At 35.7% G+C, this 144,179-nt stretch overlaps 1 protein-coding gene across 1 annotated transcript; it reads right to left on the bottom strand.

Moving 5' to 3' along the window:
• Nucleotides 1–97,140: 97,140 nt before the first annotated feature.
• On the bottom strand, nucleotides 97,141–137,283 carry LOC100734998 (cytochrome P450 3A9-like). The gene is made up of 13 exons (XM_063234184.1): nucleotides 137,103–137,283; nucleotides 135,126–135,219; nucleotides 120,914–120,966; nucleotides 118,847–118,946; nucleotides 115,888–116,001; nucleotides 115,576–115,664; nucleotides 115,320–115,468; nucleotides 110,575–110,702; nucleotides 109,542–109,608; nucleotides 105,626–105,786; nucleotides 103,965–104,191; nucleotides 101,753–101,915; nucleotides 97,141–97,326 (listed from the first exon to the last, which is right to left on the bottom strand). The coding sequence occupies exons 1-13, from the start codon at nucleotides 137,171–137,173 to the stop codon at nucleotides 97,231–97,233; spliced, it is 1,512 nt and encodes a 503-aa protein (XP_063090254.1). The 5' UTR covers nucleotides 137,174–137,283; the 3' UTR covers nucleotides 97,141–97,230.
• Nucleotides 137,284–144,179: the final 6,896 nt, after the last annotated feature.

The raw sequence follows: 144,179 nt of genomic DNA, 5'->3' as shown, positions 1-144,179 counted from the left end.
TATTTATTTTTAAGGGGTTTAAGATAGAAGGATAATTGTGGTCCCTATAGTCTATCATAGTTGCAAGTAGAAATATCTATGCCCAGGGATAGATCAGTGAAATACGTGTTTCAGTCACAAAATCACATTTCAAAACAATCAACAGTAGTAGAAATTTTTCTGGTGGTTTTTTAGCAAAGTTGAGGATGAGGTTAAATGGCACAATATTGAAGAATCCCTTTTAAAATTTTGTGATTATGTTTCACCATAATTGTTTGCTATGTCCTTAGTTATCATTAATGTAGATATATTTTCTCTCAGTATTGCTTTTTGCTTATTTTGTTTTTACCTTAAAAAGCCTGCTCTATTATTTTCCTGGGGAAATTTTACTCTTTCAATTATCTGAGTTTTATTAGATTCCATGGATTAGCTGGCAAGGAAAAAAACCTTTATCTTTTTATTTCACTTCCTTTGCAAGACATTTTATCTTACATTGTTTCATTTAAAAATTAATGGAATATTTTAGAGAATTTATAAATTTACAGAAAAATTGAGCAGAGAGTTCTCTAAGCTTTTTTAAAAACCTATTGCCCCTACATAGTTTCCTTTACTATTAACATTTTGGCATTGATAATGCATATTTGTTAGGATTGATGAATCAATTTTGATATATTAACTAAGGCCCATAGTTTTGACATGTTAACTAAGATTCAAACTTTGTGCAGGAGTTTAATGAATGTCTGTACTATACCCACCATTGTAGTTCCACACAGCATGGTTCCTATGCTTTAAAAATTCTCTGTGCTATACTTACTCCTCTCCAGCCTGTCTGAATTCCTGGCACCACTAATATTTTTACTGTCTATAAAGAATTGATGTTTCAAAAATATAATATTTTAGGAGTCATCCAATTGCTAGCTGCAGTCCTGGTTTCAAGGTCTGAGAGTCTATCTTTAGTTTCTTTCAAGTGGTTTTGCCAGGTTTCAATGGAGTTTTTAATTTCCTGGATATGTCTTTTTTCTGTTTAATGCATTCCAATTCTTTTCTATATTGTTCATTCAGGTTTTCCCTAATTTTCTTATGTTCCTTTTTAAAAAATCTGTGTCTTCTTTAGATATTCTCAGCAATCCTTTCATTGTGTCATTTCTTATTTTATCTGAGATATTTCTAATCTGATTTCTTTTACAATCTCATGAAGTTGTTCCTTTACTTCAGTTGCCATCATCCCAGAATTTTCAGGTGTGAAACTTCTAAGTTGTTCCATGTCTTGTTATGTGTGGGCTGGAGACCAGTGATTGCTTTTTGCTCTTTTGGGTTGACATTTTTCTGCTTTCCTCTGGATGATCCAGTTACGGGATTCCAGGTGCTTCCTGTGTTAGCTACCCGGGCATTGTGTAGGAGCATGGATCAGACACCTGGGTTTCTCCTAACCTAGGTTCCTGGAGAGACAGTGGGGCATGGAGTGGGCTTCTCCAGACACACACTGTTTCTCCAGTGTGTGGCTGGGTTATTCTCCCAGCTTATGCTGGCTACGGATCCCTGATGGTGACCATCAGGCTTACGAGGGTGAGATTGGCTGCTGTTTCTCCCAGCCCAAGCTGGATATTTGTAAGGGGATCCCAATGGTGGCCCATATGTGTGCACATGGGAGTGGGGATGGCTGCTTCTTCTCGTTGCCTGAGCTAGCTACCTAAAGGAAGATCCCAATGGCAGTGGACGTGCATTTTGTTTTTCAACATTTGGCCCATATCAGGTCACTTGGGTTATATGTGTGTGTGGTGGTGTTTATAGGCATAGCTGATGTTACGACCAAATTTTTATGAAGGTGGTTGAAGATCTTTCCTAAATGCACAATCTATTTTTGTAGGGTCATGTTTTCTAATTAGCTGAGATCTCCATGGAAGTTTTTGACAATAGGTGATGGTCTTCCATATAATATTTTGAAGGGGTGCATATCTAGTGGTTCTGTTTGAACATCTCGCCTTGAGCAAGGGCATGGGGAATAGGTCAATCCATGAGACACGTGTTTCTTGGTAATGCTTGCTGAAAATTGTCCTTAGAGTCCTATTTTTCAACTTTTCCAAGAACTTTGTAGCCCATATGCTGTATGTGATTTTTATTTAATCTTTAATAGTTTTACCAGTTTTTGAGTTATCTCTGACACAAATACAGGCCCATTATCATTGCCAATAGTCAAGATTAGGCCATATCTAGGGATGATTTCTCATAGCAGGACTCTATAACCTCTTGATTTCTTCTCAGTTTGGCTAGACAATGCCTCAGACCACTCTGAGTAGGTACATATAAGCACCAATACATATGTGTAGCCCTTATAAAGCTTTACTTTAGTGAAGTCTATTTGCAGATCTTTCAAGGGTGCTAAGCAAGTATGATGAATTACAGGTAATGGCAAAGACCTTGTGAATATTCAGTTAGCCTAGGTATATATTAATACCAGCTCAAATGTTGATTCATGGAAGTTTTTCCTCCATGAGTAATATCATGGTGGCATTTGACCAGAGTAGGTGGGGATGATGATTCGTTCATTAGACAAAGTCCAGGAGTCATCTGGTCTATAGTGATATTCTTCCTGGTGGGTCCAAGAAATGACTCACCTGTGTCTTGTTAATGCCTGCAGTTCGATTCACTGGACAGAACATTCTTGTGGGAGAGGTACTACCAAGAGCACCTATTCAAGGGTACAACAGCATATCCAGCATGGTGAGTTCCAGTTTTGACTGAGTTACTTCCATCTATGGACAAAGTGAACTCAGCATCAGTCAATGACTCCATTTGTAGGTTGTGTCTTCTTTGGTAGGGTTTATCAGTCAAGGCCAGTCATTAGGAGGCCAAGATCATTGGGCAGATAGGTGGTGAGATGAATGATTTTATCAGCTGAAAAGTTACTCACGGATTTTCAGAATAATCCCTGATACTGAGTGATGGGGCTATTTGAAAGCCAATGGCGTCCCTGACTTTTCAGAATCTCAAGAGCAGCACATGACACTTGGACTATCAGAACCTTTCCCAAAGTTAGTTTCTCTGCTTCTTTGATGGGTAATACTGTTGCTATTGGCCAGCCCTTGGCTACAAGTTCTAAGTTTTTGACAGATAAACAATGGGCCTCTCCCAAAGTCCAGCCTTCTGGGTCAATACTCCAGAGGTCACATGTCTTAGTTCATCTACAGATAGGTTGAATGGCCTGGTCACATTAGGGATGCCAAGAACTGGGGCTCTTGACAGCACTCATTTTATCAGGTGGAAGGATTCAGTTTGATCTGGAATTCAGTCAAACTTAGTGCATTCATCTCTTTCCTTTGTATAATAGAGGGAATTGGCATTTTCTGCAAACCCTGGTGTCTATATTTGGGAAAACCAACAGTGTCTGAGAATTTCCTAGTTGGCTTTTATTGAAAGGTCTTAGAGTGGATCATATCACTTCTTTTCTCTTAGGAACTAACTGTATGAATCTTTTTAGTAGTTCAAAGTGCAGATTTCAGATCATGGGGCTACGGATGAGAGTATCTTCCAGGAGACATTGTATCCTGTGGTGCACAGGTGGTGGAGGAGGTCTGTGCTCCCTCCCAACAGTCTGACTATTCAGTGCTGCAAAGTAGCAGATCATCTCCATATTGTAGTAGGGTCGACCTGTAATAAATGTATGGAAATCTGGACAAATATTCTGCTAAAGCCTCCTCAAAAGTAGCAGGAGAGTTATTAAATCTTTGTGATAATCAAAGTTGGCCTTTTCATGCAGTCACAGGAATCTCCTATTCCAAGGCAAAGAGGGGTTGTTCTATGAGATCAACCAACAATCAGAAGAAAATATCTTTTAAATCTAAATGTTGAAGTCAGGTGGCATCTGGAGGTAGCAATCTGAGAAGGGTGTAGGGGTTGGGAACATCAGAAGGTGATGGCTATATTATTGATTTTAGAGAACTGTTACTGGCCAGAAATATCCATTGGCCCTCTTCACTGGGAAGACAGGAGTGTTCTAAGATGATTTGAGAGTATATCAGAATTTCATACTATTTTAGGTGGCTAATATGTGGCTGGATGTCTGCTTGTGCTACCTATGACATAGGATAGTGTGTGACAGCAAAAGATGTCATAGCAGGACAAAGTTCCATCACTATGGGAACGTGATTGTTGGCCAAGCCTGGAGGTGGGTATTTGGGAAGAGAGTTTTTGGAATTTCAGTATTACAATGATCTGTTTCAGACTGATGCTGGTGCCATTCTTTCTACCAGGGAACAGTCAAATTTAGGACCACGTTAGGACCAAAGTTAGGACCAACAAGACTTTGCAAGTCTAAATAAGAGTAAGGCTGACCAATGTGGTGCAAAGGAGATGGTTGCACCAAACTTGCAGAGGTCTCCTCCCAAAAGCAGTACAGGGCATTCTGGCATATATAGGAATTCATGTTTGATGAGATGTCCTCTGATATCAGATCATCTCCTCTGACAGAAGGTTTTCTATGTGGGGTCCTGGTAGCCCCTATAACTTGAATTTGATGAGTACTCAGAGGGCCAGCATGTCAGTTCATAACAAAGGGCTCAGTTCTGCTGTCTGTGATGATTAGAATGATTTTCTTGTCACAGTGCTCACAGCCACAAAGACAAAGTTCTGGCAGATGTTATGCCATGCATGAGTTGATGTAAGAGAGTTGGCCAGGGTGTTCTTTTCACTCAGATGAGGTCACTTTGTTCTAAACCTAGCAGACATTGAAGGTTCCTTTAGGTAACCAGTCTGGACAGAATTTAGGTCAATCAGTCTTACAGAGGGCAGAGACCTATTGGGGTTTCACTCTGGTGCCATAATCACCAGAGAACACTTTCTTAAAGTTCTCAAGCATATAGTTAAGGACCATGTGCTTGGACTGGCTAGATCTCGTTCTAACTTCTTACATATGTGTGCCCTCAAGTGAAGCCACAATAAAGCGTGGGTATCCCTCAGGGAGAGAGATATCATTCAGACTTCTGCCTGGATTCATGCCTCTTGGTAATTTAGGGTCATTTGTATTAAGGATAATCTCATCACTACTCTCTTATATCCCTTTAGACATCTCCACAAAATCAAAGATTATGGCCCATGGTCTAGAGTTTTCTCACCATGGACCAAAAACAGATGGAGCAGCCTGTGACTTACACCATCCATTAGATACACACACACACACACACACACACACACACACACACACACCCCTACAGACTGAGCATTCATTCAGAGGTTAAAATATTTCCTTCCCCTGGGGAGTCCTTATTCTGATAAGAGGTGGTTGGCCTCTCCTTCTGTCCCTTGAGACAGACCTGACTCGGAATTGCCTCTGAGATCTTACCTTCTCTGAAGTCAGATCAATATTCTGTATATACTCCTCTTTTCGGTCCAGTAAGCTGCAGGTGGCGAGCAGGGTGCCCTTCTCCATTCCCCTGAAGAGACTCAAAATACGTCAGAAATGTGCCTTTCTCATCATAGGGCCAGAAAAGTCCCCACTCCTTCTTCAAGGGTGCTGACTGGTAGTGCAAATGTCCAGCAAGACCAGTTTTCTGGGAACCACATGTTACAACAAAGCTGTGACCAAGAACAAACTGGAACCAAGCTTTGGAGGCAAGAATAAGATTTATTACAATGGCAGATATGACTGAGATCACTACCAAAAAGTTGGGCCCATGTGGTTCAGGAAGCAAGGTTTTTCTGTGGTTGAAGAAACAGAAGTACAGAGTAAAGAAGTTTGTTGTTTGAGGGTTCTTATAGGAGCAGAAGTCCAGCCTTTTCTCAGAAGCAGAAACTTAATTGACTAACAGAAAGTGAAGTACACTGTCAGTTTAAGCTGGTAGGATATGGATCATCTTGGGGGGGTCTTTCTGTTATAAAAGTACTGCTTGGATTAGTTACAGAATTTTTTTATTTAGAGAAAAAAACAAAACATAAAATAGGTTAGAAATAATATAGAATTTCAAAAAAACATTAATAAATCACTAATTCATAAATTACATATTGTTATCTTAGAAGTCGTTCAGGTTACAAAATCAAACTATAAAAAGTGGACAATCAACACTGACAGTACAAATTATTCCATTTGATAAATTAACAATACTTTAGTAGATGGTTATCTAACTTGCACACTTAAACATACATACAGTTATATCCTTCAGAGCTTTCCTTCCCCTTCAGTATTACAATATCTATTACACATTTTAGATCCTACTAATCCCCCAGTTAGTGGTATACGTGCATCCACGTTTATAGCAGTGCAATTTGCAATAGCTAAATCTTGGAAACAACCAAAATGCCCGTCAACGGTAAAATGGATAAAAAAAGATGTGGTGTTTTTATACAATGGAATATTATTAGGATATAAAAAGGATGGTCTTGAGGCTTTTATAGGTACATGGAGGCAACTTGGACTATTCTCATGAGTGAAATAAATCCGACTCACAATTGTAAATATCATATTGTCTCTCTAGTATAAAAAATAGTTACAGAAATTTTAAACTTTTGTTCCATCCAGCAATTTTTGATATCATGATTAGTATTTAAATCATGTATCCTTTATCAGTCATTGTAACTATAATTATTTTAATTGATCTCTTAGCCATGGTTTTATGAGTATACATCCTATTTACAAACCATTTCAGTAGTATAGTATTCTGATTGGGATTTTAGATATCTAATGATGATGAACTTTCTCAGACTTGTTTGGCAGGAAAAATCTGTCTCCCCTTTATTTCTCTAGGTCAGATTTACTAGGTAAAGTGTTACTTATACACAGTAGTTTTGCATTAATCACTATAAAATTATTCTCTCACTGTCTTTTGCCCTACAAAGTTTCTGCTGAGAAATATGATGTAGCTTTATGGAGGACTCCTTGTATGTAAGTGCTATGGTTTGTGTCTAGATGTCCCTCCAAAGCCTCATGTAGTCATAAGTTTTTCAGATGTGACTGAATCTACAGTGTGTGATGTTGGGATTAAAGGCATGTGATTGGTAAATTAGTCCACTGATTGGTTTATCATATTTCTGGCTAGGATTGAGGTTGTGAGTGTTACACCCACAGGCTGGTAGCCTGTATGCAAAATAAGGAACAGAAGAAGTCTCATATTTCTCTTGCTGCTTTTGCTGCCTTATAGTCCTTGTTTGTAATTTTTGGAATTAAAATGTGTATTTTTGTCACTGAAGTAGAAGTGTTTGGCTTTCTTCTCATTTATACAAAGGGTCACAGCTAGGAGTTTGTCCTAAATCTCAGAGAAGGCTTGAGACTCGAACTATTCAACAATGCTTAAAGTGTTAGAAATTTTACAATTCTTGGAGATGGACTAAATGCCTTTTGTATAAAGGAGTGTGCATGCATCTTGAGGGAATTGGGGGCAGAATGTTATGGTTTATGTCTAAATATGCCCCCAAAGTTTATGGAATCATTGAACTTTTTCAGATATGGCTGAATCTAGAAAGTGTGATGCTGGGGTTAAGGGCATGTGATTAGTAAGTCAGTCCAGAGTAGTAGTCCACCATGTATACCAGATTTTTTTATCCATCTGTTGATTAATATGTGAGATGAATTTATCATTGTGATGATGTCTTTATCTCTTTTTGGGAAGATGCTTAGAAGGGGAAAATCATTTCAAATGAAATTTCTAGTTTGAATTTTTTGAACAATCTCCATGCTGATTTCCATAATGGTTGTACTAGTCTACATTCCCTCCATGAGTATAGAATGGTTTGTTTTCCCTACAGCCTTTCCAGCATTTGTTATTAATTAATTGTTTAATGATGACCATTCTTTCTTGGGTAAGATGAAATGTAAATATTGCTTTTAATTTGTATTTCTCTACTGGTCAGAGCTGTTGAGCATATCTTCCTGCTTCATTCATCTTTTTTGAAGTGTCTATTCACTTCATTTGTCCATTTTTTCAATTGGATATTTATTTGTTTTGCTTTTTACATATTCTAGGTGTGAGTACTTTGTTTTAGGAATCACTCGTAAAAACATTTCTCCTTCCATAGGCTGTCATTTCATTCAGCCAGTGATTATTTTTGCCAATGAAGAAGCTTCTTAATTTTATACAATCCCATTTGTTAATTCTAAGACTGTTGTGCAATTAACATTCTGCTTTGAAAGTTGTTGACTATACCTTTGACCCCAAAAGTTTTACTTATTTTGTCTTGAAGCAGGTTAAGGGTGTCTGTTTTAACATTTAGTTCTTTGATCCATATTGATTTTAGTTTAGTATATTGTGAGAGCTGTGAATTTAAATTCAAATTTCTACATGTGGATAGTGAGTTTCCCCCACTATTAAAGAGATTATTTTTCCTCCTGTGTGTGTTCTGACATGTTTACAAGACCAAATAGTTGAAAGTCCTTGGAGTTGTGTCCTCTGTTCTGTTCCACTGATTCTTGTGTCTCTTTTTGTTCCAATATTGTGCTGTTTTAATAAGAGTTGCTTGGTAATATTATTAAGTCCAGGATAGTGATGTACTCATGCTACTAATATTACTCAGGATCATTTATGCTACTCTGGGTCTCTTCTTGTTCCTGCATTTTAGGATTACTTTCCCCAGTTCAGTGAAGAATAATGTTGGAACCTTAATAAGAATTGTGTTGGCTTGGAGGACTGTGGAGTTCTAAGCAAGCAGGAGAGTGCCACCAGTTCCAGACGCCCGGTGTCCTGGGGTTAGTGCTCCATACACTTTCCCCAGAGTCCAGCTTATTTGGGAACCTTGCGCCTTCTGGGTACACTGGAACAGCTAGGCAGGTCTGGGGCACCTGCATGCACCTCCCCATTCCAGCTGTGCTTGGAGAACAGTGGAGTTCTAAACAAGCAGATGGATGCCCACTTTCGCAAGAGTCTAGCTTGTTTGTGACCCTCGCACCTTCTGGGTGCACTGAAACAGCTAGGCGGGTCTGGGGCACCTGCATCTGCTTGCCCATGTGCTTGGAGGACTATGGAGTTCTATGTAAGCAGGTGAGCGCCACTGGTTCCAGAGGCCTGGCCTCCTGGGGTAAGTGCCCCATGAACTTTCCCTCAAGTCCAGCTTGTTTGGGACCCTTAAGCTTTCTGGGTGCACTGGAACATCTAGATGAGTCTGGGTTGCCTGCATCTGCCTCCACTTTCCAGCTGTGCTTGGAGAACTGTGGAGTTCTAAGCAAGCAGGCGGGCACCAACTTCCCTGGAGTGCAGCGTGTTTGTGACCCTCGCACCTTCTGGGTGCACTGGAACAGCTAGGTGGATCTAGGGCATCTGCATCCGTCTCCCCATGTGCTTGGAGGACTATGGAGTTCTAAGCAAGCAGGTGAGTGCTTCTGGTTCCAGAGGCCTGGCATCCTGGGGTAAGTGCCCCGTGCACTTTCCCCCAAGTCCAGCTGGTTTGGGATGCTCACACCTTCTGGGTGCATACTGGAACAGCTAGGCAGGTCTGGGGCACCTGCATCTGCCTCCCAGTTCACAGCTGTGCTTGGAGAACTGTGGAGTTCTAAGCAAGCAGGTGAACACCACCGGTTCCAGAGGCCCAGCGGCCTGGGGAAACTGGGTGTCAGAGGCCTTTTGAAATACAACTGTTAAAATATCTTAAACAAAATGTGGTTAACAAAGGAGTCCAAAGTCCATTTACTGTGGGATTCTCACAAAATGTTTTCGATACATGTCAATTGACACCTTACAATATCAAACGGCTGGCACAAATATACCTGTCTCCTGCTCAATTCCTTCATTTTGATTTAAAACTAAAAACTTTTGTTTCAGAGCAAGTTTGTATAGGCAGAACAGGTCACAATCCACTTTCAGCAATAAAGAATGCTTTCTGGGACAGGAATACATGTATTGTGCCACTTGAGAAACAGATTCAGTATCCTGATGAGCTATATTTGCTACTGGAAGATTTTTAATAAAAAGAGCATAGACAACTATTTCAGAGAATAGGACTCCTGTGAAGTCCTTTTCATGTATTCTTCCAGAACCCCAGTAGCCATTCACTCAACTGTGACTAAGTCACAAGAAGCCATTTGCAGAAAGATATCAAACACAGAAGTTGAGAACAATTTAACACTACAATTGGTATATGAAAATGTCAGTAAGGACTGTAAACAGGCTTTAAATCCTATAAAATCAACTAATGATTTAACAACATATATTTGAGCTTGTCAAGATATTGGAACTGAATTATGTAAGAAAACTATGATGGTTGGTCTTGCAAGTACAAAGGAGGTAATGTAAAATGTTTTAACTGTGGAAAAATGGGGCATATTAGAAAAAATTGCAGAGTTATTGCCATATCTAACAGGGAAGATATTGCAGCTGCAGCAAGTGAAAGAATCAATGCCTTGGGCATGGAGGACTTAGTTCCTGCACCTGGACTCTGCCTTAAATACCAAAAGGGAGGTATTGGACCAAATACTATCATTCTAAATTCCATAAGGATGGTACACCTTTGCAAAAAATGAGATGATGGCCTTTCCTCAGGCCATTCAAATAACAGAGAACAAATAGCCAGTGAGTCAACCAATCAGCCAGATTTACCCAATACAAACTCACCAATGAATTTAACAGCATCATCAAAGATGGTTACCCAGAGAGATATCAACTCACTCATCAAAAAAAAAAAAGGCAAAGTGCAAGATTAGATCTTCCTGTAGCCTGCAGAATTACTCTCATTAGAGGTTACCAACCTACCCGAATAGTCACAGGAATTTGGGATCCTCCACCTGAAGGAACAGTTTGTCTCGTATTGGGAAGGCTGATCTGAATCTAAAAAGAGTAACTATTGTTCTTAGTTTGATTGATGGTAATTTAAGAGATAAGATACAAGTTCTTGCATGTGCTATGGATCTCTGAGTTTTTGAGCAAGGAGGTTACGTGGAGAAATTGGTTTTGTCACCTAAAGATAAACCTTCCTTCTTGAAATCTAGACAACTCAGGAGAGAGCAAGACCCTCAGAACAAGACGACAAAAGGAGGATTTACTTTACACCGGAAGTGATTAAAACAGGCCTATGTGTTTTATAAAGGTTAATGGAAAATGCTTTGAAGGTCTAATAGACACTGGCATGGATGTGTCTAGAACTGCATCAGAACAATGGCCCACTACATGGCAAACATAAAATACTCGTAGGAGTACTTTGTACTTCTATGTAAAGTACAAAATACTCTACTCGTAGAGTACAAAATACTTGTAGGAATACTCTTACAAGACCAGGGACCCTAAAAATGTGTTACAAAGTGCCTCACCTCTGCTTTATGAGGGGCCAGACCAACAAAAGGGCTTCTTGTTATCATACGTGGCACCTATTCCAATTAACTTGTGGAAAGAAATTTATTACAAAAATAGAAATTGGTGCTGACTAGTGATATTGATTTTAAAACTACACAAACAGGCTCCAATGTGGAAACTACAAAAATAGATTCAGATCCTAAGATTAAACAGATAATGGTTAAAATGGGGTATCAAAAAGACATGGGATAGGAAACAACTTACAGAGAGTCAAAGAGCCTGTTAAGATTATACCTAAAAATGCCAGGCATGGTATCGTATATCAGAATTTTTGACAAAGGCCATTGATTCTTCTCCTCCCAAAACAGCTCTGACTTTACAGTGGAAAACTGAGGAGCCCATTTTGGTAGATCAGTGGACACTTAAAAAGGAGAAGCTAAACCAATTACATACATTAGTTGAAGAGCAATTGCAGCTAGGAAATTTAGAAAGCTCCATTAATCCTTGGAATACTGCTGTCTATGTTATCCCAAAAAAGTCAGGCAAATAGAGGTTATTACAAGACTAAGAGCTGTAAATGCTTTCTTTCTCCCAATGGGGCTGGAACCAAGACTGCCAAAACCAATTGCAGTTCCCAGAGACTAGCCTCTCATCATAATTGATTTAAAATGTTTTATATTTAGTGTCTCTCTTCCTTCAGATTGGCCACATTTTGCATTTTCTGTGCATAGTTTAAGTTGTACAGAACCAATGCAACAGTATCAATGGGTCACATTACCTTTAGGAATGAAAAATATTTCAACATTGTGTCAGCTTTTTGTACAACAAGCCTTAGAAAAGTTAGATGAACTTATCCTTCCTCATGCAAAGCCCATTATATGGATGACATACTATTGTCATCTTCAGTGAAAGAACAATTAGATGATATATTTACAAAAGCAAAACAAGATTTAAGAACTTTTGGTCTCTGCATTGCTCCAGACAAGATAAAATTGTCCAACCCTATTACCTAGAACAATGGTGACTGACAGGAATAAAGCCTCAGAAGATATAGATTCATTGAGAGCATTTAAAAACTTTAAATGACTTCTAAAATTATTAGGTGATATACTTTGGATAAGGCCAGTGTGTCTGGAGGACTGTGCATATCTAAGCTAGCAGGCGAGCATCACCATTTCCAGAGGCCCCGAGGCCTGCAGTAAGTGCCCAGTGCACTCTGCCCCAAGCCCAGACTGCTCAGGACCCTCCAGGCTTCCAGGTGCAGTGAAGTGGCTAAGTGTATCTGAGGCATCTACACCCGCCTCCCCATTCCAACTGCGCTTGGAGAACTATGGAGCTTCCAGCAAGCAGGCGGGAGCACAATGTCCCTGGAGCCCAGCTTATCTGAAACTATGGAGTTCTAAACAGGCAGAAGAGGGCCACTGGTTCTATGAATGAGTGGCTTGGGGGAACTGGGTGTCAGAGTCCCAGGAGCTATGAACATAGAAGTGGATTTCCAACAGACCCTGAGGAAGCTTTCAAATAACACTTGAAACACAGAAATATAGGAAAATGGCAAAATAAAAGACCAAATTACAACCTCAAACCTCCAGCCCATCTCAAGAAACCCTAGGAGCAATGTATACAGAAGAAAATATATGCAACTCACTTCAAATATCAGACATAATAGCTACTGAAATTAACAAGCAGCTTCAGGAAGCTTTAAAGGAATACAAATTCAAAATAATCTCCTAGGTAAAATAAGAAATGATAAAAGAAGTGAAAGAGATTCTAAATATATCTAAAGAAAACACAGTTAAAAAATTCGAGGAAATAAACAAAAAGATAGAATCCCTAGATGAGCAATATAAGAAACAAACAGAATACATAATGCAGATGCATACAAATGCAAGCAGACAGAGATATACAGGAAATAAAAAACTCGACTAAAGCTGTAAAAACCACCTCAATGAAAGTAAAGATAGAATTTCAGACCTTGAAGACAGGATTGCAGCTAGTGAACACTAAAGGAAAGATCTTTTAAAAAAACAAGGAATCAGGAAATAACAATTCAACAACTGCAAGATGATGCAAAGAAAAATAACATAAGATTGATAGGGATTAATGAAAAAGAAGGAGACAACATAAAGGATGTCAAGAGGATATTTAGAGAAGTAACAGCTGAAAATTTCCCAAGCATGAGATCAGAAACCGACATCAGGTTCAGTGAAGCTTGTAGAACTCCAAATAATCATAACCAAAATAAAACTACACCCAGACATATAATAACCACCATACCAGAAATCCAATACAAGAATAGATTATTAAAGGCTGTCAGAGAGAAAAGACAGATCACTTATAAAGGAAAACCTATCAGAATAACAGCAGACTTCTCAGCACAAACAATAAAGTCAAGAAGATCATGGAGTGAAGTATTCCAGATCCTAAAGCAAAATGATTTCCAACCTACACTGATGTACCCTGCAAAACTATCATTCAAAATTGATAGTGAAATACGATACTTTCATGACAAAGAACAGCTGAAGAACTTCATGAACACCAAGTCAACCCTGCAAAAAATATTGAAAGACAGTTTAGATACACAAAGGAAAAAACCACTAAGCAAAGCAGATAATTAAACAGAACAGAAAGATAAAGATGCAACAGCAGAGAGATAATATGTCAACAATAAACCAGCATATAACAGTTATAACCATTAATGTAAATGGTCTCAATGCACCAATCAAAAGAAACAGACTAGCAGAATGGATCAAGAAACAAAATCCAACCATATGCTGTTTACAGGAAACCCATCTAACCCAGAAGGATACTCACAGACTGAAAGTCAAAGGATGGAAAACAATTCTTCATGCAGCAGGAATCCAAAAAAAAAAAAAAAAAAAAAAACCGGGAGTAGCCATTCTGTTTGCAGACAATGTGAACTTTAAACCAACAATGACCATAAAGGACAAAGAAGGTCACTATATACACGTTAGGAGAAAACTCCAAGAGGAAGAGATAACTATCTTAAATATATATGTACCAAACTCCAGAGCACCCAATTATATAAAACAACAGAAATGAAAACTCAAATTATCAGTAACACAATTGTAACAGGAGACCTTAATACACCACTGACACCAAGGGACAGATCAAGCAGACAGAAAATGAGCAAAGAAATAACAGAACTGAATTACACCTGCAAACAAGTGGACTTGATAGACATATATGGAATGTTCCACCCAACAACATCAGAATACACATTCTTATGAGTAGTACATGGGTCATTCTCTAAAATAGACCATATATTAGCTCGTAGAACATATTTAAACAGATGCAAAAATTTGAAATCATCCCTTACATGTTATCGGATCATAGCGCTCTAAAATGAGAAATTAATAATAAAAGATACTGCAAAAATCCCACAAACACATGAAAACTGAATAACACACTCTTGAGTAATCAGTGGGTCACAGAAGAAATTAAAGAAGAAATTAAACAATACCTAAAAGAAAATGAAAGGGCAGATACAACTTACCAGAATATGTGGGACACAAATAAAGCCATTCTCAGAGGAAAATTTATTGCATTGAGTCCCCACATCAGGAAATCAGAACAAATACAAATAAATAACCTGACGCTACACCTCAAACAGCTAGAAAAAGAAGAGCAAGTCAAGCCCAAAGCCAAAAGAAGAGAGGAAATTATAAAAATCAGAGCAGAAATCAATGCAATAGAGACTAAGAAAACAATCCAAAGAATCAATGAATCAAAGAGTTGGTTCTTTGAAAGAATAAATAAAATCGATAAGCCCCTAGCCAACCTTATTTAAAAAGGGAAGAAAAAGTTCAAATTCATGCAATAAGAAATGAAAAAGGTGAAATCACTACAGACTCTACAGAATACAGAAGATCATCAACACCTATTTCAAAAACCTCTACTCTCAAAGGCTTGATAACACAGAAGAAATAGACTGATTCTTAGAAACATATGAAGTATCAAAGCTAGATCAAGAGAATGTAAAACTGCTGAATAACCCAATCTCTATTAATGAAATTGAAAATGTAATTAAGTCCTTACCTACAAAGAAGAGCCCAGGCCCAGATGGATTCACTGCAGAATTATACAAGAAATACAAAGAAGACCTAATGCCAATACTCCTCAAACTCTTCAATGAAATTGAAAGGGAAGCAATCCTTCCTAAGTCATTCCTGGAAGCAAATATTTCTCTAGTACCAAAACCTGAGAAAGACCCAACTAAAAAAGAGAACTATAGACCAATCTCCCTAATGAACACACATGGAAAAAATCCGCAATAAAATACTGACAAATAGGATGCAGCAAATCATGAGGAGATTATACCCCATGACCAAGTGGGATTCATCCCAGACATGCAGGGATGTTTCAACATACATAAATCAATAAATGTAATCCACCATATTAATAAAGCCAAAAGTAAGAATTACATCATCATCTCTATAGATGCAGAAAAAGCCTTCGATAAGGTCCAACATTTATTCATGATAAGAGCTTTACAGAAAATTGGAATAGATGATCTTTACCTCAATATAATAAAGGGCATTTATGACAAACCAACAGCCAGCATCATCCTAAATGGCCAAAAATTGAAAGCCTTTACTTTAAAATCAGGCACAAGACAAGGATGTCCTTTATCACCACTCCTATTTAATATAGTACTGGAAGTACTAGCCAGAGCAATTAGACAAGATAGGGAAATAAAAAGGGTAAAGATAGGAAAAGAAGTTAAATTATCATTGTTTGCAGATGGTATGGTACTCTACATAGAAGACTCCTAAACTCCATTGAAAGACTCCTTGATATAATAAATAAATTCAGTAATGTAGCTGGATACAAAATCAATACCCAGAAATCAATAGCATTCCTATACACTGACAACAAAATTACGGAGAGGGAAATAAGGGAAACCACACTCAACACTAGCAAGCAAAAAAATGAAATATTTAGGAATTACTCTGATGAAAGAATTGAAAGGTCTATACAAGGAAAATTATAATACACTGAAAAAAGAAACTGAAGATTATCTCAGAACATGGAAAGACATCCCTTGCTCATGAATAGGTAGAATAAACATTGTGAAAATGGCCATTCTTCCAAAACTGTTACACAGATTCAATGCAATCCCAATAAAAATTACCTCAACAGACCTTATAAATCTAGAGAAATCACTCCTAAAGTTCATCTGGAACCAGAAGAGACCTGACATGGGAAAAGCAATTCTAAGCTGCAAAGGCAAGTCAGGAGGCAGTAAAATCCCTTACTTGAAGTTATACTACAATGCAATAGTAGTAAAATCAACATGGTACTGGAATTGAAACAGAGCCAAAGATCAATGGAATAGATTAGAATATACAACCACAACTACCAACACACTCAACCACCTTATCTTTGATACAGAAGCCAAGCGAGTTCACTGGAAGAATGACAGTCTCTTTAATAAATGGTGCTGGAAAAACTGGCTGTCCATTTGCTGAAAACTAAAGCTAGACCCAAGCCTATCACCATGTACTAAATTAAAATCTAAATGGATCAATGATCTGAATATTAAAACAGAAACACTAAATGTGTTGGAAGGCAGATTGGTAGAAACCTTGAAGACATAAGTTTCAGTAGAGAATTCATGAACAGGACTCAAACCACATGGGAAATACTTCCCAGAATCAATAACTGGGAATTAAAAGTTATTTATAAAGTCTTTTTTTTTAAATTTTTATTTAAGGAGAAAAGAAAAGAAAGAAAAAAAACAGTGAAGGGGTACAAGTTATACAGATTTACAGAAGAAAAAAATGCGCAGTAGGAAATCACTAGTTAATGGATTACATATTGCCATCCTAGAAACAATTGTTCAAGTCACAAAATTAAAGCTTGTAGAGTGGACATTCCAACAATGATACTGCAAACAGTTCTGTTCAATGATCCAATAAAACTCTGTGATATCATTTTCTATCTTATACTTTTAAATATACATGCAGTTATAGTTTAGAGCACTTTCTTTTCCTCTCTTTTGTACAGTGACTATTACACATTTTGGGTTTCATTGCTCCCACGGTTCTTGTTGCTTTTTTGGAAGAGAGTAAAACCAAATGTGACATAACAGAACAGAATCGGTCAAGTCAAAAGGGTGGACATAATAGATAATATAAAAACATAATACAAGGTGATCAACAATGGTTACCATAATGCCTCCCGCTATCTCTAATAGAATTGCCTATATCATTAGTTGTAATACAATTGAACAAAACCGTAAAGAATAAAACCGACAAAACCAAAACATTGGAGATATTGTAGGTCTTCAAAAGTAGATAAAAGTCAACGAGAATGGGCGTTATAATGAATCTCATTATCTTCTCAGCTGATGCCTGAGCTTTCGAACCTGATACTATCCAGCAAAACAGAATATAGGAACCTCAGTCAAAAACAAAATGGTGAGAGTAATACAGGGCTTCAAATCGAGATAATAGAAAGTCAAAGTGGGTTACTATAATATATCCTGCTATATTTTTCCCTGTAATTAAATGGATAAAAATAAAAAAGTAAATAATGGAGTGGAGATTGAGAAAAAAAGAGGGCATAACAGCGAAACAGGGCAGATCAAAACATAACCATTTAAGCAGAATAGTGTTTCACCACCAGCTAATCCTGACCCAAAAATAGTTACCATATTGACTCCCTCCCTGAAGTCCTTGAGTACAACTTCATATACTGTAGCATTAAGTATATCAAAACAATGTAAATCCATTTAAGAGAATGACAGCATTATAGAGTATTTAGAATCGACTAACAGAAAATGAACAATGGTCTCTGTATAATCTCCTTGTCTTTAAAAGGTTTTTTCTTATACTATCGTACATAGCAAAATCCAATAAAATACAACCTGTTTAGACCATTGTAGACAGAAGAACAAAAGCTAGATGAGACTTCAAAACAAGATGGTACTAAATCAGCATTACCTATTAAGATGTCATTTTCTCCAAAAAAAGCTGTTCCTATCATCCAATCTTCTCTGTCTCATTTCTGTTGATGTCTTTTTCTGTCAGTAGCTGTCAGTTTGTCGTCTTCATTTTGTTCTCTGCTCCATTCGTTGTGGCCTCCCCGCCCCTATTTCTGGGTTCTTTGTATTTTTCTTTTTTTAGAATATCCTGCAATACTTTCTGTAGGGTTGAATTGGTGGTTGCAAATTCCCCCAGTTCCTCTTTATCTTGGAAGCACCTCGTTTTTCGATCAATTTCCAGGGACAGTTGTGCAGGATATCTCAATCTTGGCTGTAGATTATTATCTTTCAAAGCTTGAATAATTTCTCCCCATGCTCTTCGTGATTTGATGGTTTGTGAAGAGAAATCTGCTGTAATTCTGATGGGTCTTCCGTTGTAAGTGATCTGTTTCTTGTCTCTTACAGCTTTTAATATTCTGTTCTTGTATTGAATTTCTGGAATTTTTATTATTATATGCCTGGGTGTTTCTCTGTTAGGGTTGTAGGTAGCTGGGGTCCTGTATGCCTCATACATTTGAGTATCTTTACCTTTTGCTAAATTAGGAAAATTCTCCTGGATTATTTCTGTGAGTAGCTTTTGTAGTTCACTTGTTTGTGTCCCTACTTCTTCTTTTATGTTCTTAATCCTTAAGTTATGGCTCCTCTTATCATCTTCTTGTCTTTGTATTATTGCTGTGTGTTTCTTTGTTATTTTTAAGAAGTTTTTCATTTCATTCTCCCATGTTTCAAGTCTGCCCTCCAATTCAGATAGTCTGTCCTTAGTTTCTTTCAAGCTGTTATGCCAGTCTTGGGTAGACTTCTTGATTTCTTGATAGTCCCTTTGCACCTGCTTCACATACTCAATGCTTTCTCTGTTTTCTCCATCAAGCAGTTCTCCCCTCTTTTTCTGTTCTTCCATTCCACCATCTGCTTTTTCCTGGGTGGTGCTTAGCATTTCTCTAACTATTCTGCATACTTCTAGCTTCAGGTCATTGATAACTTCATTCCTGAATTGGTCTATGAGGCTCTCTAAATGGCGCTTAATGTATATTGGTGCAGTGTCCACTATTGCCTGATTCTCAGGATTGGGGGTCGAGGAGCCTTTTTTGTTGCTTCCCTTCCCCATATTTTCTGTTCCTTATAAAATGTAATCTTACACAGGAGGCCCGGCTTCCCTGCCTGTCAGCCACAGCTTGATCAAATTGCGCTGGTTAGTTGTTCCCGCTCACCGCTGCGCCCCAGGGAGTTGTGGAGGAGGCAGCCTACGCGGGAGTCGGTCGCTCCTCCGGGCCACGGTCAGGCTCTGGGATCTGGGTTAGGCCAGCCTAGGGAGTCCGCCAGCAGCGTCCCTCCGGCCAGGCACCTTTCACCAATCCCGTCCGAGAGGGAAACGTGCGGATGCAGTTGCCACCGCGCCCTGCTCTTACAGGACTGCCCGCGCCCAGAAAAACCTCCGCTGGAGTCAAACTGCGGTAGGGAGTCAGGTCCTCACTCACCTCGCCACCAGTCAGCCTTCCTCCCTGTCAGTTGCGTTTCCGACTGCGTTCGCAGACTCCCGTTCCCAAGCCTCTGCGCGTCTCTCCTTGCCGAGCCGCTGTGGAGGTAGCCGGCCGCCGGGTGGCGGGAAATCCAAACCGCGGTTTCCGATGGCGCGGGAACTCCGTTCCCAGACTCCCGTTCCCAGGGCTCGGCGGTCGCGTCTCTCCTTGCCGAGCCGCTGTGGAGGTAGCCGGCCGCCGGGCGGCGGGAAATCCAAACTGCGGTTTCCAATGGCGCGGAGTCGAGCCTCCACACCGAGATTTTTCTGTTCCTATTTTAGCGCCAGGACTGTATTCCAAGTTGGATTCTCTCAGCCCAGTTCGTTCCTGAGTCAGCAGAGCATATCTCTACTGGTTCGTATCTCCTTAGTCCGCATCATTCCTGGCCTCTGAGGCGAGCCTTTAGAGAGCGTTCAGTAGTTGCTGTTGTCTGTCCGCCATGTTCTCTCTATCCTCATAAAGTCTTATTAAAAAGTTTCTACATGTCAAAAGAAATCTCCTGCAGAGGAAAAAGAAACCCACAAACTGGGAAAAGATCTTAGTGAACTCCCCCTCAGACAAGGAACTTTTGTGTAAAACATATAAAGAATTAAAAAAAACCTCAGACCCCCCAAATTCAAAGATCCAATCCAAAAATGGGCATCTGAGATGAATACGCACTTCTCAGATGAAGAAATATAAATGGCAAATAAGTACATGAAAAAATGTTCACCATCATTGGTCATTAGAGAAATGCAAATTAAAACCACACTGAGATTCCGTGTCACTCCGGAAAGAATGCCCAGGATCAAGAAAACTAACAACAACAAATGCTGGAGAGGCTGTGGGGAAAAAGGAACTCTCCTGCACTGTTGGTGGGAGTATAGACTGGTACAACCTTTATGGAGGTCAGTCTGGAGATTTCTCAAAAAGCTGGGATTGGAAATCCCAATTACTCCAGCAATTCCTTTTCCACTTCTAGGCACATTCCAAGAAGAACTGAAAGCATCACACCACAGAGATATATGTGCATCTATGTTTATAGCAGCGCAATTTGTAATCGCCAGATCTTGGAAACAACCTAAGTGTCCATCAACAAAAATGGATAAAACAGTTGTGGTATTTCTATACAATGGAGTATTACTCAGCTATAAAGAAGGATCACATTGAGATATTTATCAATAAATGGGCCTAGCTTGAGACCATACTGATAAGCGAAATAAATCAATCTCGCATGTGTGAATACCTTATAGTTTCCCTGATGTAAGTAATGATTCAAATGTATAAAAGTATATGGTAATCATGATTCCCCATTATGAGGCCTTGGAGCCTTGTAAAGTTTTCACTTATTAATTCAAATGGCTTTATTCTGGGCTACTTGATATGGAAATATTTGAAGCTATAGTGTATGAAGTTATATTCAAATATTTCAAGGAAAAAGACAGACACTATGGTAACTACTATTAAGACGGGTTATTTGGTGCTGAAGCACTAGTTTGCTGAAACTCTCATGCTTTGACCTGTATTGTTATGCTGTTAGGTCCTCTTTTATCTCAATCTCTCCCTTATTGATTATAAAATTATTTAATTATTTTTATGATTTTTTATTTAAGGGGAAACATTTAAAAAATTAGCAGGATATATTATAGTAATTTTTTTGATTTCCTATTAACTTGATTTGAAGTCCTGTAATACTCCCACTATCTTGTTTTGACTGATTAGACTCTGTTTCGTTCTGTATGATAGTATCAAGTTTGAGGGTATAGGCAACTACTTAGAAGGCAATAAGATTAACTCAGATGCCCATTCTTTTTTGACTATTATCTCCTTTGGAAATCCTGTAATGTTTACAATGCTTAGGTTTTATTGGGCTTATTCTCTACTGTTTAGTTCAACTTTATTTTTTTTTTTATTTAAGAGGAAAAAGAGAAAAACACAAAACAAACCAAAGCGGCGTAAGGGTACACGCAATACAGAACTATAAAACAAAACAAAACAAAAAAACATAACAGTAAGAAATTACCTGCTAGTAGATTACACACTATCTTCTTGAAAATAGTTCCTCAAATCACAGTATCAAAGAACACAAGGTGGACATTCAAACAGGGAGACTGCAAACAGCTGTGTTCAATGTTCCAAAAACATTGATAAAGTCAGCTATTTAACACCCCCAAACACACTTGCTGTTATATCCGTTAGAGCTCTTTTTCTTTTTTTTTTCCCTCTCTTTTTTACAACAAAATTTACAAATCTTGGATTTTATTACTCCTTAGTGCTTATTACTTTCTTTGGGGGGGGGAGAATACAGTCAAATATGGCAAACCAAAGCTGTCAGTCAATACCAAGGATAGACATAGCACATGGTGTAGAACAGAGTACAAGTTTATCAACAATGGTTATCAACGTTGTCCCTTGTTTCCTTAAAAAGAATTGTCTATCTTATTAGATATTATAAAGTTGGACAAAACAGTAGAGAACAAGACCAATAAAACTTAGGCGTTGTAAACATTACAGGACTTCCAAAGAAGACAATAGTCAAACCAGAATGGGTATCTTAGTGAATCTTATTGTCTTCAAAGTAGTTGCCTATGTCTTCAAACTTGATACTGTCATATAGAATGGAACAGAGTCTAATCAGTCAAAACAAGATCGTGGGAGTACTACAGGACTTCAAAACAAGTTAATAGGAAATCGAAAAGAGTTACTATTTATATATCCTAATTTTTGTGAATTTTTTCTTTAATTAAGACAAACATAAGAAATGACTAAATAATTTTTTTTGAAACAATAAGGGGGAGATTGAGATAAAACAGGACATAACAATATAACAATAGAGGTCACAGCATGACTGTTTCAACAACCTAGTACTTCACCACCTTATAACCTGACTTAATAGTAGTTACCATAGTGTCTTTTTCCTTGAAATATTTGGATAAAACTTCATATACTCTAGCTTCAAATATTTTCATATCAAGAAGCCCAGAATAAAGCCTTTCTAATTAATGAGTGAAAACTTTATAAGGCTTCAAGGCCACATAATGGGGAATCATGATTACCACATATTTTTATATATTTGAATCATTACTTACATTAGGGAAACTATTCGGTATTCACACATGCGAGATTGATTTATTTCACTAATGAGTATGGTCTCAAGCTGCGCCCATTTATTGATAAATATCTCAATGTGATCCTTCTTTATAGCTGAATAATACTCCATTGTATAGAAATACCACAACTTTTTTATCCATTCCTCAGTTGATGGGCACTTGGGTTGTTTCCAAGATCTGGCGATTACAAATTGTGCTGCTATAAACATAGGTGCACATATATCACTGTGGTATGATGCTTTCAGTTCTTCTGGGAATATGCCTAGAAGTGGAATAGCTGGAATAAATGGGATTTCCAGTCCCAACTTTTTGAGAAATCTCCAGACAGATCTCCACAAAGGCTATACCAGTCTACACTCCCACCAGCAGTGCAGGAGAGTTCCTTTTTCCCCACAGCCTCTCCAGCATTTGTTGTCGGTTTTCTTGATCCTGGCCATTCTTTCAGGAGTGAGATGGTATCTCAGTGTGGTTTTAATTTGCATTTCTCTAATGACCAATGATGATGAGCATTTTTTCATGTAGTTATTTGCCATTTGCATTTCTTCATCTGAGAATTGCATATTCATCTCAGATGCCCATTTTTGGATTGGATCTTTGAATTTCGGAGGTCTGAGTTTCTTTAATTCTTTATATGTTTTAGACAAGAGGCCCTTGTCTGAGAGAGAGTTCACTAAAATCTTTTCCCAGTTTGTGGGTTTTCTTTTCACTATGCTGGAGATTTCTTTTGACATGCAGAAACTTTTTAATAAGAAGTGGTCCCAGTTATTGATTCTGGGAAGTATTTCCCGTGCGTTTTGAGTCCTGTTCATGAATTCTTTACCTACTCCTATGTCTCCAAGGTTTCTACCTATTTTGTCTTCCAATAGATTTAGTGTTTCTGTTTTAATATTCAGATCTTTGACCCATTTAGATTTTAATTTAGTACATGGTGATAGACATGGGTCTAGTTTTAGTTTTCGGCAAATGGAGAGCCAGTTTTTCCAGCACCATTTATTAAAGAGACTGTCGTTCTTCCAGTGAACCTGCTTGGCTCCTTTATCAAAAATAAGGTGGTTGAGTGTGTTCGTAGTTGTGGTTGTATCTTCTAATCTATTCCACAGATCTTCAGCTCTGTTTTGATTCCAATACCATGTTGATTTTACTACTGTTGCTTTGTAGTATAACTTCAAGTCAGGGATTGTGATGCCTCCTGCTTTGTCTTTGCTGCTTAGAATTGCCTTTGCGATTCTAGGTCTCTTCTGGTTCCAGATGAAATTTAGGAGTGATTTCTCTAGATCTATAAGGTATGTTGATGGTATTTCTATTGGGATTGCATTGAATCTGTATAACAGTTTTGGGAGAATGGCCATTTTCACAATGTTTGTTCTTCCTATCCATGAGCAAGGGATGTCTTTCCATTTTCTGAGATCATCTTCAATTTCCTTTTTCAGTGTATTATAATTTTCACTGTATAAGTCTTTCACTTCTTTCGTAAGAGTAATTCCTAAATATTTCATTTTTTTGCTTGCTAATGTGAATAGTCCAGTTTCTCTTATTTCCCTCTCTGCAATTTTGCTGTTCGTGTATAGGAATGCTATTGATTTCTGAGTATTGATTTTGTGTCCAGCCACATTACTGAATTTATTTATTGTATCTAAGAGTCTTTCAATGGAGTTTAGGGGGTCTTCTATGTAGAGTATCATGTCATCTGCAAACAATGATAATTTAACTTCTTCTTTTCCTATCTTTACCCCTTTTATTTCTCTTTCTTGCCTAATTGCTCTGGCTAGTAGTTCCAGTACTATATTAAATAGGAGTGGTGATAAAGGACATCCTTGTCTTGTACCCGATTTTAAAGTAAAGGCTTTCAATTTTTGGCCATTTAGTATGATGCTGGCTGTTGGTTTGTCATAAATGGCCTTTATTATATTGAGGTAAAGACCATTTATTCCAATTTTCTGTAAAGTTCTTATCATGAATAAGTGTTGGACCTTATCGAAGGCTTTTTCTGCATCTATAGAGATGATCATGTAATTCTTATTTTTGGCTTTATTGATATGGTGGATTACATTTATTGATTTGCGTATGTTGAACCATCCTTGCATTCCTGGGATGAATCCCACTTGGTCATGGTGTATAATCTTCTTGATGATTTGCTGGATCCTATTTGCCAATATTTTATTGAGGATTTTTGCATCTGTGTTCATTAGGGAGATCAGTCTATAGTTCTCTTTTTTAGTTGGGTCTTTCTCAGGTTTTGGTACTAGAGTGATATTTGCTTCCAGGAATGACTTAGGAAGGATTGCTTCCCTTTCAATTTCATTGAATAGTTTGAGGAGTGTCGGCATTAGGTCTTCTTTATATTTCTTGTAGAATTCTGCAGTGAATCCATCTGGGCCTGGGCTCTTCTTGGTGGGCAAGGACCCAATTACATTCTCAATTTCATTAGCAGAGATTGGGTTATTCAACAGTTTTATATCCTCTTGATCTAGCTTTGGTACTTCATATGCTTCTAAGAATCTGTCTATTTCTTCTGTGTTATCAAACTTTTGAGAGTAGAGGTTTTCGAAATAGGTGTTGATGATCCTCTGTATTTCTATTGGGTCTGTAGTGATTTCTCCTTTTTCATTTCTTATTGCATGAATTTGAGCTTTTTCTTTCCTTTTTAAAATAAGGTTGGCTAGGGGCTTATCAATTTTATTTATTCTTTCAAAGAACCAACTCTTTGATTCATTGATTCTTTGGATTGTTTTCTTAGTCTCTATTGCATTGATTTCTGCTCTGATTTTTATAATTTCCTCTCTTCTTTTGGCTTTGGGCTTGACTTGCTCTTCTTTTTCTAGCTGTTTGAGGTGTAGCATCAAGTTATTTATTTGTATTCGTTCTGTTTTCCTGATGTGGGAACTCAGTGCAATAAATTTTCCTCTCAGAACGGCTTTCATTGCATCCCACAGATTCCGGTAAGTTGTATCTGCATTTTCATTTTCTTTTAGGTATTGTTTAATTTCTTCTTTAATTTCTTCTGTGACCCACTGATTACTCAAGAGTGTGTTATTTAGTTTCCATGTGTTTGCGGAATTTTTGCAGTATCTTTTGTCATTAATTTCTAATTTCAGAGTGCTATGATCCGATAATATGCAAGGGATGATTTCAACTCTTTTGCATTTGCCTAAATATGTTCTGTGAGCTAATATATGGTCTATTTTAGAAAATGATCCATGTACTGCTGAGAAGAATGTGTATTCTGATGTTGTTGGGTGGAACATTCTGTATATGTCTATCCAACCCATTTGTTCACAGGTGTGATTCAGTTCTGTTATTTCTTTGCTCATTTTCTGTCTGGTTGATCTGTCCCTTGGTGTCAGTGGTGTATTAAGGTCTCCTGTTACAATTGTGTTACTGATAATTTGAGTTTTCATTTCTGTTAATAATTGTTTTATATAACTGGGTGCTCTGGAGTTTGGTGCGTATATATTTAAGATAGTTATCACTTCCTCTTGGAGTTTTCCCCTTACGAGTATGTAGTGACCTTCTTTGTCCTTTATGGTCATTGTTGGTTTAAAGTTCATGTTGTCTGCAAACAGAATGGCTACTCCTGCCTTTTTTTGGATTCCTGCTGCATGAAGAATTGTTTTCCATCCTTTGACTTTCAGTCTGTGAGTATCCTTCTGGGTTATATGGGTTTCCTGTAAACAGCATATGGTTGGATTTTGTTTCTTGATCCATTCTGCTAGTCTGTTTCTTTTGATTGGTGCATTGAGACCATTTACATTAATGGTTATTACTGTTAAATGCTGGTTAATTGTAGGAATGTTATCTCTCTGCTGTTGCATCTTTATCTTTCGGTTCTGTTTAATTATTTGCTTTGCTTAGTGGTTTTTTCCTTTGTGTATCTAAACTGTCTTTCAATATTTTTTGCAGGGTTGGTTTGGTGTTCATGAAGTTCTTCAGCTGTTCTTTGTCATGGAAGTATCGTATTGCACCATCTATTTTGAATGATAGTTTTGCAGGATATATCAGTCTTGGTTGGAAATCATTTTGCTTTAGGATCTGGAATACTTCACTCCATGCTCCTCTTGACTTTATCGTTTGTGCTGAGAAGTCTGCTGTGATTCTGATAGGTTTTCCTTTATAAGTGATCTGTCTTTTCTCTCTGACAGATTTTAATAATCTATTCTTGTATTGGATTTCTGGGATGGTGATTATTATATGTCTGGGTGTAGTTTTATTTTGGTTATGACTGTTTGGAGTTCTATATGCTTCACTGATCCTGATGTCAGTTTCTGATCTCATGCTTGGGAAATTTTCAGCTATTACTTCTCTAAATATCCTCCTGACATCCTTCATGTTGTCTCCCTCTCTTTCATTAATCCCTATCATTCTTATGTTATTCTTCTTTGCATCGTCTTGCAGTTGTTGAATTGTTGTTTCCTGGTTCCTTGTTATTTTCAAAAGATCTTTCCTTTCCTGTTCACTAGCTGCAATCCTGTCTTCAAGGTCTGAAATTCTATCTTCACTTTCATTAAGGCGGTTTTTACAACTTTCAGTGGAGTTTTTTATTTCCTGTATATCTCTGTGCATTGCATTATGTATTCTGTTTGTTTCTTATATTGCTCGTCTAGGGATTCTATCTTTTTGTTTAGTTCCTCCAATTTTTTATCTGTGTTTTCTTTAGATATATTTAGAATCTCTTTCATTTCTTTTATCATTTCTTCTTTTATCTGGGAGATTATTTCGAGTTTGAATTTCTTTAAAGCTTCCTGGAGTTGCTTGTCAATTTCAGTGGCTATTGTGTCCGATATATGAGGTGGATGGGATATATTTTCTTCTATATACATCGCTCCTAGGGTTTCTTGAGATGGGCTGGAGGTTTGAGGTTGTAATTTGGTCTTTCGTTTTGTCATTTTCCTATATTTGTGTGTTTCAAGTGTTATTTGAAAGCTTCCTCAGGATCTGTTGAAAATCCCCTTCTATGTTTGGAGCTACTGAGACTCTGGCGCCGCGCTACCCCAAGCCATTAGGCCTACAGAACCAGTGGCCCTCCTCTGCCTGCTCAGAACTCCGCAGTTCCAGACAAGCTGGGCCTCAGTGACACTGTGCGCCCACCTGCCCCTTGGAAGCTCCACAGTTCTTCAATCACAGCCGGGTTAGGGTACTCACCACAGGCCGCAGTGCTTCAGGAACCTGTGGACCCTCCCTGGTTGCAGAGATATCCACAGTCCTCCAGACACATGGAGAGGCCGATGCAGGCACCCCAAATCTGCCCAGCTCCTCCTCTGCAGACTTATGGCCAGGCGCGGCAGCTAAACAGGTTGGGCTAGGCTGGTAGTGTGGGCCAGCCCACCTATCAGGAGCTCAGCAGGTCTCCATATGAAGCCGGGAATGGGGAGGCTGATGTGGAAGCCTCAAACCCACCTCTCTCCTTCACTGCACCTGGAAGCCTGAGGGAACTCCAGCAGTCTGGTCGCAGATATCCAGAGTCCTCCAGACACGCAGAGAGGCCAGTGAGGGCACCCCAGATCTGCCCAGCTCCTCCTCTGCAGACCTATGGCTAGTGTTTAGTTCAACTTTATAATACCTAATGAGATAGACAATTCTTTTTAAGGAAGCAAGAAGCATTATGGTAACCACTGTTCATAACCTTGTACTCTGTTTTTACGTCATGTGCTATGTCTATCCTTGGTTTTGACTGCCAGGTTTGCTTTACCATATATGACTTTATTCTCCCAAAAAGTAACAAAAACTAAGGAGTAATAAAACCCAAAATGTGTAAATTTTGTTGGAAAAAAGAGAGGGAAAAAAGTTCTCTAACGGATATAACAGCAAGTGTGTTTAGGGGTGTTAAATAGCTCACTACATTAATGTTTTTGGATCATTAAACACAGCTGTTTGCAGTCTCTCTGTTTGAATGTCCACTTTGTAATCTTTGATACTGTGATTTGAGCAACTATTTCCAAGATGATAATATGTAATCTATTAACAGGTGATTTCTTACTGTTATGTTTTGTTTTTGTAGTTCTGTATTACGTGTACCCTTACACCACTTTGTTTTGTTTTGTGTTTTTCTCTTTTTCCTCTTAAATAAAATTAGAAAAAAAGAATAGCTTGGATATTATTCAACACCATTTTGCCACTCACAAGAAGAAGAATTTGCACAGCACAGAGATCCAGTAAGTTTGGGCGAAGTGAGTCAGATGAGTTTGCTCAGCTTCTGTATGTTCCTTTCCTCTCAGATTATGAGACCACTCCATCTTCTTAGATCATTAATATGAGGCAAAGCACTCAGGTGTTTCTCATCCATTTCTTCACATTCAGGTTTGTCTGCAAGGTTCTACTGAGAACAAGGAGGATGAAAGGAGAGAAAGCAAGAATAACAGGCTGCATGGCCAAAGACATAGTGTTGTGACTAGGTCATACACACAGTATCCAGGGCTCCAGAAAGATAATGTCAGATTTTTTCATTGTTGCATTGGGAGTCACAGAATACAGGTACAAGTTGTTTTATTTCACTTTCTTTGGTTTTGATTTTGAACTGTCTGTTCTCTGCAAAGTCCCAATAAATTTGTGATGGGAAAAATGTGTGATAGAATGGTATAATACCACATAGCCTTATTTTTATCACTCTGAACCATGTCCTATATATGCTTAGCCTGTCAAATCAAGGAATATGTGAGAAAAAACCCTGAATCTTAAAACTCACCATAGATATCTGTTGCAGTACCAGTTTTTTCTTTATCTTTATTATTTCTTATTATCTCATTGTATTTTTATTTATCCTTATTAATATCTTATTATTTCACTTCTGTAAAACTTCTAGGGTGTCCATTATCTATAATTATGGGAATCATGTGCTTTCTCTAGCTTCATTTGGAAAAGAATCACACAAAGATGACTTTGAAGGGGCTAGGGATTTAGCTCAGCAGCATAAGCACCTGCCTTGCAAGCAGGTGGTCGTGAGTTCAATCCCTGGTACCGATAAAAATGAAAAAGACAAAAAAAAACCCAATGACTTTGAGCTCTTTTGAGTCCATATTCTGTGAGAAATCAATAAAAATTTTTTTCATTATTATCTATAAGCTCAAAAGTTACCAATGACTGCTTACCAGCTTATCCCATCTTTATGCTTGTGAATCTCTAGGACTGCTGGGACATTAGTCTAACATCTCAATAGTAAAATATGTTAATTCACAATCTTACTGGCATCTTTTCTTTACTCAGGAAATTGTTGACCAAAATAGTTTGTGAGCTCTAAGTGAAATCTTCTTCTAGGAAGTCTTTGAGAAAATTCATAGCTATTCCCATGAAGTGTAGTAAACAAATACATCTATTCATCCATGCATCAGTTCAAGGCCAAGAAAGTTAACACCATCTGCATATATAGTGGCAGGTACATGTCTCCTAGCATACAGTCTACTTGCCCCAAATGTTGCCTCATATAAAGCAAAAGGCAAATAAATGGGCTCAGGAGAAAATGTATCTGTGGAGCTACAGAACCTCTGAGAAAAATGAGTTCTTTGGAAATGAAATTAAGGAAATAAATGGCACCAAATTTGAATAACCACAGGGCCAGACATGGGAGACATAGAGACCATCAGGTCCTAGGAAAATGAGGACTGAAAGATTAGGAAATAATACATTTCTTAGTCCCTTCCCTATCTTTGATGGCCAGTGTTTAATAAGGTCTGGATAGTAACTCAGGTTTATAAAGATAAGAAATGAGGTTCAGTGGCTCTGAGGGGTTTCCCAAAAGACATGGATCACATAAAATATTATATATGAGCTAATAAGGAAGTGTGACAACTCTTCTCTTACTCTGGTACTCCAGTTTTCAATTCCTGACCATCCCTGAAAAGGGTCATGATGAGGAAGAGCCAGACTCAAGACTGTAACACCAAATTGATTAAGAGTCTAGCTCCTATCTTCATGGCACCTATCTCAGCAGTTCATCCATGAATCTTCCAGAACTAAGGACCCTCTCATCACAGGAAAGAGAAAGAAGGATGCAAGTCCTTCTGTCTGAGGAAATTCAAGATATAGATGTAGCATTACCTTTCTTTATGTTCTTAGCCACAGAGATTCAGAGTACACCCAAATAAGGGAAGACTGGCGTCATCTCAAGGCTAAAGCCAACTTATGTATCTCACCTAAGCCCAAAACCTTCTTGATTCTGTTTTGGAAACAAAGTTCCCTGGAAACTCATATGTTTTCACCTTCCTCTAAAACACATACACATCCTGTAATAATTAGGCTTATTTTGGCCCTCCACCATACCTTCTCATCTCAGGAACTGGACAGTATGTGTGTGATCTATACCAATAGAAACAATCTAGTTGCAAGCTGGGACTAAACGTAGTCAGCACCGAGTCCTAACCATTTCCAAGTAGGTTTGTTCTGCAGTAGGAAATGAAAGATGTGTTCTTTGTACCTTGACGTTTCACACAAACATCTTCTAACAAAAAGAGTCTTGCATGCAAAGTTGTGTTGAGCATGTGCTGAAAGATAGTATATGTTACCACATCCAACCCACTCCTCCTTGCCTTTCAGTAACTCATTCCTGTATTGATGTATTCATCATGCACTTTAAAAGGTCTACTCGAAGTGTTTGCCATACAAAGTTAACAATACAGATACGACTTTAGTTGAAGTTGGAAACACAGATACATACACCAATCATACAGGTATGATTAAGAATCTTTATCAAGAAGAAAGTTGAACCTCAAATAACATTTACAAGCCATTAGGCTCACATCTCAAAGAAAATGGGCATATCATCTGAGGAATGAGTGATAGAAGGATAACTGTGAATTTGATGTTTCTCTTCACTGATAGGTCATTTTCTGCTTACTTCGACCAGTTGAGTGTCTTGCTCTCAATAGACAAAGGCTGTATTGTGCTGTAATGATGTGGGTATTCAACTCAAATTTAAAAATTTGAAATTTTTACAAACAAGGTTTTTTCTTTCATGAAAGGAACATTTTATGTCTAACTCACCTTTTATCATTGTAATTCTTATCATTGTAATACCTGAAAACCATATCTTCAAGAATAGAGACCTATTTGGGCTCATAGTTTCAGAGTTTCAATCAATAGTCAGTTGGCTCCAAGGCAGAAATAGTATGGTACAGTGGGAAAAGCTAATTAATCTCTGGCAGCTAGGAAGCAGATAAAATAAGAAAGGCCATAAAGAGTGATATACTCCACAAAGGCACTTTTCCCATGGCTTAGTTTATCTAATCTAGGCCCACCTCCTAAGAGTACATTAAGCTATGAACTTATTGATGATTAATCTAATATTAAGTAAAGAGTCCTCATGTTCTAATCAAATTCCCAAAGACCTAAATCTAAGCATTTGACACTTTTGAATGACATTCATGATGTAAAACATAACAACTCTCAAGTACTAATTCTTTTTGTAAAGACTAAACTTGATCTTCTTGCCAATTTGGCAAATCGTGTGATATTTAGTTTTGGTGGTTAGAGGAGAGGAGCAACTAACTATCTAGACTTCATGGAAAAAGATGGTGATGATACAGCCAGCTCCAGGGACATTCTCTCCTGCCTCACCTCACAGTTATTGTATCTTGCTTGGGTTGTGTGCCTTCTGAGTTTAGCAGTTTGTATTCAGATTGATTTAATTGCTAATTGACAAAATGTCATGAAAACACACAATTATCAGTAAATACTGTACTAAATTATAAATTGGGATAAGTGTTACAAAACAAAATTACGTTTTACCACCAAAGCTCCCAGCAAGATTTGACACAAATGACCTAATTTGTTTCCTTTAACTCTCTCTTTCTTTAAAAGATATGAAGACAAGAATACCCACATGACTTGAGGGGTGGGAAATGTAAGGCCTTGGCTATGTTTTGGGGGCCTATTTCTTTATCTGTCTATAGAGGAAATTGACTATTGGAATTAATAACAAGGACTGGGGCTACAACAATAGACATGTAATAGAAGAACAGCTTCGGAAATAGACAGATGCTAACAAATGAGAGAGTTTGGAAACAGAAAGATTGGACCAAACAATGCAACTGTGGAGAAAATGAAGGGTCAACTGAAACAGCATTGTGAAGAGGCTGTGGACTCACTCACTAAAAAGAGGATATTTTTACTTTCAGCTTCTCTATCTGGCCCTTAGAACACTGTGTTCTAGCTCCTAAGCATGGAAACTGTGAAGACTGAGCTCAAAGGCAGCAGTATTTCTTATGTAATTTTAAAGGGAATAAAATAGAGCAATAAAACAAATCAAAATTGTGATAATACAGTAGGAAATTTACAACAGTTACTAAGGCAGCTGTATTGATTGAGAACAGAAACCAAATAGCATATATTGAATTCAAAGGAAGCCACAAATTATGACACATATGTGATGTTAATGTATTACACTGGACTCACAGGAACAATCCTTGCTGAACGTTAAACAATGAACTCAGTGGATCGTATGAAATTTAGGAATTTCAAAATTGCCAGATTCCACCAATGATGGCTCATGTCTTGTTTTTCTGTAGCACTGTCTCACTGTCATCATCCTTGCTAAATATTAACCATGAGTCACAGTACATTCACATGAAAAGCAACAAGCAAAGAATATGAAACAACCCCCAGGAAGACATTAGTCTTTGCACCAAAATTAGCTAATTACATACCTAGAAATCATTGAAATTGTAACAAAGAAAAGGCTTTATGCAACAACCTTGCTGGATCATAAGCATACTGATTAAATTATTTGGGTGCCTTTAATCAAAGAACACAATACTTTCATTTTTTTTCTTTTTGTTTGTTTGTTTTTTATTGGTGCCAGGGATTGAAATTGCTTTCATTTCAAAAACAAGAATTTTATTCTGCTCAATGTGTTGAAGGAAAATTTATATATGCATGAATGGTAATGCCATGACCATTACATCTCACCAGAAACAATGACTATTTTTAAGAATTCAAGTGCTGGTGAGGTTGTGGGGGAAAAGAAACACTTCTCCACTATTGATGGAAGTGTATAGTGGTGCAATCATCATGGCAATCCATGTAGAGATTCCTCAGGAAGCTAGGATTCATTTAGCAATTCTCTTTCTGGGTATCTTGCTGGAAAATTTAAAACTATCATACAAAAGCAATACATATGCACCCATATTTATAGCAGCACATGTTTTACTAGTCAAATCTTGGAAACAGCCCAAATATTCATCAACTAGTAAAAGCAAGAAAGAAGATGTGGTTTTTTTATACTCTGCCATAAAGAACAATAAATTTCAAACATCCCTAACTAAAATGATGCACCTTGAGACCATACTTCTCAGTGAAATAAATCAGACAGATGTGTAAGTACTGAATTGTTTATCTGCAACTAAAAGTGTAAATAAGGACCAAAATGTATATTAGGTATATTACATATTGTGAAATAGAAAGAAAATGTTCAAATAGGTAGATGAAGATGAAAAGGGGGAAGGGAAAAGGAAAGAAGGGAAAAGTTTCAAATAAGTGAGAAAACAAGAAAAAGCAGAAGCCAAGCTTTTGAAAATAGGAGAGATTGAGGAATTGAAAGTAGGGTAGAGGAATGGGAGAAAAACCTCAAGTTATATCATGTACAGATACAAATTCTCTATGAAAAATATGACCACTATGTACATCTAAAATATATTGATAAAATCTGATTGAAGGAAAATATGAAAATGAATCAAAGTTAGGAAGACAAGAAAAATAACAGAACTTGAGGGATGAAAATCATAAAATCTTGGATATGTCTGTGTCTGTTAACTTACCTGTACTTAAGGGAAACTGAATAGAATTCACCTAAAAGCACAAGGTTCCAATTATCACAGTCACAAGACCTCTTTAGGACATGTGCTTCCCTTCAGCCATGACAATGTTTTGTGTTCACTGGACCAATGTTATCAAAAAAAGGGAATATGTTTCAGATAATTCTGACATATCACATTAAGAACCATTTAAGTGGCCAAGAAGGGAGAAAGTAAAAGATGACTAAAAGGCATAGAGAAATTTTATCAAAAGTGTAAATAAAGACAAAGATGTCTATTGTGAAATAGGAAGAAAACGTTCAAGTAGGTAGGGGAAGATGAAAGGAGGAAGGGAAAAAAGTTTTAAAAAGTAAGAAGACAAGGAAACATGGAAGCAAAACTACCAAATTTACTAATTAAAAGAAACAGACTGGCAGAATGGATCAAGAAACAAGATTCAACCATATTCTGTATACATAAAACCCATCTAACCCAAAAAGAAACTCATATACTGAAATTCAAAGGATGGAAAACAGTAGTCCATGCAACAGGATCCCTCCTCCCCCAAAAAAGCAGAGCTAGCTGTTCTGTTGACATACAATGTGAATTTCAAACCAAGAATGATCCAAAGAGATAAAGAAGGTCACTACGTACTAGTCAGGGGAAATTTGCAAGAGGAAGAGATAACAATCTTAAATATATATGCACCTAATTCGGGAGCACCCAGCTATACAAAGCAAATATTAATAGAAATAAAAAATCAAATAAGCAATAACACAGTTATAACAGGAGACCTTAACACACCATTGACACAAAGGGACAGGCCAACTAGACAGAAAATCAGCAAAGAAATAACAGAACTGAATCACACCTGTGAACAAAAGGACTTGGTGGATGCATGCAGTGTTACACCCAACAACATCAGAATATACATTTTGCTCAGCAGCACATGCAATTTTCTCTAAAATAGACCATATACTAGCCCGCAGAACATGCTTAAATAAGTGCAAAATAATTAAAATCATCCCATGCATGTTATTGGATCATGGCAACATAAAACTAGAAATTAATGACAAAAGAAACTACAAAAAAGCCACAAACACATGGAAATTGAAAAATACACTCCTAAGCAATCAGTGAATCACAGAGGAAATTAAAGAAGAAATTAAACTATATCTACAAGCAAATGAAAAACCAAATACATCTTACCGGAACCTGTGGGACACAATGAAAGCAGTCCTCAGAGGAAACTGAATTCTATTCAGTTTCCCTTAAGTACAGGAAAGCAGTCCTCAGAATTCATTGCAGTGAATTCCCACATCAAGAAAACAGAACAAACACAAATAAACAACCTCATACTGTACCTCAAACATCTAGCAAAAGAAGAAGGGCAAGTTAAGCCAAAAGCCAAAAGGAGGGAGGAAACTATGAAGGTCAGAAAAAAATGCAATAGAGACTAAGAAAGCAATACAAAGGATCAATGAATCAAAGAATTTGAAAGATTAAGTAAAATTGATAAGCCGCTGGCAAACCTTATTCTAAAAAGGAAAAAAAAAAACAAATTCAAATTCATGCAATAAGGAATGGAAAGGGTGAAATCACTACAGACTCTGAGGAAATACAGAAGACCATCAATACCTTTTTCAAAAACCTCTACTCTCATAGGTTTGATAACACAGAAGAAATGGATAGATTCCTAGAAACATATGAATTACCAAAATTGGCTCAAGAAGATGTAAAACTCCTGAATAACCCAATTTCATTTAACAAAGTTGAAAATGAAATTGAGTCCTTACCAACAAAGAAAAGCCCAGGTCCAGATTCATTCACAGCAGAATTCTACAAGAAATAGAAAGAAGAATTCCAACACTCCTCAAACTCTTCGATGAAACTGAAAGAGAAGCAATTCTCCCTAACTCATTCCTGGAACCTAACTCGTTCCTAATTCTAGCAATTCTCCCTAACTCATTCCTAATACAAAACCTGAGAAAGACACAACCAAAAAAGGGAACTATGGGCCAATTTCCCTCATGAACATAGATGCAAACTTTCTCAATAGCCCTCGGCCAGAATGCATGGGTTGCCTCAGACTGCCGCCATGGGCCTGCCCCTCAGCCAGGAACATCTGGGAGACCCTCAGTACCACTGATCTGCCTTGGGTTGCTGTTCTAGGCCCGCCCCTCAGCCTGGAACACCTTGGCATCATGAGACTGCTGCTGTGGGCTGCTCCTGGGCTAGTGCATCTGGGTTGCCTCAGACGGCAGCCTTGATTCTGTCCCTTGGCCCAGGACACCTGGGAAGCCCCTAGCACCACTGAGCTGCCTCACACTGCCCCCACAGACCCACTCCTTGGGCAGCATGCCTGAGATGCCCCTGACCTCCACCATGGGCCTGCCCCTTGGGGAACCCACCTACCTCCTGGACCTAGTACTACAGTTGATCTTTGGATCTAACCCCTTCTCTCAGAAACTTGGACTGCAGTGGAATACCTTGCTGGCTGGATGGGAGACTCAGGAACCCCTGACCAAACAGAAGACATCAGCAGGTTCCAGTCAGTGTGGTAAGTTTGCCCCTAAAATAGAGGTCTCCTGTGGGTAAATAGGAGTGGAAGTGAAACTTCTTCCAACTGTAAGACCTTATTGAACATGTCAAGAGAGTGTGTAATTCCCTCCTTCACACAGAAAACATCAGACAGGTTGAGGAGTATGACAATAAGGCCTCCCCCAAATTTGAGAAAATTAAGAGCTTATGAGACCCCCACAGCAGACCCTCAGCTGACACAAAAACTATAGACAGGGAGATCTGGTGACCTGAAACAGCCTGAAGACATAACAGCAGCAGGAACTAAGAGTTGACCTACATCAGTACTTCTAGGCTAGTTAGCCCATAAAGAATATAGGACTCACCCAGTAGGCCCTGTAGGAGGAATTCAGGTGACTGGATCCCCTCTTCATTGTGGTACTCAACAATTGGACCAACATCAACTACACAGGAGGACCCTACAATCACACTACAGACAGTTGAGACAGTTGGGATTGAAGGAGCAAATATTTACCAAAAAGATGAAAATGACAAAACAGGCAAAATGTAATCTCAAACATTTAGTCCATCAAGAGAAAGTACAGGTGACATTTAATTAATGACTATAAAAGTCATACACCAGAAATCTTTGAAGAAATAGCAAATGAATTAAAGAAACAAATCCATGAGGCTATAGAGGAAATCAAATTAGAAATAATGTCTTATGGAAAGACAGAAATAACAACCTTAGTAATTAAGTTGTTCAATATAGCTAGAGAAGACCTAGATTTAAAAAAACAGGAACATGAGAAATTGATTGAAACTTTAATGAACAATGTACAAAACAACCAGAATCCATAAAACAAATTCAAAGAGATATCCAAGAAACAAAAAATTCTATTGAGAACTAGCAAAACCTTTTAAATGAAGCTGAGGATAAAATTTCAGACCTTGAGGACAGGATTATAGATAGAGATAATGAAAGTGTAGAACTTATAAAAACCACAAAGCCGCATGAAATGACAATGCAGCAGCTTCAAGATGATGCCAAGAGAAACAATATAAGGCTGGTAGGCATCAGTGAAGATGCAGGAGTCAATGAAAATGACATAACTGAAATATTCACAGAAGTAAAAGCAGAAAATTTACTTTAAACATGAGGAAAATTTGATATACAAATAAGTGAGACATAAAGAATGCAAAATAGTCACAACCAACCTAAGTTTACACCCAGACATACAATAAAGATCCCAGATATACAGCATAAAAATCAAATACTAAAAGCTCTTAGAGAAAAGACACAACTTACCTATCAAGGAAAATCTATTAGAATCACAGAAGACTTTTCAGCACAAACCTTCAGGTTAAGACGAGCTTGGAATGAAGTATTTCAAGCCCTAAAAGAAAATAACTGTTCAGCCAGACTGATGTACCCAGAAAAACTGTCTTCCAAATTTAATAGAGAAACAAGATACTTCCATGACAAAGAACAACTGGAGAAAGTCATGTCCACCAAGCCATCCCTAGAAAGAGTACTACAAGACATACTAGATAGAGATAAAATGACCACAATCCCCGAACAACAACAGAATGAAACCACTAGCCTGGACAAGAATGGGAGAAAAGTGGGTAACCAACAACAGGAACACAACATGGCAAAGTCAAGCCAGCACAAATTAGTGATACCCATAAGTGTAAATGGGCTCAATTCACCTGCCAAAAGAAATAGATTGACAGAATAGATCAAGGAACAGGATTCCACAATATGCTGTAGGCAAGGAATACATCTGACTCAAAAACAAACTCATAGAGCGAAAGCCAAAGGATGGAAATAGTATTCCATGCAACAGGAACCCAGAAAAAATCAGGAGGATATTCTGTGTGCAGACAAAGTGAAATTCAAACCTAAAAGATAAAGAAGGCTACTACCTACTTCCAAGTGGAAAACAATAAGAGGAAGACCTAACAATTATAAGTATATATGCACCAAAACACAGGAGCATCCAACTATATAAGACAAATATTAGTGAACATGAAAAACCAAAAACACAAGAACACAATTGTAATAGGAGACCTTGACACCCCACTGTCAAAAAGAGATAGATCAACTAGATAAAAAGTTAGCAAAGAAATAACAGAACTGAATCATACCTGCGAGTGAATGGACTTAGTGACTGTTTACAGAGTGCTCCACCAAACCACATCAGAATATACATTTTTCTCAGCTGCACATGAGCCATTCTCCAAAATAGCCCATATATTAACCCATAAAGCATTCTTAAGTACATGCAAAGGGAGCAAAATTATCCCATGCATAGTATCTGATTGTAGCACACTAAAATTGGAAATTAATGGCAAAAATCCTGTAAACATGCATAAATACATGGAAATTAGATTAAAAACCTGAATAACCTGTGGGTTACAGATGAAATTAAAGAAGAAATAAAACAATACTTACAGTACAATGAAAATGTAGATACAGCATACTATAACCTATGGGATACAATGAAAGCAATCCTGAGGGAAATATATAACAATAAATAGCCACATCAAAAAATGGAACAAACACAAATAAATAATCTAATGCTACATCTCAAGCTTCTAAAAAACAGCAAGTCAAACCTAAAGCTCATAGAATAGAGGAAATTGTAAAGATGAGAGCAGAAATTAATGCAACTGAAACTTAAAAAAAATACACAAAGAATTAATGAATCAAAGAGCTGTTTTTTGAGAGAATAAACAAAATTGATAAACTTCTGGACAACCTTATCAAGAAAAAGAAAGAAAAATCTCAAATCCGTGCAATAAGAACTGAAACGAAGGATATTACTACAGATCCTATGGAAATTCAAAAGATCATGAACACCTACATTGAAAATCTCTACTCAGATAGGGTGGAAGTACAGAGGAAATGGACAGGTTTCTAGGAACATATTAACTACCAAAGCTCAATCAATAAGACGTAAAATTTTGAATAATCCAATATCAGCTACTGAAATCACAAATGGGATTAAAAACTTGCCACAAAGAAAAACCGAGGTCCTGTTGGATTCATGGATGAATTCTGTAAGAAATTCAGAGAAGATTTAAGACCAATAGTCCTAAAACTCTTCAATGAAATTGAAAGAGAAACAATTCTACATAACTCATTCTTGGAGGCAAGTATCACACTGATACCAAAACTAGAGAAAGACCCAGGCCAAAAGGAAAACTACAGACCAATTTCACTAGTGAACATTGATGCAAAGATTCTCAATAAAATATTGGCAAATAGAATGCAACAAGTCATCAAGAAGATTATACACCACAATCAAGTGGGATTCATTCCAGGAATTTCAGGACGGTTCAATGTATACAAATCAATAAATGTTATACAACACATCAACAGAGCCAAAAATAATAATCACATTATCATCTCAATAGTTACAGAAAAAGCTTTTGATTAAATCCAACACCTATTCACAATAAAAACCCTATAGAATAGACGGTATGTACCTCAATCTCATACAGGTCAAATACGACAAACAAACAGCCAACATTATACTGAATGGACAAAAAGTGAAAGCCCTCACCCTAAAGTCAGGCACAAAACAATGATGTCGACTACCACCACTCCTATTCTATGTAGTTTGGGAAATATTAGGCAAAGCAATCAGACAAGAGGCAGAAACAAAAGGAATAAAAACAGGGAAAGAAGAAATTAAATTATCATTATATGCAGATGACATGATACTCTATGTAGAAGTTCCCAAAAACTCCATTAAAAGACTACTAGAGGTAACAAATTCAGCAGCATAGCCAGTTACAAAGTCAACACTCAAAAATCAATAGCTTTATGTACACAAACAAAAACTCACTGAGAAAGAAATTATGGAAATATCACCTTGCAAAAAGCACCTAAAACAATGAAATACATAGCAATCAACCTAACCAAGAATGTGAAAGAGCAATATGCTGAAAATTATACCACTCTAAAAAAGGAGACTGTAGAGGATATTAGAAAATGGAAGGATACTCCTTACTCTTGGCGAGGAAGAGCCAACATTGCGAAAATGGTGATACTCCCAAAACTGCTATACAGATTTAATGCAATCCCAATCAAAATAGCTTTAACATACCTCACAGACAGAAAAAAAATATTCCTAAAATTTATCTGGAAAGAGAAGAATCCTAGAATAGCAAAGGCAATTCTGGGCAACAAAGACAAGATAGGAGGCATTTCAATTCCTGACTTGAAACTATAGTACAGGGTACAAAGTTTCATTACTATACAGTAATGAAATCAGCACAGTAGTGGCAAAGAAATAGACTTGAGGATCAATGGAATAGATTAGAAGATGCAAACACTATTACAAAGACACTCAGCCAGATTATATTTGACAAAGGAGCTAAACATATTCACTGGAAAAAAGACAGCTTTTTTTTTTTTAATTTTTATTTAAGGAGAAAAGAAAAGAAAGGAAAAAAACAGTGAAGGGGTACAAGTTATACAGGTTTACAGAAAAAAAAAATGCGCAGTAGGAGATCACTAGTTAATGGATTACATATTGCCATCTTAGAAATAATTGTTCAAGTCACAAAATTAAAGCTTGTAGAGTGGACATTCCAACAATGATACTGCAAACAGTTCTGTTCAATGATCCAATAAAACTCTGTGATATCATTTTCTATCTTATACTTTTAAATATACATGCAATTATATAGTTTAGAGCACTTTCTTTTCCTCTCTTTTGTACAGTGACTATTACACATTTTGGGTTTCATTGCTCCCACAGTTCTTGTTGCTTTTTTGGAAGAGAGTAAAACCAAATGTGACATAACAGAACAGAATCGGTCAAGTCAAAAGGGTGGACATAATAGATAATATAAAAAACATAATACAAGGTGATCAACAATGGTTACCATAATGCCTCCCGCTATTTCTAATAGAATTGCCTATATCATTAGTTGTAATACAATTGAACAAAACCGTAAAGAATAAAACCGACAAAACCAAAACATTGGAGATATTGTAGGTCTTCAAAAGTAGATAAAAGTCAGCGAGAATGGGCGTTATAATGAATCTCATTATCTTCTCAGCTGATGCCTAAACTTTCGAACCTGATACTATCCAGCAAAACAGAATATAGGAACCTCAGTCAAAAAACAAGATGGTGAGAGTAATACAGAGCTTCAAATCGAGATAATAAAAAGTCAAAGTGGGTTACTATATTATATCCTGCTATATTTTTCCCTGTAATTAAATGGACAAAAATAAAAAAGTAAATAATGGAGTGGAGATTGAGAAAAAAAGAGGGCATAACAGCGAAACAGGGCAGATCAAAACATAACCATTTAAGCAGAATAGTGTTTCACCACCAGCTAATCCTGACCCAAAAATGGTTACCATATTGACTCCCTCCCTGAAGTCCTTGAGTACAACTTCATATACTGTAGCATTAAGTATATCAAAACAATGTAAATCCATTTAAGAGTATGACAGCATTATAGAGTATTTAGAATCGACTAACAGAAAATGAACAATGGTCTCTGTATAATCTCCTTGTCTTTAAAAGGTTTTTTCTTATACTATCGTACATAAAAAAATCCAATAAGCTACAACCTGTTTAGACCATTGGAGACAGAAGAACAAAAGCTAGATGAGACTTCAAAACAAGATGGTACTAAATCAGCATTACCTATTAAGATGTCATTTTCTCCAAAAAAAGCTGTTCCTATCATCCAATCTTCTCTGTCTCATTTCTGTTGAGCTCTTTTTCTGTCAGTAGCTGTCAGTTTGTCTTCTTCGTTTTGTTCTCTGCTCTATTCGTTGTGGCCTCCCCGCCCCTATTTCTGGGTTCTTTGTATTTTTCTTTTTTTAGAATATCCTGCAATACTTTCTGTAGGGTTGAATTGGTGGTTGCAAATTCCCCCAGTTCCTCTTTATCTTGGAAGCACCTCATTTTTCCATCAATTTCCAGGGACAGTTGTGCAGGATATCTCAATCTTGGCTGTAGATTATTATCTTTCAAAGCTTGAATTATTTCTCCCCATGCTCTTCATGATTTGATGGTTTGTGAAGAGAAATCTGCTGTAATTTTGATGGGTCTTCCCTTGTAAGTGATCTGTTTCTTGTCTCTTACAGCTTTTAATATTCTGTTCTTGTATTGAATTTCTGGAATTTTTATTATTATACATCTGGGTGTTTCTCTGTTAGGGTTGTAGGTAGCTGGGGTCCTGTATGCCTCATACATTTGAGTATCTTTACCTTTTGCTAAATTAGGAAAATTCTCCTGGATTATTTCTGTGAGTAGCTTTTGTAGTTCACTTGTTTGTGTCCCTACTTCTTCTTTTATGTTCTTAATCCTTAAGTTATGGCTCCTCTTATCATCTTCTTGTCTTTGTATTATTGCTGTGTGTTTCTTTGTTATTTTTAAGAAGTTTTTCATTTCATTCTCCCATGTTTCAAGTCTGCCCTCCAATTCAGATAGTCTGTCCTTAGTTTCTTTCAAGCTGTTATGCCAGTCTTGGGTAGACTTCTTGATTTCTTGATAGTCCCTTTGCACCTGCTTCACATACTCAATGCTTTCTCTGTTTTCTCCATCAAGCAGTTCTCCCCTCTTTTTCTGTTCTTCCATTCCACCATCTGCTTTTTCCTGGGTGGTGCTTAGCATTTCTCTAACTATTCTGCATACTTCTAGCTTCAGGTCATTGATAACTTCATTCCTGAATTGGTCTATGAGGCTCTCTAAATGGCGCTTAATGTATATTGGTGCAGTGTCCACTATTGCCTGATTCTCAGGATTGGGGGTCGAGGAGCCTTTTTTGTTGCTTCCCTTCCCCATATTTTCTGTTCCTTATGAAATGTAATCTTACACAGGAGGCCCGGCTTCCCTGCCTGTCAGCTACAGCTTGATCGAATTGCACTGGCTAGTTGTTCCAGCTCACTGCTGCGCCCCAGGGAGTTGCGGAGGAGGCAGCCTACGCGGAAGTCGGTCGCTCCTCTGGGCCACCGTCAGGCTCTGGGATCTGGGCTAGGCCAGCCTAGGGGGTCCGCGAGCAGCGTCCCTCCGGCCAGGCACCTTTCACCAATCCCGTCCGAGAGGGAACCGTGCAGCTGCAGTTGCCGCCGCGCCCTGCTCTTACAGGACTGCCCGCGCCCAGAAAATCCTCCACTGGAGTCAGACTGCGGTAGGGAGTCAGTTCCTCGCTCACCTCGCCTCCAGTCAGCCTTCCTTCCTGTCCGTCCGTTTCCGACTCCGTTCCCGAGCTCGGCGGTCGCGTCTCTCCTTGCTGAGCCGCTGTGGAGGTAGCCGGCCGCCGCGCGGCGGGAAATCCAAACCGCGGTTTCCAATGGCGCGGAGTCGAGCCTCCACACCGAGATTTTTCTGTTCCTATTTTAGCGCCAGGACTGTATTCCAAGTTGGATTCTCTCAGCCCAGTTTGTTCCTGAGTCAGCAGAGCATATCTCTACTGGTTTGTATCTCCTTAGTCCGCATCATTCCTGGCCTCTGAGCCGAGCCTTTAGAGAGCGTTCAGTAGTTGCTGTTGTCTGTCCGCCATGTTCTCCAGAGTCAAAGACAGCTTTTTTAATAAATGATGTTGGAAAAATTGGCTTTCCACATGCCAAAGACTGATAAATAGGCCCATGCCTTATTTATTTATCACCATACACTAAACTAAAGTCAAAATGGATCAAGGATCTAAATATTAAGACAGAAACACTAAATCTACTGGAAGACATGGTAGGTAAAAATCTTGGGGACATAGCGGTAGGGAGAGAATTCATGAATAAAATGCAAACTGCATGGGAAATACTTCAAAGAATCAACAACTGGGATCTCATATTGTTAAAAAATTTTTGTACTTCAAAACAAATCACCAGCAGATTGAAAAGAAAACTCATAGAATGGGAAATAATTTTAGCCAACAATCACTCGGACAAAGGAAATTATATGCAGAACTTATAAAGAACTGAAAAACATCAAGCCCCCCAAATTCAAAGACCCTCTCCAGAAATGGGAATTGGAAATGAACACACAGTTGACTGATGGAGATACACAAATGGCAAATAAATATATGATGAAATGTTCCCCATCACTGGTCATTTGAGAAATGCAAATTAAAACAACAATGAGATTTCATCTCACCCAAGAACAAATGGCTACCATCGAGAAATCAACTGATAACAAATGTTGGTGAGGCTGCGGGGAAAAAGGAACACTTCTTCACTGTTGGTGGCAGTGCGGACTGATGCAACCACTGTGGAAATCAGTATGGAGATTTCTCAGAAGAATAGGATTGAAAGTTCCATTCAACCCAGCTATTCCCCTGCTGGGTAATTTCCCAGAAAAATTAAAAGGTCATCTCACAGCAATATATGTGCACACATGTTCATAGCAGCACAGTTTGTGATAGGTGAATCTTGGAATCAACCAAAATACACATCAACTGCAGAATGGATGAAAACTGTGGTATTTTATACAATGGAATACTATTCAGCTATAAAAAGTAATGATCATGAGGCCTTATAGGTCAATGGAGGCAACTTGAGAATGTCCTCATTAGTGAAATAAACAAGACTTACATTAGTAAATATAGCATTGTCTCTCTAGTGCAAAAAATAATAAGAACTGACAGAATAATGGGACCCATTAAGTTATAATAGATATTGTAAAAGCCAAAGGGAAGGAAAGTGTTCTAAAGGGTATAACAGTGTGTATAGGCTATAAGATAGATGACCATATTGCTAAATTTCTGTTAGATTATTGAACAGAAGGGTTTACACTGTCAATGTTTGAATGTCTAGCCACATTTTATGCTTTGATTTTGTAACTTTAACAACTATTGTTAAGATGACAATATGTAATATATCAATTAGTGATTTTATGATAATTTTAAAAATTCTGTATTATTCTACTTTTTGTCTTTTTTCTACTTTGTTTTTCTTTAGTTGTCTTTTGTTTCTTTCTTTAAATAAACAATTGGAAAAAATCTCAATAAAATATTTGCAAACAGAAAAAAAGCAATCATGAAGATTTTACACCATGACCAAGTGGGATTCATCCCAGGAAAGCAGAGATGGTTCAACATATGTAAATCAAAAAATGTAATCTACCATATCAATAAATCCAAAAATAAAAATCACATGATAATTTCTAGAAATGCAGAAAAAGCTTTTGATAAGGTCTAACACTTATTCATGATAAGAACTTTACAGAAAATTGGAATAGATGGTCTTTACCTCAATATGATAAAAGCCATCTATGACTAACCAACAGCCAGCATCATATTAAACAGCCAAAAACTGAAAGCTTTTACCCTAAAATCAGGCACAAGACAAGGATGTCCATTATCACCACTCCTATTCAAAAGAGTGCTGGAAAGACTACCCACAGCAATTAGACAATAGAAAGAAATAAAAGGAATAAGGATAGGAAAAGAAGAACTTAAGTTATCATTATTTGAAGATGAAATGATACTCTACATAGAAGACCAACAAAACTCCATTGAAAGATTCCCAGATATAATAAATAAATTCAGTAATGCAGCTCTATACAAAGTCAACATTCAAAAATCAATAGCATTCCTATACACTAACAACATTATTACTGAGAAATGACAAGCCACACCATTCACAATAGCATCCAAAAAATGAAATACTTAAGAATTAATCTAGCAAAAGAAGGTAGATATCTATTCTAGGAATATTAAAAAACCCTGAAAAAAGAAATTGAAGAGGACCTCAGAAAATGGAAAGACATCACTTGTTCATGGATAGGAAGAACAAACATTATGAAAATGTCAGTTCTACCAAAATTGTTATACAGATTTAATGCAGTTCCAATCAAAATACCAGTAGCACACCTACAGATCTAGAGAAATCGCTCCTAAAATTCATCTGGAACCAGAAGAGATCTAGAATAGCAAAGGCAAGTCTAAGCAACAAAGACAAGACAGGAGGCATCACAATCGCTAACTTGAAATTATTCCACAAAGCTGCTGTAACAAAATCAGCATGGTACTGGAATAAAAACAGACCTGAAGATCAATGGAATGGAGTAGAAGACACAACTACAACTAAAAACACACTCAGATACCTTATCTATGATAATGGTGCCAAATATGTCCAATGGAAAAAAGATACTCTCTTTTAAGAACTGGTGCTGGAAAAATTGGTCCTCCATATGCCAAAAACTAAAACTAGATTCATGCATATCACCGTGCACTACAGTCTAAATGGATCAAAGATAAAAATATTAAAACAGAAACACTAAATCTTATAGAAGACAAAGTAGGCAGAAATCTTGAAGACATTGGTGTAGGTAGAGAATTATGAACAAGAATGAAACCACATCTAAAATACTTCACAGAATCAATAACTGGAATCACATCCTATTAAAAAGTTTTTGCATATAAAAAGAAATATCCAGCATAGTGAAAACAAAACCCACAAATTGGGAAAAAAAAAAAACATCTTAATGAATGTTCCCTCAGACAAAGGACTTCTGTGTAGAACATACAAAGAAATTTTTAAAAATCATATCCCCAAAATTCAAAGACCCATTCCAAAATGATCATCTGATGTACACAGTTCTCAGATGGAGAAATACAAATAAAAAATAAACACATGAAAAATGTTCAGCATCTATTACAGAAATGCAAATTAAAATCACACTGAGATTCCATCTCGAGAAAGAATGGCCAGCGTAAAGAAAACTACCAACAACAAATGCTGGAGAGGCTGTAGGGAAAAAGGAACACTTCTGCACTCTTTGTGGGAGTATGGACTGGTATAACCACTGTGGAGCTCAGTCTAGAGATTCTTGAAAAGGGATTGGTAGTCCCATTTGACCCAGCTATTCCACTTCTAGGCATCTTCCCAGAAGAACTGAAAATATCATACCACAGTGATATTTATATACTCATGTTTATAACAGCACAATTTTAATAACCAGATCTTCGAAACAATCTACATCAACTGAGGAATGGATAAAAAAAAGATATGGTATTGTTTACAATGCGGTACTACTCAACTATAAAGAATGATCACACTGAGATATTTATAAGTAAATGGATGCAATTTGAGACCATACTCATAAGTGAAATAAATCAAACACATGTGTAAATACCATATAGTCTCCCTAGTGTGAGAAATGGTAATAGTATATTAAAACCTCAATAAATAATGAAAGGATGAAAATCTGCTTAAAGAGGAAAAATAATATCTAAGGGAAAATTAGGAAAAAGAAAAATGAAAGGAAAAGAAAAAAATTTTAAAATTATATAAACACACTTAAGATAGCTAAGATTTTGGTGCAACAAATTCTATAAGTTCTTGGAACAAAATAGTTAACATCCATAGGACTGGAACAATTGTGTATAGTATTATACGGTGATCTGAGGAACTCTTGAAGATCATTATGTAGAATAACAACCCTAGTTATGCTCATACCACCTTGTTTTGAAGGCCTATATTGTCAGTGTTCTTGGCCCTTTGCTATTGTAGTTGGTCTTTTTTGTTTTGTGTTTTTCTAGGAATTTGTTGTTTTGTTTTTCCCTCTAATACATAAAGGATAGATATACATTTAGAGACTCATGTATGGGTAGAACTCCTAAACAGTTTATGAGAATCAATTATATAATGCACTATGAAATGAACAGCTACTTTGTAGAAAAAGAGACACTAAGGTACCCAGTGCTGATCTATAACATCAAGATGTGAAATCCAATAATACTATTATTCTTTCTTCAGAGTGATTTTAGTCTATTTTGTATTGTTTAATTTCAACATACATGAACGTATAGATAGCTATTTTGAAGAAAAAGAGAGACACTATAGCAGCCATTCCCTATTGTCTGGTTTTTAAGACTTACAATGCCTTCATCATCCTGTTCAGATCAGTTTAATACCATTTTGTTTTGTATGAATTAATTGTGTGTGAAGATATGGACAATGATGTAGAACAAAACAAGAGACAACATGATAGACAGTGAAGATCTCTGGTTGTCTTGCTTTGAAATCTGACATCATTTTCTTCTGATCTGTTTTGTTCTGTTTTGTTGTTTCATTTTCCTCTCTTTAAAATAAAAAATGAAATAAAATGAAAAAGTTTTAAAGTGAAAAAATGGACAATTTTGAAAAATAAACTGATACAATTTAAAATGAAAACAAAAGCACTAAAAATTATTGCCACAAGACAGTTCTAAGAGGGAAATGTGTAATATATATCATGTGGCATTGTCTTAACCTTTCCATCTCTCCCTGGAAAGATTGGCTATTACCAAGAAGCTGACGAATAACAAATGCTGGTGAGGTTGTGGGAAAAAGAAACTCTTCACTATGGGAGTGTAGACTGGTGCAACCATCATGAAAATCAATGTGGAGTTTCCTCAAAATACTAGGATTAGGTCCAGAAATTCCCCTTGTGGGTATCTTCCGAGAAGAATTAAAACCACTGTACCATTGTGATATATATGCACCCATGCTTACAGAAGTACAGTTTTTAATATCCAAATCTTGTGGGTTTTTATACAATGGAGTACTACTCTAAAATAAAGAAGGATAAGCTTTAGGTGGTCCTAAATAAATGGGTGCATGTTGAGACCCTAGTCTTAAGTAAAACAAACCAGAAACATGTAAATGCCTCATTGTTTTTCTGAAGTGAGGAACCAGAAGTGTAAAAAGGATAAAAATGTATACTAAATACTATGAAACAGGAAAAAAATGTTCAAATGGGTAGGGGGAAAAAGGAGGAAGGAGAAGAGATGAAAGAAGGAAAAAGTAAAAAAATGAGAATGGGAAAAAGTGGAAACAAACTTGCATGAATGCTGAGGAAGGAGGAGATGAAAGGAGGGTAGAGGAATGGAAAAAAAGAATCAAGCTATAACATGTACAGGTATAATTTCTCTATGATAAATATGACCAATATGTACCTCTAAAATATATCAATACAATACGATTGGAGGAAAAATACAAATAAATAAAATGTAAGAAGACAATAAAATTAATAGAACTTTTAGTTAAAAGTGTAAGATCTTGGGTATGTCTGGGCCTGTTATCTTATCAGTCCATAAGGGAAATTGACTAGAATTCACCTAAAAGCACAAGATTCCAATTATCACAGTTTCAAGAGGTTTTTGGGACATGTGCTGCCTTTAAGACATGACAATGTTATATGTTAACTGGATCCATGATATCAGTAAAATGGCAGATGTGTCAAATAATTCTGACATATCACAATAAGCACCACTTAAGTTACCATGAAGGGAGAGAGTGAAAGATGATTAAACCAAGGCATAAAAGTAAAATTTCAAGACATTGGTAACTTCAAAACATCACAGGCTCTGACAATATCCTAGCCTAATCATCATTATTGTCTTAAATTATTTTGTGTGACTATTAGTTTGTTGCTAATGGTTGTATCTTTCCCTACCAACAGAATGCAGAAGAGACCAGATTGTGCCCTGTAATCTGCATGGGGCTTTAGACCTGCAGGGGGCTTGTGAGCAGTGAATCTGGCAACCACAATCTTTGACCAGAGAAAATAGTCAGCCCAGTACTGATGTTTAACCATCCCTTGGCAAAGGAAACATTAGTTAATGGCTCAGAAACCTTACTCAGTGGTTCAGAGAAGGAAAAAGTTATACAGTAACCCCAAAATTGTGTAACATATTTTTATAACAAGATGATAGGAGTTTAAATTCCAGTTGAAATGCTAGTTTAAAGATTGGGAGTTTGCTGAGACTGGACTGTTGACCTTTTATCACGTCATCTTTGCTACATATTTTAACCTAGAACCTAAACTGAACCTTTGAATCAGAATAAGTCCATTTAGAAGTCAGAAAACTGAGAGTCAGTTGCCCCTGGAATACATTAGTAATTATTCCCCTTGCACCAAAAGTCAGTTAATTGCATATTCAGAAATTATATTTTCTGTGAAAAGTCCCTGTGCGGTCTGGATGGGTAATCTGTCTATATTCATTAAATTATTTGGGAGGCAGTAATCAATGCACACAATACTCTCATAAAAAGAATTTTATTCTGCTCAATACTTTGGAGAATTAAACACCAAATATCATAGTATCAGCTAAGGCCAGGAACTCCTGGATGGATGGCATCTTGTCATCATGATAAAAGCCCCTGCAAGGAATCAGCATAAGAGAAACTATAAAATATTCAGAGACAACTTAAAATGAAAATAAAAGTCACTAAAACCTATAGAGTCAAGAAAACACTTCTACGAAGGAAAATTGTAATATATGTGTATGTATATAAACACATGTATTTATTATATATGAGTATATATATTATATATAGAGAGAGAAATGAAAAGATGAAGAGGAAGAGGAAGAAAAGGAGGAGGAGGAAGAGGAAAAGGAGGAGGAGACAATTGCTTAACCATTCCATCTCACCCTAGAAAGAATGACTATTATCAAGAATTCAACTATTAGCAAATACTAGAGGGCTACAGAGGGGAAGGAACATTTCTCTACTGTTGGACAAAGTATAGACTAGTGTAACTATCATGGAAATCAGTGTACAGACTACACAAAAAGCTAGGATTAGAGATTTGAATTGATCCAGCCTTTCCTCTTCTTAGCATCTTCCCACAAGAATATAAAACATTATACAACATCATTATGTGTGAACTCATGTTTATAGCAACAGTTTGTAATAGGCAAATTTTGGAAACAACACAAAGGCTCATTAACTGAGGAATGGATAAAGAAAATGGGTTTTTTAATGCAATGAAATACTAATCAACCACAAAGAAAGATAAAATGGAGACATTTCTATGTAAATGGATACATCTTAACACCATTATCTTAAGTGAAATAGATCACATTTATATGTATAAATATCACATCATTTCTCTGGTATGAGATACCAAATGTATAAATAATGTTCAAAGTGTATAATAGGTATTGTGAAATAAAGGAAGAATTGGGAAGAAAGGAGAGTTTAAAGAAGGAAGGGAACAGAAATAAATCAAGTCAATACTCTCAAGAGAAAAAAATAGAACTCAAGTTTTAATACCACACTGTTTCTCTGGTAGGAGAAACTGAAAGGGTAAATAAGGGATAAAATGTATAACAGATGCTGGGAAATAGGAAGAAACTATTCACATGGGAAGAGGGGAAAGGGAAAGGAAAGAAGGGAAAATAGAAAAGAATAGAAGAAATAAAAGGGAAACAAAGCCTTTGTAAGTAAGGAGAAGATGGATTGAAAGAAAGAGAGGAGAGAGGATTGGGAAAAAAGAAAAATAAAAAATGTCATGTACAGGTACAAGCTTCATCTAATGAATATGATCATTGTGTATCTAAAATGTACAAATAAAATTAATGAAAACAACAATAAAATAAACTTTAAAACATGATGAAGATCTCAAGTTCATGCCCCAAATTTATATATAAAGGAAACAGAAAAAATAAACTAAATATTGATCACAGCAGTTGGAATTCTATTTCCAAACTTGAGAAGTTTTCTGCCTTTACTTTATTGAACTGGGTTTCTATTTTATTTGTGCTGTCTTCTAATATTTCACTGATTCCTATCAATATTATTCTTAGTGCATTGTCTAGCAGCTGTTGGGTTGATTTTTTTGTGATTTCATGCTACTTTTAAGAAGTCTTATTTTGATGATCACTACCTGTAACCCGTCTGATACTCTGTCCTCACATTTCTTGATTCTGCTGCATACGCTTTCAATAAAATTTTTCATTTCCTGGTTGTCTCTTTGAATCTGCATCATGGGGTCCAATTCTTTCCTATGTTAGGCATCCATATTTTCCATCATTTTCCTGAGCTCTTATTTTGTTAGCTGTACCTACTCTAGATTCACTAGCAACATCTTTCATTATGTTCACCATCTCTTTAGTTATCTCTGAAGTTATTTCTGACATTTTTTCTAAAGCCTCATTCATCTGTTTTGTTACTTCCATTGATACCATCTCAGAAAGTCCAGCTGGATGATGTTTGAGTTCTTCCACCTCACTGACTCTGGCTCCATCGTGGTGAACTAAAAGTCTGGAGTTGCATCTTGCTTCCATGTGATCTAATTTTATATTTTTAAATTTTTTTCCTGAAGTGAATCTTGAAAATTGCTTAAGGTATATAGCTTTATTACCAGTGTCAAGACTTCATCAGGAAATTAATACTTTTCAGAGGTGTCTTCTGGTGTAATTGGCTTTTAGCTTTTGAGTCAATTCCAAGATCCTTCCTCTTCAATTTACTAGGGATGAGATATTGCTGACTATTTGGCCTAACACTGAGTTCTTCAATACTTGACTACTATACTGTTAGTCATCCCTCCAAAAATCTGGGTATTGGCATACAAGAAGGAATAACTGATCACAACTATGAAATTTTGCCTAAAGTAGTACCATCTATAATATCATTAGCATGCAATCATGTGTAACAAATGACAAACTATGGTAATTGTTTATTTTCTAACTTTAACCATGCTACAGGATTTATACTTGCATAACAAAATCTAAAACAGACAAGAAAATTATATACAGCAAATCTCCCAATAGAGTGACTTTACTCTCTGAGGAAAAAGTTTAAAAGAGATAAGTAAAAAACAATAGGGAAATAAGAGAAGGAGATTAGTAGTATAGCTGAAGTACAAAAGATGATTAGCCAAGATTTGAGAAACTGGTAAATATGAGGGGAAAACTGAAGGAAAAAAAAATAAAACATTTTGAAACCTTATTTAAAAAATAAAAACAAGCAATTAAGGAAATAAAAGCAAATGCAAAGAAAAAATCTATTTCTCTGTTATTCCAAGCATTGTCTGTGATTACAATTTTGGGGTAGTGTCCAACTCAGAACATGTCTCTATTGCACTGGTAGACAAAGGAATCAGACAGAGCCCAGATCCATGTGAAATGAGATGACCCAAGCAAGCCTGCAGTAGGAATTGATTGTTGTGCTAATTCTTCTGTTTTCAATTCCACAGAAGTGCACTGAGGAAATCAGTGTGGAGGTTCCTCAAAAAGCTGGGATTAGTAGTCTCATTTGACCCACCTATCTTGCTTCTGGGCATTTTTCCCTGAAGAACTGAAAACATCATAACACAGAGACTTACATGCACCCAAGTTTATAGCACCAAAATTTGTAATAGCCAAAACTTGGAAACAACTCAAATGTCCATCAACCAAGGAATGGATAAAAAAGATGTGGTATTTTTATACAATAGAGTACTAGTCAGCTATAAAGAAGGATTGCACCAAGGCTTTTGTAGGTAAATGGATGAGACTTGAGACTATACTGCTAAGTGAAACAAATCAGATTCACATGTGTAAATACTGTGTTCTCTCCCTACTGTGACAAACTTGAAGAGTAGATAAGATCCAAAATCTACAATACATGTTATGTAAAAGTAAGAAGCAGCTCAAAGGGGAAAATAATCAGAATAGGGAAAAGCAGGAAAGCAAGACAAAATAAAAAAATATAAATTTGTTTATATATACATAAAACAGCTAAAATGATTATACTACTAATTCTGTTAATTCTTATAAAATGAGAGTTAATAATCATATGATTAGATCAACTTGCATGTCTATATTTGGTAATTGAAACAACTCTTCTGAAGACAAAAATATGCAATATTACAACCAATGTTGAATTCCTATAATCTTGTTTTGAAAGTATGTATTGTTATTGTTTTGGGGTTTTTTGTTCTTGTAGTTGTTGCTTGTATGTCCCTTGTTTTTGTTTCTCTTGTATATGTTATTTTTTCTCTTTAAAATAAAAAAAATTAAAAATTTCCAGGACCAAGCATAAGGTTGTGAATTTGACTTCTGATACCAATAAAAAAAGATTCCAAGGTGAGGACAGACTTTCTAGAGGGCATATCAATTAAGCTCACAACATAAATGGTTAGAGTTACCAGTTGATGCACAAGTCTCTGGGACACCTGTTTATTCTTAGAGATATATCAGTCTATGCTTCTCTGTATATTGTTTGAGATTTCACTGTGATCTATTGTAAAGGATTATGTGAAAGCAATTCTTCTCTTTAGTGTCAATAAAACACTTGTCATATTTGTCTGATTAATTTTACTTGACTGTTCTGTACTTATCTGTTTGTATGTTCAACCATAACTATATCTGGATCTTAGTCATCATTGTATCTAATGTAATTAGAGATGAGCTTTAAAATTGTATGGTGACACTAGACTAAAGCCAAAATGGATCAAAGACCTAAATATTAAACAGAAACACTAAGTCTGTTGAAAGAGAAAGTAGGTAGAAATCTTGAAGACATAGGTGTATGGAGAGAGTTCATGAACAAAACCCAGACTGCATAGGAAATATGTCAAAGAATCAATGACTGGTATTTAATCATATTAAAAATTTTCAGAGTAACAAAAGAAATCACCAACATAGTAGAAGGAAACCCCACAGAGTGGGAAAAAATTTTAATCAACTGTCCCTCAGACAAAGGACTTATATCTAGAATATATAAAGAAAATAGTCATACCTCCTGAATTCAAAGACCCAATCCAAACATGGTCTTCTGAGATGAATACACACTTCTCAGGTCATAAAATACAAATGGTTAATAAATATATGAAAAAAAGAGCTCCTCTAGGTGAGGGGAAAGAATACCAAGGCTCCTGCTGGCGACTGAGGTACTCCAGTTGGAGGGGAGGGGTGGCTCACATTCCTGCTGGCCCACTAGGTACTGCAGATGGAAGAGGGGTGGTCAATGCTCCTGCCTGCTGCTGAGGTTGTCAGGGAAGGAGAAGGGGTGGTTGGCACACTCTGGCTGTTGAGGTCCTCCCAATAGGGGAAGAGGTGGTCAATATTTCTGAAAGGCAATCAAGGTGTTGAAGTTGAGGTTAGTGGTGGCTGATGCTCCTGTGGGGAGCCAAGGACTTCCAGTGATGGGGTTGGGGTGTGGCCAGCACTACACTTGGCTCTGAGGTTGTCCAGGTAGGTAAGTGTACACATTTTAAAACGACAAAACCATCAAAGAACAAATATTTGGTAAAAGACACCCTCTTCAGTAAATGAAGCTGGGAAAAGTAGATACTGCATGCAGAAGAGTGAAATTAGATGCTTATCTCACACCAGTTACCAAAATGGACTAAAGACTTAAATATAAGATTTAAAACTATGAAACTAGTAGGAAGAATTACAGGGAAAATGAGCTGGAACATGAGAATACACAGTGAATTTTGGACTGAGACCTGAAAAATACAGGCAATAGAAAGAAAAAGAAACAAATGAGAGAACACCAAAATAAAAATTTTCTATGTATCAAAGAAGCAATCCAGAAGTGAAGAGACAATACAACACAAAGAAAATATCTTCAAACTAGACATCTGACAAGAAGCTGTTATCCACCATCTATAAAAACTGATAATCTCAGGGAAAATAAAACAATAATCCAAGATAAAAATGGGCAATAGAGCCAAATATACATTTCTCGAAAGAAAACACATGAGTAACAAACAGGTATCTGAAAATTTGCTGAACAGTGATAATCACCAAGGAAATGCAATTCCTAGCCACAATGAGAAATCAACCTCATTGTGCTTAGAATTAATATGAGTAAAAAGATAAAGGAAATAGTGAAAATATGGAGAAAAGGAAACTTAGACATTTCTGGTGTAAACATAAATTTACACAATCATTAAAACATCACTATGGAGGATCTTCAAAAATTAAAGATACAAGAAGCATATGCTCTAGCAATCATGGCTAGATACATATACAAAGGAAAATAAAATCAGTATTCAAAGAGACTTTTACGTTTATTGCAGGGTGCTCTAAATAGCTGAGAAGAAATTAGTAATTCAAACATGACATCTACCAAGGTTTTAATGGATGAAAGAAAGTGTAGAATGCATATATGACAATATTATTCAGTCATATAACAGGATGAAATACTAGTATGGGTGACATCATCAATAGAGCTAAAAGTTTTTGACATAAACCTGGAACAAAAAATATTTACCACATGATCTCACTTGCATTTGGAATCTAAAACATTGATGTTATAGCAGTTGGGAACAGAATATGAGTTACCAATTGATGAGGTCCCTAGTGGGAAATGAGAGATTGGTCAAGAGGCACTAAACTATATTTACATAGGGAAAATATTTTCTAGTGCTCTACTGCATAGTATGTTTATTACAGAAAACTGTACTATACCATAAATTCAAAAACAGCTATAAGAAAGAATTTTGAAAGTTTTACCATAAAAAATCATAAAGATTTAAAAGGGAGATATGCTTACCCAGATTTCAACATTAGATAATGTATACATGTATAGAAACATCACATGGCACCTCATGAGTATATAACTTTAAGTTTCATATAAAAGTGCATACAAGCAAAATATGTATGGAGATAAAATTCAGATACCAAAAAAAGGTCAGCTTTTAAAAAATCAAAGCAGAAAAAAGGATAGAAATAATACAGAATTTCAAAGAAAAGTAAGAAATCAACACTGGTTAATATATTACACATTATTATCTTAGAAGTGGTTGATCAAATTATCAAATCAAAGCATAAAAATGAACAGATATTCAAACAATGACAATACAAACTATTCTTTTTGATGAACTAACAGAGAATTAGTAGCATGGTTACCTATTTTACACACTTAAACATACAGTCATATGTGTATACCTAGAAGCTATTCTTTCTTTTTGAACACTTTCTCTCCCTTTCATTTTTACAATATTTATTATGCATTTGGATCTTATTATTCTTTTAGTTTTATTATTATTACTATTATTATTTATACTAGGGTGACAATATATTTACAAATTTGTATCTAATTTATTTCACTTATGAGTATAGTATCAAGTACATCCATTTGCCTATAAAAGCCTCAAGATCATCTTTTTATAGCAAAGTAATATTCCATTGTATAAAAATACAATATCTTTTTCATCCATTCTGTGGTTGATGGGAATTTTGGTTGTTTCCAAGATTCAGCTATTACAAATTGTGCTGCTGTAAACATGAATGCACATATATTGCTATTACATGACCTTTTCAATTTTAATGGGAAAATACCTAGAAGGGAAAAGTTGGATTGAAAGGAACTTACAATCCTAGTTTTTTTTGAATCTCCATACTAATTTCCATAGTGGCTGCACCAGTCTACACTTCCACCAACATGTGGAGAAATGCTCCTTTCCCCACATCCTGCCAACATTGGTATCAGTGCAATTCTTGGTGGCAGCCATTCTTTCTGCAGTGAGATAGAATCTCAGTGCTGTTATAATTTGCATTTCTCTGATGACCAGTGATGGTGAACATTTCTTCATGTATGTATTTGCCATTTGTATATCTTCATCTGATAAATGTGTATTCCTCACAGATGCTCATTTTTGGAGTTGGTCTTTAATTTGGAGGGCTTGATATTTTTCAATTCTTAATATATTCTGGGTATACTCCCTTTGTCTGAAAGGTTACTGGCTATAGTTCTTTCCCATTCTGGGGGTTTTCTTTTCACTCTGTTGGTGATTTCTTTCAAAATGCAAAATCCTCTTAATAAGATGTGATCCCATTTGTTGATTTTTTGAAGTACTTCCCATTCAGTTTGCTTTTTGTTCACAAACTCTTTGACTACTCCAACGTCTCCAAAATTTCTACCTACATTGTCTTACAGTGGATTTAGTATTTCTGCTTTAATATTTAAGTATTTGACCTATTTTGACTTTAGTTTAGTGCATGTTGATACACATGGGTCTAGTTTCAGTCTTCAGCATGTGGAAAAATAATATTTCCAGCATCATTTATCAAAGAAGCTATCCTTTTTCCTCTGAACATGTTTAGCTCCTTTATCAAATATAAGGTGACTTGGTGTCTTTATAGTTGTGTTTGCATCTTTTAATCTGTTCCATTGACCCTCAGGTCTATTTCTGTGACAGTACCATGTTAATTTAATCACTGCACCTTTATAGTATAATTTCAAGTCAAAGATTGAGATGTCTCCTGCCTTGCCTTTGTTGCAGTGAACTGCCTTTGCTATTCTAGGTTTCTTCTTTTTCCAAATGAATTTTAGGGATGCTTTCTCTAAATCTGTAAGGTATGTCAGTGGTATTTTGATTGGGATTACATTAAACTTGTATAACAGTTTTGGTAATATGGCCACTTTCACAATGTTGCTTCTTCCTGACCAAGAGAAAGGAATATCTTACCATTTTCTGATATTCTCTTTAATTCTGTTCTTACTGTAGTATAATTTTCAGCATATAGGTCTTTTACATTCTTGGTTAGGTTGATTCTTAAGTATTTCATTTTTTTGATGCTACTATGAAAGCTGTTATTTCCAATTTCTCTCTCAGTGAATTTGCTGTTTGTGTACAAGAATGCAAAGAATTTTTGAGTGTTGACTTTGTATCAAGCTACACTGCTGAATTTGTTAATTAACTTTAGTAGTCTTGATTTTTAGTTTTTAGAGTTTTCTCTGCACAGTATCATGTCATCTGCAAAGGGTGATAATTTAACTTTTTTCTTTGCTATCCTTGTTCCTTTTATTTCTCTCTCTTGTCTGACTGATCTGGCTAATGTTTCCAGAAGTACATTGAATAGGAATGGTGATAGTGGACATCCTTGTCTTGTTCTTGATTTTATAATGAAAGCTTTAGTGTTTCATCCATTTAGTATAATGTTGGTTTGTCATAGATGGCCTTTATCACGGTTAGGTAAATAGCTTTTATTTCAAGTTACTGTAGGTTTTTTTTTTATCATGAACAAGCATCGGACTTTATAAACAGCTTTTTCTGCATCTATTGAAATGATTTTGTTATTGTTGTCTCTGTTGATATGGTGTATTACATATATTGATTTGCATATGTTAAATCATCCCTGCATTCCTTGAATAAATTCCATTTTGTCATGATGCCTCCAGGAATGAGTTTGGAAAAATTATTTCCTTTTCAATTTCATTAAAGAGTTTGAGGAGTATTGGCATTAAATCTCTCAATTTCTTGTACAATTCAGCTGTGAATTCATCAGGACATGAATTTTTCATTGTTGATAAATTTTAATTAGGTTTTGATTTTAGTAACTGAATTACTGTAGTGGAAATTTTATATCTTCTTGATTCAGTTTTGGTAGTTCATATATTTCCAGAAACATGTCCATCTTTTTCTGTGTTTTCCAGCCTATGCAAGTAAAGATTTTGAAAGCAGATGTTATTGATCTGCTTTTGATCTTCTAATCTTCCACAAGGATCTGTAGTAACTTTACACTTGTTGTATCTCACTGCATGAATTTGAGTTTTTCTTTCCTTTTCTTGATAAGATTGGCAAGGGGGTTACCATACTGTTTACTCTTTCAAATAACTAACCCTCTGATTCATTTTTTCTTTGTATTGCTTTTTAATCTCAATTGCATTAATTTCTGCTCTGATCTTTATAATTTCCTCTCTTCAGTAAAGTTTGCATTTCACTTGCTCTTCTTTTTCTGGAAAGTTTAGATGTAGCATTAGATTGTTTATTTGTGCTCATTGTGTTTTCTTGATACGAAAATTTATTGCTATATATTTCCCTCTTAAGACTGCCTTCATTGCATCCCACAGGTTTTGGTATGCTATATCTGCATTTTCATTGAATTATAAATATTGCTTTATTTCTTCATTAATTTCATCTGTAACCCGTTGATTGTTCAAGAGGTTGTTGTATAGTTTCCATGTATTTATGCAGGTTTTGCGATTTATTTTGCCATTAATTTCCAGGTTCAGTACACTATGATCAAATAATATACATGGAGTAGTTTCTTTTTTAAAATTTTATTTTGAGGTATTAAAAAATGTAACAAAACATGACAGAACAAAGCCAATCAAGACAATACACTGAAATTGATATATAACTTCACAGTAGGATACTGGGAGAGTAGTAATAGGTACTGTAGTATTATCTTCACAATAGTTGTCCACAATAGTTCACTTCACAATTATCTCCACAATAGTTGTCTCATTATCTTCACAATAGTTGTCCAGTCAATGAGGTATAACGAAATCAAACCAAAACTGAACATTATAAAACCAATTGAGAGAGTATTGAATAGAGCAAAAGAAACATAACAAAACAAAACAGTGAAAGCAACCTTTGCCTTCAAACAGAAGATAGAAGGAAATCTCCCATACTTGCTATATTGCATTTGGTCATCCTCCCAAGAGATGCTGAGACAGCTATCCCCAGCTGCTACTGGGATGGAGGGGTGTTTGATTCTCAGTCCACACGCCTGTAGGTTAACGGGAGCCACTGGTTCTCCTCCTGGCCTGAGCCAGGGGTGCTTACCAAGAGGGTAGGTGAATAAGCTGCCTAAGTTCCACCATGGCCTGATTTGGGGAGTGCTGGTTCTTCTCCTTGCCTATTCCAGGGGCACTTACCAAGAAGGTGGGCATGCATGGGGTAATTTCAATTCCTTGACATTTACTTAAGAATGTTGTACAGAGTAAAATATGATCTATTTTGGAGAATTACCCATGTGCAGATGAGAAAAATGTGTATTCTGATGTGGTTGGGTGGAACACTCTGGAAACGTCTACTAAGTCTATTTTTTCTTAGGGTTGATAGAGTTCTGTTGTTTCTTTGCTGAGTTTTTGTCTAGTTGATTTATCTCTTTGTGACAATGGGGTTTTAAGGTCCCCTATTACCATTTAATTGTTGCTTATTTGGGCTTTCATGTCTATTAGTATTTGTCTTATATAGTTGGGTGCTCCTGTATTTGGTGCACATATATATTTATAATAGTTAGCTCTTCCTCTTGAAGTATTCCACCTGACAAGTATGTACTGATCTTCTTTATCTCTTTTGATCATTTCTGGTTTGAAGATGACATTGGTTGCAAAGAGAAAAGCTACCCCTGCTTTTTTTCTGGATTCAAGTAGCATGGAATATTGTTTTCATCCTTTGACTTTGGTATATGAGTTTCTTTTTGAGTTAAATGTGTTTCTTGTATGCAGAGTATTGTTGGATCCTGTTTTGTGATCCATTCTGTCAATCTGTTTCTTTAATAGGTGAATTGAAGCCATTTACATTGATGGATACAATAGATATGTACTGGTTCAGCTATATTATTTTCCTGATGTTGGTTTTCTGCTTTTTGCTCTTGTTTAACAGATTGCCCTGCCAGGTAATTTCTTTCTGTTGTTTTGGAAATTGTGCCCATTTTTATCTCTCTTAGTATGTCTTTCAGTACTTTTCCTATGGTTGGTTTGATGGACATGAACTTCTTCAGTTGTTATTTGTCATGGAAGTAACTTATTTCACTCTTAAGTTACTTTTATTGCATTTCAAAGAGGATTAAACTAAACACAACAAAACAGAACAAAGCAGATCAGAAGAAAACAGTGCAAGTGGCACAGATTTCAAAGCAAGATAACACAAGATCTATAGTGGCAACCATAATGTTTCTTGGTTTCTTCTAAATATTTTTCCATATCTTCACACAATGAATTCATATGAAACAAAATAGTATTAACTGACCAGGCAGAGTTATGAAGGCACTATAGCCCTTCAGAACGAGACAATAGGAAAATCAACAATGGCTGCCATAGTATCTCTTCTTCTCTTCAAAACAGCTGTCCGTACCTTCATGTATGTTGAAATTAAGTAATACAAAACAGACTAAAATCACTCTGAGCAAATAATAAAAGTGTAACTGGATTTTGCTCCATGATGATATGGAGTCAGCAATGGATACCATAATGTCTCTTTTTCTTCAAAGTAGCTGCTCATTTCATCACACATAATATAATTGATTCTCATAAACTGTTTGGGAGAAGTTCTGTGCATGTATAAGCCTCTAAATGTATACCTATCCTTTCTGTATTAGAGGGAAAAACAAAACAAAACAGATTACTACAAAAACAGAAACAAAAAGGACAAATAAATAACAATATCAAAGAGCCCCAAACAATGATGATATAGGCCTTCAAAGCAAGGTGGTAGGAGCATACCTAGAGTAGTTATTTTACATAACAATCCTCAAGAGTTCCTCAGATGACCAGACATGAACATGCAAAATGGTTCCAGTCCTAGGACTCTTAACTGTTTTGTTCCAAGAACTTATAAAATTTGTAGCACAATCATCTTAGCCTGAGTGTTGATACAATTTTAGATATTTTTTATTTTCCCTTCATTTGTTTTTTTCCTCCTTTTGCCTGAGATTTTACTATTCTCCTTTTAGCAGATTTTTATCCTTTCACTGTATTTATTGAGGATTTTGTATCTTATGTACTCTTACCATTTCTTACACGAGGGAGACAACATGGTACTTATACATGTGAGTTTGATTTATTTCACTTACAAGTATGGTCTCAAGTTTCAGCCATTTATTTATAAATATCTCAATGTGATCATTCTCTATAGCTGAATAGTACTTCATTGTACAAAAATACCACATCTTTTTATCCATTCCTTAGTTGATGAGCATTTAGGTTGTTTCCAAGGTCTGGCTATTACAAATAGTGCCGCTATAAACATGGGTGCATATATATCACTGTAATATGATGTTTTTAGTTCTTCTAGGGCAATGCACAGCAGTGGAAGAGCAGAGTCAAATGGTATTTCAAATTCCAGCATTTTGAGGATCCTCCAGACTGACTTCTATAGTGGATGAACCAGTCTACACTCCCTCCAACAGTACAGAAGAGTTCCTTTTTCCCCACAGCCTCTCCAGCATTTGTTGTTGAAAGTTTTTTTTTAACACTGGCTATTCTTTCTGGAGTGAGATGGAATCTCAGTATGATTTTAATTTGCATTTCTCTAATGACCATGATGTTGAACATTTTTTCAGGTATTTATTTTCTCTTCGTATTTCTTCATCTGAGAACTGTGTACTCATCTCAGATGCCCATTTTTTGGATTGGGTTTTTTTTTAATTTTGGGAGTCTGAATTTTTAAAATTCTTTATATGTTCTAGAATTCTTTTCTAGAATTCTATGTATGTTTTAGAATTTCTTTCTAAAAAGTGTTCTTAATTATTTATATGTCCTTTGAGGGACAGTTCACTAAAATTTTTTCAAAGGGAGTTTTCTTTTCAGTATGCTGGATGTTGTATATTACTTTCAACATACAAAATTTTTTAATAAGATGTGATCCCAGGTATTGATTCTGTTAAGTATTTCCCATGTGGTTTAATTTTTTTTTATTTAAAGAAAGATTAAACAAAACAGAAAATAGGTAGAAATAGTACATACATTCAGAGAAAAAAAGAGTAAGAAATCACTAGTTGATGTTGTCGTTTTACAAATAGTTGTTCAAGATACAAAAATGGAACATGTAAAGTGGGAATTCAAACAGAGAGATTGCAAAAGTTCTAATCAACTGTCCAACAAAAACTTAGTAACATGGTTGTCAATCCTATACATTTAAACATACATGCAGTTATTCATATCCTCATTTATGTTTTTTTTTAAATTTTATTTAAGAGGAAAAAGAGAAAAACACAAAACAAAACAAAGCGGTGTATTCTCTATCTATACCTATGTCTTTGAGATTTGTACCTACTTTCTATTCTGACAGACTACTGTTTCTTTTTAATATTTAAATCTTTGATGCATTTGACTTTAGTTTGGTACATTGTGATAAGGATGGCTCTGGTTTTAGTTTACAATGTATGGTGAGACAATTGTTTCAGCACAATTTATTAAAAAGACTTTCTTCCAGTGAATGTGTTTGGCACCTTTATCGAAGAAAAGGTGACTATGTTTGTAATTGTATCTTTTAATCTATTCCATTGATTTCAGTTCTGGTTTTATTCCAGTACCATGCTGGTTTTAATACAGTGGCTTTTAGTATAACTCCAAGTCAGGGATTGTGATGCCTCCTGCTTTGTCCTTGTTGCTAAGATTTGCCTTTGCTATTCTAGGTCTCTTCTGATTCCAGAGGAATGTTGGGAATGATTTCTCTAGATTTTAAAGGTATGCTTGTGGTATTTTGATTGGAATTGCATTAAATGTGTATAATAATTTTTGGAGAATGGCCATTTTCATAATATTTATTCTTCCTAGCCATGAACAAGGATGTCTTTCAATTTTCTGAGGTACTCTTCAATTTCCTTTTTCAGAGTGTTATAATTTTCCCCAAATAGATCTTTTATTTCTTTTCTTACATTGATTCCTAAGTATTGAAATTTTTGTGGCTTCTCTTGTTTCTCTCTCAGTGAGTTTGTTGTTTGTGTAGAGGAATACTATTGATTTTTGAGTGTTGACATTGTATCTAGCTACACTATTGAATTTAGTTATTACATCTAGGAGACTTTTAATGGAATTTTGGGGATCTTCTTTGTAGAGTATCATTTCATCTGCAAATAATGATAATTTAAGTTTTTCTTTTCCTGTCCTTACTGTTTTTATTTCTCTCTCTTGTCTAATTGCTCTGGCTAGTATTTCCAGCACTCTATTGAATAGGAGTGGTGATAATGGACATTCTTCTCTTGTGACTGATTTTAAGATAAAAGCTTTCAGTTTTGGGCCATTTAGTATGACGTTGGCTGTTGCTTTGTCATAGATGGCTTTTATCACATTGAAGTAAAGACCATCTATTCCAATTTTCTGTAAGGTTCTTATTATGAATAAGTGTTGGAACTTATCAAAAGCTTTTTATGCATCTATAGAAATGATCATGTGATTCTCATTTTTGCTCTATTAATATGGTCGATTACATGTATTGATTTGCATATGTTGAACCATCCCAGTATTCCTGGGGTGAATCCCACTTGATTGTGGTGTATAATCTTTTAATGATTTGCTGCATTCTGTTTGCCAATATTTTATTGAGAATTTTTGCATCTATGTTCACTAAGGAGATAGGCTTAAAGTTCTGTTTTTTGGTTGAGTCTTTCTCAGGTTTTGGTATTAGAGTAACATTTGCTTCCAGGAATGAGTTAGAGAGAATTCCTTCCCTTTCAATTTCATTGAAGACTACTTTTAGGGTTGTCGGTATTAAGTCTTCTTTGAATTTCTTGTAGAATTCCACAGTGAATGCGTCTGGACTTGGGCTTTTCTTTGTCTGTAAAGATTTAATTACATTTTCAATTTCATTGATAAAAATTGAGTTATTCAGCAGTTTTATATAATCTAGATCCAGCTTTGGTAATTCATATGTTTCTAGGAATATGTCAATTTCTTCTATGTTACCAAGTGTATGAGAGTAAAGTTTTTCCAAATAGGTATTGATGATCTTCTGTATTTCCACAGGGTGTGTAGTGAGTTCACCCTTTTCATTCCTTATTGCAAGAATTTAAGTTCTTTTGCTTTTTAAATAAGGTTGGCTAGGGGCTTATCAATTTTATTTATTCTTTCAAATAACCAACTCTTTGATTCATTCATTCTTTCTATTGTTTCTTTAGCTTTTATTTCATTGATTTCTGCTCTTATGATTATAATTTCCTTCCTTCTTTTGGCTTTGAGCTTGAAATGTTCGTCTTTTTGTAGACATTTGAGGTGTAGAATCAGGTTGTTTTATTTGTGTTAATTCAGTTTTCCTGATGTGGGAATTCACCACAATAAATTTTCCTCTGAAGACTGCTTTTGTTGCATGCCTTAGGTTCTGGTAGGTTGTATTTGTGTTTTCATTGACTAGTAGATATTTTTAATTACTTCTTTAATTTTCTCTGTGGCCCACAGGAGGGTATTAATGAACTTCCATGTGTATTTAGGTTTTTATAGTTTATTTTGTCATTAATTTCTAGTTTCATGGTGCTATGATACAGTAACATACATGGGATAACTTCATTTCTTTTGCATTTACTTAAGCATGTTCTGTAGGTTAATATATGGTCTACTTTAGAGAATGTCTCATGTGCTGCTGAGCAGAACATATATTCTGACACTGTTGTGTGGAACACTCTGTATACATCTACCAAGTCCATTTGCTTACAGGTGTGATTCAGTTCTGTTATTTCTTTGCTAATTTTCTGTCTGGTTGATCTGTCCCTTTGTGTCAATGGCATGTTAAGGTCTTTTGTTATAATTGTATTATTGCTTATTTGATTTTTCATTTCTGTTAATATTTGTTTTGTATAGCTGGGTGCTCCCAAATTTGGTTCATAGATATTTAAGATTGTTGTCTCTTCCCCTTTATCCTAACTAGTATGTAGTGACCTTCTTTATCTCTTTTAATCATTCTTGATTTGAAGTTAACATTGTCTGAAAACAGGATAGCTACTCCTGCTTTTGGGGGGGGGTTCATGTTGCATAAAGTATTGTTTTCTATCCTTAGACTTTCAGTCTATGAGTTTCCATTTGACTTACATGAGAATATTGTGTACAGCATATAGTTTGATGTTGTTTCTTGATCCATTGTGGCAGTCTGTTTCTTTTAATTGCTGAATTGAGGCCTTTAACATTAGTGATTATAAATGATATATATTGGTTTATTTTTGTCATGTTATCTTTCTGCTGTTGATTTGCTACCTTTCCACTCTGTGTAATTGTTTGCCTTCCTTAAGTGGTTTTTTCCTATGTCCATCTAGAATGTCTTTCCATATCATTTGAAGAGTTGATTTGGTAGTCATGAAGTTCTTCAGCTGTTCTTTGTTGTGGAAGTATCTTATTTCTCCATCCTCTTTGAAGGACAGTTATGCAGGGTACATCAGTCTGGGTTGGAAGTCATTTTCCTTTATGATTTGAAATACTTTGCACCATGTTCTTCTTGACTTCATTATTTGTGCTGAGAAATTTGCTGTGATTCTGATTGGTTTTCCTTTATAGGTGATCAGTTTCTTCTCACTTACTACTTTTAACATCCTGTTCTTATGTTGCATTTCTGGGATGTTGATTATTTTATGTCTGTGTGTAGCTTCATTTTGGTTATGAATATTTGGAGTTCTATATGCTTCAGTAATCTCTATGACAGTTTCCATTCTCATGTTTGGGAAATTTTCAGCTATTACTTCTCTAAATAATCTCTTGATATCATTTGTGTTGTCACCTTCTTTTTCATTTATTCCTCTAAATACTATGGTGTTTTTCTTTGCATCATCTTGCATCTGTTGAATTGTTATTTTGTAATTCCTTGTTATTTTTAAAAGATCTTTCCTTTCCTGTTCACTAGTTGCAATCTTGTCTTTGAGGTCTGAAAGTCTATCTTCACTTTCATTGAGGCAGTTGTGCCAATTTCTGATGGAATTTTTGATTTCTTGTCTCTTTGTGTCTGCTTTATGCATTCTTTTTTTTCTTATATTGTTCATTCAAGATTTCCATCTTTTTGTATTGTTCCTCTAATTTTTTATTGTGTCTTCTTTAGATGTGTTCAGTATTTCTTTCAGTACATTTATCATTTCTTCTTTTACCTGGGAGATTGTTTCTGATCTGAGTTCTTTCATAGATTCCTACAGTTGTTTCTTTATTTAAATTGCTATCATTTCAGGATTTTCAGGTGTGTGACTTATATTTTATTCTATGTCCATGTTCCTAGGCTTGTTTAGGATGGGATGGAGATTTGAAATTGCATTTTGCTCTTTGGTTTTGTCATTTTCCTATATTTCTGGGCACGGAGTGATGCACCAAAGCTTCTCTGTTGGCTGGAAATCACATTACGCAGTTTCAGTTTTGAGTTGGAATTCAGGCAGCTGTGGGCCACCCAGGGGTCACTGGGAATAGCCCAGATAGGCCCACAGAGTCCTCCGATGTGTCCTCCAGTGATTTGGTATGCTGGGCATGACCTTATTGACTCAACGTGACTTTCCAAATCTTCCCTGTGTGCCGGAAATCACCTCGCGCACATTTTGCTCATGAGGTGAAATGCAGGCAGGTCTCTCCATTAATTTTCAAAGAAAGTTTTTCAGGGTACATCAATCTGAGTTGAAAGTTGTTTCCTCTTAGGGCTTGTATTACTTTACTCCAAGCTCATCTTATCTTAAGGGTTTGTGCTGAAAAGTCAGCCATTATTCTAATGAGCTGTCCTTAATAGATGAGTTTTGTCTTTTTCTCTAACGGCTTTTAGTATTCTGTTTTTATGCTATATTTCTAGGATCTTATTATATGTGTGAGTGTATATTTATTTTGATTATAACTGTCTGGCATTTTATAGGCCTCACTTATTGGCATATCAGATTTTTTCTCCATTTTGAGGAAATTTTCTGCTATTAGTTTTGTGGATAATTTTCCTATATCATTTGCATTGACACCAGGATCTTTATGATGCCTGTCAGTCATATCCTTTCTCTTTCCATAATGTTGAAACTTTTAAAATTGTCATTTTATCTTGCCTTGCTATTTTTAAAAGTTCTTTCCTTTCGTGATTGTTAGCTGCAATCCCAGCCTCAAGGTCCAAAATTCTGTCTTCAAGTTCATTCAAATCATTTCACCAGCTTTAAGTAGAATTTTTATTTCTTGGATATCTTTTTGAATTTGTTTCATGCATTCTTCCTCTTTTCTATATTGTTCATTCAGGGTTTCAAGCAGTTTTCCATGCTGCTGTATGTTTTTTTAATCTATGACTTCTCTGGCTATGCTGAGCAGCTCCTTTATTAAGGATGTCATTTCTGTCGTTACATGAGAGGTTATGTTTAATCTGATTTTGTCTATAGTGTTACAAATTTGTTTATTTCACTTGCTATATTTTTAGAAATTTAAGGTGCATGACATTTAGTGTCCTATATTTCAAAGTCCCCTGAACTTGTTCCTGATGGGCTAGATTTTTGAGATTGCACTTTGATTTTTTTGTTTTGTCATTTTCACCTCGGGCTAATATTTGATCTATGAATCCTACTAGTCTTAACTGTTGGTATTATGTGTCTTCAGGTCTTACTGTGTGGTTGGTATTTAGCCCATTACTGCATCTCACAATTAAGGGGAGTTCCAGTCACCTGAATTTCTCTGTCAAGGCCTATTAGGTGAGTACTATATTCTTCATAGGCTGACTATCCTAAACGTATTGATATAAATCAACCCTTAGTTCCTGTTGTTACTGTGTCTTCAGGTTGTTCCAGGCCACCAGATCTACCTGGCTATAGTGTTTGCCTCAGCTGGTACCCTACTGTGTCACTGGGTGTCTTGGTAGCCCTTTTGATTTCCTCTGGGTTGGGGGAGACTGTATTGACACTCTCCTCAACCCATCTTGTCTTTTCTGTATGGAGGAAAGGTTCACCCACAAGGTCCTACAGATGGGAGGGACTTCATTACTGCTTCTATTTACTCATTGAGAGTATCTTTTATTTTATCTCCTATTTGTGGATGAAACTCATCATACTGTCACAGACACCCTGAAGTCCATTAGATGAGAGTTTACTGAGTCTTCCATCAGCTCTATAAGGTTAATCCACTGCCACCCAAGGTCCAGGGGCCAAGGAGTGGGGGAGTCAATATTTGCAGACATCCTAAGTCCAGGGGTCAAGGGAGAAGGGCAACTGATGATCCATGGTTGTCCTAGATTCTGAGGTTGAAAGGAAGGAGTAGCCAGCCAATGTTCCACAGCTGTCCTAGATTCCAGGACCTAGTGGGAGGGGCAGCTGACATTCCTCAGTTGAACTATGCAGATATTTCTAGAGTATCAAATTAGTCATTTTCAAGGAAACAAATCAATAAAATTTAGTTACACTAATGGACTGATTCAACCACCTCCTCTTTTTGGTTCCAAAACATTCCCATCAACCCAAAATAAGTTCTACACTCAAATATTTTTCACATACCTTATTGCACATATTTGGCTATGATAAGAGTAAATATCATTCCAGTAAGTATTGAGACCTTTTATCTTTTACCTCATAAGCCATTTAAAAAGACTCAGAACAAAATGGATAAGCCATTTACAAGCCTAGACATAGATGAAAACACACCTCAAAATAGTGTATGAAGCAAGTGCAACCTTCTCACCTTCTCAGGTGAGTAATCCAGATCACTCACCAAAAGTGTCAAAAGAAATAGAGAAACAGGCAATGGCTTCCCCTCACTCTCAGGTCCCCAAGATGAGGAAAAATTTAGTACACTTGCTGTAAAAGAACTTAAACCCACACTAATGTATGGGCATACAGTATTCTTGGTATCCCTTACTTGAAGTTGATTGCCTGCACATGCAGATTCCACAGTATATAGTGCTAACAGGTTAAAGGTCAAACCAAACACAAGACAGGAAATGCAAGCAGTAAAGCAGTAGGTGGCCCTGGAAGGGAAATAGTCAATAAAGAGTAAGCAATCCAAAACTAAGTTTGCACATGAGCCATCTTTAAAGTGATCTGAATTTGTAGACAAAATAGACATATTCTGCTGAAGCCCTTCCAGGCACATCACCACTCAAAAGAGCTTTCTGCAGAATTTCTCTACTTATCTTCACAGGAAAATAAGTGAATTGCTGAGCCAACCAAAATTGGCTTGACATTTCTCTGGTCCTGATAGTGAATCTATGACCGCCAAAAGGATAAAATTTTCTCATCCTAGCTTTGTATCACCACAAGCAGCAGGACTCCTCAACACTATCAAACCAGAAGATCAAATTGTTAGGGAGGGCAGGAAAAAACCACATTAAATCTATGGCAAAGTTTCCTCTAGTGGCTGCAGCCCATCCCCAGATTTTCCAACCTAGTGTGACGTCAAAAGTAGAATGCTAGTTTTTATATTCTCCTTTGGGAAACTTTTGAACTACATCAGCTAAGATGCCAATGGTTTCAAAATTAAACTTCTTTTTTATTTAAGAAAAAATTACAAAACAAAACAGTAAAAGGGTACAAGTAATACAGAATTTCAAAAAAAAACAGAAAGAAATCACTAGTTATAGATTACATATGGTCATCTTAGAAATAGTTAATCAACTTACAAAATTAAGCATACAAAGTGGACATTCAAACAATGAGACTGTAAACAGTTGTGTTCAGTGATCCAACAAAAACTTAGTAATATGGTCATCTACCTTTCACACCTAAACACACTTGCAGTTGTGTCCTTTAGAGCACTTTCTTTTCCTCTCTTTTTTACAGTAACAGTCACACATTTTGGGTTTTATTACTCCCACAGTTCTTATTACTTTTTTGGAAGAGAATAAAACCAAATGTGACAAAACAAACAGAGTCAGTCAAAACAAAGGATGGACATAGTGCATGATATAAAAACAAAATACAAGGTAATCAACAATGGTTACAATAATGCCTCTTACTACCTTAAAAAGAATTGCCTATATCATCAGGTATAATAAAATTCAACAAAACAGTACAGAACAAAACTAATAAAACTGAGTCATTGGAGACATTACAGAACTTCCAAAGAATAATAGTCAAACCAGAATGGGCACCACAGTGAATCTTATTGCCTTCAAAGTATTTGCCTATACCCTCAAAATTTATAAAATCAAACAAAACAGAATAGAGTAAAATCAGTCAAAACAAGATGGTGAGAGCAAAGGGAATTCAAATCGAGTTAACAGGAAATCATAAAAGTTTCTACAATGTATCCTGCAAATTTTTAAAATAACTTTTCCCACAAAAATAATAATAAAAAGATAAGTGAATTTAGATGAAAGAGGACATAAAACATAATAATACAGGTCAGAAGAGAACAATTTAAGGAACATAGTGTTTCATCACAAGATAACCCGACTTAATAGTATTACCATACTATCTCTTTCCTTGAAATATTTCAGTGTAACTTCATATACTATAGCATCAACTATATCAAGACAGTGTGAAACCATTCAAGAGGATGAAAGTATGCAGGGTATTTAGAAACAGATAACAGAAAATCAACCATGGTTTCTATATTATCTCTTTGTCTATAAAAATTTTTGTTTATACTATCACATATAATAAAATCCAGCAAGACACAACATGATAAAACCAATGAAGACAGAATAACAACAGTTTGGTTGACTTCAAAACAAGATGATATGAAATCAGCACTAGCTATTAGGATGTCTTGTTTTCTTTAAATAGCTGTTCATATCATCACAGACAATAATATCAAGCAGCCCAGAATAAAACCATTCCAACTAACGAGTGAAAACTTTACAAGGCTTCAATGCCACATAATGGGGAATCATGATTACCACATACTTTTATGTATTTGTATCATTTCTTACACAAGGAAAACTATTCGGTATTCATACATGTGAGTTTGATTTGTTTCACTTATGAGTATGGTCTCAAGCTGTGCCCATTTATTTATAAATACCTCAATATGGTCCTTCTTTATAGCTGAGTAGTACTTCATTGTATAAAAATATCACAACTTTTTTATCCATTTCTCAGTTGATGGACACTTAGGTTGTTTCCAAGATCTGGCAGTTACAAATTGTGCTGCTATAAACATGGGTGCACATATATTACTGTGGTACGATGCTTTCCGTTCTTCTGGGAATATGCCTAGAAATGGAATAGCTGTAACAAGTGGGACTTCCAATCCCAGCTTTTTGAGAAATCTCCAGACCGACCCCCACAATGGTTGCACCAGTCTACACTCCCACCAACAGTGCAGAAGAGTTCCTTTTTTCCCACAGCCTCTCCAGCATTTGTTGTTGATGGTTTTCTGGATCCTGGCCATTCTTGCAGGAGTGAGGTGGAATCTCAGTGTGGTTTTAATTTTCATTTCTCTAATGAGTAATGATGATGAACAATTTTTCATGTATGTACTTGCCATTTGTATTTCTTCATCTGATAAGTATGTATTCATCTCAGATGTCCATCTTTGGATTGGATCTTTGAATTTTAGAGTCTGATTTTTTAAATTCTTTATATGTTTTACACAGAAATCCTTTGTCTGAGGGGCAGTTCACTAAGATTATTTCCCAATTTGTGGGTTTTCTTTTCACTATGCTGGAGATTTCTTTTGACATGCAGAAACTTTTTAATAAGAAGTGATCCCAGTTATTGATTCTGTGAAGTATTTTGCATGCAGTGTGAGTCCTGTTCATGAATTGTCTACCTACCCCTATGTATTCAAAGTTTGACTCAATTTGTCTTCCAATAGATTTAGTGTTTCTGTTTTAATGTTAAAATCTTTGATCCATTTAGATTTTAATTTAGTACCTGGTGATAGGCACAGGTCTAGTTTTAGTTTTCAGCATATGGAGAGCCAGGTTTTCCAACACCAATTGTTAAAGAGATTGTCATTCTTCCAGTGAACCTATTTGGGCCCTTTATGAAAGGTAAGGTGGTTCAGTGTGTTTCTAGTTGTGGTTGTATCTTCTAATCTATTCCATTGATTTTTGGCCCTGTTTTGATTCCATTACCATGTTGATTTTACTATGGTTGCTTTGTAGCATATCTTTGAGTCAGGGACTGGGATGACTCCTGCCTTGCCTTTGCTGCTTAGAACTGTCTTTGCTATTCTAGGTCTCTTCTCACTCCAGATGAACTTTAGGAGTGATTTCTTGAGATCCATGAGGTATGTTGATAGTATTTTTATTGGGATTGTATTAAATGTGTATGAGAGTTTTGGGAGAATGGCCATTTTCACAATATTTATTCTTCCTATCCATGAGCAAGGGATGTCTTTCCATTTTCTGAGATTATCTTCAATTTCTTTTTTCACTGTATTATAATTTTCCTTGTGTAGTTCTTTCACTTATTTTGTGAGAGTAATTTCTAAACATTTCATTTTTTTGTGTGGGAAGCCGCCTATGATGGCGCCCATTTCCTGCTTCCGGGTTCTTCCCGGCCTGAACAAGCCCGCCAAATTGTCATGTCTGCCCAGTTACCCGTGACGCTAGCCTATCAGCTTGTTAGACGCGCTTCTCTGTGATTGGATACTGCTTCCCCTTATAAGAGGCTGTTCCTGCCCCCAACGGGCGGAAGAGGAACCAACACTGAGGGTGGCGGACCTTGTTAGGTCCGGTTCGCTGTACGCAATAAAGTTTGAGAGCTGATCCTGCTCGAGTTTGGTCTCCTGTCTCCCGCGGCTCTGGTCATTTTTGGTTGCTATTGTGAAGAGTATTGCTTCTCTTATTTCTCTCTCTGTGAATTTGTTGTTAGTGTATAGGAATGCTATTGATTTTTGAGTATTGATTTTTGTATCCAGCTATATTCCTGAATTTATTTTTATATCTAAGGTCTTTCAATTGAGTTTAGGGGGTCTTCTATGTAGAGTATCATGTCATCTTCAATAATGATTTTTAACTTCTTCTTTTTCTGTCTTTACCCTTTTTATTTCTCTCTCTTGTCTAATTGCTCTGGCCAGTATTTTCAGTACTATATTAAATAGGAGTGGTGATAAGTGACATTCTTGTTTTTTTTTATTTTTTTAATTTTATTTAAGGAGAAAAGAAAAAAAAGCAGGGAAAGGGTATAAGTTATACAGATTTACAGAAAAAAAATGAACAGTAGGAAATCACTAGTTAATGGATTACATATTGTCATCTTAGAAATAATTGTTCAAGTCACAAAATTAAAGCTTGTAAAGTGGACATTCCATCAATGATACTGCAAACAGTTCTGTTCACTGATCCAATAAAACTCTGTGATATCATTTTCTATCTTATACACTTAAATATACATGCAGTTATATAGTTTGGAGCACTTTTTTTTCCTCTCTTTTGTACCATGACTATTACACATTTTGGGTTTCATTGCTCCCACAGTTCTTATTACTTTTTTGGAAGAGAGTAAAACCAAATGTGACATAACAGAACAGAATCGGTCAAGTCAAAAGGGTGGACATAATAGATAATGTAAAAACATAATACAAGGTGATCAACAATGGTTACCATAATGCCTCCCGCTATCTCTAATAGAATTGCCTATATAGTTAGTTATAATACAATTGAACAAAACAGTAAAGAATAAAACCGACAAAACCAAAACATTGGAGACATTATAGGTCTTCAAAAGTAGATAAAAGTCAACAAGAATGGGCGTCATAATGAATCTCATTATCTTCACAGCTGATGCCTAAACTTTCGAACCTGATACTATCCAGCAAAACAGAATAGGGGAACATCAGTTAAAAACCAGATGGTGAGAGTAATACACGGCTTTAAATCAAGGTAATGAAAAGTCAAAGTGGGTTACTATAATATATCCTGCTATTTTTTTCCTTTAATTAAAAGGATAAAGATAAAAAAGTAAATAATGGAGTGGAGATTGAGATAAAAGAGGGCATACCAACGAAACAGTGCAGATCAAAACATAACCATTTAAGCAGAATAGTGTTTCACCACCAGATAATCCTAACCTAAAAGTAGTTACCATATTGTCTCTTTCTTTGAAATCCTTGAGTACAACTTCGTATACTGTAGCATTAAGTATATCAAAACAATGTAAAACCATTCAAGAGAATGACAGCATTACAGAGTATTTAGAATCAACTAACAGAAAATGAACAATGGTTTCTGTATAATCTCCTTGTCTTTAAAAGGTTTTCGCTTATACTATCATACATAATAAAATCCAATAAGATACAGCCTATTTAGACCATTGGAGACAGAAGGTCAAAAGCTAGATGAGACTTCAAAACAAGATGATACTAAATCAGTATTACCTATTAAGATGTCATTTTCTCCAAAATAGCTGTCCCTATCATCCAATCTTCTCTGCCTCATTTCTGTTGAGCTCTTTTTCTGTCAGTAGCTGTCAGTTTGTCTTCTTCATTTTGTTCTCTGCTCCATTCGTTGTGGCCTCTCTGCCATTATTTCTGGATTCTTTGTATTTTTCTTTTTTTAGAATATCCTGCAATACTCTCTGTAGAGTTGAATTGGTGGTTGCAAATTCCCCCAGTTCCTCTTTATCCTGGAAGCACCTTGTTTTTCCATTAATTTCCAAGGACAGTTGTGCAGGATATTTCAATCTTGGCTGGAGATTATTATCTTTCAAAGCTTGAATTATTTCCCCCCATGCTCTTCGTGATTTGATGGTTTGTGCAGAGAAATCTGCTGTAATTCTGATGGGTGTTCCCTTGGAAGTGGTCTGTTTCTTGTCTCTGACAGCTTTTAATATTCTGTTCTTGTATTGAATTTCTGGAATTTTTATTATTATATGCCTGGGTGTTGCTCTGTTTGGGTTGTAGGTAGCTGGGGTCCTGTATGCCTCATACATCTGAGTATCTTTACCTTTTGCTAAATTAGGAAAATTCTCCTGGATTATTTCTGTGAGTAGCTTTTGTAGTTCACTTGTTTGTGTCCCTACTTCTTCTTTTATGTTCTTAATCCTTAAGTTATGGATCCTCTTATCATCTTCTTGTCTTTGTATTATTGCTGTTTGTTTCTTTGTTATTTTTAAGTTTTTCATTTCATTCTCCCATATTACAAGTCTGCCCTCCAGTTCAGATAGTCTGTCCTTAGTTTCTTTCAAGCTGTTATGCCAGTCTTCCATAGACTTCTTGGTATCTTGGTAGTCCCTTTGAACCTGCTTCACGTATTCTATGCTTTCTCTGTTTTCTCCATCAAACAATTCTCCCCTTTTTTTCTGTTCTTCCATTCCACCACCTGTTTTTTCTTGGGTGGTACTTAGCATTTCTCTAACTATTCTGCCTACTTCTAGCTTCAGGTCATTGATAACTTCATTCCTGAATTGGTCTATGAGGCTCTCTATATGGTGCTTTATGTGTATTGGTGTGGTGTCTGCTATTGCCTGTTTCTCATAATTGGGGGCCGAGGAGCCTTTCTTGTTGCTGCCTCTTCCCACGCTGCCTCTTCTTCTCTGTTCCTTATATATGCAACTTATATAAGAGGCCCAGCTTCTCTCCCAGTCAGCCACAGCCTGATCGAATTGCGCCAGTTAGGTGTTCCCGCTCACTGCTGCGCACCAGGGAGTTATGGACCAGGCAGCCTACGTGTCTCCCCTCCTGGCCACCATCAGGCTCTGGGATCTGGGTTGGGACAGCCTACCAGGTCCGCCGGCAGCGTCACGCAGGCCAGGCTCTTTTCACCAATCCCGCCCGAGAGGGGGATGTGTGGCTGGAGTCGCCACCACGCCCTGCTCCCACAGGACTGCTCGGGCCCAGAAAGTTCTCTGCTGGAGTCAAACTGTGGTAGAGTGTCAGTTTCTCTCACTCACCTCACCACAAGTCAGTGCACGCCTCCCTGCCATTCGCAGATTGCCGTTCTCAGAGCTTCTGCGCGTCTCTCTCCTTGCCGAGCCGCTGTAGAGGCAGCCAGCCGCCGCGCGGCGGGAAACCCAAATCGTGGCTTACAATGGCGCGGGGTCCAGCCTCCACCCCGAGGTTTTTCTGTTCCTGTTTTAGCACCAGGACTGCATTCCAAGTTGGTTTCTATCAGCCCAGTTCGTTCCTGAGTCAGCAGAGCATATCTCCACCTGCTTATGTCTCCTTAGTCCGCACCATTCCTGGCTTCTGAGCTGAGTCTTTCAGAGAGCCTCTGGTAGTTGCTGTTATCTGTCTGCCATGTTCTCCCGGAAGTCGATAAGTGACATTCTTGTCATGTGCCTGATTTTGAAGTAAGGCCTTCAATTTTTGACCATTTAGTATGATACTGCCTGTTGGTTTGTCATAGATAGCCTTTATTATATTGAGATAAAGGTTATCTATTCCAATTTTCTGTAAAGTTCTTATCATAAATGAATGTTGGACCTTATCAAATGCTTTTTCTGCAACTATAGAAATGATCATGTCATTCTTACTTTTGGCTTTATTGATATGGTGGATTACATTTATTGATTTACATATGATGAACCATCCCTGCATGCCTGGGATGAATCCTATTTGGTTATAGTGTATAATCTTCTTGATGATTTGCTGCATCTTATTTGCCCATATTTTATTGAGGATTTTTGCATCTGTGTTCATTAGGGAGACTGGTCTGTAGTTCTTTTTTTTGTTTGGGTGTTTCCCAAGTTTTGGTACGAGAGTAATATTTTCTTCCAGGAATGACTTGGGAAGGATTGCTTCCCTTTCAATTTCATTGAAGAGTTTGAGGAGTGTCGGTATTAAGTCTTGTTTGTATTTCTTGTAGAATTCTGCAGTGAATCCGTCTGTGCCTGGGCTCTTCTTTGTAGGTAAGGAATTAATTTCATGTTCAATTTCATTGATAGAGATTGGGCTATTCAGCAGTTTTACATCCTCTTGATATAACTTTGGTACTTCATATGTTTCTAAGAATCTGTCTATTTCTTCTGTGTTATCAAACCTTTGAGAATAGAGGTTTTCAAAATAGGCATTGATGATCTTCTGTATTTCTATTGAGTCTGTAGTGACTTCACCCTTTTCATTTCTTATTGCATGGATTTGAGCTCTTTCTTCCCTTTTTAAAATAAGGTTGGCTAGAGACTTATCACTTCTATTTATTCTTTCAAAGAAACAACTTTTTGACTCGTTGATTCTTTGGATTGTTTTCTTAGTCTCTATTGCGTTGATTTCTGCTCTGATTTTTATAATTTCCTCCCTTCTTTTAGCCTTGGGCTTGACTTGCTATTCTTTTTCTAGCTGTTTGATATGTAGCATCATGTTGTTTATTTGTATTTGTTCTGTTTTCCTTATGTGGGAGCTCAGTGCAATAAATTTTCCTCTGAGGACGGCTTTCATTGAATCCCATAGATTCCGGTAAGTTGTATCTGTATTTTCATTTGTTTGTAGGTATTGCTTAATTTCTTTTTTAATTTCCTCTGTGACCCACTGATTATTCAGGAGTGTGTTATTCAGTTTCCATGTGTTTGTGGGATTTTTGCAGTATATTTTATCGTTAATTACTAATTTCATGGCGCTATGGTCTGATAGCATACAAGGGATAAATTCAACTCTTTTGCATTTATTTAAATATGTTCTATGAATTAATATATGGTCTATTTTAGAGAATTACCCATGTACTGTTGAGAAGAATGTGTATTCTGTTGTTGGAACACTATGTATATGTCTATTAAGTCCATTTGTTCACAGGTGCAATTCAATTCTTTTATTTCTTTGTTGATCTTCTGTTTGGTTGATCTGTCCATTGGTGTCATTGGTGTGTTATGATCTCCTGCCAGAATTGTGTTACTGATGATTTGGTTTTTCATTTCAGTTAGTACTTGTTTTATATAACTGGGTGCTCTGGAGTTTGGTGCATATATATTTAAGATAGTTATCGCTTCCTCTTAGAGTTTTCCCCTAACCAGTATATAGTGACCTTCTTTATCCTTTCTAATCATTATTGGCTTGAAGTTGACTTTGTCTGCAATCAGAATAGCTACCCTCGCTTTTTTTTTTTTTTTTGGTTCCTGTTGCATGAAATGTTGTTTTCCATCCTTCGAATTTGAGTCTGTGAGTATCCTTTTGAGTTAGGTGGGTGTCTTGTAGACAGCATATGGTTGGATTTTGTTTCTTGATCCATTCTGCCAGTCTGTTTCTTTTAATTGGTGTATTGAGACCATTTACATTAATTGTAAGAACTGTTATAAATGGTTTATTGTTGACATATTATCTTTCTGCTGTTGCATGTTTATCTATCTGTTCTGTTCAACTATGTGCTTTGTTAGTGTTTTTTTCCTAAATATATCTAGGCTATCTTTCAGTATTCTTTGCAGGGTTGCCTTGGTGATCATGAAGTTTTTCAGCTGATTTTTGTCATGGAAGTATCTTATTTCTCCATCAAATTTGAAGGACAGTTTTGCAGGGTACATCAGCCTAGGTTGAAAATCATTTTCCTTTAGGATCTGAAATACATCACTCCATGCTCATCTTGACTTTATTGTTTGTGCTGAGAAGTCTTCTGTAATTCTGATAGGTTTTCCTTTACAGTTGATCTGTCTTTTCTCTCTGAAAGCCTTTTATATTCTATTCTTTTGTTTAATTTCTGAGATGGTCATTATTATATGTCTGGGTGTAGATTTATTTTGGTTGTGACTATTTGGAGATCTATATGCTTCATTGATCTTGATATCAGTTTCCAATCTCCTGTTTAGGAATTTTTCAGCTATTACATCTCTAAATATCCTCTTGACATCCTTTATGTTGTCCTCTTCTTTTTCATTTATCCCTATCAACCTTATGTTGTTTCTCTTTGCGTTGTCCTGTAGGTGTTGAATTGTTATTTCCTGATTTCTTGTTATTTTTAAAAGATCTTTTCTTTCCTGTTCACTTGTTGCAATCTTGTCTTCGAGGTCTGAGATTCTATCTTCACATTCATTGAGGCGGTTTTTACAACTTTCAATGGAGTTTTTGATTTCCTGTATATCTCTTTGCATCTGTTTTATGTATTCTGTTTGTTTCTTATAGTGTTCATCCAGGGATTCTATCTTTTTGTTTAGTTCCTCTCATTTTTTAACTGACTCTTCTTTAGCTATGTTTAGCATCTGCTTCATTTCTTTATAAATTCTTCTTTCATCTGAGAGAATATTTCTAGTTTGAATTCCTTTAAAGCTTCCCATACTTGCTTCTTTATTTCAGTTACCATTATTTCAGGTATTTCTGCCATGTGGCATGTGTTTTCTTTTGTACACATGGCTCCTGGGCTTTCTTGGGATGGGCTCGATGTTTGAGATTGCATTTTGGACTTTCGTTTTGTCATTTTTGCTGTTTTTGGAAGCTTAAAGTGTTGTTCCAGGTGTGGGAGAGAGATCCACCAGCCTGGGATGGGGTACCCTTTGATGTCCCTACTCACTGGACCCAGCAGGGAGCTATGGCCTGCTCCTCAGGCCAGGAAGAGTGTCTCCTCAGGCTGGGAGGTGCTCCCAGCCACTGCTGCCACAGTCTCTGATTTGGCCTGGTCCCCGGGTCTGGTGGGGAACTGGCCTGGGTCCCCAGGTCAGCGAGAAAGTTCCCGCAGGCTGGGCGGTGCTCCCAGCCACTGTTGCCACAGTCTCTGATCTGGACTGGTCCCCGGGTCCAGTGGGGCACTGGCCTGGGTCCCCAGATCAGGGAGAGAGTTCCCGCTGCTGGGCGTTGCTCCCAGCCACTGCTGTTACACTCATCCTTTCGGCCTGGTCTCTGGTCCGGTGGGGAGCCAGTCTGGTCCCCCAAGTCAGGGAGAAAGTTCCCGCAGGCTGGGCGGAGCTCCCAGCCATAGCTGCTACAGTTTCTGAACTGACCTGTTCCCCGGGTCCAGTGGGAAACCGGCTGGGTCCCCAGGTCAGGGCGAAAGTTCCCGCAGGCTGGGCGGAGCTCCCAGCCGCTGCTGTTATCTCACCCATCTGGCCTGGTCTCTGGTCTGGTAGGGAGCCGGTCTGGTCCCCCAAGTCAGGGAGAAAGTTCCCGCAGGCTGGGCAGAGCTCCCAGCCTCGACTTACTCTCAGCCTTCCGCCTGGTCTAGGCTCCAACAGTGGGTCGTCCTAGAGTCAGGTCAGGCTGCTTTCTATTTATTCCTTCAAAGAACCAACTCTTTGATTCATTGATTTTTTTGGATTGTTTTTTAAATCTCTATTCCATTGATTTCTGCTCAGATTTTTATAATTTCCTCTCTTCTTTTGGCTTTGTGCTTGACTTGCTCTTCTTTTTCTAGATGTTTGAGGTGTAACATCAGGTTATTTATTTGTATTCGTTCTGTTTTCCTGATGTGGCAACTCAGTGTTATAAGTTTTCCTCTGAGGACTGCTTTCATTGCATCCCACAGATTCCGTTAATTTGTATTTGTATTTTCGTTTGCTTATAGGTATTGCTTAATTTCTTCATTATTTTCCCCTGTGACCCACTGATTACTCAAGAGTGTGTTATTCAGGTTCCATGTGTTTGTGGGGTTTTTGCAGTATATCTTATCATTAATTTCTAATTTCATAGCACTGTAATCCGATAACAATCAAGGGATAATTTCAACTGTTTTGCATTATGTTCTGTGAGTTAATATATGGTGTATTTTAGAGAATGACCCATATACTGCTGAGAAGAATGTGTATTCTGATGTTGTTGGATGGAACACTCTGTATATGTCTATCAAGTCCATTTGTTCACAGATGTGATTCAGTTCTGTTATTTCTTTGCTCATTTTCTGTTTGATTGATCTGCCCCTTGGTGTCAATGGTGTGTTAAGTTCTCCTGTTATAATTGTATTACTGATAATTTGTGTTTTCATTTCTGTTAATACTTGTTTTATATAATGGGATGCTCTGGAATTTGGTGCGTATGTATTTTAGTTATCTCTTCTTCTTGAAGTTTTCCCTTAGCCAGTATGAACTGACCTTCTTTATCTCTTCTGAACATTATTGGTTTAAAGTTCACATTGTCTGCAAACAGAATGGCTACTCCCACTTTTTTGTTGTTGTTGTTCTTGTTGCTTGAAGTGCTGTTTTCCATTGTTTGACTTTTAGTCTGTGAGTATCCTTTTGGGTTGCATGGGTTTCTTGTAGACAGCATATGGTTGGATTTTGTTTCTTGATCCATTCTGCCAGTCTGTGTCTTAATGGTTATAACTGTTATATATTGATTTATTGTTGACATGTTATCTTTCTGCTTTTGCATCTTATCTTTCTGTTCTGTTTAATTATTGGCAGAGTCCACCAAGCACTGCCAAGAGCAGGGAGGCTGCTGCAGGCCTGCCCAGGAATGCCACCAAAATTCAACTTTTGTGATGATGCCTATGGCTGTAGTTTCTAAATCCCAGTTGAACTTAGAGTTGCTAAAATTTACTCCCAAACTGTGCAGGCTGATTTATGGAAATAGACTATTATTCATGGACTAAAGTTGTGGATTAGTCTCAGTGCTAAGATGACATTCAAACTCTAGGAACTCAAGGTCAAAATTCTACATTCTCCATTGCCAAGTGATACTGTCTCTTTTTGGCAGTGAATAGAACCTATATGTTTGTGCTGAGAGACAGAAAGTTTGCATAAATTAAAAGATATCTGTGGGTCTTTTTTCACCTAAACAATCACAAATATAAAGCAAAGAACATTTGCTCAAAAAACTATTTTCTATCCCTGAGTGATTTGCCAACATGATATTTTATAAAATCTTGTATTCCTATCAATAAAAATATACTCTAACATTATCACATTGCAACCATCTAAACACAGAATTTAAATACTCCCATCTATTCATCAGACCACACTCATATTCTCCCATTTGTACCAATAATGCCCTTTGCATTAGAACAACCCAGAACAAGCACTGATTGTGTTTGGCTGCCTCATCACTAGTTTTTTTTTTTTGTTATCTGGCATATTTCTCAATCTATCTTGTCTTTCATGACTATAACTATTTTAAGGATACAAATATGTGATACACCTGAAGTATAAAATCAGTAATGTCAATTTACCTAGGGTTTCTTCTTCATGATTTTATTCTGGCTGCCTCCTAGGAAGGAGTATGACAGAGGCAGAAATGTCACCATGTTCTATTGGTGCTCCATGACTGAGGTCATTCTCACTCATCACTTGATACAGGGCTGTCTGCTAGACTTCTCCACTGTATAAATACTCTTTACCTTTCACAATTAATTTTTATTCTAACAGTAGTACTTTAGAAGTATATCAACATCTTTATTAAGCTTTTAATCAATTTGCTCCTTTATACACTTCTATATTTTGTTAATAAACATCAATATCATTATGTACAATATATTCTAAATGGTCTCAGCAAAGTTCAGTGGAGGTAACTCATGCTAGCTTCAGCGTTCTTTTAACACATTTACATTTTTTGTGCGGTTTCTTGCTTTTTGTCACAAGGCATCCTCAGTTAATCTTAGGCTGCCCATCTTGCACCCAGAAGCAATTATTTTTGTAAAGATTCCTGCATTGGATATTATATGTACAGGTCAAAATTGGAACACTAGCTCTTCTGGAAGCTGTTAACTATCACTTTGCCTAGATATTTCAGTGTGGAAATTTTGGATAAATGTTTACACACACACACACACACACACACACACACACACGTTTATATGTACCTATTATCTACTTTCTACAAAAAATATGAATTCACACTGAAACATCCCATGGCAGTTAGACATCCCAAGATTCACTACAATTTTCTCTATTTCTGAATTGTGATTTCCTTTTCCAAAAATGAGAAAGGGGGCTTCCATTATTTTTGATACATTTGTTATTTTAATCAATTCTTTAACTACAGACAAATTCCAACCATTCCTCCTCACTCAGCAGTGCCCTCCATAGCCACCTTATCCAGGAATACCACATAAAATTTAGGCAATGATTGCCTATACCTGGACACCCTTCCCCTTTTTGGACTCCCATACCTATACCAGACTGCCCATTGGTGTGGATTCCTTACCAATCCTCTTCTATCTGACTTGAAGCCATTTCAATCCATTTTACTATGCCAGTTCATGGCATCGACCCTGAGTACAAAAAACAAAACAAAACAAAACAAAACAAAAACAAAAAACATTTCCACCCTTCCAGAAACATCAGAGTGATCAGAGTGATGATGGTGAATCAAAACTAATGGTAAATAGTTGAAGGGCAAAATGGCAATAGTGCTTTTACAAATAGGGAAGGAAAGAAGGGCTGGAGGGAAAGGAAAGGAAGGAACAAAGAAATAATAAGGATAATTAGGATTGTTAAATTCTGTATAATGGATATGATCATTATGTACTGCAAACACATACTAATAAAATGTAGAATTAAATTATGTATATTTTCCAAACAGTGGACAAAGACAAAGTATATTACTTCACTATTTCAATAAAATTGTGTGTCTAAAAGGAGTCTACATCACCCATTACTATAATCAAAAATGGTTTCTGCGTCTCATTGTTGCACTTCTCTAGTTTCCTCCTTCATATATATAAAGATGTCACATAATTTTTATTGTATGGAAAATAAAAATGGTGATACAAAATTTCAAAGCAAGATAATAGGAAGCACATCTAATATTTCAGAAATGATAGCAACTGAAGTAAAGAAACTAATCCATGAAGGCACAGAGAATATCAGATCTGAAATAATCTCTCAGGTTAAAAAAGAAATGTCAACATTTATAAACAAAACACTCAGCACATGTGCAGCACACATAGATAAGAAAATAAATGATGCTAGGAAGAGAATGGAAACCATGAATGACCAATATAGGAAACAAATCAATTGCATGAAACAAATTCAAGCAGATATCAAGGAAATCATAAATTCCAATGAAAACTGGCAAAACCACTTGAATGAAACTAAAGATAGACTTGCAGATCTTGAAGACAGGATGCCAGCTAATGACCATGAAAATAAAGACCTCTTGAAAATAACAAACTAGGAGGAAATAATTGCAGTTGCAACATGATGTAAGGAAATATAATAAACAATAATGGGTATTAATGAGAAAGCAGGATTCAGCACAAATTAAATTTTTAAAAAATTTGAAGAAGTAACAGCAAAAATATTTGACATAAAGATAGGTGAGCATATAACCACCCAAATAGCTATAAAATAAAACTACAGTCATACATGTAATAATCAAGATTCTAGAAATCCAGTATAAGAACACAATATTAAAATAGAGGAAAGAAATAGATCACATATGAGGGAAACCCTATCAGAATCACGACTGACTTCTCAACACAAACTCCCAAGGCAAGAAGAGCTTAGAGTGAATGATTTCAAGTCCTGGAAGAAAACAGCTTCCACTGAGACTGAACTGTCTTTCAGAATTAATAGAGAAATAAAATACTTCCATGACTTAGAACAACTAAAGAAATTTATGATCACAAACACAACACTACAAAGGACATTGAAAGATGTTATACACAGAGACAAAAATGACCACAACTCCCAGAAAAAGAAAGAAATAATCAAGTAGTGCAAACAATTCAACAAAGGGAAAAATCAGGGAAACAAAAGCAATGAAATAACATGTCAAAGATAAAACAATACACAACAGTTGTTACTATTAATGTAAATGTGCTAAATTTACCAAGCAAAAGAAACAGACTGGCAGAATGGATCAAGAATGTTATACACAAGAAATGCATTTAACTCAAAATGACTACATTTCAAAGGATGGAAAACAATATTCCATGCAACAGGAACACAGAAAAATGCAGCAGTAGCTATGCTGTTTGCAGGAAATGTGAACTCCAAACCAAGAATGATCAAAAGAGATAAAGAAGGTCATTACACACTTGTTAGGGGAAAAATTCAAGAGGAAGAGATTACATTCATAAATATATATGCACCAAAATATGAGAGAATGCAACTATCTAGGGCAAATATTAATAGACATGAAAAACCATAAGCAATAACAGTTATCATGGGGGACCATAATACCTCAGTGTCACAAATAGGCAGGTCAACATAACAAAAAATCAGCAAAGAAATAACAGAACCAAAATAAACCTGTAAACAAAGGCACTTAGTACACGTTTACAGAGTGTTCCACCCAACATCAGAACATCAGAATATATTTTCTTCTGAGCTACACAAGGGTTGCTCTCTAAAATACACCATATATTAGCCCATAGAACATGTTTAAGTAAAAAAAAAGCAATGGAAATTACCCCAAGCATATTATGTGATCATAGTGCTATCAAATTGAAAACAAATGACAGTGCAAGCCTCAAAAACTCCGGAAACGATTTCTGAGTGGGCAGGCAGGCATCACCAGTTCCAGAGGCCTGGCATCCAGGGACAAAGTGCCCCATGCACTCTCCCCCAGCCCAGCTTGTTCAGATCCCTCGAGCCTTCTGGGTGCAGTGAACCAGCTAGGCGGATCAGAGGTGCCTACATCCGCCAACCTGTTCCAGCTGTGCTTGGAGAACTGTGGAGTTCTAAGCAAGCAGGCAGGTACCCACTGTCCCCAGAGCCCAGCTTGTTTGGGACTGTGGAGTTCAAGGCAAGCAGACAAGCACCACAAGTTCCAGAAACCCAGTGGCCTGGGGGAACTCGGTGCCAGAGTCCCAGGAGCTGCAAACATAGAAGTGGATTTCCAATAGACCCTGAGGAAGCTTTCAAATAACACTTCAAAGACAGAAATACAGGAAAAGGACAAAGCAAAAGACCAAATTACAACCTCAAACCTCCAGCCCAAATCACAAGAAACCCTAAGAGTGATGTATATGGAAGAAAATATATGCCACACACCTCAAATATTGGACATAATAGCTACTAAAATAAACAGGCAACTCCAGGAAGCTTTAAAGGAATTCAAACTCGAAATAATCTCCCAGGTAAAAGAAGAAATGATAAAAGAAATGAAAGAGATGCTGAACATATCTAAAGAAAACACAGTAACAAAATTGGAGGAACTAAACAAAAAGATAGACTCTCTAGGCGAGCAATATAAAAAACAAACAGAATACAAAAAGCAGATGCACAGAGATATACAGGAAATCAAAAACTCCACTGAAAGCTGTAAAAAACACCTCAAAGGAAGTGAAGATAGAATTTCAGACCTGGAAGACAGGATTGCAGCTAGTGAACAGGAAAGGAAAGACCTTTTAAAAATAACAAGGAATCAGGAAATAACAATTCAACAGCTGCAAGATGACGCAAAGAAAAACAACATAAGATTGGTAGGGATTAATGAAAAAGAAGGGGACAACAAAAGGACGTCAAGAGGATATTTAGAGAAGTAATACCTGAAAACGTCCCAAGCATGTGATCAGAAACCAGATTAGGTTCAGTGAAGCAAATAGAACTCCAAATAGTCATAAGCAAAATAAAACTACACCCAGGCATATAATAATCACCATCCCAGAAATCCAATGCAAGAAGAGATTATTAAAAGCTGTCAGAGAGAAAAGACAGATCACTTATAAAGGAAAACCTATCAGAGTCACAGCAGACTTCTCAGCACAAAAAATAAAGTCAAGAAGAGCATGGAGTGAGTATTCCAGATCCTAAAGCAAAATGATTTCCAACCTAGACTGATGAAACCTGCAAAACTATCATTCAAAATCGATGGTGAAATAAAATACTTACAGTGACAAAGAACAGCTGAAGAACTTCATAATCATCAAGCCAACTCTGCAGAAAATACTGAAAGACAGTTTAGATACACAAAGGAAAAAACCACTAAGCAAAGCAGATAATTAAACAGCCAACAGCAGAAAAATAACATGTCAACAATAAACCAACATATAACAGTTATAACCATTAATGTAAATGATCTCAATGCACCAATTAAAAGAAACAGATTGGCAGAATGGATCAAGAAACAAAATTCAACCATATGCTGTTTACAGGAAACTCATCTAACCCAGAAGGATACTCACAGACTGAAAGTCAAAGGATGCAAAACAATATTTCACGCAACAGGAATCCAAAAAAAAAAAAAAAAAGACAGGAGTAGCCATTCTGTTTGCAGACAATGTGAACCTTAAACCAACAATGATCGGAAAAGACAAAGAAGGTCACTACATACTCGTTAGGGGAAAACTCAAGAAGAAGAGATAACTATCTTAAATATATATGCACCAAATTCCAGAGCACCCAGTTATATAAAGCAACTATTAACAGAAATGAAAAGTCAAATTATCAGGAACACAATTTTAACAGGAGACGTTAACACACAATTGACACCAAGGGACAGATCAACCAGACAGAAAATGAGCAAAGAAATAACAGAACTGAATCAACCTGTGAACAAACGGACTTGATAGACATATACAGAGTGTTCCACCCAACAACATCAGAATACACATTCTTCTCAGCAGTACATGGGTAATTTTCTAAATATATTAGCTCTAATATATTAGCTCACAGAACATATTTAAATAAATGCAAAATAGTTGAAATCATCCCTTGCATGTTATCAAATCATAGTGATTTGAAATTAGAAATTAATGACAAAAGATACTGCAAAAATCCCAAAAACACATGGAAACTGAATAACACACTCTTGACTAATCAATGGGTCAAAGGGAAAATTAAAGAAGAAATTAAACAATACCTACAAGAAAACAAAACTACAGATACAACTTAATGGAATCTGTGGATGCAATGAAAGCCGTCCTCAGAGGAAAATTTATTGCACTGAGTTCCCACATCAGGAAAACAGAACAAATACAAATAAATAACCTGATGTTACACCCCAAACATTTACAAAAAGAAAATCAAGTCAAGACCAACGCCAAAAGAAGAGAAGAAATTATAAAAGTCAGAGAAGAAATCAACACAATAGAGACTAAGAAAACAATCTAAAGAATCAACGAATTAAAGAGTTGGTTTTTTGAAAGAATAAATAGAAGTGATAAACCCCTAGACAACCTTATTTTAAAAACGGAAGAAAAAGTTTAAATTCATGCAATAAGAAATGAAAAAAGTGAAATCACTACAGACTCTATAGAAATACAGAAGATCAGCAACACCTATTTCAAAAACCTCTACTCTCAAAGGTTTGATAACACAAAAGAAATAGATTCCTAGAAATATATGAAGTACCAAACCTAAATCAAGAGGGTGTAAAACTCCTGAATAACCCAATCTCTATTAATGAAATTGAAAATGTAATCAAGTCCTTGCCTACAAAGAAGAGCCAAGGCCCAGACAGATTCATGGCAGAATTCTACAAGAAATACAAAGAAGACCTAACACCAACAATCCTCAAACTATTCAATGAAATTGAAAGGGAAGCAATCCTTCCTAAATCATTCCTGGAAGCAAATATTACTCTAGTACCAAAAACTGAGAAAGACCCAACTTAAAAAGAGAACTATAGACCAATCTCCATAGTGAACAAGGTGCAAAAATCCTCAATAGAATATTGGCAAATAGGACGCAGCATATCAACAAGAAGATTATACACCATGACCAAGTGCAATTCATCCCTTGCATGTAGGGATGGTTCCACATATGTAAATCAATAAATGTAATCCACTATATCAATAAAACAAAAAATAAGAATCACATGGTCATTACTATAGATGCAGACGTGCTTTCGATAAGGTCCAACAGTCATTCATGATAAGAACTTTACAGAAAATTGGAATAGATGGTCCTTACCTCAATATAATAAAGAACATCTACGGCAAACCGACAGCCAGTATCATACTAAGTGGCCAAAAACTGAAGGCCTTTACTTTAAAATCAGTCACAAGACAAGAATATCTTTATCACCACTCCTATTTAATAGACTACTGGAAATACTAGCCAGAGCAATTAGACAAGAGAGAGAAATAAAAGGGGTAAAGATAGGAAAACAAGTTAAATTATCATTGTTTGCAGATGACATGATACTCTACATAGAAGACCCCCTAAACTCCATTTAAAGACTCTTAGATATAATAAATAAATTTACTAATGTAGCTGGATACAAAATCAATATTCAGAAATCAACAGCATTCCTATACAGTAACAACAAAATCACAAAGAGAGAAATAAGAGAAGCCTGACCCTTCACACTGGCAACCAAAAAAATGAAATATTTAGGAATTGCTCTTATGAAAGAATTGAAAGACCTATACAGGGAAAATAATAATACACTGAAACAAGAAATTGAAGATGATCTCAGAAATTGGAAAGACATCCCTTGTGCATGGATAGGAAAAATAAACATTGTGAAAATGGCCATTCTCCCAAAACTCTTATACAGATTCAATGCAATCCCAATAAAAATACCATCAACATACCTCAGAAATCTAGAGAAATCACTCCTAAAATTCATCTGGAGTGAGAGGAGACCTAGAATAGCAAGTACAGTTCTAAGCAGCAAAAGCAAGGCAGAAGGTATCACAATCCCTGACTTGAAATTATACTACAAAGCAATCGTAATAAAATCAACATGGTACTGGAATCAAAACAGAGCTGAAGATCAATGGGATAGATTAGAAAATACAACCACAAGTACAAACACACTCAACCACCTTGTCTTTCATAAAGGAGCCAAACAGGTTCACTGGAAGAATGACAGTCTATTTAATAAATGGTTTGGAAAAACTGGCTCTCCATTTGCCGTCCACTGAAAGTAGAACCATGCCTATCACCATGTACTAAATTAAAATCTAAATGGATCAAAGATCTGAATATTAAAACAGAAACACTAAGTCTATTGGAAGACAAATTAGGTAGAAACCTTGAAGACATAGGGGTAGGTAGAGAATTCATGAACAGGACTCAAACCGCACAGGAAATACTTCCCAGAATCAATAACTGGGATCACCTCTTATTAAAAAGTTTCTGCATGTCAAAAAAATCTCCAGCATAGTGAAACAAAAACCCACAAACTGGGAAAAGATCTTAGTGAACTCCCCCTCAGACAAGGGACTTTTGTCTAAAACATATAAAGAATTAAAAAAATACAGACCCCCAAAATTCAAAGATTCAATCCAAAAACGGGCATCTGAGATGAATACACAATTCTCAGATGTAGAAATATAAATGGCAAATAAATACATGAAAAAATGTACATCATCATTAGTCATTAGAGAAATGCAAATTAAAACTACCCTAAGATTCCTTCTCACTCCTGAAAGAATGGCCAGGATCAAGAAAACCAACAGCAATAAATGCTGGAGAGACTGTGAGGGAAAAGGAATTCTCCTGAACTGTTGGCACAACAGTTCTCCTGAATGGTAGACTGGTGCAACCATTGTGGAGATCGGTCTGGAGTTTTCTCAAAAAGCTGGTATTGGAAGTTGTTCCTGCTATTCCACTTCTAGGCATATTCCCAGAAGAACTGAAAGCACCATACTACAGTGATATATGCACATATATGTTTATAGCAGCACTATTTATAATTGACAGATCTTGGAAACAACCCAAGTGTCCATCAACTGAGGAATGGATAAAAAAAAATTGTGTTATTTTTATACAATGGTGTACTACTCAGCTATAAAGAAGGATCACATTGAGATATTTATCAATAAATGGGCGCAGCTTGAGACCATACTCATAAGTGAAATAAATCAAACTCACATGTGTGAATACCAAATAGTTTCCCTAGTGTAGGAAAGAATTAAAAAATATAAAAGTATGTGGTAATCATGATTCCTCATTATGTGGCCTTGAAGCCTTATAAAGCTTTCACTCATTAATTTGAATGGCTTTATTCTGGGCTGCTTGATATTGTTGCCTATGATGAAATGAACAGCTATTTTGAAGAAAACAAGACATCATAAGAGCTAGTGCTAATTTAATATCATCTTGTTTTGAAGCCGTACCAAACTGTTGTTCTTCTGTCTCCATTAGTTTTATCATGTTGTATTTTACTGGATTTTGTTTTATGTTATAGTATAAACAAAAATTTTCATAGGCAAAGAGATAATATAGAAATCATTGTTCATTTTCTGTTAGCTGATTCTAAATACCCTGTAATACTTTCATCCATTTGAATGGTTTCACACTGTCTTGATATGTCTGATGCTATAGTATACGAAGTTACATTCAAATACTTCAAGGAAAAAGATACTATGGTAACTTCTATTAAGTCGGGTTATTTGGTAGTGAAGCACTAGGTTGCTGAAATTGTCATGTTTTGACCTGTATTGTTATGTTGCTATGTCTTCTTTTATCTCAGTCTCCCCCCTTATTCATTAAAAAATATTTTCTTTTATTTTTTTAATTAAGGGGAAAAAACCAGAAATATTAGCAGGATATATGATAGTAACTTTTTTGATTTCCTGTTAACTTGATTTGAAGTCCTGTATTACTTCCACTATCTTGTTTTGACTGATTAGAATCTGTTCCGTTCTGTCTGATAGTATCAATTTTGAGGGTATAGGCAACTACTTTGAAGGCAATAAGATTCACTATGATTCCCATTCTCGTTTGACTATTATCTTCTTTTGAAATCCTGTAATTTTTTCAATGTTTAGGTTTTATTGGTCTTGTTCTTTACTGTTGTCTTCAATTTTATTATACCTAATGATATAGGCTATTCTTTTTAAGGAAGCAAGTGGCATTATGGTAACCATTGTTGATAACCTTGTACTCTGTTTTTACATCATGTAGTATGTCTATCCCTGACAGCTTTGTTCTGTCATATTTGGTTTTATTTTCTTCCAAAAAAAGTAATAAGAACTATGGGAGTAATAAAACCCAAAATGTGTTAATTTTGTTGTAAAAAAAAGAGAGGAAAAAAGTGCTCTAAAGGATACAACTGCAAGTGTGTTTAGGTGTGTTAGGATAGATTACCATATTACAGAATTTTTGTTGGATCATTGAACACAACTGTTTCCAGTCTCACTCTTTGAATGGCCACTTTGTATGCTTTGATCCTGTGACTTGAGCAACTATTTCTAAGATGACAATGTATAATGTATTAACTCGTGATTTCTTACTGTTTTTTTGTAGTCCTGTATTAATTTGTACCCTTACACTGTTTTGTTTCATTTTTTCTTTTTTCCTTTTAAATAAAATTTTAAAAAATACAAAAAAATTCAGAAATACGTGAAAATTAAATAACATCCTCCTGAACAACCAATCGGTAAACACCATAATATCTTGCTAGTGTAAGAAACTGAAAGAGTAAATAAGATCCAAAAGACACAATATATACAGAATAAGGGAAAGGACCTGCTTAAATATACAAGAAATACTTAAATGCTTCAATATACAAGAAATGGAGATTGCATTTGTTTGATCAATTTTGCATGCCTGTATCTGGTAACCTGAGCAACTATTTTGGAAGAGAACAATATGCAATATAACAACTATTGTTAAATTCCTATCATTTTGGTTTGAAATCCTACATTGCTATTGGTTTGTGTTGTTTTTGTTGTTGTCACTTTGCTTTTATTGTTGTTGGTTTCTTTGTTTCCTTCTTGAATTTTTCGGTTTTTTTTTTCTCTTTAAAAGAAAACAAAAAAGAAAAACAGTTAGCAATGATCTTAGCTACTCTTTGTATGTGTGTATTTTTTATTTTTATTTTTATTTTTTTCATTTCCTTCTTTTGTCCTTTCACCCAACAAAGTAGTTCTTCTTTTTGAACAGTTTCTTTCCCTTTCACAATATCTGTTATACATTTTGGATCATATTTACTTTTTCAGTTTCTTACACCAGGGAGAAAATATGATGTTTTCACAAGCAAGTTTCATTTATTTCACTTGGGACAATGGTCTATATTACATCCATTTAGTTATAAAAGCATCAAATTTATCATGCTTTATAGCTGATTAGTACTCTATTATATAAAATTATAACATATCTTTTACCTATTTTTCCATTGATGGGCATTGGGTTGTTTCCAAGATGTTGCTATTACAAATTGTGCTGCTATGCACATGGGTGCACATATATCACTGTGGCATGATTCTTTCATATTTTCTGGGAAATTTCCCAGAAGAGGAATAGGTGGGTTGAATGGCACCCCTAGTCCTGTTTTCTGAGGAATTTTTGTACCAATTGTACCAGTCTACGCTCCTAACAAAAGTGGAGTAGTGTTTCTTTTTCCCACATCCCTGTTAATGGTTGATTTATTAATGATAGTCATTAATTCTGGAGTGAGATGGAATCTGTGGTGATTTAATTTGCATTTCTCAAATGACCAATGATGTTGAACATTTTTGCCTATATGTTTTGGCATTTGTATTTCACTATCTGGGGAGTGTATATTCACTTGAGATGTCCTTTATTGGACTGGATCTTTGAATTTGGAGTAATCTATTTCCTTTTCAGTTCTTTATAGTACTAGAAAGAAGTCCTTTGTCTGAGGGATAGTTGGCTAAAATTTTTTCCACTCTGTGGATTTTCACTCTCTTGGTGATTTCTTTTGCTATGCAAAATTTTTTTAATAAGATGTGATCCCAGTTGTTGATTTTTTTTAGTACTTCCTTGGTACTTTGTATGTTGTTCATGCACTCTCTCTGTGCACCCCTATGTCTTCAAGACTCCTATCTACTTTCTCTTCCAGTAGGTTAAGTGTTTCTGTTTAAATATTCACATTTTTAATTCACTTTGACTTTAGTTTCGTGCAAGTGAAAGAAATAGATCTACTTTAGTCTTCAGTATATGGAGAGTTAGTTTTTCTGGCACCATTTGTTAAAGAGGCTATCTTTCTTCCAGTGAATTTGTTTGTCCCCTTTGTCAAACTAAAGGTGATTGAGTGTGTTTGTTGTAATTTCTACATCTTCTAATCTGTTCTATTGATCCTCAGGCCTGTTTTATTCCCATTAATGTGGATTTTATCACAGTAGATTTCTAGTATAATTTCAAATAAGGGATTGTGATATCTCCTTTTGTTGTCTGATATTTGCTTTTGTTGTCTGGAATTACCTTTGCTATTCTAGGTCTCTTCTTGTTTTCCCAATGAATTTTAAGGTTTTTTTCTCTAATTCTGTGATACATACTTTTGCAATTTTGATTCACATTGAAATCTTTGAAATTTTGGAACAATTTTGGAACTATTATTATTTTCATCACATTGATTCTTGCTACCCAATATAAAAAAGTATCTTTCAATTTTCTGATCTCTTCTTCAATCTCCTTTTTCAGAGTATGATAGTCTTCATTGTAGAAATACTTTATTTCTTATGTTACATTGTCTCATAGGTGTTTCATTTCTTATGATATTCTTGAAAGTTGTTAATTACCTAGCTGGCCTCTCAGTGAGTTTCTAATTCATGGACAAGAAGGCTATTGATTTTTAAGTATTGACTTTGTATCCAGCTAAACTACAGAATTTAGCTATTAAAAGTAGGCGTCTTTTGGTGTAATTTTTGGGTCTTCTATGTAGATTATCATGGCATCAGCAAATAATAATATTTTAAATTCTTCCTTTATTATCCTTATTCCTTTTATTTCTCTGCCTTGTCAAATTGCTCTGGTTAATGCTTCCAGAACAATACTGAATAGGAGTGGTGACAGTGAACATCCTTGTCTTGCTCCTAATTTTAGAATGCAACTTTTCAGTTTAGCCTCTTTAGTATGATGTTGGCTGTTGGTTTATCATAGGTGGCTTTTATCAGATTGAGATAAAGACTATCTATTCCTATTTTCTGTAGAGTTTTTACCATGAATGTATATTAGACTTTATCAAAAGCTTTTTCTGCATCTAATGAAACAATCATATGATTTTTGTCTTTGATTCTGTTATCTATTATGTCTATTGATTTGCATATGTAGAACTATCCCTGCATTCTCAAGGTGATTCCCATTTGGTCATGGTGTGAAATTTTCTTGGACATGACATACTTGTGAACAAAACTTATTTATTCATATTCTCATAACACTTCTTGTAGACTATTACTAAGAAAACATTTAAATAAATTTGATTATTTCTGTCATCTCAATAGTACCCATTTTATTAAAAATTATTCATGAAATTATTGAAAAATATTTACTCTTACCAGACCTCACTGATGGAGCTCCTTGGAGTGGATGGAGACATTACCACAGTAATCAGTACATGTTTTACATTTCTCTCACTGATTCTGTCATTGTCTTTACATTATATCACAAGTAACACTCAACATAATAAGTAAGCTTCAGGATTATAATAAACATGTAATCACTCCCCAAGAACAGTAGACTAAGTCTATATTCATATAAATTTTATTTAAAGGCAAATTAAGTCTTAGGTCTTTTGGACACAGACTCCTTGAACATAGAAATCCTGAGGGAAGATCAGGCTCCACTTATAGTCATATCTCTTGATATAACATTGAGAACAATGGGTCTTTCTGATTGAAGAAGGACATGAGTGCTTAATTTCATGGGGATCTGCAACAATTGAACAAGAACATTAACAGATAACAAATTACCAACAAAGAAGAAAAAGCATATTAAAAACAATAATTTTTACAAATATATGAAAACCATATCATGTATTTTGAATTACTTACATTTATTTTCTAAGATGAATCAAGATTAGATAATGAAAAAATTCATTCCAACATTAATTTAGCAAAAATTGCCATGCGTTTATTCTGTATCAGACTTGAAATAAAATATTAGACTTGTTCACTAGACAATGGACCCTCAAGTTACAATTAGTCTCACATACAAACACTTTGGTTTATGACCAGGATTTCAGGTTTAACTTATTAACAAAGTCTGGAGATATGACTCAAATGCCAGCCACTTGTGTGGTTGTATACAAGACTTGTGCTGTCAGAAAAGTGTATGTAAGAAAACTTAAATATTGGCGTTAGCCCAGATGCTTTTGTTTGTAAACCTGATTTTTATTAGTGTTTTATATAATCATAGCAATTACTGCTATCAAAATGGCCTCAAAATAGACTAGAAAAAAATCTAACAAAGGGAAGTTAAAGAAAGCAATCACAATAAAAAGAATAAAATTGTGGAGACATGTAAGAGTGGTGTCCATGATTGACCTCACAGATATGTACAGCAAATTGGAAACAACTATGTCAACAATATTACAGAGAAAAGATTTGCAAAAGGAAGCCAGGGTTACTAAAGTCATTACTCAAATTAGAAAAATCACTATCAACAATGTTAAACGAGGTAGAAAGTCTATTAGTAGTGTAGATAAATGAAAGGCAGATGGCAGGCTATAGCTTATCTGAGTCTACAATTAGTGAAAAAGCTAGGGGAATAAATGCAGATCTTGTAAAGGAAAATCCATCAATGATTGTCAATCGTAAAATATTTCATGTTGGTAAGGATTGGTTTCTTAATTTTAAAGTAACAATGGGGGTTCATAGTAACACTAGGAATAGTGAAGCAGCCAGTGCCAATAAAAAGGCTGCTGAAAATTACATGGATCACTTCAAAATAATGACAGAGAAGTGGCTTTTGCTCTCATCAAGTTTTCAACTGTGATGAAACTAACATTTTCTGGGGAAAATGTGCAGGAGAACGTAGATTATCCAGGAAGACAAGAAAATGCCATGCCTCAAGGCTATGAAAGACAGGCTAATATTGTTGCTATGCATCAATGTGAGTGGTGACCTCAAGACACAGTGCCTCTTGGTTTATCACTCTGAGGCCTCTAAAGTGTTAAGAAAACACAAAGTCATGAAGAATAGGCTAGAGGTCATGTGGTGATGTAAGGCCAAAACCTGGTAACAGGAGTACTTTTCTTGAGTGGATCAGAGAGGCTTGCAGTTCTACTTAAGAACTGTCTAGAGGACAAAGGTTTACCACTCAAGACCTTCCTCATCATGGACAATGCTCCTGCTCACTCATGAGATTTCTAATAAGAATTGTCTAAAGAATCTCCATGTTCTCAGTTGAGTTTCTGCTATCTAATAAAACTCCTCTATTTCAGCCTATGGATGAACAGCTAATAGGTAACTTTAGGAATCTGTATACCAAGAAACTGTTCTTGAAGTGCTTCTAGATGGTCCCAGATACAGTGTTAACCCTTAATGAGTTCTGGAAGGAACATTACAAAATCCTTTCCTATGTGAGGTTAACTGGGTACACCTGGGCCAATGTCTATCTAAGGACACTGAGATATGCATATTAGAAATTATAAATTAAGAGAGACATTGAAGACTGTTTGCAGCAGCCTGAGACTTCAGTTGACCCTGTGATTGATAGCATTGTCACTATAACCTAATTCTTAGACTTCAAAGTAGACTAGAGAACTGATGGAGGAAAACTCAGAGCAAATCTCTACAGAGGAGCTTCAGCAAATTATGGCTGAGCAAACATTTTGAAGAAGAGGGGGACTATCAACAATTGTTACAGCAAAGTTCTTGGGAAATGAAAGCAATCCTCACTAAATGGACAGAACTACAAACATTTGTAGAGAAGACACACCCACACAGAGAAAAAGCCAATTGTTATGTTCACTTGTTTAATGACAATGTCATATCACGCAAAAGAAAAAAAATTTAAAAAAATACAGAAATAGATCAACCTTATACAAGTTTTAATTGTTAAAAGTTCAACACATAGTGTGCCAGAAACAGATCTTAGAGGGTTACAGACTCTCCTAAGGAGAAAAAGGACATCAGAAAACCACATTCCTGATGTTTTCATGGAAGGGGACTTGACCACCAGACAGCAGCCACCTAACATTTCATACTCCCTTTATGCAAGCCAAAGATGTAAATTTGAATGGGAATACAGTATGCAATTATTAGTTCTAGTAAATTAGGCAAATTTTATAACATTTTGGTGACTACACTAGGAAAATTATTGATGTATCTGGTAAACTATGTACATTATAAAACATTTTTTATTATGGAAAGGTTAGATAAGGAGTGCTTTGCAATGCTCAGAATTCATTATTGTGAGCATTTCTATTATTTCTTATGAGAAAAATAGTCTTGATTTGCAATCAACTTGAGTTGCAACCAGTTCTCATGAACATTCAGTTTGTAAGTCAAGTTTTCACTGTATTTTCATTCTTTATTTAAATTTTAAATTAAATGAGTGTTTAAAAATTTTAAGCCAGTGTATAGATCTAAGCAAACTACTAATAAAATGTCATAAAAAGTTAATATCGTGTTTGTTAAAACTTGCAAGTTCACCCTAAATAGAAACAGTACTATATATTTCATTTATGAACCCTTGACTCCTGAACCTCAGTCCTCCCAATCAAACTCATTCAGATTAATGATGAAAAATGCCTTTGGCAAGCTTTTAATTCTTTATATCTCCACTTGGCTTCCAATTGAAGACAAATAGGGAGCTTGTGAGTTCTAAGAATTTTGACTAGTCCTATGTCCCCATTCTCACTAAATCACTCCTTCAGTGTTAGGGGAGAATGATTTTTATTATCTTAGTAGAGGTTTTAATGGCCAAATTCTCCATTAGAAATGGGCTTGCAAGTGACTTGAGCTTTCCAGGGAGAATTTCATATCTGAAGTATGCCCAAGGCCTGCTTTCCATCAAGGATGAAACCATCTCTGCACACACAGAAGAGGTACACAGCTTCTGGAAAGCCACACCTGAGAACATAACCACATCTATACCCTTCCTGTAAAACCTACTGACAGGGAAGAGTAGCATATTAAATACATGAGTCTTGGAACTTAATATTATCAAGAATTGTTTCATGTTTATCAATGATTATTTTTCTTTAATTTCTTCGGGAAAGGCATTTCAAATTTCTTCCAAATCATCCACCTTTCTACTTAAACTTTTCAAATAGAAACCATCAGTTTCACTTATTTTTTCTATCTTACAAAACAATGCACATGTACAAACATCACTTGTCAAGATTTTAAAATTTAAAATAGCATAAAATTTATATATAAGTGTTCTCAAAAATCCTGCAAATTTTTCCTTAGGCATGTACTGAATATTTGCAATGGCAAATTACCTATACATATGACTGGTAGTTTGTTAAAGGCATGAATAACTGATCTATATGGCAGAGGAATATTCTTCAATAGAGAGGGAAGATAAAGAGCCAAGTTGGATGATCTAATGGCAAAATATTAACTTAGAGGTTTATGGAAGTCAGCAATAGCAAACACCAGAGCAAAGGAGTAAATGGTCCTAGAGGGATTTATGATTGAAATAAACTACAAGAGTGACAACAGGAAGAGGTTTATGACTGAACAAAAGAAGAGAGAGGGGTTACAATTTGTGTACTTATTATGAGAATGCAAAAGATAAGCAGTTCATCTAGAGCACACCTCCTAAAATGAGACGTTCAATAATCAGGCTGACGCTGAATCATGGGAGATCTTCATAACTAGCAGAAGACCAATGAATCTCAACATTGCTAGACGAATTAGCACCCCGATGAAGATTTATTAAAGCCACACTTTCTATGAATTGTTTTAGAATATGAGATGACACAGGCAATATGAGTTAGTAATTATAATGCATGGCCAGTGTCTGAGAAACAGTCACAAGGGAGCTTCTACAAGTTGTGGTAGAGGAGAGCATTACGCAACAATCATGACTCCATGACCACTGCAGTTCATGATTGCGTACATTTCCCCACATCTGGGTAGCTTGAAACTAAATTTAAAACAGCTCAATTTTAAAAAGCCCTTACATAATCATATCATATTAATCTACATGGACTTTATATGGTCTTCATACTTTTCCTTTATACAGACACAGCTTTATAGATGGAAGTCCATACTTGGGTTCAAATAGATCCTTTCTCCCACAAATTATTAAAAGATGAATATGAATATTCTTTATTTGTATAAATCCTATAATTTTTAAAATATCCCTCAATAAACACCATTTGTACAAAAAGCGCACTGACCTGTGTTTCCTCACAGGGTTGGAAGGAAAAGTTCTGCAGGAGTCTGATGACTGCAAGTTTCATGTTCATGAGAGCAAACCTCATACCAATGCAGTTCCTGGGTCCATTCCCAAAGGGCAAGTATACGTAAGGGTTAATGAGATCCTTGTTCTTCTTACTAAATCTGGTGAGAAAATAGTCATTTGTAGGTTAATGTTATGTGAAAAAAGTCAGACTCAAGCTTAAATATCACATGGTTTTTCTTTTAGGAGAAACTCAAAGTATCAATAAAGAGCAAAAAAGATTGATAATAAAAGGTAGGGAGATAGATCTTTCACAAATAGGAAGGGGATCAAGAGATGGATGTACAAGGGTGGGAGAGGAGAAGAATGGAAGAAAAAAAAGGTTTAAGAATTTTATGTATATAAATTAACTCCCCACAGAAATATAACCATTTTGTATTGCAAATATAGACTAAGAAAAATAATTTTACAGTGCATCAAAACAAGTGAATGAAATAATAAAAACCACAGGACTCTTGTGGGCTTCTCACAAATCCTTCTATAATTGGCTATGTGAATGGTAGAATCAATGTCCTTTGCACTTCCTCTACTATTTAGAAACTTAAAGTCTTACTGAGATGAGAGGAGGGAAATGCTGTCTGACAGAAAAATGTAGCTTTATACACTAGAATTTCATCCTGGTTTTGATATGTTACCAGCCTTAAGGAATTAGATTGGGAAAAGTGAAATGGGCTCCTGAGGCAGCTGTACTTAAATCGGTCAAATATTCACTGAGGAATAAGAAGGAAACCTCTGTCACTGCTGAAATTGCTTTCATTTTCCTTTCCCTTCTTTGTTCTTCTCTACTCTTTTTTTCTTCCTTTATTATTGCAGCTATTGTTCACTGTAGTCTTCTTTACCTCCTTAAACTTCAGTACATTCAACTTATTCACCGCCCCCCTTTCTCTTCTCCCATTAGAAAGGGTTAAGTCAGATCATTTTCAAAGATACAGGATCCTTTTCTATTGGGTTATCAACACTGAATTCCTTATCTATCACCTGTAGCACAGGTGTATTTTATTTACATTTATTCATATAGGATGGTATTTTAGTCAAATTTAATTCATGATAATTTGTTTATTTTAGTGAAAAATTATAGATTTATGAAAAGTGACAAGGGCACCAAATTATGTATTTTTAAGATGGTTCTTATACTTGGAAGAACATTGTGAAATATTTACAAGTGGTGTGCTACAAACAGAATGGGAGTCCAGGGAAGGTGGTGGTGGTATTTGGATGAGACAACTGAAATGGCTGGATGGTTGTTTGGGTAAGTGACGTGCCCATGGACACATATTAATAGTGTTCATTGACATGAGGTATACTTTAATGGATGTGAAATATTCTCCACAGTAAATGCTTTTCAACATTTAGATCTCTAACTGCCTGGCTCAATCTCTGACACATGATAATCACTTTGTTCAGGATTTCCCAAAGAACCTGTTCAAGATTCTTCCAAGGAAGATTGTCTCAGAACTGTACAGAACTGATGACTTGACTTTAGAAGACTAACCAGCTATGGAGAGTATGACGGAGCTTGCCTAGGATGATGATCAGACTCAAGACAATGAGAACATATGCTCTCCTCTGTCCTCAGAGTATATGTTGAGTCATCAAGAAAGGGGATTCTCAGGCCCTCATCCTGCACTTTACCATCACACTATAGGAAATGGGAGCCAATCCTATAGATTGTGATAAAGTCAGAGAGCTCTAGGGAACAGTATAGAAATCCTGAGGAAAAGAATCTTATACACAAAATAGAAGAGTGGTTAAGTAAATTATGAATAATGTGCCTGATCACTTAGAAAAACAGTGGATAGTTTATAGTTTTCAAGAAGTAAAAAGCAGTACATAATATAAGGAAAACATATTGTAATTCTTGTCATCAAAATTTACATATACTTGCATAGATATATGTCCATCAAAACATCTCTTATTAAAAAGATTTAGCTTAAATCACTGGCACTGTTGACGGGAATATTTTTCTTTTCTATGAACTAAACTATATATTTTAATAGCTGGTATCACTGTGTAACTATAAAAAACTTCTAGAAACAAAAATACAGACAAACAAAGATACAATCACATGTGTGTCACTTACGATAGAAGACATCATCAAATGTTTAGACCAGCCTGGTTCAGAGTAGTTTCCCTTTCCCAGGCCCTTGTACCTTTCAGGGCGAAACTCTTTAGGCTCTGGCCAATTCTCTGGGTCCAGGTGAAGAGCATAAGTTGGTACCATCACTGTTGTCCCTTTGGGAATGAGCACTCCATTGACTTGAACATCTTTTTTACAGACTCTTTCAAGTCTGTTACCAACTGGGTATAACCTGAGAACTTCATTGACTACCATATCCAAGTATTCCATCTCTACCAGGACATCAAAGGTGGGAAGTGCCTGTGCAGAATAATATTTGACAAATTGAGATTTAGCATTTAGGTTGAACTCAGGCTTACTAGTACTATTGAAATTTTAGGAGATCTAGAATGTAACTGACACTGGTAAAGGACCTTATGATTTATAAATGATTTTAGTGGCTATCGTGCCTTTTATCCTGCTCATTGTGTGGAGTACAAATATTGGAGATTTTTGGGACAATCGCCTATGCAGGATCTGAAATCCTTAGCTTTATCATGGTCTGTTTTATCTTTCTCATATGAACAGCCATTATTCTTTGATAAAGTGTGCTAAAGTCACTGTTACTTTTCAAAAGACAACTCACATGTCATTGCTTAGAAAATATAACATCGGAAAAAAGCAAATCTGCTATTCCACATAATGTTCTTCACTTTTTTTTTGTCTTTTTCTTTTTTATCAGTACTGGGGATCGAACTCATGACTGCCTGCTTCCAAGGCAGGCGCTTATGCCACTGAGCTAAACTTCAAGCCCCAATGTTCTTCACTTGATGACCCCTGATTTGAAATATATATATATATATATATATATATATATATATATATGAAATACTACATTAATTTAATGTGATATAAATAATTTGGAAGAAACTAGTCCCATCTCATTATGACAAAAGAAGGTTTCTGTTGTTTTATACCAGAACACACAATTTCAATCCTAGTGAAAGTTCTAAGGAGGATAGGGAACCACACCTCTCCCTATCCTCTTTGCTAGAACAGCCTCCTGATTGTTGATTTAGGGTTCTATTGTGAGCTCTTAAAAAGGCCTTTTGTGTCCACCTCCTTGCCAGACCAGCCCCAGAGGCCAAATAAATCACAGTTTATTTGGTTATTTGTGGCACCATAAACCACAGCTCTCCAACTTGGGTAGAGATCTGAAATTGAAATGGGCACTATGTTACTATCAGTCAGTGTGCCATAGGAGAGGCTGTGTTGCACATTTTGAGAAGAACCAGAGATGATGGTAAATTCTTAGCTTTCTCAATTCTAGCTCTAAGACTAGAATGTAAGGAGATATGGGCAAAAATGAATCAACCTACCCAGCCAATCCAAGGCCCTCCTCCTTCAGCTGATGGCCAGGCCATAGCACATCCAGTGACATCAACAGGGCCACTTATCTAAAAAGACTTTGTAATACATGTTCATCATTACATAGAGTGGAAATTCAGTGGAAGGTTTTACCTGATATTATTGTGGTAATGATATACCGTGATCAACACTGCATTAAAAATAGCTTTTTTTAAAAGCAAGTAGTACTCACCACCTATAATTCTACCTTTGGTTCTGTCTTTGGTTCTATCATAAGTTGTTGGTGAAAGCAATCAATGCCTACAAGTTTTGTGAAAGTTCTCCTAAAAAGTGATAAGGAGACATTGTTGCTAAGGAGTCACGTCTTCCTAGCTACCATCCACTCACCTTATTGGGCAGAGCGGCATCAATCTCCTGCTGCAGTTTCTTCTGCACATCAGGGTTAGTGGCCAGTTCATAAATAATGAAGGAAAGAGCATTGCTAGTGGCTTCATAGCCAGCAAAAATAAAGATAATTGATTGGGCTGCAATCTCCAGATCAGACATAGCTAAGAGGAGAGGAAACACCTTTCAGGTAAAGCACATTACTATATAACATCACAGTTTAAATGATAAATCCTCAGAAAGTCCCCAAGCCCCAGGAAGAAGCATAGAAAAGTAATTCACAGTCATTCTTGGACTGGATTTCACACTCTTGTCCATTTTTCAGAGAAAGAAAGAATTTTGATACACTTTGTCCCAAACTCTATACCTAATCTCTCCCCATTGTGACATTCTCATCACTATCATAGCTAGTTGATTTCAAGAGCTAGCATCACTCCCGAACATCTAATATTTCAATATGCCTCTTAGATAATCATGCAAATACTTCAGAATAAGTCATATTTATGACGTCCTAGTCACTCAGGAAAAAGTAGATTATTCAGGCTAACATATATTTAAAACATTGTTAAAAGAATTTGTCACACTGTGACTTTATCGTATGAAAAATTAAAAGATCTTCCACCTAAATATGTTTGAGGCAAGGTAAGAGAAAAATAGTAGGCCAAAGAGAAACTCTTGCTACTCAAATTGAAGTCCATATATCAGTAGTATCTGGGATCTTATTCAAACTACGAATCCTAATAACAAGCAAATGCATAATGAAAATGTGATATATATGCAAAATTGAATATTACCCATAAAGAAGAATAATATCATGTCATTGACATGGAAATGGATGAATCTAGAAACCGTTAGATTTAGTAAAATGAGCCAGTCTCAGAAACCTAAATATCATGTGATTTCTTGTAATGAGAAGCCTAAAAATAGATTAAGAAATAATAATTAAAATAAAGGAGACACAAATGGAAACCAGAAGGCAAACTTCTGGGGTAGGAAAGGGGTAAAATTGGGGGAGAAAAGAGTATGGAATTGAAATTGATTAGGCTATGTTAAATATCATCTTCTTAAACCACTTCACTATTTATTATTAACATGCACTAATTGTTTTAAGTGAAGAATTTCAAACTCCACTGCATAACTAACAAATTAGTTTCTAAGCACTTGAGATATGAGACTTGCGCATGCAACATTGCTTGAGAATCTGGCATCAAATAATGGAGTACCTGGGCACCAGTCTTCACAATGGATAATCTCAGAATGTATAGAAACTACAGAGAAAGGAAAAAGCTGGAATAGTGACTAACCATAGTCTACTAAATGACTCAAAACAGTAGCAGAAAGAAAATCAATAGAAGTATATGAAAACAGTATTCAGCAGATAGAATCTGGTAGCATTTATTCAATCATGGCCCAAATATCATCATTCTTAGTACTTATACCCTCTCTTTAATCTACTTTATTCCCACCTAACACCCTTATCAACATTGCTCTCCCTCTTGATTTTGTCCTGACAATGATCACCACAACTAGACAATAATCTGAGCAGCATGGAATCATCCCTTTCCACAGCTGAAATTCTGAAATGAACATTGACTACCTCCGTCATTTAACTTAAAGCTCGAAATATTGTATGATAGAATGATACACAGAACTACAATTTACACACCATGGAGTTTGTGATTCCTTGTGTGAAAATTCAACAAATCAGATGGTATCTCACAGTTAACACAGACTCATTGAAACTGAAAATTACTGAACTGAAATTGAACTGTAAATTCAAAGTTTAATCTCTGCTATCTGCTATGGATCCTGAATCACATGTTTCTATTTCAATTTAATTTTCAATGAATTTAAGTTTCATTTAACCTTCAGCTCTATGGTGGCACTAACCATTTTCTAAGGTACCGCAGCTGCATGTTTCTAGTGGTGATCATGTTGAATAGCACAAAAATTATTACTTTCATAGTGGAAAATTGCATGAGACCAGAGTAGGACAAAGATCAATAGACAGATGGATAGAAGCAGATGTACACATACATATCTGCAACGTATTGGACTGAGGTCAGCACATCTGTGCTCTAGAATACATTGTTAAATATTTAAGGTTTACACTGAGTACTTGTTGAACCATTTATTGCTGGCAGTTGACCATGATTGAACTAGTGTACTTACCCTGAGGAAATAGGCTATCAACTTTTTTATTTGAAAGATTGAGAGAAGGACAGAGGAGAGAAGGGGAGCCAGCAGTGGGAAGGAGAGAGAGAGAGAGAGAGAGAGAGAGAGAGAGAGAGAGAGAGAGAGAGAGAGAGAGAGGAGAGAGACAGAGAGACAGAGACAGAGAGAGACAGAGACAGAGAGAGAGACAGAGAGACAGAGAGAGACAGAGAGAGAGACAGAGGCATGTCATGACTATCAGTGCACATGGATTGACACAAATGTATTTATAGACAACAATTTAATTTTCCTTACTTTGTCTACTTAGAAAATATAGAAACAAAACAAAATTCCAGTAGCCATCATCATGCTAGATCTGAGATTTACTTCCTAACTGCCTTTTCTCACACAAAGGAACCAGGAGCCCTTTGCTAAATGGCTGGTTACAGGGTTTCTGGAGAAACTTATAGTATCCTCACATGATAATAAGCCATTACTCAGAAAATGATGGTTTGTTAATAAAAACAAAGGACCTTGGTGATGATAATAACACAATGTAGGTCCATGTATCATGACTCATGTACCACTGTGGTAGAAGACGGTATAGGAGGAGTGAATCTGTATGAACTTTCAAGAGTATATGGAAAATTTCCATACTTTCTCCTTAATTTTTGTATGAACTTAAAATTCTCAAAAAAATAAACTCTGTTTTAAACTGAAAATTTGAAAAAGCAAAAAGTACCTCATGGGCCACTTAAAAAGAGATTCCAAGAGAAAAGCCAGAAAAAATATGAACAACACAATAATGATAATGACAAAATTGGAAATATATAAGGTCACATTGATAAAAATAAGAATATTTAAAGTAAGTGATAGAGAAGAATTGAAGAATAGCCTTACATTGGGTATTTGTACATACATGCATAAAATGATGAAAATTTAAGTTAATAATTTTGCAATAATCATAGGAATAACAGTTTTAATCACAAATAGTCATGGAACTTAGGTATGGTGGTACATGTCTGTAATCCCAGAATTCTGAGAGGCTGACAGTGGAAGATCAAGGCCAATGTGGACAACTTAGTAACTCAGAGATGTCCATCTCACAATAACAAATAAAAATAACTACAAAGGTAGCTCAGTGTATGAAGATCCTGGTTTAAATCCTCAGTACTAAAAACATGTACACATAGTGCACACAGAGTGTACGCACACACATGTACTTACAATCGAGAAAAACAAAACCCAAAACCAGTAAGTGAAAATATGAAGAAAAATAGGATAGCTACCATGACTGAATTGCTGTACTTATATCAAGGACACATAGGTTCCCCTCAGAAGCAAATCACTTTTATAACAGGAGAAATAAATCTTTCAGTAGGTTAACCTAGTGAACACACTTTTACCAAGTATTTTTGGTGAATGTTGCCTCTATCACTCCTGCTTGAATGGCCAAGTAGAGAGTCTGATTCACTAAGTCTAAATGAGGCTGAGAATCAACACTTGTTCTGGTGCAGGTGAGCCAAGACCTTGACAACTTCTAACCTTGACATGCTGGCTTATGGCTTTCCCTCAACCTTTGAACATATTTAAGCCTGTGTGTAACAGAAACTGCCTTTGGCTACTATCAGATAATATCTGATTGTATGTATCACTGAAATTTGGCAAAAATGCTCATCTGATTCAAAACCTTTCTGCACATTTCCAAAATAACTCTCTTCTTTGGAGCTTTCCTATCTGTAGATCATCGAGAATCCTTGGTTACCTTTATGGGACTCTGAGTCTTTGGAATTCTGGGACTCTATCATTCGCTGAAGAAAATCCATTCGGTGCTAGAAGAAAAAAAAACCAGAAATTTTCACAATAGACTATCACTTGTGATGTCAAAAGTGAATCAAGAGTGCAGAATGTAACCTTCCTTCTAAGCATATGATCCCTTCAAGTCCAGAAATGTGACTGGTGTTGCCTAAGTCATCAATGAAGATGCAGGCTAAAGTATGCAGAACAGGGTGTTTCCCTGAGAAAAAATGAACTCTGGGTCTCTCAGATCTGATCTCTGCTGTCCCTGCTCCTCAGCTTCTATGGCTTTTGAACACAGCATTCTGGACAGAAAGTTAATGACTATTTCTGATGTCACACCTGCTTTATCAGTCAGAAGTCATGGGCTCCAATCCTTTTTGCTCTCTTTCCTTATTTCTTAACTGATGGCTCATGGATTAACCTCCCACCACTTTTAGAACATAGGTTTGGGGATAGTATCTTGAAGTATTCCACACTCCCAAAATGCTATAAAATTCTCAGGGGCACTTTACATGTACTTTCCTGCTTCCTTTACCTGCACACATTTTTCTGTACTGGCTTCCAGAATACATTAGGCAAATATGTAGTTGCTGGATGGCAGCCTCAATGTACCATAAAGTAACCTGTCCACTCCAAACCATCACAGGACTCAAATTTATCATAGACAAAACTCTACCAGGTACATTGAGAACTTTCACTGAAGAACATCTCTAGCAACGGGCTTAGAAGAAAAATAGCAAAATTTTTATTTTAACCATATTTATGCAATAGCACACTAATTTTCATTCCTATAATAAATGCTAAATGCAGTCTCTCTGATTTATTATCATTACTTTCTCTAATATCTACCTTTTCCTTTCTCCCAAATGTTAGTGCTCTACTGCTATAAGCATACTTATTTACTACTTTAACAAAACTTAGATGGAAGTGTACAGCTCATATTTATACAATTCAACACATCAAAACATCAGCATCCTAACATGAGCACCACATTTTACCTTTTGGTTAGATTCAAGGCGATTTCCCTTCGTTCTTATTACAAAGTCTTTGAAAAATGTCATAGAATCATTTGGGAAAATGGTGATATTTAGCATCTCATACAGTGGAGTGAGGAATGAAAACATCACTATGAAGAAAAGAAAAGGAAACCTTAATGCAAAGGCAAAATTTACTTGGAGCAGTTATACTTCATTGAAACATTCACAAGAATAAAAGCCAAAAGGTTCTCAACCCTGAGTCATGCCTTCTATAATATCTGCTCAGATTCTATCAGGGAAATATCATACAGAGAGCCACAAAATGGCAGTGGCCCTGCTTCACTGTGAAGTGGCCAACGGACCAGTATTAAATTCCCTAATTTCTTACCCTAAAATCTATGGAAATATAATCTTTTGAACCAAACTTTCCATAAGCTGGTATTCAATCATTCTTTCAAGAAAGAACTACTGTGGTAGATCTAATGTAGTATATATTCTTCCAGCTATCATAAGATGAAATCACAAATCAAGAACAGAAATAAAATCATCAATTCCAAACATGTGGAAATTAAAACGGCCCAAAATAACCAAAGAGACAAGGAAGAACTCCAAGTGTCATTTAGGGTTATAGTTGAGGTAAATAAAAATGAAAATATACTTTACCCAACTTGTGAGATGGACAAAAAGCAGTGCTCAAGGAAAAATTTACCCTTTCGAAGTTTTTAAAGATCTCAAGAGAGAGAACAAGACTACAGCATAAAACAAGACCAGTCTGAGAACCAGCACCATGCTCAGGCTGCTGGACTAGGAATAGCCAGACCCCAGCCCATTGCCAGCATCTGGGTTGGCAAACCAGAGGTATCCATCTGCCCTCCTCCCACATAAGCAATCAGCGTATCTGAAGAAACACAGACTTTGATGATAGGTATGGAGGTTTAATGCAACTTGATGCCTGTGGTGTTTTGCTGTTTTACTAGCATTGCAGATCTAGGGCCAGTGGTCTGATCAGAGGTTCAGAGGATAGCACTATAATGTGGCACCTAGGGGAGATCTCCTTTTGAGGGATGCAGCCATTGTTGATTCCCTATGGTCTTGTTTTGAAGTCCTATATTCTTTCCATTGTTTTGTTGGATTGGGTTTTATTCCCTTCTTTTGTTTGATTATGTAAAATCTCATGGTAGGAGCAGCTTTCCAAAGATAGCAAGATATATTATGATAGCAACTTTGGATTTGGTATTGGCTTGTTCTGAAGCCCTTTATGGTGCTCATTATATTGTTTTTATTATTTCTGTTATATTCTGTTGTGTTTAATTTTTACTATGCCTGAAGTTTTACTATGCCTGCAGCTATTTGAAGACATCAAAAAGAATTATGGTAACTACTGCTGATTTTGTAATGTTTTGAAGTTCCATATCTCCTACACTGATTTGTTTTGATTGGTTTTGGTCTGTATTTTCCTCTTTAAAAAAATTTTAAAAGATCTCTAATGAGAATTATCAAAAATGAAATCAGGGCAATTACCTCTAACACTTTTAAAAGTCTTCCAGTCAGACATGGTGGAGCACATAATATTTTATAATATGACTGTAATCATAATATTTTGGGAGACTGAGGCAAGATCACAAATTCAAGCCAGCCTGAGCAACTTAGCTAGACCATGTCTCACTGTGGGGAGGAGCATTAGATGAAATTCTACTAACAGCTATATTACTATCAAAATTGCAGGAATTAGATAAAACAGACAAAATTCCTGAACAGAGATAAAATATAAAAAAAGCAAAAATATTCTCCTATATGAGAAACACAAACCATAAATAAATAGCAAAATAAAAGACAAATAATGTGGGGATTGAGTGATGGAGGAAAACAGGAATGAGAGGAAGGACCACAGGAAATTATGTACATGTACCAACTCTGCACAAAGAGTGTAAACATTACTAACTGCTAACATATATTAACAAAAATAAATAGCAAATAATAGATCTATAACATGAAAAGATTGAACTTGTAGACAAATACCATCCACAAAGAAAGATAGCCAGGTAGTTTGAAGGATTTACTAGATATTTAAAGAACTGATACTTTTCCTCCACAAACACTTCTAAGATGGCAAACACCTCCAAATTCATTATATAAATCCAAAATTACACTGATACTAAACTAGAAAAATATAACACATAAAGAAGCCTAAACATAAATATATCTTATTAATACAAATGCACAATATTTCAACAAAATATTAGAAACACAATCTACTTAAATATAAAAAGAATTATATGCAAATATTCAACATAGTACTAGAAACTTTAGCTAAAGCAATTATATGAGAAAGAAATAAAAGGAATAAAGATAAGAAAGGAAGAGATTAAATTATCATTATTCACAAATAACATGATACACTACTTAGAAGACCTCCAAAGACTCCACCAAAAGACTTCTAGGTTTAATGAGCAAATTTAGTAATGTAGCTGGTTATAAAGTCAACATTCAAAAATCAATAACCTTCTTGTATACATATAACAAACTCACTGAAAGAGAAATCAGGGAAACAAAAGCTTTTACAATAGACTCCAAAAAATTGGAATACTTAGAAATCAATCTAGTGAAAGATGTAAAAGATCTCTACATTGGAAACTACTGTACTCTGAAAAAGGATATTGATGAGGATATTAGAAAAATGGAGAGAAGTCCTGTGCTCTTGGGCATGAAGAACCACTACAATAAAAAAAGACCATGTTTCCAAAACTCTCATACAGATTCAATGCAATTGCAATCAAAATCCCAATAGCATATCTTACAGAATTAGAGAAAACAATCCTAAAACTCATCTGGAATCAGAAGAGACCTAGAATTATATGCAATAAATAGGTGATATTATCCCAGAGATCTAACAGTATGTAATACAGTATATTAATTTAATAAGAAACAAATACTGCGCAAGTATCATAAACAATGTAGAAAGCAATCACTTGACAAGAATTCAGTATCTATTTGGAACCAAAATATTCAGCAAAATAGGAATAAAAGGAAATTCTATCAATCTGATGAAAGCATCTATGATAACCTGACCTAATACCATATATAATGAAGTAAAGCTTTCCCCATAAGATCAGCAATAAGACAAGAATGCCTTTTGTCATTTCTATTTATCTATTACAATTAAAAAATTAAGCTATGTTTTATGGCACTACATCAATGCGCAATAGTAAATTATACTCCTTTATAACATAATAAAGAATCCCAAAGTATAATAAAGAATCCCAAAGTAGATTGTATATATAATTTCATTTGTCAAAACGTAAAATACTTAGCATTAAATTTAAGAACAAAAAATTTTTAAGAAGCTTTAAAAAGCATTACAAATTTAAAAACTTTTTTAAAAAGACATGTATGAAACTATGAAGCATCATCAAACAAATTAGAGATTTAAATAAATGGAAAAGTATCCCATATGAATAGATGAGGACAATTCAAACTATCAAAAAAGCAATATTCAAATTGATCTATTGTTATATAGTAGTCTGTATCAGAACTATACCTGCCTTCTTAGTAGAGAATGACTGACTGATCCAAAAAATTATACAGAATTTCAAAGACTCAAAACATCTCAAAAATAAGAATAAAGTGGTTGCAATCACACTTCTTCATTCCAAAACTTATCACAGAGCTGTAGTTATCAAAGCAATGTGTTACCAGTGTAAAAATAGACGTGTAGGTGAGTGAACTTAGAGTTCAGAAATAAAGTTATGTGTCCATGGTTCACTAAATTCTGAGAAGAGTGTCATTGACCATTGAATAGGGAAAAACAGGGAACTTTTCAATAAGGAAAACTGGGATATCTGGTTAGCACATGCAAAAGAATAAGGAGGAATACTTTCCTCAACTGAAAACAAATTCTGGCTCAAAATGCATCAAAAATATAACCACAAGAGCTACAACGATGTTAACTCTTAGACAAAAAATAAGGAAAATGGTAATGAACTTTTAAATGAAACTAATAATAAAAGGGAAAGTCACATTGCAAAGTAAAACACTAGAAAAATGCAAATCAAAACCACAATTTTTTCCACTTCACACTCACTACAATGGAAATAATCAAATTCTTAGAAAAACCAAGAACTGAATGGGTAGAGAGAAACAAGCAGTCTTCAGGCATCACTAATGAGAATACAAAGTGCTTCAACAATTGTGGAAAATGTTTTTCCAGTTCCTTAACAACACAAACATTGAATCACTTTGTAACTAAACAATTTCACTGTTAAATACACACCCAGAAAAGTTGAAAACAACTGTTCAGACATAATTCTGCACATGATATTCATAACAGCAGCATTTAAAATAGTCAAATGTGAAAATAATTCAAATCTCACTTAACTGATATGTCATTTCTATAGAACAGAAGAGCATTTGCCCTTTAAAAATGATGTATATTTTATCTGAAAACATTGTTACATGAAATAAGCCACTGTCAAAAACTATGCATGGTATGAGTCCAAAGTGTTCAGAATAAGCAATTTCACAGAAACAGGAAGCATATTACAGTTCGCTCAGAGCAAGGGTGATTGGAGATTGATATTGAAAAGAGTATAAGATTTTTCAGTTGACAAAAAAGTTCTATCATTGACAATGTCCATGGATGTAAATGTCTTTGAATGTTTGAAAAACGTAGAGCTGTACATTTTAAGCAGGTGAAATATCTTTCAAATAAAGCTATTGTTATAAAAGGAAGGAAGAAGAAACAAAAAGAGAAGAAATATATTACATACCTACTGAAAGAATTACTGGATCCAAAAAATTAAATCTTACAAGCTTCTTTGCCTTTTCAACAAATGAATTTTGTGGTTTGTTGAGGGAATCAGTGTTCACTCCAAATGATGTGCCAGTGATCACATCCATGCTGTAGGCTCCTAGAATGCTGAGTAGGGAAAGATGTACACAATTAAACTAACACCTCTTTCCCTTATTTTGGCTATACATACAGCAAGAAATGGGAGTTAATTTACATGCTGTCCTATTACTCACTCTTTCATGCACACAGGTTTGCCTTTTTCTGCTTCCCGTAGAAGGTTATTCACCAACACATCTCCATATTGTTCAATGATGGGGAACATCTAACACCAGAAACAGCACAAGAATAGTGAGGAAATGTGAGGACTAAAATCACAGAGTACGTGACTTTCCCAAAGATGAGGCAGTAAGTAACATTTACAATGAAACTTATATTGGAAGCTCAAGCTCAGGAAGTTACTCCTAAAGAAAGATTACAATCTACTGTCTACCTATCTCTAGATTTATTCTCTAAGTTTCTAATTAAAAGTCCTTTGAATTTAATACCTCCTTGAGTTTTCCACTTGTGAAAGTTGGAGACATCGTTGTTCGTATTCTTTTCCATTCTTCATCTTCAGCTATGGAAATGGCCTTATCCATAAAACCCACTGGACCAAAAGTCTAAAATCCAAAACAAAGCACAATTTATTTCACATAAGTGTGGGGATCACTACAGATATAGGAAAGATTTTAATCATCACTTATTTAACATATATTTAGTAGAAGGGGAGAACCATGCTGGATGCTCAATACACAATCGTCAAAATTGCCTGGCTTCCGGTTCATGTTCTCACATCACTCAAACACATGGTATGGACTTTCGCCTTTATATTTGAGTCTCTCTTTGAAGGCAAATGCTTCTGTTACTGGTGAAACTCTTATTTCAAGAAAGAATGGACAAGAACAAGGCCTCCTCCAAGGCTGTACAGAGCTGAAATGGTGTGGCAACAGATACCAGATTCCTTGGCAAAGTGTTTGTTGCCTTGGATCAGATCTGCATTTATGTATCTCTGCAGTAGGTGTATTCTGAGAAAGAGAAGTTTGATGTGGTTTTAAAATTTGTAGCTACTACTTATAGGATTAGGGATGTATTTGTTTTCTACAGAAATAATGCAATAACGTCGAAATCATTTTTCCTTAGTTTTTATACAAGGAGTCCAGAAAAATAGTAGATAATTCTATTTCCTTGCTTGAAACTATTTCTAAGATAACAATATCCAATATATCAACTAGTGTTAATTTCCTACTATTTTTGAAATTTTGTACCATTTCTATCTTTTATTGTTTTGCTTTTTAAAATTAAAATACTAAATAAATAGAATATATAAAACTAGTTTTTCATAAATAGGAAGATTGAATCTTAGGCTACAAGGTTGACAGAAAATTTAATTACATTTCTATAACAATAATAGGTGAAAATATTTTTTGAAATTCATTAATAAATATTCCAAAGAAAATGTAACAGTTTAGGGGTAGGAAATGATATAAAAATAGGGAGAGTACTTATATTTTTAATGTATTATAGGAGAAGACAAATTGTCATTAATCACCCTCAATTACTCTGTCATAATTTCCACTTCAAACTCACTTATCCTGTTATTTTTGCCACTTTCTCAAGTAGTTCTGAAAGTCTTGTTTCATAGTTATCTTTAAAAATTGTGATTAAAAGATATATAATGAATGTTACTGCTGTGCCAGAAAATGGAAAGACAGATTTGTAAAAACATAATGATGTGTCCTCACCCACCTACTGATCAGATTGGTCATCATGCAACTTGTGGTTCTTGCCAAATGTAAAAATGGCCATGAAAGGTAAACATTTCTAAGACACTGAGGCAACCATAACAGCACAACTCAAAACATTCAAGAAATAGTACTTCCAAGAACTGACTTAGAAAGTGGCAAGAATGATTAAAATAACTGCTCAGTGTGAGGAGTTTTTGAAGGGGAACCATGGCAATGTGTCTTTTGCTGTAATAATTTTAAAAATTGAAACACACTGTAGTTTTCTACTAAACCTCATGTATATGCATCAAATATATACATGGTTTATCTATGCTAGAAGCTAGGATAGGTTACCAAATGAAATCCAACAAACTTAAAGACTCACACTGTATTTATGGATTGGAAGGTTGGACACAGTAATCAGAGAGATTATCCTTTACGTTTAACAAGAGATTTACTTGGCTTTTATCAAAATCTCACAAAGAATTTTGTTGATATAGATGAGTTTATTCTGAATTTGGGTGGGAAGGTAAAGGTCAAAGGACCTTTGGAGTTCAACCAGTGGAGATCCAGGCTGCAAGCCCTTACCAATGGACACTATTGCCTTTTGGGGCCAGGTCAACTCACAGAACACTATGAGCAACCTAGTGGTTCATAGGTACTGTTGAGAAAATATGAAGATATTGGAAGAGATAATGTTTTCTTTCACATGGTATATCACAAAAGCACATGATTATACTTCTTCCATTTCTTTCATTTAAACTCTTGTAGCTCTGAAGGGGAATTGCTGCAGTATGTGGATTGGGCCTCCCTACAAAATCACTAAGGACATGTCACATGACAATACATGGTTTTAAAATATGCTATATGAGCTAAAAAAATCCACAAAAATATTAAGTAGGAAGTATTATGCCCCAAGTTGTTAGCACTTATTGTGTAGCTACAGGATCAAGGTAATGAGATGCTGGAAGAGAGACAGACCCAAGAACCAAGAGAAGAAACAGACAAAGAAAAATAGACTCACTTTAAGAAACACAACTGATTTCTATCTATGATACAAGAGGAATTCAAGAGAAGAGGACAGGTTTCCTTACAATGGTGTTGAAAATACGGGACAGCTACAGGACAAAAAAAGGAATCATGATTTAAATCTTACACCTAAAAACATGCTATAAAATGACAATTGAATAAATTAGCCACCTTAACATTTAAAAATAAACTTTTCTCTGTTAAAGAGACTATTAAGGTGAGAATGGTGACACATATCTATAAACTCAGCATTCTGCAAGGCTAAGAAATAGAAGAATCACATATTCAAGTGGAACCTTGGCAAATGAGTGACTTCACAAGACCCTAGCTCGAAATCTAAATATGAAAAAAGGGCTGGAAATGAAGCTAAATGCAAAGGCCTTAACTTCAATCCCAAGAACCACAAAAACAAACAACCAGTTTTTAAGAGAAAAAACAACCTACATGTAGTGACCATAAAAGACAAGAAAGAGGATACATGAAACAGGAAATTTAAATATGCTCCATAGATTGGATAAATATAAATTTCCTATTACTCTATTAACAGGATTATGTTATTTTTATACTTATGTAAGACATTATAGTTAACAAAAAATGCTGAAGAAATGTATTATAGCTTGTTTTGACACACTGTGAATCTATAGTTATTTCACAGCAAAAATTTAATCAATAGTACACAAAGATTCACTTTTTAAAAAAAGTAGATGCCTACCCGCCGGTTTGTGAAGGTAGAATAGCATTCTTTCACGAGCACTGTTTTGATCATTTCTGGATCCGTGATGGCCAATAAAGGCTGTCTACCATCGTATATCCTGTATTGGGAAAACAGAGCTGGTTAAATCAAACATGACAGATTCTGTGGCTGGAGCCCCGTGGGAATCCAGAATATAATCCCAGCATTACATAATCCTCCCACCTATTGTTCAATACAAAGCAATGTTAACACCTAAAGAGTATGATACACAGCAGTTTCTCACCACAAAAGCACTGGAGTCTTCATGCAGTGAACAAAAATGTAACTCAGCAGGGGAGACACACTAAAACAAAAATATCTCTTCACGGAGATCATGAATAGAAATAGCTTGGAACTTTCATTAAATCTGTGTATCATGTATTTAGTTTCTACCTGTGCTAATCTTCAAAATTTCCCCATGTTATAAAATGTTCCAATATCAAAAAATAATATTAAATCAATGAAAAGTTAAAGGCAAGCTATTAAGTTCTCACAGTACTAAATGTTGCAAAACACCCTTGGAGTTCAACCAGTGGAGATCCAGGACTACAAGCTCTTACCAATGAACACTCTTGCCTTTTGGAGCCAGATCAACTCACAGAATACTATGGTCAATTAGTGGTTCCTGGAGACTGATGAGAAAGGATGACGAGGTTGGAAGAGATAAAATCTTCTCTCACATGGTTGAGCACAAAAGCATATGATTACACTAGTTATATTGCTTTCATTTAATCTCCTATAGCTATTAAGGATATTGCTACTGTAGGTAGCATGGACCTTTCTACAAAATCACTAAGGACATAAGTCACATGGCAATGCATGGTTTAAAATACACTCCAGGAACATCGTGTTGGTGCTCACCTGTAATGCCAACACTTGGGAAGCTGAAGTGGGAGAACTGCTATGAGTTAGAGGGTATCCTGGGCTACAAGTCAAGTACAAAGAGAAACTCTTGTAGCTCTGAAGGGGAATTGCTGCAGTATGTGGATTCTACATAGCAAAACTTAGTTTAAAAAATAATATAAAATATGTTATATGACTTCTTCAAAGTAAATAGAATTAGGTAAACCAGAAAATATGTGGACAGGATTCTGTTGGAAAGTCTTGGCTTGAAATCAAAGGAAATCCAAAATCTGGACATACTGGTGTATGTCTGTTATTCTAGCACTTGGGAGCCTGAGGAAGGTGGATCCATAAGTTTAACACCACCCTGGAAAACACAATGAATTCAACGTCGGCCTGAACCACGTACAAACACCATGTCTCAAAAAAAAAAAAAAAAAAAAAAAAAAAAGAAAGAAAAGAAAGTCTATGCCCATGCACAAGAAATAGAAAAGAAACAGAAGCAGTGCAAAAATCATTTCCCAGTCTACTTACATATAATCCAGCTCATCTTTCCATGGCAAATATTAAACTTGAAATTTTTGGAGTATTGAATTTTACAAGTAAATAAATGAAAGAAGGAGGTAAAGCAGTGCAATTATGAACATATAAGTCATAGCCTGAAATAATGTATCTTTTGTAATTTCTTATAAAATTAAATTCATCAGTATGTTTTAGATATAGTTTAGATGATCATATTCACAGTACAGAATTGGTACTTGTATATGTTATATTTTTATTTCTCTATTTTTTTCCAATTTTCTCTTCTTCCATAAAACCATCTTCCTCTTCCTATTTGAAAAACGTTATATCCATCCTTTTTAAAATAATCTTTTCCCTTTTTACTTCCTTCTTCCCTTCTTCCTCCCACACTAGTTCTTCTCATGCAATTAAACAGAAACCAAGAAAGGGAAAATGGAGGAGTATGGTCAGAAACCACATAGAAAGTGAAGACAGGAGTTTCTGAATCATCAAAGACTTCAGAAAAGTCATAATTTGCAAGTTTAAGCCTATTTCAATCTATGAACCTGGAAAGGTAAGTGAAACCAGCATGCAAGCCTCACTGTACATAGCTGCATCCCAAGAGCTCTAGTGTGACACTGTCTTCATGCTGGGTGCCTCATTCTAAGAGGTCTACCAGATGGAAGTTTCCAAAATACTCACCCCCACATCTTTCCATACTTTTGTTGGCACTCTAAGTCAAATTTCCAAATACCCTGGGAGGAGAAGAAAAGAGAAATAAGTCCATTATGGTTCTAAATCTCTAATGACTAGAATTTCATGAATTCAGGCTTTTAATTCTTTCACAGCAGATATAAGGGACACTTATTTCATAAATGTCCAAAGAAAAAGGAAGGAAAGTAGAGGAGATATATTAAATGAGGGATTAAAAACACTCTTGAATTATCTTGGGGTTCTATACATGGTGAAAGAATTATCTTTGTTGATGAATATTTAAAAGCTCCTTGTCTGCCTGAGTTGCTTTTGCATGTGCATCTGATGGGTCTAAATTTGTATCAGTGACTGAACTATTCCCTCCCAAATAAGTGAAAAAATCAAGGGCAATGGATATATATATATATATATATATATATATATATATATATGCAAGACAAGAAAGTCTTGAGTTCAATTACAATTAGAGAGAGAGAATCAAAGATGAGCACAAAAAAACACCTTTGGTCTAGAATCTTTTTCATTTTATCTTATGAGTATATATAGAATTCAAGTAGAATTAGGAAGATGAAGGCACCAGAGATGTCTTTACTTTAGCAGATGTATGATTTTCAGGAATTCTGTTGAAAATTTACCTGGTGAAAAATGCCATATGGCATCATCTTTCAATGTCCCATTCAACATAGATCAAAAGGAAGAGGCAAACTTCTCACATATGACACAGTAAATTTAATGTTTACTCTGAGTTTTCACTTCTGAAACTTAAAATTAAATCTTGCTGTGGTTACACTAGTGCATTAAAAAAAAAACTTTCCAGAGCATTCTGCATTCTGCCTCAGGAGCCAAAAGTGCATGAGGTGATTTACAGTGCATGGGGAAGCTTTGGAATATTGCCCCAAGCCATTAAGTTTCCACCTAGCATCCCAAATCACCAGAGGATGCAATGGAGGACCCTGAAGGCCTTTCTGGCCACCTCCAAGTAGCTACCATGTGCCTGAAGTCTTCCCTGAGAGCCAAACGTGCATGAGGTGATTTCTAGCACACAGAGAAGCTTTGGAGGATCACTCTGAGCCCAGAAATATAGTAAACTACCCAATGAAAGAGCAAAATGCAATCTCAAACCTCCAGTCTATCCCAAGCAAGCCAAACAGACATGGACATAGAAGAAATTGTAAGCCATACACTTTAAATGATAGCAAATGAAGTAAAGAAACAATTCCAAGAAGCTATAAAAGAACTCAGATCAGAAATAATCTCCCACATAAAAGAAGAATTGATAGATGTAATGAAAGAAATTCTGAACATATCTAAGTAAGAAATAGTTTAAAAAATTAGAAGAACAAAGTAAAAAGATAGAAAACTTCAATTAGCAATATAAAAAACAAACAATGCATGAATAAGATTCAAAGAGATATACAGGAAATCAAAAATTCCATCAAAAGATGGCAATACTGCCTCAATGAAAGTGAAGATAGACTTTCAGACCTCAAAGACAAGATTTCAGCTAGTGAACTGGAAAACAAAGATATATGAAAAAAGTAAAAAGAATCAGGAAATAAAAATGCAAAAGATGCAAGATGATGCAAAGAAAAACAACATGAGGTGATAGGTATAAAAGAAAAAGAAAGTAACAACACAAATGATATCAAGAGGATATTTGTAAAGATAATAGCTGACCACTTCCCAAACATGAGAATGGAAACTGGAACACAGATAAGTGAAGCATATGGAACTCAAAATAACCATAACCAAAATAAAACTACACACGGACATAAAATGATCTATATCCCAGAAATACAACATAAGAATAGAATATTAAAAGCTGTTAGAGAGAAGAGACAGATCAGCTATTAAGTAAAGTCTATCAGAATCAAAGCAGATTTCTCAATACAAACAGTGAAGTCCACAAAAGCATGGAGTGAAGTATTTAAGATCATAAAGGAAAATGACTTTGAACCCAGATTGATTTGCCCTGCACAACTGTGCTTCAAAAGGGATGGAAGAGGGTTTCCTGGGGGGACTAGCCAGTGGGGCCTAGGCTCGGAATCCTGCCCCAATCTGGGGGAACTCTCTTTGTTGCCTGGGGACCAGCCCGAGGTTTCCTGCCAGGACCAGTGAGTAGGCCTAGACATGGAATCCCGCCCCAGTCTGGGGGAACACTCTTGGTCATCTGGGACCAGCCCTCAGTTTCCTGCATGAACCAGTGAGTCTTCTGGTAGGCACGGAATTCTGCCCAAGTCTGGGGTAACTCTCTTTGTTGCCTGGGGACCAGCCCATAGTTTCCTGCCGGGCCCAGCCAGTTGGGCGTAGGCACGGAATCCCATCCCAGTCTGGGGGAACTCTCTTTCTCACCTGGGGACAAGCCACAGTTCACTGCCAGGCCCAGTGAGTGGGGCAATGGAGCAGAACCCGATCCCAGTCTAGGAGAACTCTCTCCCTCACTTGGAAGAGCACTTGAAGCTCAAAAATATAGGAAAATGACAAAAGGTAAGACCAAAATGCAACATCAAACATCAAGCACACCCCAAGAAAGCCTAGGAACCACATACATAGAAGAAAACAAATGCAGCATACCTGAAATACCTGAAATAATAGTAACTGAAATAAAGAACCAACTCCTGGAAGCCTTAAAGGAATTCAAACCAGAAATAATCTCTCAGGTAAAAGAAGAAATGATAAAAGAAATGAAGGAGATGCTGAACATATTTAAAGAAGACACAGTTAAAAAATTCGAGGATCTAAACAAAAAGATAGAGTCCCTGGATGAACAATATAAGAAACAAACAGAATACAGAAAGCAGATGCAAACAGATATACAGGAAATCAAAAACTCCATTGAAAGTTGTAAAAACTGCCTCAATGAATGTGAAGATAGAATTTCAGACCTCAAAGACAAGTTTGCAGCCAGTGTACAGGAAAGGAAAGATCTTTTAAAAATAACAAGAAATCAGGAAATAACAATTCAACACCTGCAAGATGACGCAAAGTGGAACAACATAAGGTTGATAGGAATAAATGAAAAAGAAGGGGACAACATAAAGGATGTCAAGAGATATTTAGAGAAGTAATAGCTGAAAATTTCCCAAATATGAGATTGGAAACTGATACCAAGATCAATGAAGCAGTTAGAGGCCCAAATAGTTATAACCAAAATAAATCTATACCCAGACATATAATAATGACCATCCCAGAAATAGAACAATAGAATAGAATATTAAAAGCTGTCAGAGAGAAAAGACAGATCATCTATAAAGGAAAACCTATCAGAATCACAGCAGACTTCTCAGCACAAATAATAAAGCCAAGAAGAGCATGAAGTGAAGTATTTCAGTTCCTAAAGGAAAATGATTTGTAACCTAAAGGAATCATTTTCCTTCCTAAAGGAAAATGATTTTCCCGATGTACCCTGCAAAACTGTCCTCAAAATGGATGGAGAAATAAGATACTTCCATGACAAAGAACAGCTGAAAATCTTCAAGATCACCAAGCCAACCCTGCAGAGAATACTGAAAGAGAGCCTAGATACATTTAGGAAAAAAACCACTAAACAAAGCAGACAATTAAACAGAGCAGAAAGATAAAGAAGCAACAGCAGAAAGATAACATGTCAACAACAAACCAATATATAAATGTTCTAACCATTAATGTAAATGGTCTCAATGCACCAATTAAAAGAAACAGACAAGCAGAATGGATCAAGAAACAAAATCCAACCATATGCTGTCTACAAGAAACCCATCTAACCCAAAAGGATACTCACAGACTAAAAGTCAAAGGATGGAAAACAATACTTCACACAACAGGAACCCCAAAAAAAGTGGGGGTAGCTATCCTATTTACTGAAATTCAAGCCAATAGTGATCAGAAAGGTTAAAGAAGGTCACTACATACTGGTTAGGGGAAAACTTCAAGAGGAAGAGATAACTATCTTAAATATATAAGTACCAAACTCCAGAACACCCAGTTATATATAACAAGTACTAACAGAAATAAAAAACCAAATTAGCAGTAACACAATTCTAACAGGAGATCTTAACACACCACTGACACCAATGGACAGATCAACCAGACAGAAAGTCAGCAAACAAATAAGAGAACTGAATCGCACCTGTGAACAAATGGACTTAATAGACATATACAGAGTGTACCACCCAACAATAGAATACACAGTCTTCTCAGCAGTACTTGGGTCATTCTCTAAAATAGAACTTATATTAATTCACAGAACATATTTAAATAAATGCAAAATGGTCAAAATTATCCCTTGCATGCTATCAGACCATAGAGCTATGAAATTAGAAATTAATGATAAAAGATACTGCAAAAATCCCACAAACACATAGAAACTGAATAACACACTCTTGAGTAATCAGTGGGTCACAGAGGAAATTAAAGAAGAAATTAAGCAATACTTATAAAAAAATGAAAACACAAATACAACTTACTGGAATCTGTGGGATGCAATGAAAGCTGTCCTCAGAGGAAAATTTATTGCACTGAGTTCCCACATTAGGAAAACCGAATGAATACAAATAAATAACCTGATGTTACACCTCAAACATCTAGAAAAAGAAGAGCAAGTCAAGCCCAAAGCCAAAAGAAGAGAAGAAATTATAAAAATCAGAGCAGAAATCAATGCAATAGAGACCAAAATATCATCGAATCAAAGAGCTGATTCTTTGAAAGAATAAATAAAATCGACAAGCCCCTAGTGAACCTTATTTTAAAAAGGGAAGAAAAAGCTCAAATTCATGCAATAAGGAATGAAAGAGGCAAAATTACTAGACACCCTATAGAAATACCGAAAATCATCAACACCTATTTTGAAAACCTATACTCTCAAAGGTTTGATAACACAGAGGAAATAGACAGATGCCTAGAAGCATATGTAGTACCAGAGCTAGGTCATGAAGATGTAAAACTATTCAATAACCGAATTTTTATTAATGAAACCAAAAATGTAATTAAATCTTTACCTACAGAGAAGAGCCCAGGCCCAGACGGATTCACTGCAGAATTCTACAAGAAAAATAAGGAAGACCTAATGCCAACACTCCTCAAACTCTTCAATGAAATTGAAAGGTAAGCAATCCTTCCTAAATAGTTCCTAGAAGCAAATATTACTCTAGTACCAAAAGAAAGCTGAGAAAGACGCAACTGAGAAAGAGAACTACAGACCAATCTCCCTAATGAACACAGATGCAAAAATCCTCAATAAAATATTGGCAAATAGGATGCCACAAATGATCATGAAGATCATATACCCTGACCAAGTGGGATGTAGGGAGGGTTCAACATATGTAAATCAATAAATGTAATCAACCATATCAATAAAGCCAAAAAAAGAATCACATGATCATTTCTATAGATGCAGAAAAAGCTTTTGATAAGGTCCAACATTCATTCATGATAAGAACCTTTCAGAAAATTGAAATAGATGGTCTTTACCTCAATATAATTAAGGCCATTGATGACAAACCAACAGCCAATATCATACTAAATGGCCAAAAATTGAAAGCCTTTACTTTAAAATCAGGCACAAGACAAGGATGTCCCTTATCACCACTCCTATTTAATATAGTACTGGAAATACTGGCCGGAGTAATTAGTCAAGAGAGAGAAATAAAAGGTGTAAAGATAGGAAAAGAACAAGTTAAATTATCATTATTTGTAGATGACATGATACTCTATACAGAAGATCCCCAACACTCCTTTGAAAGACTCCTAGATATAATAAGTAAATTCAGTAATGTACCTGGATACAGAATCAATACTCAAAAATAAATAGCATTCCTATACACTAACAACAAAGTCAAAAAGAGAGGCCACACCCTTCACACTAACAACCAAAAAAATGAAATATTTAGGAATTACTCTCACGAAGAAGTCAAAGACCTATACAGGGAAAATTGTAACACTCTGAAAAATGAAACTGAAAATGATCTCAGAAAATGGAAAGACATCTCTTGCTCACGGATAGGAAGAATAAATATTGTGAAAATGGCTATTCTCCCAAAACTTTTATACTGATTCAATGCAATCCTGATAAAAATACCATCAACATATATCATAGAACTTGAGAAATCACTCCTAAAATTCATATGGAGTGAGAAGTGACCTAGAATAGCAATGGCAATTCTAAGCAGCAAAGCCAAGGCAGGAGGTATCACAATCCCTGACTTGAAGTTATAGTACAAAGCATCTGTAGTAAAATCAACATGGTACTGGAACCAAAACAGAGCCAAAGATCAGGGAAATAGATTAGAAGATACAATCACAACTACAAACACACTCAACCACCTTATCTTTGATAAACATGTTCACTGGAAGAACAACAGTGTATTTAATAAATGGTGTTGGAAAAACTGGCTCTCCATATGCTGAAAACTAAAACTAGACCCATGACTATCACCATGTACTAAATTAAAATCTAAATGGATCAAAGATCTAAATATTAAAACAGAAACACTAAATCTATTGGAAGACAAATTGGGTAAAAACCTTGAAGACATAGGAGTAGGTAGATAATTCATGAACAGGACTCAAACTGCAGGAGAAATACTTCCCAGAGTCAATAACTGGGATTGCCTTTTATTAAAAAGTTTCTGCACATCAAAAGAAATCTCCAGCACAGTGAAAAGAAAACCCACAAACTGGGAAAAAATCTTAGTGAACTGCCCCTCAGACAAAAGACTTCTGTCTAAAATACAGAAAGGATTAAAAAAATCAGACCCCCAAAATTGAAAGACCCAATCCAAAAAATGGGCACCTGTGATGAATAAAGAATTTTCAGATGAAGAAATACAAATGGCAAATAAATACATGAAAAAACGTTCACCATCACTGTTCATTAAATAATGCAAATTAAAACCACACTGAGATTTCATCTCAATCCTGAAAGAATGGCCAAGATCAAGAAAACCAACAACAGCAACAACAACAACAAATGCTGGAGGGATGTGGGGAAAAAGGAACTCTCCTACACTGTTGTTGGGAGTTTAGACTAGTGCAACCATTGTGGAGGTCAGTCTGGAGATTTCTCAGAATGCTGGGACTGCAAGCACCATTTGACCCAGCTATTCCATTTCTAGGCATATTCCTAGAAGAACTGAAAGCATCGTACCACAGTGATATATGTGCACCCATGTTTATAGCAGCACAATTTATAATAGCCAGATCTTGGAAACAACCTAAGTGTCCATCAACTGAGGAATGGATAAAAAAGTTGTGGTATTTCTATACAACGGAGTATTATCCAGCTATAAAGAAGGATCACATTGAGATATTTATCAATAAATGGATGCAGCTTGAGACCGTACTCATATGTGAAATAAATCAAACTCACATGTATAAATACCGAATAGTTTCCCTAGTGTAAGAAATGATAAAAATACATAAAAGTATGTGGTAATCATGATTCCCAATCATATTGATTTGAATCCGTATAATGTTATCACTCATTAATTGCAAAGGTTTTAACCTGGGTTGTTCGATTTTAGAATCATTGATAGTATGAATAGCTATTGTGAAGAAAACAACACATCATAAAAGCTAGTGATGACTTAATATCTTGTTTTGAAGTCCCATCAAGCTGTTGTACATCTGTTTCCACTAGTTTTAATATGTGGTATCTTACTATATTTTACTACATATGATAGTATAAACAGAATTTTTATATGCAAAGAGATAATATAGAAACCATTGTTCATTTTCTGTTAACTGGTTCTAAACACCCTGTAACTTCTTCATTCTCTTGAATAGCTTCAGACTGTCTTGATATGCTTGATGCTATAGTATATGAAGTTATACTCAAATAATTCAAGGAAGGAGGCACTATTGTGACTAGTATTATGTTAGATTATCTGGGGGTGAAACAAAATGATGCTTAAATTGTTCGGTTCTGACCTGTGTTGTTCTAATACAATCTCCTCTTTTATCTCAATCTCCACCTTTTTAAAAAATTAATCTATTTTTCTCTTATTTTTTTAATTAGGGGAAACCTAAATTAAAAAATAGTGGCATATTTTATAGTAACTTTTTTGTTTTCCTATTAACCTGATGTGAACCCCTGTATTGTTCTCCCCATCTTGTTCTGTCAGATTTTACTATATTCTATTTTGTTTGATAGTATCAAGTTTGAGGGTACAGGCAACCACTTTGAAGGCAATAAGATTCACTATGATGCCCATTATGGTTTGACTATTATCTTCTTTTGAAATCCTGTAAGGTCTCCAGTGTAGGTTTTATTGGTCTTGTTCTGTACTTTTGGATCAATTCTATTCTACCTGATGATATAGGCAACTCTTTTTAAAAATAGCAAGAGGCGCAATGGTACCCATTTTTGATCACCTGATATTCTATCTTTGCATCATGTACTATGCCCATCCTTCTGTTCTAACCGACTCTGTTTTGTTTAGTCACGTTAGGTTTTATTCTCTTCAAAAAAAGTAATAAGAACTGTGGGAGTAAAAAAACCCAAAAAGTATAATTGTTATTAAAAAGCGAGGAAAGGAAGGTGGTCTAAGGGATATAATTGTGTGTATGTTTGAGTATGCAGGATGGAAATCCATATTACTGAGCTTTTGTTGGATCATTGAACAGCACTGTCTGCAGTCTCATTGTATGAATGTTCACTTTATGTTCTTTAATTTTATAATTTGTACAACTGTTTCTAAGATGACAATATGTAACCTATTAAATAGTGATATCTTACTGTATTTTTTCTTGAAATTCTCTATTATTCATACCCTTTTACTGATTTGTTTTTTATTTACTTTCTTTTTTTTTAATAAAAAAGGGATGGAGGAATAAGATATTTCCACAAAAAAAAAAAAAAAAAAAAAAAAAAAAACAAATGAAGAACTTCATGACCACCAAACCAACCCTGCAAAGTATAATGAAAGACATTCTAGATAAACCTAAGGAAAAAACACTAACTAAGGCAAACAATTAAACAGAATGGAAAAGTAAAAACCAAGAAAGATAACATGTCAAAAATAAACCAATATATATCTATTGTAACCATTAACGTAAATGGCCTCAATTCACCAATTAAAAGAAACAGACTGGTAAAATGAATCAAGAAACAACATGCAACCATTGCTGTATACAAGAAATCCATATAATTCAAAAGGAAACTCATAGACTGAAATTTAAAGGATAGAAAGCAATACTTCATGCAGCAGGAACCCACCACCCCAAAAATCAAGGGTAGCTATAGTGTTTGCAGATAATGTTAACTCCAAACAAAAAAATGATCAATAGAGATAAAGAAGGTCACTACCTACTAGTTAGGGGAAAACTTCAAAAAGAAGAGATAAAAATCCTAAATATCTGTGCACCAAATTTGGGATGACCGAGCTATACAAAACAAATATTAAAGAAATGAAATCAAATAAATAATAACACAATTATAACAGGAGATCTTAACATGCCATTGACACAAAGGGACAGATCAACAAGATAGAAAATCAGCAAAGAAATAACAGAATTGAATCACATCTGTGAACAAATGGACTTGGTGGACATACACAGAGTGTTCCCCTCAACAACATCACAATATACATTCTTTTCAGCAGAACATGGGACATTCTCTAAAATAGACCATATATTGCTCCACAGAACATACTTTAGTAAATGTAAAACAATTGTAATTATCCCATGCATGTTATCAGATCATATCAGTTCCATGAAACTAGAAATTAATCACAAAAGAAACTGTAAAAACCCACAAACACATAGAAATTCAATAATACACTCGAGCAATCAGGGGGTCACAGAGGAAATTAAAGAATAAATTAAATAATATCTACAAGCAAATGAAAATACAAATAAAACTTACTGGAATCTGTGGGATGCAATGAAAGTAGTCCTCAGAGGAAAATTTGTTGCAGTGAATTCTCACATCAGGAAAAGAGAATGAACACAAATAAACAACCTGATGCTACACCTCAAACATTTAGAAAAACAAGAGCAAGTCAAGCCCAAAGTCACATGAAGGGAGGAAATTATAAAGATCAGAGAAGAAATCAAAACAATAGAGACTAATAAAACAATACAAAGAATCAGTTAATCAAAGAGTTGGTTCTTTGAAACAATAAATAAAATCAATGAGCCCCTAACCAAACTTATTTTTAAAATGAAAGAAAAACTCAAATATACTCAATAAGGAATGAAAAGGGTAAAATTACTGCAGACCCTATAGAAATACAAAAGATCATCAATACTCATTTCAAAAAACCTCACTCTCATAGGCTTGATTACACAAAAGAAATGGACACATTCCTAGAAACATATGAATTACCAAAGCTAGATCAAGAGGATTTAAAATTTCTGAATAACTTAATTTCAATTAATGAAATTGAAAATATAATTAAAACCTTACCAACAAAGAAAATTCCAAGTCTAGACGGATTCACTGTGAACTTCTACAAGAAATTTAAAAAGATTTAATGCTAACACTCTTCAATGAAACTGAAAGGGAAGTAATTCTCCCTAACTCATTCCTGGAAGCAATATTAATCTAATACAAAATCCAGAGAAAACCCCAACAAAAAAACAGAACTACAGGCCAATCTCCTTAACGAATATAGATGTAAATATTCTCAATAATATATTGACAAACAGAATGCAGCAAGAAGATTATCACCAATCAAGAAGATTATACACCATGAACAAGTGGGATTCATCCCAGGAATTCAGGGAAGGTTCATCATATGCAAATCAATAAATGGAATCAACCATATCAATATTGCTAAAAATAAGAACCACATGATAATTGCTATAGATGCAAAAAAAGCTTTTTATAAGGTCTAACACTTATTCATGATAAAAGCTTTACAGAAAATTGGAATAGATGGTCTTTACCTCAATATAATAAAAGCCATCTATGACAAACTAATAGCCAGAATCATATTAAATGGCCAAAATCTGAAAGCCTTTCCCTAATATCAGGAACAAGACAAGAATGTCCATTATTGCCACTCCTATTCAATATAGTGTGGGAAATACTAGCCAGAGCAATTAGACAAGAGAAAGAAATAAAAAGAGTAAGGATAGGAAAAGAAGAAGTTAAATTATCATTATTTGCAGATGACATGATACTCTTCATAGAAGGCCCACAAAACTCCATTGAAAGACTCGTTAGTATAATAAATACACTCAGCAATGTATCTGAATACAAAGCCAACATTCAAAAATCATTAGCATTCCTATACACAAACAACAAAATCACTGAGAGAGAAATAAAAGGAGCCACACATTTCACAATAGTATCCAAAGAATGAAATACTTAGTAATGAATTTAACAAAAGAAGTAAAAGATCTATTCAGGGAAAATTATAATATCCTGCAAAGAAATCAAAAAGTCCTCACAAAACAAACATTCCTTGTTCACAGATAGGAAGAACAAATATTGTGAAAATGGCCATTCTCCCAAAATTGTTATACAGATTTCATGCAAGCCCAATCAAAATGTCATGATCATATCTCACAAAAGATTGAGCAAATCATTCTTAAAATTCATCTGTAACCAGAAGAGACCTAGAATAGTAAAGACAATTCTGAGCAACAGAGGCAAGGCAGGAGGCATCACAATCCCTGACACGAAGTCATAATACAAAGCTACTGTATAAACCCAGCATGGTACTGGAATAAAAACAAACCTGAAGATCAATGGAACAGATTAGAAGATACAACTATAACTACAACTACCAACACACTTAGTCACCTATCTTTGATAAAGAGGCCAAACACATTCACTGAAAGAAAGATAGTCCCTTTAATAAATGGTGCTGGATAAATTGGCTCTCCATATGCCAAAAACTACAACTAGACCCATGCCTATCACCATGTACTAAGCTAAAGTCAAAATGGATCAAAGATCTAAATATTAAAACAAAAACACTAAATATTCTGTAAGACACAGTAGGTAGATACCTTGAAGACATGGAGGAAGGTAGAGAATTCATGAACAGAAATCAAACCACACAGGAAATACTTCCATGAATCAATAAATGGGATTACATCTTATTAAAAAGTTTTTGCATATCAAAAGAATTCTCCAGCATAGTGAAAAGAAAACCCACAAATTGGGAAAAAATCTTAGTCAACTATCCCTCAGACTTCTGTCTAGAACATATAAAAGACTTTGTCTAGAACATATAAAGAATTAAAAAACATCAGACCCCTGAAATACAAAGATCCAATCCAAATATGGGCATCTGAGATGAATACACAGTTCTCAGATGAAGAAATACAAATGGAAAATAAATACATGAAGAAATGTTCAACATCATTGGTCATTAGAGAAATGCAAATTAAAACAATACTGGGATTCCATCTTGCTCAAGAAAGAATGGCCAGGATCAAGAAAACTACCAACAACAAATGATGAAGAGGCTGTGGGGGAAAAGAAACTCTTCTGCACTGTTGGTGGGAGTGCAGACTGATGCAACCACTGTGGAAGTCAGTTCCTCAAAAAGCTGGGCCTGGAAGTTCCATTTGGCCCAATTATTCCACTTCTGGGCATATTCACAGAAGAACTCATACCACAGTGATATATGTGTACCCATGTTTACAGCAGCACAATTTGTAAGAGTCAGATTTTGGAAAGAACCTAAATGCCCAGCAACTGAGGTTTGGATTAAAAAAAAGATGTTTTATTTTTATACACTCAGCTGTACTACTCAGCTGTAAAGAATGATCACATTGAGATATCCATAAATAAATAAATGGATGCAATTTGAGGCCATACTCATAAGAGAAATAAATCAAACTCACCTGTGTAAATACCATATAGTCTCCTTAGTGTAAGAAATGGTGATGGTACATAAGATACAAAATCCTCAAAAAATACAGTGAAGGGATAAGAATCTGCTCAAAGGGAAAAATAATATCTCAGGGAAAAGAAGAAAAAGGAAAAGGAAAGGAAAAGAAAAATATATGAAATTGTAGAAACATGCTTAGGATAGCTAAAATGATTGTTCTACAAATTCTATAAGGTCTTGGAACAAAAAGTTAACATTCATAGGACAGGGACAATTTTGCATATTAGTGTCTGGTAATCTGAGAAACTCTTAGAGATCGTTATGTAAAAATACAACCCTAATTATGCTTCTTCTGCCTTGTTTTCAAGGCCTATATTGTCATTGATGTGGGCTCTTTGCTATTGTTATTTGTCTTTTTGTTTTCTGTTTTTCTAGTAATCTGTTTTGTTTTCTTTTTCCCTCTAATACATAAAGGGTATGTATACAGGTAGAGGCTTAGACATCTGTACAACATATCCTAAACAGTTTATGAGAATCAATTAAATAATGCATGATGAAATGAACAGCTACTTTGAAGTAAAAGAGACATTGTGGTATCCATTTCTGATTTCCTATCATCATGCTGCAAAAACCAGTAGTACTTTTATTCTTGTTTAGAATAGCTTTAATCTGTTTTGTATTGTTTAATTTCAACATGCATGAAGGTATTGACAGCTATTTTGAAGAGAATTAGAGATATTATGTTAGCCATTGTTGATTTTCTTATTGTCTGGTTTTGAAGGCCTACAATGCCTTCTTCACTCTATTCTGATCAGTTTTTACTATTTTGTTTTGTGTGAATTCATTATGTGAAAATCTATGGACAACTACTTAGAAGAAAACAAGAGACATTATGGTAGCCACTGTAGATCTCTTGTTGTCTTTTTTTGAAATCTGTGTCACTTACATTGTTTTCTTCTGACCTGATTTTTCTGTTTTGTTATGTTTAGTATTTCCTATTTAAAATTAAAAAAATACTTTCCAGAAATATAAATCTAAAAATTTTATAGGTGAAAGTTTCACAGAAAATTAACACTTTTTCAGAAGAACAAAAATTGTTTAGAATTCTTTTCTTCTAATACTAAGTGTGACTGTACTTTCCTGGATCTGTACGTGGCAAACCAAAACTTTTCCTTTCATGCTGACAAAATCTGAAATGAACATTTTGTACTGAGGATTAAGTACCAATGTCCCAGAGATCTGGGTTGTGCAAATAAGACTACAAAGACTGAACAACAAAGCCCAAGAAAACTATGATCTTCTTTTGGGGGGTACACACAGTTTCTGAAAGCCCCAAAGAACTTCCCAAGGAGGAGCACTTCTATTAAAGAAATTAAGCTGATCTTTGCAACCAGAAGAAGCAAAGAAGAAAAAGATTCTCCAACAACATTCACCTTCCGATATGCCAAAATAGTTCCAAAAAAGGGCAGAGGTTTTGGCCCGGGAATTCCCAGTTTCTTAAAGAATCCATGTGTAGAGGTCCCATATCTGTAAAGTAACAAAGAAAGCAGTCAAGTTACAGAGTTTATGACTTTATACATTATGGGTTCTGGCCAGCCCCTGACTCAGGAACTGGAACCATCAAACTAGAGAGGGAAGAGCATGTAATCAATAAAGGACAACAAAACTCCAAAAACACTAATTGCATTCACTTGTCCCCTGCCATTTCTTTGTTGAAAGATATCTAACAGTCCACAATAGTTAGTTAAAAGTAGCCGAAGTCTTCATGCTCCCAGTCATAGAGTGAATACTTGATAAAATCTCCCAACTTGAGTGCTCATGAGTGATTCAAGCCAGGCTTCTCCCATGGCACTTCATTTTATTATGTCAATATTGGAAATTGACACTTTCTTGGTGTGGAAATTTTCAATTAAGGTAGAAGGGAGGAATATGACTTTTCCTTCTCTTCCAAAGATATGATTTTCCATAACTCCATTCATTTAATCAGTCAGAATGAGGGATAGCCTATGGCAATAGTGGTAAATCAATGGCACATGGGTTATTAGTTTTTCTTTTAAAATGAACTCAGTATTCAGTTTTAATTATAGTGCTGGTACTTTGTAATAAATAAGAGGATCTGGGATTGCAGGCTGAGGACTCATCTCTAAAAGATTCACATCACTGGCTTAAGGTAACAATGCTTTTCTATGTTTTTTTCCTTTTTATTAAGTCATATCTCTGTTTCCCAATCAGGTACTTTTTAAATCAGCCCTGTATTTTCTGTTTGCACACAATCATGATTTGATACTCTTTATAAAACTGAAATTAGATTGTCCTCAAATACAATATGGGGCTGTAGTCTTATCCACAATTAGAAATAACTTCTCTCTCCAGCTGTCCCAAGATGCCAGGTAATCTTTCATTGAGAGGAATTCCTGCATAGAGAGGTTTTGATGTATCTTCCTATCTAGAAATTACAGGTAAAAAACCTACTTAAAATCTAATATGCAATCTATTAACTGGTGATTTCTTACTTTTTTTTGTAGTTCTGCATTACATGTATCCTTACACCGCTTTGTTCTGTTTTATGTTTTTCTCTTTTTCCTTTTCAATAAAATTAAAAAAAAAACCTACTTAAAATACAAAATAGTTTTGTATGTTCTTGCTTTTTCAAGCTCCTAGAATATTTCACCGTAGGGAGAAATAAACCTCTATACAATGTTAAAACTCTCAATGACTGGAAGGAAAAGAGGGAGTGTTAAAAAGAATGTAATTTCAGGATTTCTTCCATTTCTCCTCAACCCTAAAATTTGTCATTGAGAAATAAGTAGTACTTCACTTTACCTAAAGGAGGAATTGAGTTTTAGGAGTATAGAGAAATCATCTCAGAAAACAGTAAAGAGGGGTCCGAGGTTACATTCCATGAATTGGACTCTGGGTTGCATTCTACATATTGTGTAAGTGATACTAGGTAGGGTGTGAGGTAAGGAATAGGAACAACCCAAGTTCATATGGGACAATAATTTTGCATATCTTCTGTGAAACAAACACACCACAAGACAAAAGTAATGGCACAAAAACGCAACTCATCCTCTTCTGCCCCAGGATTCGTAGATATTGAAAGGGATTTAAGTTTCCACTGCATACAGTGGATCATTGTTTATAATCTGAGTCTGCTAAATTCTGGCTCACTAATTTCAATGTGAGACTCAGTAAATTCATTCACAAAAACAGTTCACATAAACAACACTTGGATCCACAGGAATAAAGGCTTCGAACGAGATGCTGAAGAAATAGGACTAACATAAATATTAACTTCTTCAGGGATTCCCCTCCATTATATTTTGATTTTTTTTCATACAGAGAAGGGACAAAGAATAGTCAATACAAAATGCAAACTTAAAAAGAGGGGAGTTTGGACAGTTACTCACAGATAAAAGAGTACCAGACTGAGAGCCAGGAAAAACCAGGTTTCCAAGGAGAAGTTTGGAATCAGGTCCATTGTCAGTTTCCTACTGCAATGCTCTCTTCTTGAGTTTTGCAAGTAAGACTCTGCCAAGAGAGGTCCACTTCACTACTCAGCTGTGATTTAGTGCAAACAGCCTGGCATAGTTATGTGTTGGAAAAGGAGGTGGGGCCAGGACCAGAGCCAGTGAAAGGCCATCTGTGCATCACTTGGCTCTGGAAGTGCTCTTTCCAGCTCCAGCATGGCACTTGGCAAAGAATCATTCACATGTGCCTTTGTCCTCCATTGAGTTCATATGATGTAGGGAGACCAATTTTAAAAACAACTCAATCAGCATTATCACAAGGCCAAAGATTATTTATTCTTCTCAGAACTCAACACAGCCACTGGCATTAAAATTCCTCTAATTCCACTAGTCTCAATGCCTGTTTCCTCCCATAATACATGAAATACATCAAAATAAGCCACATTTATAGGTATTTACCCATGTGGTTTCCTGAGTCTGTAGTTCCTGTAGGACTTACAAAGGATTCTTAATCATCCTTTGAAACCCAAGTAGAGCAAACCAAATAATAGTAGAGTTTCCTAGAAAATCATTTCCAACAAATAAAACCATTTCCTTTTCTAGGCAACTTCTGTGCCCCACATACTGATATTATTATTTTTCTCAGTTTTCTTTTTTTTCCTTTAGTTCACCTTTCATATGTTTATTTGTAAAATGTACATTTTTCTATATACACATCTTTAATCTTTGTTAGTTTTTTTACATTTACAGCATAGTTCTTCAAGACATCATAAAGTTGGTTCTTGGTTTTTTCTTTTTTTATTTTAAAAAGGCAAAGCAGAAAAAAGGTAGAAGTGATACAGAATTTCAAGAAAATAGCATTAAGAAATCATCACTAGTTAATATATTACATTTTGTTAACTTAGAAGTAGTTGTTTAAGTTACAAAATTGAAGTATAAAAAATGAACAATCAAACAAGTATTCTTTTTGATTAACTAACAGAGACCTAGTAGTATGATTATCTATCTTGAACACTTAAACCTACATACAGTTACATGTGTTACATGTCCATATTGATTTCCACAGTGACTATACCAGTCTACACTTCCACCAATGGTGGAAAAATGATCCTTTTTCCCCACGGCCCCACCAAAATTTGTTATCAGTTGACTTCTTGATGGCAGCCATTATTTCTGGAGTGAGATGGAATCTCAGTGCTGTTATAATTTGCATTTCTTTAATGACCAGTGACGGTGAACATTTCTTCATGTATTTATTTTCCATTTGTATATCTTCATCTGAGAAATGAATATTCATCTCAGATGCTCACTTTTGGAGTAAGTCTTTGAATCTGGGGCTTGATATTTTTCAATCCTTAGTATGTTCTAGATATGTCTTTTGTCTGAGGGACTGCTGGCTAAAATTCTTTCCCAGTATGTGGGTTTTCTTTTCACTTTGTTGGTGATTTCTTTTGAAATGCAAAAACCTTCTAATAAGATGTGATCCCATTTATTGATTCATTAAAGTACATCCTGTGCAGCTTATGTTTTGTTCATGAACTCTGTGACTACCCCATGTCTTGAAGATTTCTACCTACATGGTCTTACAGTGGATTTAGTGTTCCTGCTTTAATATTTATATCATAGATCCATTTTGATTTTAGTTTAGTGCATGGTGATAGACATGGGTCTAATTTCAGTCTTCAGCATGTGGAAAGCCAATTTTTCCAGCAGCATTTATTAAAGAGGCTATGCTTCCAGTGAAAATATTTAGACCCTTTGTCAAATATAAGGTGTCTGAATGTCTATGCAGTTGTGTTTGCAACTTCTAATCTGTTCCATTAATTCTAAGGTCTATTTCTTTGTCAGTAGCATACTGATTTTATCACTGTACCTTTGTAGTATAATTTCAGGTCAAAGATTGAGATGCCTCCTGCCTTTCCTTTGTTTCAGAGAATTACCTTTGTTATTCTAGGTTTCTTCTGTTTCCAAATGAGTTTTAAGGATCTTTTCTCTAGATATGCAATGTATGTTAATTGTATTTTGATTGGGATTGCATTAAGTCTGTATAAAATTTTTGGAAGCATGGCCATTTTCATGATGTTGGTTCTTTCTAACCAACTGCAAGGGCTTTCTTTCCATTTTCTAATATCCTCCTCAATCTCCTTTTTTAGAGTAAGTATAATTTTCAGCACATGGGTCTTTTACATTCTTGGTTAGGTTAATTCCAAAGTATTTTTAGATGTTATTGTGAAAAGTACTATTTCCATAATTTATCTCTCAATGATTTTGTTGTTTATGTACAAGAATGCTATTAATTTTTGGATGTTAACTTTGCATCCAGCTACATTGCTGACTTCATTTATTAACTCTAATAGTCTTTGATGGGACTCTAATAGTCTTTTTTGGGATCCTCTATATGGAGTATCATGTCACTTGAAAGTAGTATCCTATTACTTTAACTTCTTCCTTTCTTATCCTTATTCTTTTTATTTATCTCTCTTGTCTGATTCCCCTGGCTAATGTTTTCAGAACTATACTGAATAGGAGTGGTGATAGTGAACATCCTTGTCTTGTTCCTGGTCTTAGAATGAAACTTTCAGTTTTTGTCCATGTAGTATAATGTTGGCTGTTGGTTTGTCATAGACAGCCTTTATCAAATTGAGGTAGATTCTATTCCAAGTTTCTGTAGGGCTTTTGTCATGAAGTGTTGGACTTTATCAAAACCTTTTTCTGCATCTATTGAGATGATCCTGTAATTTTTTTCTTTGACTGTTGATGTGATGTCCTACATTTATTGATTTTCATATGTTAAACAACACTTGCATTTCTGGGATAAATTCCACTTGGTCATGATGTATAATCTTCTAGATGATTTGTTGTGGTCTATTTGTCAATATTTTATTGAGAATCATTGCATCAATGTCCATTAGTGAGATTTACTTGCCTCCATGAATGAGTTTGGGAAAATGACTTCCCTTTCAATTTCATTGAAGAGTTTGAAGAGCATTGAAAAGTCAGCCATGATTCTAATGGACGTTCCTTGATAGGTGAGTTGTGTTTTTTTCTGTAACAGCTTTCATATTCTGTTTTTATGCTGTATATCTTTGATCTTAATTATTTTATATGTTTTGGAATACTTTTATTTTGGATATGACTACTTGGCATCCTGTATTCTTACTTATCTATATATCATATTCTTTCCCCATGTTTGGAAATTTTTCTGCTATTACTTCTGTGAATAGTTTTTCCTATGTCAGTTGAATTGACCCTTGCATCTTCATTGATTATGATTAGTCTTATATTATTACTCTTTGCGTCATCTTGAAACTGTTGAACTGTTATTTCATGCTGTTGTATTATTTTTAAAAGTTATTTTGAAATGAAATTAAGAAAAGAAATGGCATCAAATTTCAATGTCCACAAAGGGTAGATATAGTAAATTTGGAGACAATAAGGCCCCAGAAAAATGAGAATTCAAAGATCAAAAGGTAATACATTTCTTTTTATCTTCATTAACTTTAAGGAACAAAGTTTAGTAAGGTCCTGATACTAACTCAGGTTTATGGAGGTAGGAAATGAGATTCAGTGACTCAAGGGGGCTTCTCAAAAGATATGGATAACAGAAAATATTATCTATAAGGTAAAGTGAAGGATGTCTGAGAACTCTCATATTGCTCCAGTACGCCAGTATTCAACCTCTGACCTTCCCTGACAAGGGTCATGATGAGAAAGAGCCAGATTCAAGATTGCAACAGCAAATTGAGAGTCTAGCTTCTATCTTCATGGTTACAATCTCTGCAGTTATCCCATTAATCTTCCAGAACTGAGGAACCATCTCATCACAGGAAAGAGAAAGAAAGATGCAAGTCACAAAATTGAAATTTATATGTTGGGAATCAGTGAAACTTGAAATAGCAAAACTCATGCAGGGTGGCTGTATGGCTGGGGCAAGATATGAACACAGCTCAGGACACCTGGCTCCAACTCCAATTATGTAAATAAAGACTGTAGCTGTAGGCCTCTCACCCCTGTAGTGAAAGGCAACATGGAGATTTTCTCCTAAAATACTTCTCCTTGTTAACATAATTTGTTACTTGCAAAGTTCTTGAGCCATTCCCAAGGTCTGTCCAGTTTCCTGTGTTGTTTGAAAAAGATAATAAATATAGGTTGCCCAGAGGCACTCTCTGTCTTAGCCACCAGAGTCCCTGAACTCTGTAGAACATTGTGATTCTCCTGGGGCCCTAGAATGATATCTCATTCATTTAAGCCTTCACCACAGACTCATTTGGGACATTGCGGATCTAGGCCAGTTGTCCAATACCTGGTACCTGGAATAAGGACCTAAAATCCTTAGGCTAAGAATTTTAGCCTGAACAAGTAAGTCTGCCTAGAGTGAAAAAGTCTGAATATGGAGGAGATCTTCACGGGATGAAAAACCTGCCCAGGAATGCTGGGAGAAGAAAACGAAGAACAAGGGTGAGTCTTTCTGCTATGAACAAGCCATTTTATCTGGGAGTAAAAATAGGGTAGTGATATAGCTCAGTGGCATAAATGCCCTGCCTGGGAAGCCTAAGGTCCTGAGTTTCATTACTAGAAACAACAACAACAAAAATGGGGCAAAAATTTTCAGTTGAAGAGCAAAGGTATTTATGGCTGTTCCAAGGTCTCTTTAAACACTCAGGGATTTATGTGCCAAAGACAAACCTAGCAAAAATGTTAAAAGAGGTAACCAAATATAACCCATGGTTTCCTCAGACAGGCACCATAGATATTGATAATTGGGAATGAGTTGGAAAAATCTTAAAAAGGCACATAGTGCAGGAAAAATCATTTCCCCTAAGACATTCTCAGTTTGGAACCTAGTTCTTTCAGTTCTGAGTCTGTTACAGAGCTCACCACCCGTAGTTCCTGATTCAGACAGGGAGGAAACAAAAGAGCTCCAAGCTGCAGTGCCTGTTGCTAAGGTTCAATAGGAACAGGAGCCATTACAAAGAATATGTCACATGGCCTTATACAGAAATTTATGGGTTTTAAGAATAGAAGTAGCTGTGAAAGGGGAGAATGATAGCCTCCCTGCTTGTTTCCAAGTTGGAATTGAGAGAGATGGTAGTGACCATAAGTATTTTGTTCTTATTCCTTTTGAAATACAACTGTCAAAAATCTTAAAATGTGGTTAACAATGGAGTCCAAAGTCATTTACTGTGGGATTCTTACAAAGTGTTTTGGATACATATCAATTGACACCTTGTGGTATCAAACATCTGGCACAAACATGCCTGTCTCCTGCTCAATTCCTTCATTTTGATTTAAAACTAAAAACTTTTGTTTCAGAGCAGGCTTATATTAACTGAACAAATCCAATCTACATCCAGCAACAAATGAGGAAACGGTTTCTGGGACAAGAATATATGTGCCACTTCAGGAACAGATTCAATGTTCTGATAAGCTATATTTGGAACCAGTAGATTTAATAAGAAGAGCATAGACAGCTATTTGAGAGAAGAGGACACCTGTGATGTCCTTTTTACATATTCTTCAAGAACCCCAGGAGCCATTCACTCAATTTGTGGCAAAGTTACAAAAAGCCATTTACAGACAGGTTTCAAACACAAGCTGTGACAATTTTAACTCTACAATTGGTGTATGAAAATGCCAATAAGGACTGTAAACATGCTTTAAATCCTGTAAAATCAACTAATGATTTAACAACATATATTAGAGCTTGTCAAGACATTGGAACTGAATTATATAAAACAACTATGTTGGCTCAGGTTATTGCTGGTCTTGAAAGTACAAAAGAAGGTAATGTAAAATGTTTCAACTGTGGAAAAATTGGGCATATTAGAAAAAATGCAGAGTTCTTGCTGGATCTAATAGGAAAGATGCTGAAGCTGCAGCAGGTAAAAGAGGCTAGCTTTACCCAATACAAATTCAACAATGAATTCAACAACATCATCAAAGGTGGTTACCCAGAGAGATGTGAACTCACTGACCAGAAAAACAATTCAAAGTGCAGGATTAGGTATTCTTGCAGCTTGCAGAACCATTCTCATTGGAGACAACCAGCCTACCCCATTTGCCACAGGAATTTGGGGTCCTCCACCTAAAGGAGTAGTTGCTCTTGTACTGGCAAAAGGCTGATCTAAATCAAAAAGGAATAATTATTGTGCTGAGTGTGATCAATGGTAATTTTAGAGATGAGATACAAGTTCTTGCATGTGCTATGAATCTCTGGGTTTTTGAACAAGGAGGTTATATGCAAAAATTGGTCTTGCTACCTATAGGTAATCCTTCCTTCTTGAAATAAAGACAGTTCAAGAGGGAGCAAGACCATCAGAGCAAGGCTTCAAAAAGAGAGATTTACTTTTATAAATGTAAGGAAGTGACTAAAACAGGCCTATGTGTTAAAATGCTTTGAAGGTCTAATAGACACTGGCGTGGATATGTCAGGAATTGCATCAGAACAATGGCCCACTACATGGCCAACACAAAACGTTTCTACATCTCTTATAGGGCTGGGAACCTTTCAACATGTGCTATGAAGTGCCGTAGCCCTGCCTTCTGAGGGGCAAGACCAACAAAAGGGTATCTTTTTACCATATGTGGTACCTATTCCAATTAACTTGTAGGAAAAAATTTATTGCAAATATCAAAATTAGTGCTGACTAGTGATTTTGATTTTAAGACTACACAAACAAGTTTCAATGTGGAAACTAAACAAATAGATTCAGATCCTAAGATTAAAAAGATGATGGCTAAAATGGGATATCAAAAAGACAAGGGACTAGGACAAAACTTACAGAGAGTCAAAGAGTCTGTTAAGGTTACACCTAAAAGTGACAGGCATGGTATCAGATATCAGTAGGTTTTTTGACAAGGGCCATTGATGCTTCTCCCCCACAACAGCTCTGCCTTTAGGGTGGAAAACTGAGGAGCCTATTTGGGTAGATCAATAGCCCCTTAACAAGGAGAAGCTAACTCAGTTACACAAATTCGTTAAGAGCAACTGCAGCTAGGACACTTAGAAAGCTCCAT

Source organism: Cavia porcellus, unplaced genomic scaffold (assembly GCF_034190915.1).
Source record: "Cavia porcellus strain 051 isolate PalLab524CR breed Dunkin Hartley unplaced genomic scaffold, mCavPor4.1 scaffold_23, whole genome shotgun sequence".
NCBI classification, from domain to species: domain Eukaryota; kingdom Metazoa; phylum Chordata; class Mammalia; order Rodentia; family Caviidae; genus Cavia; species Cavia porcellus.
This window is presented reverse-complemented; position numbering and strand designations above follow the sequence as displayed.

Coding starts and splice junctions, on each gene's coding strand:
- LOC100734998 (XM_063234184.1), bottom strand. CDS start 137,173: ATGGACCTGATTCCAAACTTCTCCTTGGAAACCTGGTTTTTCCTGGCT. Junction 120,967..135,125: donor CTATTTTGGCATATCGGAAG/GTGAATGTTGTT, acceptor TTCTCCTCCCAG/GGTATTTGGAAATTTGACTT. Junction 109,609..110,574: donor GCCTTGAATCTAACCAAAAG/GTAAAATGTGGT, acceptor TTTTTCTTCTAG/CACCGAATGGATTTTCTTCA.